The sequence below is a fragment of the Agelaius phoeniceus genome, chromosome 8 (genome assembly GCF_051311805.1).
Source record: "Agelaius phoeniceus isolate bAgePho1 chromosome 8, bAgePho1.hap1, whole genome shotgun sequence".
Taxonomy (NCBI): domain Eukaryota; kingdom Metazoa; phylum Chordata; class Aves; order Passeriformes; family Icteridae; genus Agelaius; species Agelaius phoeniceus.
In genome coordinates, this window is record NC_135272.1 from 9,794,812 (window position 1) to 9,933,892 (window position 139,081).

Below are 139,081 nucleotides of genomic sequence, written 5' to 3' on the forward strand. Positions count from 1 at the left end.
CGTGGTGCCCTGGACATCCCAAACCTGTTCTCTGGTGGGTGCAGGAGGAAGAGGGGGATTGCAGCCCATCCTTTGGGCACTGAGGGATGCCCAGCCCACACCACTGGCTGCATTTTCCCTTCTGTCCTCCATGCCCAGCAATGAACCCCTCCTTTGCTCTGTGCCCAAACCTCCTCCCTTGGCTCTGCTGGAACCTCCAGTGGAACTCTCCCATCCCTCCTGTCTGTGGCAGCTCCTGGAAATGAGCGATCTGGGGGTCCCAAAGCCCCGGGGAGGCGCTGGGAGCCCGGGTGCTGCATTCCAGCCCAGCCCCGGCAGCTCCGGCAGCCTCGGCCCCAGGGCGGCCCTGCCCCTGCCCGGGGGAGAGGGTGAGCTCCTGGTGCCGGGGGTGAGACTGGGATGGACTGGGGTGTGCTGGGATGGACTGGGATAGGCTGGGATGCGCTGGGATGTGCTGGGATGGACTGGGAGCCACGAGGATTAGCTGGGGTGTACCGGGCTCTGCTGGGGTGTACTGGGATCCGGGGGATGTGCTGGGATGCGCTGGGATGAACTGGGATGTGCTGGGATGCACTGGGAAGTGCTGGGATGGACTGGGAAGCGCTGGGATGTACTGAGATGTGCTGGGATGGACTGGGGTGTACTGCGAAGTGCTGGGATGAGATGGGATGAGCTTGAATCCGCGGCGAAGCGCCGGAATGCGCTGGGAAGCGCTGAGATGCACGGGGATGGGCTGGGATGCGCTGGGAAGCGCTGAGATGCACTGGGATGTGCTGGGATGCGCTGGGATGCACTGGGAAGCGCTGAGATGCACGGGGATGCGCTGAGATGCACTAGGATGTGCTGGGAAGCGCTGGGATGCGCTGAGATGTGCTGGGAAGCGCTGGGATGCGCTGGGATGCGCTGGGAAGCGCTGGAATCCTGAGCAGAGCCGGCTGCGCAGCCGGGCTGGGGCTGATGCGAGAGCGGCTCCGGGGCTGCGCTGCTGCCGCTGCCAGGGGAGGGGAGGGGAGGGCTGGGGAGGGGAGGGGAGGGTGCCGAGGTGTGCCCGTCACCCCGAGCAGGGGGCTGGCCCTGAAGGAGCTCTGCTGTCTCCCCAGAGCCTCTGTGAGCACGCTGTCGGCACAGACCCACCGGCAGGGAGGACGGCTCAAAGGCAGTGAGTATCTTTTTCTCGGTGTCTGTCTGTCTGTCTGTCTGTCTGCAGTGCCTCCGTGTTCCTTTTTTCCCCCCGGCTTTCTCTGCATGTGAATGGATGGTCTTAATCTCCCGAAGCCCCCCCGAGAGATCTCACGGTTTCCCGTTCTGTTTATTTGTTTGGTTGGTTTTTTAACCTTTGTGCTGCTGGTTTGGTGTTTTTTTTTTTTTTTTTTTTTTTTTTTTTTTGTTGTTGTTTTTTTTTTTTTTTTTTTGTATTGGGATGGCTTCTTTATCTTTGCCCAGGTGGTTTGATAACCTGAACGTCCTAATCACAGCCCTCCCTTGCTGTCTGTCAAGGAGAAACCCCCAAAACTCATCCATGATGAGGCTGGTGGTTCTCCTTCACTGGATTCCTTCCATAGGAGGGGGAGGCAGGATGAAGGATGGAGCAGGGGAGGCAAAACCTCTCACCAAGACCTTTATTGCAATTTGCCAGCCACCACAAATTATATTTTAAAGTCAAAACTGACTGGATTTATTTGCAAACAGAGGGAGCATCCACGGGGATGCCAGCTGAGCAGTGGGATTGCCTCCATGGGGAATGCAGGTCCCAGCACCCCCGAAGTCAGACTGACTTTGGGGTCCCAGGGAAGTTGGGTGCTTGCTCTGGGGGCTGAGTGGGTGGCAGTGGGGGTGAGCAGAAGGCCCTTTCATAACAGAACCCCAACATTCAGGCTGCTGGAGGAGGCTGCAAGGGAGAGAGAGAGCGGATGGCTCCTCTGCCAGCTCGGAGCAGCAGTGGCAAAGGGAAGCAGGAGCTGCTGGACTCTAGGAAGTCATGTGCTGTGGCCCCACATGGGGGTGAGGCTGTTAATGAGGAAATTTAGAGGGGCTTAAGGAATTACAAGGATTGATTTCAGTCAGAGAAGCAGCCGGCCGGGGCGAGGATTAAGGGAATGCGCTCACTGGCATTGCAGCACAATCCCAGCTCCATTAATTTAGTGGGGAAGAGGCTTTGTGCCTTTTTAATGTAATCAGGGTTTAAGAGGGATGGTGCACCGGGCAGCCCAAGCTCCAGGGTGTCCCCAGGCCCCAGCAGAGCAGGGTCCTGGCTCCTTGCACACCCTCTCAGCTCTCATCAGCTCCCTGGGCTCCTCCTCGGTTGTTCCCAGTGACACCATGACATGGAGGGTACCTGGAGCCTGGCAAACCAGAAACCTTTGCCTTGGCTCTCTGTAGAGTCCTGTTCTCTGTCCCCTGGCTCTCCTGCCTGCTGGATCTCTCCTTCACTCTCTGTTGATGTGAGAGTTGTCAACCAGTGATCCCCAGTGTGCCAAGGCTCACGAGGAACTTCCTTCCTTCCTTCCTTCCTTCCTTCCTTCCTTCCTTCCTTCCTTCCTTCCTTCCTTCCTTCCTTCCTTCCTTCCTTCCTTCCTTCCTTCCTTCCTTCCTTCCTTCCTTCCTTCCTTCCTTCCTTCCTTCCTTCCTTCCTTCCTTCCTTCCTTCCTTCCTTCCTTCCTTCCTTCCTTCCTTCCTTCCTTCCTTCCTTCCTTCCTTCCTTCCTTCCTTCCTTCCTTCCTTCCTTCCTTCCTTCCTTCCTTCCTTCCTTCCTTCCTTCCTTCCTCCCTTCCTCCCTTCCTCCCTTCCTCCCTTCCTCCCTTCCTCCCTTCCTCCCTTCCTCCCTCCCTTCCCTCCCTTCCCTCCCTTCCCTCCCTCCCTCTCCTTTGCTTTCCTTCCTCCCATTTCCTTCTCCTTCCTTCCTCCCATTTCCAGGCTCTACATCTCCTTGATAGGTTCCCACCACCCCAACGAGGCCCTGCTTGCTCTGAGTGATTTTTGTGTGAGTGCCTGATCCCTGGTGGTGAAGGAGCAGCCCCTGCAGATGTGTGAAGTCCTGCTGTTGTTCTGTTTGCAGTGCCAGCTCTCCTGTGATGCCTGGCCACTGGCACCAGCCATGACCTGCAGGGACAGGCACAAGATGTAGTTTGTGACCCTTCCTAGCAAGGCCAGCCTGGAGCTCTGCCCCTTGAGGAGAAACCTTCAGAGGTGCTGGAGGATGAGTGGGATAATGCCAACTCCTGCTGCTCCCTGGTGAGCTGGGACACCAAACTCACCCTGCTTCAGACCTGAAGCTGGACTTGACCTGGTGTTAGAAGGAAATGCTGTCTCTGCTCTGTGGCCACCCCTCAGCTCTCAACGTCTTCCATTGAACAGTTGACTTTCCACTCTAGGAGGCAAGGATCAAATGGGTTGAGGACAACTGGCCCTTCTTGGTTTGGCAAAGAGGATTCCTTGGTGCATGTTTAAGTGCCAGGACATGAAACAGTAAATCCCTTCCTCCTGCACTCCTGCCTCCTGCAAGCAGCCCTGACTGAGGTCCAAGCCAGCCAGTTAAAGGGTTAACCATAGCTGGATGCCTGCATGGCTGCCTTACTGATCCCACGGAGGTAACTGGAAAAACCAGAGTGCATCCCCACCCCTGCCATCCTGTCCCTGTCCACCTCGTCCAGCAAGCCCCTCTGCCCACTGCAGTGTCCCTGCTGCCCTTCCCTTGCCTCTCCACCTCCTGCACACCCAACTTCTCTCCCCCTCTTTCTCCCCTGTGTCCTGGCTTGGAAATCCTGACTGAGAGAAGTGTTTTCCACGAGGAACCAGCTCCCTGCTCTGATTCCCTGCTGCAGTCCCTTGATCTCAGGCATCCCAGGGGAATGGGAGCAACGCTGCTGCGCTGACGCCTGTCACACCTCTTGCTGGGAAATTCGTGAGCAAACAGAGCAGGGCACAGAAAGGTGGGGGTAGGAGGCATCTGGAGAAGGATCCTGCAGTGGGTTTGGTGTCCAGCTGGGAATGTGGCACTCCCTGTGCTCTCCTCTGGAGTTTGTGCAGTGCCCACGGCTGTGGGGCCGTAGTTGGAGGCTGTGCAACAATTCCTGTGGCTGAGGAGTTCCTGCTTTTTGTGCTTGTTAAATGCTGTGAGCTGCCTGTGCTGCACCAGGGAGACACTCGGTGCATTTAATTAACATTTAATTTGCTTGAAGATTACATTAAAATGTGCAATAATAGAAGCTCTCCGAAGGGCGGGAGGGGAAGGGGGAAACAGGCGCGCCACAGATTGGCTCAGGCACTGGTGCTGAAGTGTTCTGCAAGAATTACAGATGGAAGGGGAAAAAAATGCTCTACTTGTGCAGCCACAGAGAGTATTGGGCATCTGTTTGGGAGCAGAGCTTTCAGCAGCTCCAAAGGAGATCCAGCAGCTGGAAGTGGAGATGGGGTAGCTGAATGTTCCTCCCATGGTCCTGAGGAGAGAATGGCCCAGTTTGATATCCAGGCAATCTCCAAGGGGAGACACCCTCAGGCTGGAGAGGCAGATCACAGAGCCCTTGCAAACCCAAGAAGCAGCCCCCACGTGTTTTTTGGGGAGAGGGTGATGCCAGTCCCGTGCAATGCAGGTGCTCCCTTTCCCTGTCCCTCTGTCCTGCCCATCCCGGGTTATGTAATGAAGGATGCTGCGGCTGCTGTCCTGGGAAGGGGCTGGGCAAGGACACCAGGGGCTGGCACAGGATTGAAGGCTCTGGGGCTGGGCTGAAATTTAGAGGAAAAAAGCTTTAAAGCCATTTTCTGCCTGGGTAAGCGTGTCAGGAGCAGGCAGTTTGATCCTGCTTATGTAATCCTGAGTCTAAAGAAGCCGCTCGGGATCGATCCTGGCTGGGAACTCAGGGGGCTGCAGCACAGGCTCACCTTGCAGGTGCCTTCCTACCCTCTCCTTCCTCCAGCCCCCTCCACCTCAGGTATTTGTGCTGTTTTTGGTGCTGCTGGAACGTGGTGACCAATTTCTTGTACTGCTGCCCATTGCTCTCCTCCCACACCCGACCAGAGCAGGACTTTCCAAGAAACCATCCCCAAATGCAGCCCTTCAAAGCCTTTCTGCCAGCCAAGGCAGCTGAAAGCCTGGTGTGAGGGAGCCTTCAGCTGCTCTGGTGCTGTGTTCACCCTTAACATCAGCCTGGAGATGTCTCAGGGTCCCTCTCACACACGAGGGAACCAAGGACACAGACCTGGCACAGAGGTTTTTCTTTTTTTTTTTTGGGGTTTGTTCTTTTTCTTTTGCCAAGCTGGCTAGACTTATAATCATCCTTGTTCTTTGGTTTTCCCCTGCTAACACCCCTGCTTCCCCACCTCGACCACAGGAGCAGAGGGATGAGGACTCGCCTGGGCTGCCTGTCTCACAAATCAGACTCATATAATGATTTCACAGCTATTCTTCCGGACAAGCCCAACCGGGCTTTGAAGTGAGTATAGCTGCAGCATCCCACCCCAACCCCACTCCTGCCCTTCCCCTCCCCACCCACCACCTCCCCCCTGCAGTATTGTCCTCCTTTTGTTGTGTTTTGTACGAGCTGTGAGCGCTTCCAGGAGGAAAACAAACCGGCACTGATGCAGCAGGAGCAGCCTCGGGAAATTCCTGGATCTGTGGCACTGTGAGACAGGACGTGCTCCCAGTCCCCACTGCTGGGTGTGGGACACGTCTGCACCTCTTTGGGGATGTAATTTACACCTCTGTCATCACAAATCAAAGCCTGAGCAGTTGGCTTGGTCTAAGGGGTGACCCGAAATTTCAGGTCATCTTCAGCTCAGCCTTGTATTTGACACAGCAAAAATTCGGGTGATGGTTTGCAAAATGCTGGAGGGAGATGCTTCAACCCCTCCAGAGTCCTGATTTGAGAAGTGTGGGATGGGACTCATCTGATCACAAGTCCCTGCTTCCACCTGAGATAAGATCTGTCCTTCCCCTGAAAGGCAAGCAAGAGAAATAAACACTTCTGCAGGGCTGAGTTCCATTTTGCCTGACTTTTGGCTTTTACAATGTAAATGTCTGCATCTGAGCTCGTTTCCTGGGCCTCTGCTCAGAGTCAATGAGGAATAATTGGTGCCTTTTTGGGTATGAATTATCTGGCCTATTTTACCTGCCTGCCTGGGGACGTGAGCTGAGTCCCTGCGGGTCCCTTGGGATCTCCTCCCTGATTCTAAAGGAAGCCCAGGGTCACATGGCTCAGTTCTACACCCTAGACCTCCAAAATCAGGTGAGAGGAATCCCAGCCTTCCTCGGTGTCCTCACCAAACAGCTCCAGAGGGGAGGAGCAGCTGTGGGCTGTCTGTAACTTGCCCCTTCCTTTCCTTACAGAAGACTCTCAACAGAAGAAGCTACAAGATGGGCAGACTCTTTTGATGTCCTTTTGTCCCATAAATGTGAGTAGAGATCAAATTTTACCTTTTTTCCCCTCCTCTTCCCTTAACCCCTGTCCAGGGGCATGGTCCCCCAGAGCTGCTCACTCCCCAGCAGTCACCATCCTTTACAGGCAGGAAAAAGGAGAGTTTTGTGTGTTCCCTTCACATCTTTGCTCCTGACCACACGGAAAACCACAACTGCTAAAGCCATCAGCCCAAGGTGCTGCCTTTTCCAGCTCAGCACCCTTGACCAGCTTGCCCTGGCACAGAGGAATCCCCCTTGTTCCCCCTGAGCTGCTGTTACCACAGCAAACCCAAAAATTTCACATCCAGAGCCCTCATGCCAACCTATAATCAGCAACCCCTGCTCTCTTCAATCCTGTGAGTTCACTTCTGCAAATATTGCTCTGCTCCAGCAGCATTTTCACACTGAGAAATTATAAACAAAGCAAAGTTCCCAGCATGGGTTCATTCATGAAGAAAAAAACCCAAATGAGTTGAGGCTGGGGAAAAGCCACCGTGGGTGCTGAACTCTTTCATGGCAATAAGGAGCTGTCTGCCTTGCTTAGAGACCCAGGTTTTCCTTACATTTTAAAATGTAAGTGTAAATTATGTTATTAAGCTAATTTTAAGGTAATTTTGCCAGGTTTCTACTGAGATGACAACAGTTTTGGCAGGGAATTAAGTGACAACTTTAAAAAGGCAGGCTGACCAAGGCAGGAAAAAGCAGGATGTAATTTTAGCAGCAGTATCTAGTTGAGATCATTGCTCTTGCAGCCAATAGGGGAAAAAATATATGGTGTAGCTGGGTATGGCTAAAAAGGAGCGTTTCTTTTGTGGAAATTCAGAACAAGAAGGGGAAAATACAGCAAGGAGATTACAGGGTACCTGGGGGATGGAGAAAGGGGAGGGCAGGATTTTCACACCCCTGTTATCATCCTGAACTCAAACCCATTTCTTCTTCAGTGGTGTAAAAGTAGAAATTTTCTTTATTAGACTGCAGAAGAAGGGCTTGGGTCACAAACCCCAGTGAATTTACCCACCTGTGTCCTGATGTTATACAGATTCTTCCCTCTTCAGCTGACTACTGCAAAAATGCAAAATCAAACCTCAGTTCAATGATTTTGTCCAGCAGCCTCCATGAGGGTGTCTGGTTTTATTAATAAATTAGCCTTAGAGAGTGATAAATGAATTATCAAGACCATTCCCATCTCTTACAATGGAAAGTAATTCTGATAACTCTCTGGCACTAATGAAAAATATTCAGTTTCTAATGAAAAATATTCAGTTCCTAATGGCAACAGAAGGTGATCTTTAAAATTTAAATTAATCTATTTTTATCAGCAGTCACGGTGACATTGCCTGGTGATTGGTTGGTGACAAAAAAATTTGTTGTTTAATAAACTACTTTCTAAAGGAATATTTTATAACTGCTCTGCACCTGAAGTTTCTGGAATTGCCAGCCTGGCAATCAAGGGTTATAATGATGCAAATACAAAAAGTTCTGTTGAAACAGAAGTGTTATTTTAGTTACACTGGTTTAAAGGAGAGAACAGCACATACTCATGGAATTAATGATATTGTACAAGTTGCATTTTTGCTGTTAGGATGTGCTGATGTTACACAGGTAAGGGAGCCCTATGCCTTAACTGGCCAAAATCTGGGATTAAATAAAGCTGTGCCTGGCCTGCTGGCATCTGTCTGTGAGGAAAGCTGCCAGCAAAAATTCTGCTTTTAGTGCCAAGAGGAGGACAGAACTGCTCCAGCCTAATTTCCCTGTGACTGCTCAGGAGAATTTTCCCAGCATTAGCCAGGGAAAATTGGAATTCATGCTTGGGGGCATGGGCTCAGCACCAGCTGGGCTTGGGGAGAATTGCCCCTGGGGCTCACAGCATCAGCAGGTAGAGCACTTGTGCTTGACACATCTGTCAGAAAGTGTCTTCACTAGATGGACAGCTCATTTATTTTGGGAAGGGGATTGTGATTTCAGGGGGTTGTGTGGTGCTTTTGCTGCAGTCGGATGGATTTGGTGCCTTCCAGGCAAACTGTTCTCCAGGGAAAATAAACCCCAAAGTGCTGGGGCAGGGCTCAGGAGCTGATGGAGCAGCTGAAAACAGGGCAGACCTTGTGGGAAACATTGCCAGGGGTTGGACTGAAATATGGGTACCTCCTTGAGCCAGGTCTCATGAGCTCTTGGAGATCTATTTCACACCCAAGATAGCTCAGCTACCTTAGGAGGCATAAAATCAGCAGGATGGCTTCTGTGGTAGTGTTGGAAACATAAAGGTTTTAATAAAAGGCAAAAGAACAAACTCTTTACAGAGAAAAACTGATCTAGGTGCAGAGATTCTTGCTCCTGGTAAAACACCCCTCAAAAGCCATTAGTTTCTTTGTTCTCCTCTTTTTCTGGTGAATTGCCCAGGTAGGACTTTTGGCTTCTGTCCCATTAGCTATCCTTAAATTTGAGGTGAAGTCCCAAAGTCCTAGGAGATGCCTTTTCCCCTCATTGAGGAGAGAAACTTTGAGCTTATTTCCTTTATAAAGGGACAAAGGATAGTTTTGTCACTCCATCAACAAGAGGCACATTCCTATATTGGACAAGTGGCACAATTGCTCCAAGGATCAAGAATGTGGATCAGAGCTCCCCAAGAGGGCTCCAAAGTGCCCAGCAGAGCAGGCTGCCCTCGTACAGGGAGCAAGTTCAGAGATCTGCAGCACTCTGGGAGATGGGAAAACCACTTCCTATTCCTTTCCTATTTTCATGAGTCTCCAAAAGGTTTCTTGTTGGATTATACTGACTTAGAGGTGGGGAAACTGAGAGGTGCTTTAAAAAAACTTTTATTCCATTATCAGTCTCGTGAGAAGGGTGAGACAATACAGATGTTATAATTCATGCCATCACAATCATTAATTACAACACACTATAAGCATTTCTTGGTGTATCAGCTTTAGCCACACCATTCTGTAAATGCCTTAAAGCCAATAATCTAAAATTACCCCTCATGGGTCCTACTACAATGCTTCTTTCATAGTTCTATTTCTCCAAACTATCCAGTCTTATTTACAAAACCATCTTTTAAAACTTATTTCTAATTTCATTTCTCTCTCAACAATATCTGTCCTATTCTATGGCATTTCTAAATCAGCATTTCTTATCTCAAGGTTTGCATTCAGATGCACGCTATGTGAGCCTTCTGCCAGGCTTTGAGAATTCTCTACAAATCCATTTCCCACAGTTTTCAAACAGAAGTGACCTGAGCAGTGTCATGCATTACACAGATTCCATGGAGAGTCTCTGGGGATTTGAGCCACCTGCTCTAGTGGGAGGTGTCCCTGCACATGGCAGAGGGGTTGGAATGAGAGGATTCTTAAGGTCCCTTCCAGCCCAAACCATTGTGTGATTCCATGATCACCTTTGCCAGACATCCCTTGAAGTGTGACAGCCCTGGGGAGCTCCCCCTGGTCTCCCATCACTGTTCTGAAGAATGAGTGACTGTGCAGGTAATGTTTGATCCTGTTGTGAGAGGAGGACTGAAATCCCTTGGGATTTGAAGCAGTTGTTTTCTCCCATGGCAGAGGGGTTGGAATGAGAGGATTTTTAAGGTCCCCTTCCAGCCCAAACCATTGTGTGATTCCATGATCACCTTTGCCAGACATCCCTTGAAGTGTGACAGCCCTGGGGAGCTTCCCCTGCTCTTTTCCCACTCTTCTGAAGAATGAATGACTGACTGCAGGTAATGTTTGATCCTGTTGTGAGAGGAGGACTGAAATCCCTTGGGATTTGAAGCAGTTGTTTTCTCCTGGGTGATTCCAGGCTGGGTAATGCCCTTGTCTCTGCACAGACTGGTCTGATTTGGATTTATTCCCCAAGCTATTCAAAGGATAATTTGAGCTGACAAGTTATTTGAGTTAACAAGACACTGTGAGCAGGAAATGCAGGAGGGCTCTCCCCACCTCCCTTTTGGGACTGAATTCCCTCATCCCTCCTGGAGTGAGCAGTGCTGAGCAGCAGGATGCAGCAGCTCCACATCCATAGGTCAGTGCAATGAAATCCCAATTGTTTTTGTTAATGGGCAGAGCAAATCAACTCAGAAACGCTGGGGTCAGGCAGACAATCCCTATTTTACACCTGTCTGAGCTCCCTGCCATGGTCCCTGGGGTCAGGGCTTCTGAGCAAGCAACAGGGGAGGGGAGCCTGATGCTGCTCTTGTCAGGGAAAATAAACCCCAGAGTAAGAGACAGAGGCAGAGTCAGAGACAGACCATGTGCAGTGTTTCCTTGGGTGCCCAGGGAGGAAAAGCAATGGTTTTAACACGCTGGATTTTGGCAACTTTCCCCATTTTGTGCCAGGGAAGTGAGCTCAGCGTGGTCCCCATGTGTGAGTGCATGCCTGTGAGTAACTGAGGAGTAATCCTCTCCCTGTGCCCGTGCCCAGGAGCTGGCCAGATGAGGATTTCTTCTGACAGGCTGCTGGAGGGAAATACAAGCCACAGCATGTCTCATTCTGCATCCCCCACAGGGCTGGACACACAGATTTTTGTTCCTCCAGCATCCAGCAGGACAGTCTGTCCTCAACCCTTGGTAAACTTCTCACCCCTGCACCAAAACCATTCATCCTGAATGGCCACTTTTATCTCAAGGGTGATTTTTCTCCAGATTTTTTGAAATCTGGAGGAAAAGGTGATTTTTCTCTGGATTTTCTTTTTGTGATCTCCGTGCTCTTCCTCCCAAACTTTATTGTTGTTCTCCTCCTCCTCCTGTTGTCTACACATTCCTTCACTTCCTACACAGCACAGGAATATCCCAGCCTACTCTTCTGAGCCAGAAGAGCATTAGCATTGTGCTGCTGACAGGCAGCTGAGATGGAGGGAAGCTCTGCTCAGCAGCAGTGGGAGCACATTCGTGTGCTGTGCACAGCAATTGTGACCTTGTCCCTCCAGCCCTGCTCCCAACACCTTCTAGGGAGCCAATCCATCCATCCACCAGCCACAGAGACCCCCCCCATTTGCTCCCTGCTTGCTCAGGGGGTGAAACACATGCATTAAATAAATTACTGGGCATTGCTTTCTTGCTCTGACAGTGGCAGGTGCTTGGTTATTAAACTGCCTGAATGATTTAGGCCACTGATCTGGGCTCTTCCTCGTGCTGATGAAGCTTAGCTAAGCCCTGTCTTGTGTTTTCTGCTCCCCACCTCAGTCTCTTCTTGCTGAAAGGATCCACTTTCCATCTCCTGAATGGGATTTCAGGAGTCCCTGTCCTCACATGGTCATTGACCTGCCTGGCACTGCCCATTCATAAACCAGAAATTCCTGGCACTGCCTCACTCACAGATGATCTGCAAGTATGGGGGTTGTTGAAGGAGTTTTGAGTTAGATCTCTGAAGTTTTTAGATGATGCCATTTCTTTTTCTTATCTTCCACACAGACAGGAAGGGTGAGTTTTGCTCACACCTTCACAGCATGGTTCAGAAGGTCACAAGAGCTCTGGTTACAAGCCCTTTTAAGGATTTATTGACCAATAAATCACTGCCAACAAGGATATTTATGGTTTTGACCCAGTCCTTACATATTTGGTCTTGTGGACTCATGCTACAGTGTGAGCTTCCTTAGCCAATCATGTTTTGACACACAAACCTAGAGCACTGCATCCTAAACTCCTTGTTTACCTTTGCAACTAATTTTATTTTTTCTCTATCTGAAACTCTAAAACTCTAAACTTTCCTCTTCTTAATTTAACTTGTCTCTGCTTTAAACTATAAATCCACATTCTTGCTTCCAGCACCTAAGTTTAGAAGCCTTTCCCAAGGTCTCAGATCAAATCCTGTGATAGTTCTAAGCTTTGGATTTATTAACCAATAAATCACTGCCAACAAGGATATTTATGGTTTTGACCCAATCCTTACATATTTTGTCTTGTGGACTCATGCTACAGTGTGAGCTTCCTTAGCCAATCATGTTTTGACACACAAACCTATAGCACTGCATCCTAAACTCCTTGTTTACCTTTATTTTTTCTATATCCTAAACTCTAAACTTTCCTCTTCTTAATTTAAAGTGTCTCTGCTTTAAAATCCACATTCTCACTTCTGGCACCTAAGTTTGGAAGCCTTTCCCAAGGTCTCAGATCAAATCCTGTGTTTAATTCTAAGCTTTGGCTTACAGGCTCTGAGAATTCCCTGCATTTCAGATTCCAGCACTGCAGGATCCTGAGCAATGTCTGAGCACTGACAAAATCCCCTCTGCACGTTCCTCAGTCAGTCTGAAAGGAGAGCAGGGCATTTTGAAGCTTAGATTTACACTGTAAAGTAAAATATCAAATGCCTGCTGCATGCTGTATTCTCCCTCAGACTCTCAACATCCAGTAAAGAGCTCTGCTTCCTTGCCTTCAATTCCTCTGCTCCACCAGGATCAACTTCCTCCTTTGGCTTCAAGCACAGAACTCTTGAGGCAAATTCCTGAATAATTGTCCAAAGGTTGTCCTGAAGGGCTGTGCAGCCACAGCAGCACATCCTGCCCTCCTGAGTGGCCATGCCTTTGGGCCTCAGGTTGGGGATGATTTTGTGCTGCTGCCTCTGCAGAATTCTGATCCTGCTTTTAACTTCTGTGCTTTCTAAAGCATCCCCCTGGAACTGCACACTGGGATATTTCAGGAGGTGAAATCTCTCTCCTGTTCATATCACACTGCATTCCAGTGGTGGTTATGCTGGCAAAAAGATGTCCAGTTGGCCAGTTTATTGAGAAGTTAAAAGTTGTCCAGTTAATTTCTGTGCTTTCTAAAGCATCCCCCTGGAACTGCACACTGGGATATTTCAGGAGGTGAAATCTCTCTCCTTCTTGTATCACACTGCACTCCAGTGGTGGTTGTCCTGGCAAAAAGATGTCCAGTTGTCCAGTTAATTGAAAAGTTAAAATTTCTGTGCTTTCTCTCTAAAGCATCCCCCTGGAACTGCACATTGGGATTTTTCAGGAGGTGAAATCTCTCTCCTGTTCATATCACACTGCACTCCAGTGGTGGTTGTTCTGGAAAAAAAGATGTCCAGTTGTCCAGTATATTGAAAAAGTTAAAAGTTGTCCAGTTAATTTCTCTGCTTTCACTGGAATTGCACAATGGGATTTTTCAGGAGGCGAAATCTCTCTCCTGCTTGTATCACACTGCACTCCAGTGGTGGTTGTGCTGGCAAAAAGATGTCCAGTTGGCCAGTTTATTGAAAAGTTAAAAGTTGTCCAGTTATTTCTCTGCTTTCTTTGGAATTGCACACTGGGATATTTCAGGAGGTGAAATCTCTCTCCTGCTTGTATCACACTGCACTCCAGTGGTGGTTGTCCTGGGAAAAAAAGATGTCCAGTTATGTGGGATGAGCTTTGAAATGCTGATCATTCATGAGTGCTCACTGTTTGAAAGCCTTGAAGGAGAGGAGCAGGTTGAAGTCAATATCCAGGTCAAATCCCAGCTCAGGTGGTAGCAGCTCCCATGCCCAGTTGTCCTCCTGCCCTTTCAGTCACACTTGTCATTGCTCCAGGACAAACTTCAGGCAGTGATTGCCCAAACCTGGCAGTCGGGCAGAGCTGGGAAGGCAGTCAAGGGTTAAAGATGACAATGATGGCAAACCAGGCAGTCAGGGCTGAGCTCTCCTGCACCCAAAGTGTCCCAGGCAAGGCCCTCTCAGGTTCAGCCTCACCATCTGCAGCTCCTCCGAGGCTCTGGGGACTGCATGACAGGAGTGGATAAAAAAAGCAGAGAACAGCCAGACACTATTATTTATCCATTCACTGTCTAAACTTATTTCAGGATCAAAAGGAGCTGATTGACATGAGAGCAGGAGGCAGAGCTCATGGAAACCTCCTGGTCCCAGGGGAACCTGCTGCAGCTGCTCTCTGGGGCAGGGCTGTAGCAAATGCCTTTCTCTCCTTGTCACTCATGACATTCCCTTCTTTTAGCAGTTATTACATTTGTCAGGTATTTTATTTTTCAGGTATTATATTTTTCAGATATGGTATTTTTCAGGTATTTTATTTTTCAGGTCTTTTATTTTTTCTGATATTATATTTTCCAGGTATTTTATTTTCCAGGTGTTTTATTTTTCAGGTATTTTGTTTCTCAGGTATTATATTTTTTCAGGTATTTTATTTTCCAGGTATTATATTTTTAAGATATTCTATTTTTCAGAGATGATATTTTTCAGGTATTTTATTTCTCAGGTATTGTATTTTTCAGATATTATATTTTCTAGGTAGTTTATTTTTCAAGTAATTTATTTTTCAAGTATTTTGTTTCTCAGGTATCCTATTTTTCAGATATCCTATTCTGCATCAGTGTCCTCTTGCAGATGTGGTACTTTCATGCAACACTGCTATTCCTGCAAGTGATCTTCTGTCAGTGCTGCAGCTCTGGGGCTGTTGTAGAGGAAAAGGGGGAAAAAAAAAATACCAGGGCAGAGACAGGGGAGCAAGACCTCAGCAGAGACTGCAGAGACATAGCAGTGTGGTTGTGTGCTGGAATATTTAATGTCAGGAATCCTAGGAGATGATGATTGATAAAATGACATAGATCTTGAAGAATTGGAAATTTCTCCCTGTTTTATTTCTTTCTTACTGAAATATATCACCATGCAAACACTCTTTGCTCTGCTCTCCAGTCCTTACCTTGCTCTCACACAGGCCCTGTGAATTTTACAGGCACTAAGGGGGACGCAGGTTTTGGAAAATGTTTCTGTGTCCCAGATTTCAGGAAGGGGAGCAGCTCTACAACACCCCTCACCTTCACCATATTTATCCATCACCATATTTACCTATCCAGGGTGGATAATAGCAGGACAGGTGCCCTGCTCCTTTGGCATTCTGCTCTGGGGCTGATGTCACAACATTGCCCCAGGCTTGGACCCACAATGTGCACTGTCACTTGGATGAGAGGCCCCTTTTTTGTCTACCCTAGCAGTGCAAAGCCCTGATCTCCTCCTAAAATTGCTTGAAGGAAGAAGTGTCAGGAGGAGCTGGAATAATGCAGCTATTTCTGGGGCTGACAGCAGGAGGGAGCATGGCTGAGATGGGATGGATCCATTTTTATGCTGATAACAGGCTGCTGATGGAGCAGCCAGTGCAAAAAAAAACCCAAATGGAGGAGCTTTGAGGAAGGCAGAGAAGAGAGGTTTAGGCTGTACTTTGGGCTTGTCTGGCCTTTCCTTTTCCCTCTGAGGCTCTGGACAGTCAGACATCTCCTCTGACTGACACACAGGCAGAAATAGGATTTTGTGGTGCTGTTCAATACCGAGGGCGACTGCTTAGGGCTTGAGGTTTCAGAGAGAGCTGGAAAATTTCTTAAGTTATTACCAGAAACAAGGGGAGCAGGAAGAAGTTTAGGACATGCAAAGGAGATGCAGGACAGTGTTACATTGCTATGGATCCATAGCACACATAGCAAATAGATTTATACAGCATATAGAGAGTATATAAATAGCATATAATATATAAGATATATTTTTATACATTCTATAAATATATATGTATTAATATGTGGGTATATATATAATATAGCATATGATATATCTGATATAGAGCATATAGTTAGCATATACAGCATATAGAAGGAACTGTTTGAACAGCCTGCTTGGGAAAATGTTAGGATTATCCACAGGGATCTGGACAAGCTTGAGAAATGAGCCCATGGAAAACTCACAAGGTTTAACAAGACCAAGTGCAAGGTGCTGCCCCTGGATTATCCCCAAAATCAGTCCAGGATGGAGGATGAATAGATCAAGAGCAGCCCTGCCCAGAAGGATGTGAGGGTGGTGGTGGAGGAGAGGCTGGACATGCCTTGTCCTTGCTCCCTTCATCCTTCCAAGGAGTCTGACCTCACCAGGTTCATCCCCAATTCCATCAATATTTTTAGACAGTTGCTTGGAAGTAGCCAAGAGCTTTCCAGGCATGAGCTACAAAAACCTGGATGCTATTGCAAAAGACCAGGAAGAGTTAAAAGCACATTACTGGAAAGAAAAAAAAAAACAAAAAGGAGAATCTAACTTTATCCTGAGGAGAAAGGGGATGTGTGAAGCCTTCAGCTGCATCAACTCCCCTGGTGCTGTTCAGGGAAAGGAAATAAAAAACAATGGCTGTGTCCATAAATAGGCCCAGGCAGGGGTTTAACACAGATTGCCTAATAAATCTTTCCATATTTCTAATCTGCCCTGGCTGACTCAGATTGCATTACTGAAATGTCACAATTGCTGAGCATTAGCAAGTGATAAGCACACTTTTACCACTGACTAGACAAGCTGTAATTAGGCCAAGTCCTTTCCCTCTCCCCTTTACTGGAGCTGTAACAGACTCTCTGAGAGCTTTCCTCTCAGAGAGGAAACGCCATAAAAATGGCACAAGGCAATAAAGGAAAATGACAGAAAACATAGGGGACAAGTCCACATCAGGCACGTTTTATTGAAGGTTTTCTTAGTGGCAGATAAGGCCTTATAAAGTGTGGCATTAACATGACCTGAACCTTGATAATTCCATGAGTAATTCTCCAAAGGGTGGGTGTCCCAGTCCCAAGGAAAGCCTTTTGCCACCTTAGCAAAGGAAAACATCAAGTGATGTTTGGCTTTGTGGCAGCTCACAGGAGCCTGGCTCATCAGTGGTGTAAGTTATGGATGCATCCTGGAATGGCAGAGCTTGGGAGAAATATCAAATTTTCTTTGGTAGGCTGAGGTGAGTGGAAGGATGTCTGAGACTGGAACAGCTCCCTGCCTTCTCTTGATGCCTCAGGTTCTAGCTTTTTTATGTTTTTCAGATTCTGTGCTGCTTTAGTGTGTGGGTCTGGGCTTCATATCAGGGGATGGTGAGCTCTGTGCACAGAGCAGGGAGACAAAACAATTCCTGCTTTAGCTGGGCACCAAGGACAAATGATCCAAATCTCAGGCCCAGGAGCACAAACAATGTGGAATGAAGAGAGAAAAACAAGCAGGGTGGGACTGCATGGGCTGGAGCTGTAATTGGACAATTAACTCCAATATGCAAATGGACCAAAACTTATAGAAATGTGAGATTTCATGACCAAGCCCTCTTTTGCTTCCATCTTGGAGCCATCCAGACAGAGCCACAACTCTGGTACTGCCAGGGTGTGGCCTTTATTAAAATCCACTTTATTCCTCTTAACTCTGCCTAGCCTCTACTCCAGCTCCTCAAGGCATCACTCTTATCACTGGTCTCTGTACAAATCACCAACAGGACTGCTGGGAACGTGCCTTGAGCTGTTTGATTTTCCAGCATCACTCTCATTCCATGGTTATGACAATGGGAAGATGCCACCAGCTCACACCCCAGGCAGTAGACTAAGAAATCAATGTTACAACTCACTTTAAAAGTTTTTTGACCAACCACACAAAGCAAAAGCACATTGACAGTAGTTCTGTCCAACCACTATAAGCACAGGTACCTTTGGTTAAAACAATGTTTGCTTATTTCAAATACAATACCTGCTTGTAAGCCTTAAAACACAATGCACAGAGCTCCATTATTAAGCTTAAAACTTCCTAATATCTCCCTAGATGAACTTTTCTGTATCTTAGGGAGTTATTCTAGACAAGCATTAATACACAGACCATTGTTCTGTTTGTCCTTGCTTTTCCATTCTTACACAATTTTTCTGCTGACCAATCTCATGGCTGCTGCTCAGCTCCAATCCCAGTTCTGCTGTCTCTGAGGCCTGCCTTTTGCAGCTTTCCCAAACCCCTCTGATTTTATGGATTCCCACAACCCTCTCCTGCCTGTGTGTCTTTGGCAGATGGGCTGGCAGCTTTCCGTGCTTTCCTGAAGACCGAGTTCAGCGAGGAGAACCTGGAGTTCTGGCTGGCCTGCGAGGATTTCAAGAAGACGCGCTCGGCGGCCAAGCTGGCCTCCAAGGCCCAGCGCATCTTCGAGGAGTTCATCGACGTGCAGGCCCCTCGGGAGGTGGGTATGGGGTGACACAGCATCCCAGGGCACCCAGCAGGGTTGGAATTTTATACCAATATAGCTGGATGGAACGTGCCTGGGCTCGTCTGGGCCTTGCTGCTTGACCAGAGGCAGCAGCTGTGGTGGTTTCACCTCAGAGACACCTTTGGCTGGCTGGATGCTGCAGCTGGCACTGGGGACAAGTCCAGGCATGCAGGAGCTCAGGTTTAGCTCTGGTGGAAAGGCTTTAGGTGAGGTGAAGGAAAGGAGTCAGTTCTGATGGAGGGTTTCGATCCAGAGCTTTGTTCCTGGCCCACAGGGCTCTGAATGCAGCAACAGCTCCAACAGAACCACAGCGTGGTTGCTGTGTCTTTGAACCCCGGGGAGAGGGGCAGGGGAGGGGTAGGGAGCCACCAGCCAGGTACAGGAGGGGGAGTCTCAGGGGACAAATGACACCTGGATGGCCCAATGGCCCTCAAGGGGTCTAAGGCATCTTTTGAACTTTGCCAATCACTCGAGGCCCTTCCGGAATGCCAAGATTGACAGACAGCACTGAGCAGGGGCAAGGGAGGGGAAGGGAGAGGTGACTGGCACACCTGGGGAGGGAACAGGGATAACTGAGACAGGCTATGGCATCCCACTGCAACACAGCAGGGCTGTCACCCCCAGCTGGGTGCTCTCCCTCTCTCCCTTCCCTCTCAGAGTGTGGTTAAGGTCGGTGGCCATGCCATGCTGGCTGCTCCAGCCGCCTCTGCTCGCCCTGACTCAGTCCTGATGAGGGCAACTGCTTTGATGATACTGAATTAGTCACAGCCAGGGAGTTCACTGGCAACCTCAACCCACATTTCCTAACCTCACTGAGCTCCCCAGGAGCATTTCACTGAGCTCCCCAGGAGCATTTCACAGTGCTCCTGTCCTTTCTGTCAGCCTTCAGCAGGCTGTTGGGCTCTTCCCTGGCAGGACACCTTGCACAGGACCATCCCACCATGAGTGGAACAAAGCCCTGAGGGAGCTGGGGGTGCTGAACCTGGAGAAAAGGAGACTCAGGGGTGACCTTATCACTTTACAACTCCCTGAAAGGTGCCTGTGCTCAGCTGGGGCTGGGCTCTTTCTCCAGGCAGCACTGACAGAACCATAGGACACAGCCTCAAGCTGCACCAAGGGAAACACAGGTTGGATATTGCTGAAAGAGTGATAAAGTTCTGGAATGGCTGCCCAGGGAGGAGGTGGAGTTCCCATCCCTGGGTGTGTTTAACAGCCTGGATGTGGCACTGGGTGCCAGGGTTCAGTTGAGGTGCTGGGGCTGGGTTGGACTCGATGATCTTGGAGGTCTCTCCCAACCCAGTGATTCTGTGAATTCTGTGAGTAACTTGTTGACTTCCAAGGGAGAAGAGCTTCTGACTAACTCCCCCCTCACCCAGACCTCCAGAGAGATACAAACAATAACTCTGAGCTGAACAGAAAATGCAGTCCCACCCCGGAGCCTGGGGTTGTTAAATCCTCTTTCAAGCCCTCAGCAGATTGATGGCACTGCCAGGTCCTGCTGATGGCACTGCCAGGTCCTGCCTGGTGACCACACTACCTTGTGTCACTGCAATCACAGCACAGCCAGGGGCCTCTCACTGCACCCAGCCCTTCCTGCTCCTCCATGGGTGCCTGTCAGGGACCCAAAAAGGGCTCATTTTCCTCATTTTCCTCCCTCTCCCAGCTGGGAAGGCCATTGCAAGGCCACTGGGAAGGGTCCAGGTTCACACTGAGGTGTGTGGGGGTCTCAGTGCTCTCCTTGAGGATTTTCCCACAGTTATTCAGTAAGCCAAATGAGATTTTAAGGACTGGAAGGCTGATTTTTGATTAGAAATAGGAATGCAGGTAGGATGGGCATCCTTCCTACAATTTGGTCCTGTGGTGATGTTTCCTTAGCACTGTTACATAATTTTGGCATGCTTAGAATATGAAATTATTAGAGCTAATCCATACTGCTGACATCCACGTTGAGGCAGACAGCTTTGCTTTCCAGGCTCCTTCCAGTTTGGACACTGAATTAATAACAACAAATAACATTTTTTCAGCCATTTTTTCCTTCCAGACAATAACCTTAAAAAATGCTGATTACCCTGCTAGGGAAGGAGAGCAGGAAAACTCTACTGGCTGCCTTTGCAAACAAATGGCAGTCATAACATTTATTTTTCCAAGCCTCTCCTCCAGATATTGTAACATGAAGCTGCTATGGGAAAAAATCAAACAGTTTATTTTAGATCAGCCAAGTTTGGAGACATTTAATAAGAATGTACTAATGGTTTAAACCCAGTTGAAAGTTTATTCTCCCATTTATTAGGCATGTGGTGAAGAAGAGAGGGAGCAGGAGAGGGGTTAGGCTGAGTCAGCAGCTTTAGGTGATGTGCTGCCTAAGAGTCTGAATGAAAGTAATTTAAAAAGTGATTTCAGTAAAAATAAAGTGATTTCAGAAGTGCTCAGATCACTATAAACCCAACTTTTCCAGGCTTGGGGCAGAATTCACAGCCCTGAATCTCTGTGGGGGCTGTTCAGGCATGGGCAGGGGTAGGGCCTTGGTTCTGCTGCCATGGCAGAGAGGGAATGAGCCATGTGAAGGAGGCCAGCTGGACACTCAGTGCCAAACTCTCTTCTGCTGCTTTCCCCAGGTGAACATAGACTTCCAGACACGGGAGCTGACCAGAAGAAATGTGCAGGAGCCCTCCCTCTCTTGCTTTGACCAAGCTCAGGGGAAGGTGCACAGCCTGATGGAGAAAGACTCGTACCCCAGGTTCCTGAGATCCAAAATTTACACAGACCTGCTGTCTCAGACCCAGAGGAGGCTCAGCTAGGACGGCCACGGGGCCCTCAGAAACCACGTGCTTCCCTCAACAGCCAAATCCCATGTCCAAATGTGAAACTTGCTTGGTGTTCAAAGCAGTGGGAATGGGAAAAGAGGGAGAAGGAGCAGAGGAAGCTTCCAGAGAGTGATCCAGGCGTGGTATTAAGACTCTTTGACTATCTGTGCTTTTTTTGTTTTTTGTTAGCAGTAGCACCTTGCAGTCGTTCCCTCTGTCTAGCACGAACCCACAACCCTCTCAGGGTCACCTGTGGGCAAGGCAGGTTTCCTCTGAAATGGCTGGGTTGGTTTGTGTGTAAATAACACCTTTCCATCCTTCCACACATCTCTCCCTGTCTCTCACCTCTCCCTTGTGCTCAGGAGGGCCCCAAGGGCAGTGCTGACACTTGGGAAGCCACAGCCAGCCCACCTCTCACCCTGCTGGGGTCTGGGACTGAGGGGAGGGAGAGAGGAGACAAAGGCACAGGGTTCAATCCCTTTCTAGAAGTGGAAACCATCAGCAAACTCAGCTCTCACCCTGCTGGGTGTGGGATTGAGGGGAGGGAGAGAGGAGACAAAGGCACAGGATTCAATCCCTTTCTAGAAGTGGAAACCATCAGCAAACTCAGCTCACCTGCCCATTTATTTTGCACACCTTATGGCTTGGCTGCCACCCTGTCACTGCCCCTTTTCCTTCAGGGATGGAGGCTCAGAGTATTCTCAAGGAGCTGAGTTTTCCTCATGAGGAAGGTAATCCCAAAAGCCCTCACTAGGACTGGGCAGGCAAGTCTTCTAACGTGAATGATTGTTTTTTTGTGGCTGTTATTTATTTGTGTGGCAGCTCAGTCTCAGCCATCATTCAGGCTCTGTTGTGCTGGGCACTGGACCAAAGCCCAGCACAAAGGGGCTTCTGGCTGCCACAGGCTTGGTGGCTCCTCAGGAAGGACCTGTTGGAACCCTCTGGCCCTTGCTGGGGTGTAGGAAAAGCACAAAGCCCGTCTGCCACAGCAGATGGCATTTTTCATGGGGTACCTGGCCAGTGGCAACGTGAAAAATCCCATTTCTATTTTTGTTATTTCCCTTTTACTGACTGTTCCCATTCTCTGAGTGTCCCCTGTGGGTTCAGTGCCCTGCAAAGAGCTCCCCAGGACCCAGGCCCTGCTGCAGGGTGCTTGCCCCCAGTGGCACACAAAGCATGGAGTGAGCAGGATGGTGTTGGAGTGTGCAGTGGGGTGTGAGGGGCCCTTTGGCCCTGTTCCCATAGCCTGGATGGCCACTGCAGGAGAATTCTCTGTGCACATGCCAGGGGTGCAGCACCTCCTCTGGGCTGGGCAATAATTCCTTCCATCTGATGGCCCCATTTCCATGGCACTGCTGCTCCAGCTTGGCAGATTCTTGCAATATTTTTGAGGGGAGAAGCAGACAGCCTGTCTGTGGATTGGAGCCGGCAGACCAGAGGTCTCTTTTCTTCATTTAATGAAGGCCTGGAAAGTGACCCCATGGATCTTTTTCTTTCTCTCAGTCATCCCCAGACCAGAGGCTGTGAACCTCTGCTCCAGCTAAGGATGCTGAGTGGCTTTTAATACATAAGAAAGCAGCTGATATAGACTTTTGTAATGTGGTGTAAATGAGGTAGAATGATTTCTAAAGCCAAGCAAAATGTTTTTGGAAGAAGATAAAAAAAAGTCTGCCTGGATATTAAAAATTACTGTCCATCAATTAAGTAGGAAACAGCTTTTTGAGGCTTTTTGCAAGGATGATGTGCAGGACAGTAGGACAAATAGGATCAAGACAGAGGTGGTAACCATGCTGGGTTTATTCTGGAGGTGCATTCCTGTGGTCTCCATGACACTGAAATCTAAATACATTGCAAGTGCAAACTTTATGTTAGTAGGGAAACCTGCTTTTCAGTGCCTGGTTGGTCAGCAGCAGAATCCTCCAGGTTTTTGGAAGGCAAATCCCATCTCCAGTTAAATTTCCCAGAGGAATGGCCAGAAAGAGCAGCAGTGACCCAGCATTTCTGGCTGTCCCCTGTCCCTGCAGGGACACCTGAGGAGCTGGGGCTGGCCTGTGGTGACAGAAGTGACATATTATTATATATAATAATATATATAATACATATATTATTATATATATATTCTGCAGCCACACCAGGCTCAGTGACACAGCTCCTGGGGCTGCTGAGGCCTCTCATGGGACACAAGAGACACAAAGCTCAGGGTCTGGACATGGCACAGTTTGACACAAACTTTTTGCTGCTTGCTTGAAAGTGGGAGCAGTGAGGGACACCTGGAAAAAGCTCCAGATTTGCCATGATTTCTCCAAGGGAGCCAGATCCTGCAGGAGCTGAGTGTCCCAAAGCTTTATGGCAGGCAAGGCACAGTGAGACAGGTCTGGTGAACCTGAGCAATGTGGAACAGGAATCACCAGTGGAAGGAATCAGAGGTGGAAGCAAAGGACACAGAGCCACACATCAGTGCCTGTACCTGGTGCTGCCTGGGCTGTAGGAAGGTGTCTTGGTTTGGAAAGCCAGATGTCTGCTGAGGAAGGCAGGAGCCTTCCCTGAAATGGAAAATGTAAACCCCCTCCCTTTGAATTGTTGTAATTTTGAAATTAAGGGGCTCTCAGGCAAAGATATGGGAACAGGAATAACAGTTATTTACTAGGACAAATTAAAATACAAATGTAATAGTACAAAAAAAGAAAACAAAGAAAACAACCCACTGCCAGAGTGAGAGCAGTCCCTGTCCCCTGTGTGCCAGGGGGGTGGCACAGCCCCATCCCATGGGGGCTCAGCCCTCCTGCAGTGCCAGCTGTGGCTCTGCTGGAGCAGGGATCCTGCACAAGGGGGGAGTTTTCCTCTGCAGCTCCAGGGCTGCTGCAGATGGGCCTGGGCTCCCTCTGGCAATGCAGGGCAGCAGAAGCTGCTCCTCTGGCAATGCACTGGGCAAAGGCTGCTGTGCTGTGCCAAACCTCAGATTGGATCCAGGTAGGAATGCTTGGCTCCTCCCCTGGGCGCAGCATCTCCCCATGGGATGATGGGATTGGATCAGCCCTGCAGGGACACTCACTGGCCATGGACAGGAGATAATTAATAATTAATGGCCCATGGACAGAAGAGATCTCCTGGAGGGAGGATTGGTTGTGGGAGAGATGAAGAAAACTGCCCAATGAACAGGAGAGAACTGCCCCAGCTCTGACAGATGGGGATAGGACACACACCCCACCCACATTTTGTAATGTAAGACAGAAGGAGTCATACCAGCCCCACAGCCCCTGCCTGGGGTAGGGAGCAAGAAGGACAAACCCAGCTCTGCTGCAGTGACACACTCACGGCTTGACCTGCAAGGGAGGATGGAAATCTGCCCTCTCTGGCTGTGAGCAGAGGCTGGGGGAGCCCCCCTTTCCCAGAAATGCTGTCTGCACCCCTGTGTAACCCAGCACAGACTGGGATCTCCCATGGGCATTGCTTTTGCAGTTTCCTCTCCCATCTGGGTCACCAAAAACTGATGCCTTGGAGTGGCTGCCTAGAACAGAGGCTAGACAAGGTTAAGAGGATAAAGTGGGTATTTTTTAAAGGCCTTCAATAGGCACACCTTGGGCAGTCAAAATCCTCACAGAGCAGCTACACCCAGGATAGACAATGGTCATGAGTTTTTCAGACAATTATAAGTTTGGTCCATTTACATATCAGGGGTTAATCCTCCAATTACAGTTTCAGGCAATGAAGTCATTTACCCTCATTTTGCTCTCCCATAGTTCACTTTTGTTCATACTTTTTGGGGCCTGAGGCTGTAAGGTGTCTTTGGATCACAGGCCCAGAGGAATTGTTTCATCTGACCAAAATGTGGAGAGAATTAACTACACTTTACATGGAGTTTAGAACTATGCACTAATACAGTGTAGGACTTGAAAAATACAAAAGTTAAAATCTTAAGGCATCAGCCTGTGGTCCCAGTTTTACTCCCTGCTGCCAAAGGGCAGCTCAGCTTCCCAGCACTGTGGCATCAAACAAATGCTGCAAGTGGTGAAGGGAGGCCACCTTGTCTGGCCCTGCCTTCCTCCTCTCCACCTTCCTCTTGCCTGTATGTGCAAAAAGCATTGCAGAGCTGCCCAGCAGAAGGAGGCTGAGGCAGTCACTGCTTTTAAAGAGAAGGCAGAAAGCCATGACAGCTCTCTAGACAGACCTTCTGAGTGGGCTTGGGTGGTGCTGACCTCTAGGGCCAGCTGAGGCACCCCAGCCATGGCTCTGCAGCACCTTGGGGAGGGCCACAGAGACAGCCAGGCCAGGGGACACAGCAGGAGCCAGGGGCTTGTGTCCAGGAATGTGAGTGGGGACAATCCCCAGGCTCCCCTGGTGTCCAGAGTGCGACTCCCTGGTCATGTCCAGTGTGACTCCACCTCTCCATGAGATCCTCCAGCAGTGTTGGTGCTGGAATTCCTTTCATTTCACATCAGAACTCAAAGAAAACTTCAAAGTGGCCAACACCCTGCAAATCCAAGCTCCTTTCTCTCCTCCATCCACCTGGGGAATTGCTCAGAGCAGGGCACACCTGGAGATGTCGTTGCTGCAGTGGTGACAGGAGCTGGAATCAGGCTGGCTGATGTAGGAGAAGTGTTTTTCTCAGTAAATTGTTCCCTCCACTGGGAACAGCATCTTAGAACACAGAGTGGAGCAAAAGTATTGTCTGAGGCATTTGAGTCTACCACTTGTTATTTTTGTTGCTGCTCTTACAGTTTGTCTCTCTGGAAGGAAAGCAGACTAGTTATTTAAAGTAAAATTCTATTTTTCTTAAACAAGAAAATGGCACCAGCTGCTTCTGCTGCTTCTTTTATGACAAATGCTGTTCTGAATTGAATCAAAATAAGCAGCTTGTAGCTCTACCCCTTAAACCAGGGGCTGATCAAGGAAATCATGACTGAGCCAAAGCTTTGGAAAGAGCTGAGTGGTGACTAATTCCCACCAAGGGCAAATATCCTATCCTTGATTCATCTCTTCTTGCTGTGAAAGGGATACTCACCACCTACAAACCCATTTCCCCTCTCCACAAGCACACACCTCCAAAATTTTCCTCCTGTTTGGAGCAATGTTAAAATGTGCCATCACATGAAGAGAGGGGGAAAAAAATGGTTCACTCAGTTCTTTTTATTCTGTTTGCTGGCCCATACCCAGTCAGCTCCCAGGTAGATTGATGGCAGAAGGGAAAAAGAGTTTACAAATTTCCTTTTCTGTGAGCTTCAGGTGGTGTTAACTGCAGGGTCAGATGCAGAACTCTAATTTGTCTGAAGTTTCTCCTGCTTTGGTCCATCAGCCAGGCTTGGGATGATTTCCACCACTTTTGGTGGACTCATTAATGCACCAAGGGGTCCCTGCTGCCCCTGCTGGGGAGGTGTGAAGGGCAAAGGGAGGGGGAAATTGCTGTGTGTGTCTGGGGGTGTGGGTGGATGAGAGTGCATGTGACTTCATCTGTATCTTATTTAGTGTCCTCTACTACAGAAGCTTTTCTGAGACATAGATGTGCATGTTAAAATAGGAGAATTAGGCACAAATGACATAAACTGAGACCTTTAGCCAGTGTTGTGTTTGCCTCGTGTGTAAGTCCAAGTAGTAGTAGGAGATGTAAAACTCTGCTAGGTTCCCAGTTACCCCTAAGAGCACATGTATCAAACTGAACTGAATGTTCACTGATGATAGACACAAAACCAAAATGTTTACAGCATTCAGAGCAATAGCAAAGCATACCTCATGCCAGTCCTGGAGTGCCTCTCACCTGTCAGTGCAAGCTCTCCCCTCCCTGGGGGCCTCTGGCTTCCTCTCCCTCCAAACTCCTCTCTCCTTCTCTCTCCTGTCCTGGTTGTCTTCCCTCCTCCTCCTCCTCGAAGCACTCCAAACCTTGCTGTCCACCAGCACTGTTTGTCTTCATCTGTCTGAGCCTGGGACTCCCCTAACCTGCCCCTGCTTGCCTCTCCTCCATCCCCATCCCTCCCTCCTCTCTTCTTTGCCTTTCCCTTCCCCAGGCACTCATCTCTGGTCATGCCATCTCCCTCCTACACGCCTCCTACTGCCACTGTAAAGCTCCTAGGAGCTCTTCCCTGCCCGTTATATAAGAACAAAACGTTTCACATCATCTTCTGCATTATCTTCCATCCCTGGGGCTGCTGCAGTCGTCTCCTTCCTTGGTGCTGTGCTCTCTCTGGCATCGTAGCATTATATCCCAGAACTGGAATTAAAGTTCATTTTGCTGCTAGACCAGAATGCTTCTGTCTACCATGCACCCCTTGGGCTTTGCAGAGGCTCATCTTGTCCCCAAGTCTTTTGTCTTCCTCCTTTTTCTCCTCCTCCCATGCAGGCTGCACGTGCAGTGCTTGTGGCAGGGGCTGGCTGGGGCGGAGGGTGTCCGTGCTGGGGTCACTCACAGCTGGGCACCCCTGTGGCTCTCTGGTTTATAAAAGTAGTCTCAATAAAGGTGTGTGGGTTGTATTTGCTCAGCAAAGTCAGTCGCTGTGCTCTGTGCCTCCTGCAGGAGGATGTGTGTCTAATCTGAGGCTGCGGTGAACTCGGCGTGAGTTCAGCGAGCTGAGGCCGTGGGAGGGAGGTGGCACAGGGGGACGAGCTTGTTACCAAAAACATCCAACACTCCTGGCAAAAAGGCACGGGAGAAAAGGCTGTGCCTGCTTCTGGAGGCACCAGGGAGCTCTGGGGACCAGCTGTGCTGTGAATTGTTTGTCTCAAGCAGCCCCACAGCTCCCAGTTTGCCTCACGTGCTGCGTGCCCCAGGCTGGCTCTAAAGCTTGATGGATGAGGAGCTGCTCAGCTTTGCATTTCTAGTGTGGGTAACAGCTTTATCCTGAGAGAAATGTCTTCATGTTGCTCTATCAGTGCCTGCAGCCACCAGCTGAAAAGCAGGGAGGGGAAGGAGGCACCTTCTGCTGTGTTTACTCCTGCAGACCTCTGTAGGACACTCCTGGAAACAAAGAGAGCAGGGTACCAGCACGCCCTGGGGTAGATCTCCCTTCCTTAAGAGCCACCACTGAAGATCTCATCTCCTCATAACCTCTCCCCCCAACTCCTCTGTGAGTTACCCAAACCAGAGCTCAGATTTGTCCTGAAGCTCCTTGGCATCTCCACCTTGGTGGGATGGCAGTGTCCCCTTGAGGACCTGACTACAAACCCACACACCCAGCAAGGCTGCTTGAAATAACAAAGATACCTGGTTCCTCTGCAAATCAGCTCGTGGGTGGCTCAGAAGAGACTGAGGATGGCTCTGCTGCACTCAGTGAACTCAGAAGTGAGCCAGCAGGCAGAAAGAACAGCTCAAAAGTGCTTCCCTGGGCAATGCTTTTCTTTTCAGGAGCTCCTGCTGCTGCAGCTGCCGCCCCTGCAGTGCTGCTGGTGTTGGGGCAGGCCAGGCAGGCTGTTCAGTGTGATCCCTTCCTGCTCAAGGAGAGGCATGGGCTCAGCTCCCCGGGTTCCCCTGCATTAGCTGCTTGTTTGTTAGGCTCCCCTTGTTCCCTGGGAGGCTGGAGAAGCTCCTCAGCCACGCCACAAATCCCCACCAAGCTGTGTCACCACGCTGTGCAGTGTTACACCCCTGCTGTATAGACACCCTGAGGATGTAATAAACAGCCTGAGACTATTTGTTCTCTGCCTGAGTGTCTGAAAAGCTGCAGTCCTGGGAATGGAGGGGTGTCTCCCAGCCAAATTGCTGAGGAGGAAGAGGAGGGAAGAAGCTGGAAGGAAAATCCCAGGAGTCTTCCAGCAGCACATTGCTGTCCTTCTCTGAGTACACCTGCCTGCTGCTGCCAGTGATGGACTCCCTGCCCCAAATCCCAAAACCAGCATGGCCAGAGGTGGAAACAAGTGCTGAACCTGCTCCCTGCATCATGAGCAGCAGTGGGGGACACACACAAGCTCCTGGGAAAGGGAGCAGTGTGGATGGATGGATGGATGGATGGATGGATGGATGGATGGATGGATGGATGATGATGTCACAAAGAGCAAACAGCAAATGAAGAGCTTTCTCCAGACCATAAAAAGCCACCCTGTGCTCCAGCAGGCAGCTCACACCTGGGCCTCAGCTTGCTCCATCCTGGTGGGGTAAACCAGGGAGGGATGAGCAGGAGTAGGGGCAGAGTCACCAGCCAGTCATGGGGCAGTTTGGGGAGTCTGGAGGGGGCTGGGATTGCTGGGGAAGGGTCAGGCAGCAGCTGAGGGCAATCCTGGGTAGCAAGGGGGGAAGGGGAGGGATTAGCAGGGGCAGGGAGCAGGGTACTTGAAGTGAGGTTAGGTCTTAGTGGGAAATTGCATGGTGAGAGATTGGCTTGGTTTGAAAAGCCAGGTGTGTGCCAAGGAAGGCAGGAACCTCCCCTGAAAGGGAACATGCAAACATACTCCCTCTGAATGATTATAATTTTGAAATTAAGGGGCTCTCAGGCAAAGATATGGGAATAGGAATAACAGTTCTTTACTAGGGAAGAAAATAAAAATAAAAATAAAAATGCAGTAATACAAAACAAAGCACTGCCAGAGTGAGAGCAGTCCCTGTCCCCCTGTGTGTCAGGGGGTGGCACAGCCCCATCCCATGGGGGCTCAGCCCTCCTGCAGTGCCAGCTGTGGCTCTGCTGGAGCAGGGATCCTGCACAAGGGGGGAGTTTTCCTCTGCAGCTCCAGGGCTGCTGGAGATGGGCCTGGGCTCCCTCTGGCAATGCAGGGCAGCAGAAGCTGCTCCTCTGGGAATGCACTGGGCAGAGGCTGCTGTGCTGTCCCAAACCTCAGATTGGATCCAGGTAGGAATGCTTGGCTCCTCCCCTGGGCAGAGCATCTCCCCATGGGATGATGGAATTGGATCAGCCCTGCAGGGACACTCACTGGCCATGGACAGAAGATAATTAATAATTAATGGTCCATGGACAGAAGATAATTAATAATTAATGGCCCATGAACAGAAGAGATCTCCTGGAGGGAGGATTGGTTGTGGGAGAGATGAAGAAAACTGCCCCATGAACAGCAGAGAACTGCCCCACCTCTGACAGATGGCAAATAGAACACACACACCCCAAGCCACATCCTACAACCCAGGACAGAGATTTACTGCAGGAGCCATGTGGGGCTGCAGTGAGGAAGGGCTGAGCATCTCCTGAGCAGCTGTGGCCAGCAGGAAGAGCAGTGACCTGGATCTCAGCTGGCCCTGGGCACACCGAGGGCTCCCACCCTGCCTGGTGCCCCTCTCCCTGTGGAAGGTGAGTGTTTGCTCTGTGCTCTGCACACACACGTGTTGCATTTAAAACCAAAAATTAAATTTTCCTCTGGAAATGGGTCTAGTGGAATATATCAGTCCCTCTGGCTTCTTTCTATCCCCCCTATTTTTGCCCCTAAATCCTTTCTTCTGCTGTTTTTCCTTTTCATCTGCCGCTTCTCCCCTCAGCCTGTCGCTGAGCCAAACCCATCTGAATGCATCCAAGGAAGGATCTGCCATTAGTGCTGCTCTGTCTCTCCTCTTAGTTAGGATATATTTAGCCATCATCTTTAAGCTTTTTTTGCTGGCTGTTCAGTGGCTTTAAAAAGCAGGTGCTGGGAACGGAAAGAGAAGATTAAAAGTACCTGCTGTCAGCTACCTCTCCTTGTGCAGCTGTACAAAGTGAGCACGTGGGCAGAGTGGGTAACAGCTGCCCCTTGAAAACCTCATTTGTAATTCTAATTATTCTTTTTTATTATTATTATTATTATTTCAACAATCTCTTTCTGCACTGCTACAAATTTCCAGAGCAGCTATTTCCTCCCGTGCCTCATGTGAATGTGGAGTGTTGGGAATCCATCAAACTCCTCGTGGGTGAGGGTGAGGGATCCTTCATGGGCAGCTGGGATATCCTGGATGGGCTGGGCAGGCCCAGATGGAGCCAGGCTCACCTGCAGCCACATGGATATGGTGTCCCACAGCCACCCCTGACTGTCCCTGTCCCACAAGCTGTGCCCATGGCCCAGCCCCAGCTGCAATGTGGCTGCTCAGGGGCCACTTGCAAATTCTTGGCTGCTGTCTCAGCCTTGGCAGCTTCCCTGCTCCTCCCTGGCACCATCAGAGAATTTCTCAGGCTGGGAAAGATCTCTAAGATCATCAGGTCTAAGCCAAGCCCACCACCAAACCCCATCTCCTTGGCTTACTTCCCTCCTTAAACACATCCAGAGCTCATCAACAGCTTGCAGGTGGAGGAAGGGGCTATGCAACATGAGCAGGGCCTTCAATCCTCCCATTTCTGCTCCTTTGCAGTCAGCACCTCCCTGATTTCATGGCAGGAGTGCCTCCAGCTTTGCCCATCCCTGATTGCCACCTCTGTGTTTCCCCTCTGGTTTAGGAGGAATTGGGGACAGACTCCTTGGGGAGCCTGCCTGCAGTGAGACCCCAAAACAGCAGAGCTCAGCCTGGCTCTTGCCCTTTTCCTTCTGCCTGCCTCCCCTTCCATAACTTTTTCTGCATCTTCCCCTTATTCCACTTGAACAGTATAAAACCACAAAAATACCCCTGCCAGAAACTCTCCTCAGAGCCTGGCTGTGCACTGGGGCACATACACAAGGGCACTGTGCACCCCGTCACCAGACCCTTGTTTTCCCACTCCCCACCCCATTTCTGGGGCTGAAAACTTTGGTTTTAGTGTTTTCCAAAGTTGCTGGCATTTTGCAAATAACCCAGAAACACCAATCCCTGGGCTGATGGGGTGTGTGTGTTTTGCTGCTGGGGGTGAAGCCAGCCAGTGGTTGTACCCCCATAAATTGTGCCAAAGGGTGGCTGTGGGTGCCTTCTCAGCGCAGCTATCTCCCAACCCTATCACCAAACCCTTGTTTTCCCATTCCCCATCCCATTTCTGGAGCTGAAACCTTGGTTTTAGTGTTTTCCAAAGTTGCTGGCATTTTGCAAGCACTAACCCAGAAACACCAATCCCTGGGGCTCATGGGGTGTGTGTATTTTTCTGCTGGGGCTGTGTCCCCCAAAATTCTGCCAAAGAGTGCCTGTGGGTTCCTTCTCAGCCCAGCCACCTCCCAGCCCTGTCACCAAACCCTTCTTTTCCCAATTCCCCACCCCATCTCTGTAGTTTGGGACTGAAACCTTGGTTTTAGTGTTTTCCAAAGTTGCTGGCATTTTGCAAATAACCCCGAAACACCAATCCCTGGGGCTGATGGGGTGTGTGTGTTTTGCTGCTGGGGGTGGCTGTACCCCCCAAAATGCTGCCTGTGGGTGCCTTCTCAGCCCAGCCACCTCCCAACCTGGACCTTCCCGGTGCAGATGAAGCCCGACCCTATGGCTGGGAGGTGGATTGGCGCTGGCAGGGCTCTGGGAAGGCAGCCTGGCCCCAGGCGTTGCGACACAGAAGAGTTTTTTTGTATTCCAAAACAAGGGCTGATAATGGAGGGCACGGGGCCGGAGCCGCGGGAGGCTGCTAAGCTAAATGAGACAGGAAGCACGTAATTCAATTAGATACAGAGCAGCATGAAGACATCTGAGTACACACACGGGGCTGGGCTCAGAGGCTGTTGCATAACCCTGGGAAGGGCTGAGCAGGATGAAATACCTCACCCAGGGCAGCCCATGCCTGTCCTGGAGCAGCCCCACGGCAGGGGAGAGGCAGAAAAGCTGCTCCAGGGAGCACAGCTGGGGCTGTGGCACGGTGGGCACAGGGGCTGTCCCAGCCTTGGTCAGGGGGACTTTGCTGGAACAGCCCAATCCTGCTCCCAATCCAGGGCTCAGAGCTGACACTGCCCTGAGCCCCAGAGCCAGCTCCGCAGCAAACACCTTTGTGCCTCCTGTGGTCCCCAAAAAGAAACAGCCTTTGAGTGACCCCTTCCCTTCCCTTCCCTTCCCTTCCCTTCCCTTCCCTTCCCTTCCCTTCCCTTCCCTTCCCTTCCCTTCCCTTCCCTTCCCGAGCTCTCTCTCTCTCACCATGGGCAGCTTCACTGTCAGCTTGGCCTCACCTCAGCCCAGAGCTTCAAAAGCTGCCACAGGGGACAAGGTAAAAACCTCACACACACACACACACTTGTCCAATGCTCTTTATTTCTCTGGGGAAAAGCAGCAGGGAAACAGGGCCTGAAGCCAAGAGGGGGGCTCAGCAGGCTGTAATGTCAAGGCAGAGATGTGCAGAGTTTCTCTGCTCTGGCTCACATCCCCCAGGCTGCTCACCAGTTGCAGTTGCTGCCATGCCAGCTGTGTCTTTGCCATAGTTACATTTGCTGTGAGCAGCACGTGGTTGCCAGCACGGTGGCTGTGCCAGGCTCCATGGAGTTGCAGCCAGAAATCATCTGTCCCGTGTGCCTGGCACACGTGTCCAGCCTCCAGGAGCTTTTCCTCTCGGCATGACCTGCTCAGACCCTGCCTCAAACACCAGGCAGGGTTACCAGAGCATCCTGTGACTCTGCACATCTGCAGCTGGGAGGATGGGCTGCAGCTCCAGAGGGGAAAGGGACAGAGGTGGATGTTCCCACAGCATTTATATGGAAAAGCCAGGGAGGAGATGGAGATGTGGGAGATGAGGAGAAGGGGCATTGCCACCCTAAACCCTCTGGTCACCTGCTGCAGCTGGGAGGTGAGTGCCAAGCTGCTTTGGCATGATCTCCAGCTCTCCTTTCCAGCCCTGACCCTTGAGTGGCTCTGTGGAAGAGCAGAGTGCAGGTGCCAGGAGCCTGTGCCCATGCCCACGTGCCACTGCTGCTGTGACACCAGCGTTCCCAGCGTGCTGCTCAACTGGGGTGGAGATCCAGGCTGGTGGGGCCCTTCCAAAACTGATGCCAAGCACATCCTGTGGCTGTGCACAGACATTCCCAGCAGCTGTACAGGCAAAGGCAACCTTCCAGCCCTCTCTCCTTTACTCTTCCATTTCTTCCCTTGAATCCACAGCAAGGATCACGGCTCTAATCTTGGTTTTAAGGCACAGAGAAGACATGAATAAGAGCTTGGTGTAGCTCCAGCCATTTATCTGTAGCTGAGTATCTGCTAACCAAGAAGGCTTAAACTTGATTATTTGAGTGAAAATCCCCAGAGCCATCAGGAGAGAGGCTGCTCTTCCATGAGGAGCTCAAAGTGAGTGTTCAGTCATTAGTCCTGATGTGATGCATCCTTCCTGTCTGTCCATGAGCAAGACCATTCTGTGCTTTCTGTAAGTGATGAGAGAAAGACAGGACTCTCCTTTACTGCTCAGTGGGGCTGAGGTGCCTCATGCTCTTCCTGAAGTCTCCCACCCAGATATCCTCATGCTCCTGCTCCCAAAGGCAGCTTGAGAGGAGCCTTTCCCCCTTGCCCAGGGCCCAGATGGCTTCGTGCTGCCACTCTCCTGGCACAGTTCATCTCTCCTGGGAAAGCTGCTCTGGCAAAGGGAAAGATGCTCTGGCAATGTGCTGTGGGTGATGAATGCAGGCAGCAAGGGGAGGAGACAACCTGAGCTCTGGAAAAACGTCTGAGCTGGGAATAGCAGGGAGGAAGGGAGAGGATGAGGAGTGGAAGTGGCAGCTGTGGCCTTGTGCTTGGCTGGCCATGAGCAGGGGCTGTAAAGGTCACTCCCTCCCAGAGCTGCTGAGCTGGGGAATTGCAGGGAGGGCAGCTCTGGGATTCTGTGTGAGCCTGACCTCACCAGGGCCCTGCTGGTGCTCATGGACCTCTGGTCCTTGTAGCCCCAGACCCTGGGCTTTGCTGCTGTGCACTGCTTTAACCCTTTCTCTTCATTTTTCTCTTTTGCTGGCTCAGTCCTTCCCCTCCAGTTTCCAACCTCTCCCTGGCTTTTAATCTCCTTTCAATTTCCAGGTCTCATCAGGATCCTCCATTATCAGATGCTTTCCCAGGTTTTGGCTCCTTTGATGTGCATCCCTTCCCTCCTCTCAGCACACACACCCAGCAGGGAATTTGTGATGAAGAAGTGCAACTTCAGCCAGCACATTATATATATATTACATATTCCAGCTGTGAGCTGGCAGTGCCATTAAAGAGAAGTGGAAACATTAAACCCTCCTTCTCCATCTGCATCCCCGCAGGAAGCACAAACCCTCCTGACCCTGCTGGGGGCTGCCACCCCCTGCTTTAACCACTGGGGCAGAGCTCTGGAAGCCCCGGGGCAGTGGAGTGGAGCAGCAGGATGGAGCTGACGGCTCTCTGCGAGGGCTGCAGCGTCTGTCCTGTCCCTGCTCTCCCACCCGCCGCCGCTTCATCAGCAGGCTCCACACGTCGCTGGAAAACGAGCCTGTTTTTTCCTGTTCCCGAGGAAGCGGCGATGACTGTGATGCTCAAGGACGAGCCTGGGCCTCCCACTCTCCCCTCCCTTAGCAGCACACACAAACTTACCTAAGCTCTCCTCTTCAGGGGCGCTGCCTGAGCAGCTTTTGGTTGGCTGGAGGCTGCGGTGATGCTGGGTCCCCCTCCCCTCTGCCGGCCCATATAAAGCGCGGCTCCGCTCCGCTGTCGCAGCCGCCAGCCCGGGACCGCGGGGCAGGTGGTGCCCGCAGCCGCCTCTCGCAGCCCCTGGCACCCCCGGGAGGAGCCGATGAGTTGCTGGATGCCTGGGTGCCCAGCTCTCAGCATGTGCCGGGGCTTAGCCGCGCTGCCCATCACTTGCCTGGAAAGGTAAGGCGCTTTGGGAGGCAGAGGGGTCGCACCTGGACCAGCCTCTGCTGCCGCCGATGTGATGGTAGGGTGGAAACCGGGATGCACAAAGTGATTCCTTGTGGCTGCATCCCTTCTGCTCCCCAGCACGGGAACACGGAGGTGAAACCAGCGCAGGGACAGAGAGAGGAGGCTGGCCAGGGCTGTACAAACACACCAGGGGTTTTCTGGCTCTGCCTCTGCACAACTTGCTCCGAGCTGACAGCAGCAGGAGTATTTTTGTCAACACTGCCGAACTATTCAGTGACATGTTGCTCCTCCTGCCAAGCCCCACGCTGCCGGCTTGACATTTAAACTCTGATTTTTTGTATGGGCGCCTGGGGACGCCTGAGCGAGCCGCGGGCACGCAAACAGCAGCTGGGCCACAGCACCTCGGGGGCACCCTGGGGACAGACGGGAGCCGCTGCCTCGGGGACACCCTGGGGACAGACAGGAGCCGCTTCTCCTGCCCTGCTGCTGCCGCAGACACCTCCCGGCAGGGACGTGCCTCCTCCGTGCTTTCGCCGCGGGGACAGGCAGGAGCATCCCAGCTTCTGGCACAGCAGCATCCCAGTCCCTGGCACGGGAGCATCCCAGCCCCTGGCACGGGAGCATCCCAGCCCCTGGCACGGGAGCATCCCAGCCCCTGGCACGGGAGCATCCCAGCCTCTGGCACAGGAGCATCCCAGCCTCTGGCACGGGAGCATCCCAGCCCCTGGCACAGGAGCATCCCAGCCCCTGGCACAGGAGCATCCCAGCCTCTGGCACGGGAGCATCACAGTCCCTGGTACAGGAGCATCAGTGCTGCCTCCCAAAGCCATGGGGTAGGTGGATGGCGCTGCCCTCCCCAGGGCCTGCTGACAGGCTCCTGGGAGCCCAGGGGCACCCCGAAAATCAGAGCAGGGGAGCAGCAGCCTGGCAGGCAGCAGGGGGATGCTCCCGCTGTGCCGAGAGGAAGGAAATCGCTGTTTTTCCAGCGGTTTGGGAGCAGCGGAGTGATGCCGGGAGAGTGGGGTGGGGAAAGGAACCAGGATAGCTCCGGGGAGCTCGGGGGGGCTCCAGCAGCTTTTACCTGTCCCAGAGGAAAGATCGCGCTTTATATTCTATGTGTCTCCGCCTGGGAAGCGAGCAGGAGAAAACGGTCCCCCAGGCTTAATGCGCGGTTGCCAGGGAGCAGGGAAAGCAAGGGGAGAGCGTTTATTTCCCATAGCAGAGGGCCAAGAAGTGGCTGAAGCTGGGGGGCGAGGGCTGTCCCCCCGAGCCCGAGGGGTGCAGCCCCTGCCAGGGGTGCGGCAGACTGATGGTCCAGAGATCCCATCTCACCCCTCCCTCCCTCCCTTCCAGAGCCAAGGATCTGAAGACCCGCTTGGGCATCCTGCTTCACAAACCCGAGCTGGGACACAGGAGTGGGAGCTCCAGCAAGCTGCAGCTGGGCTCCAGGCGCAGGTAAGCCAAGCACGGCTCTGCCCCGGGTGCAGCCCGTTCCCGAAGGATGCTCCTGCCCATCTGCAGCACAGAGCACAGAGCACGGCTCCCCCTCCGTGTAGTCCCACCCAGGCGGGCCGGGAAGGCGGATCACTCCCCTGCTCCAGCGGCTATAAAACCCGGCAGGGAACGGATGCTCTGGCATTAGGCACAGAGAGCAGGGCCCTGGCAAGAGGCAGGGATCCCGCAGGGCTCCTGCCCTTCCTGGTGCCTCACACCAGCGGCTGGGATCCCCAGGGAATGCAGGCAGCATTAAACACAGAACACTGAATATCAGTGCTGAGGGCAGGGGGTTTTCCTGCAGAGGAGGCTCTGCTGGGCCAGCAGAAAAGGGCTCTTCTGAGCAGCCCCTAGAGAGCCTGCTGGACTCGTGTCGGCACAAAAGGGCTCTTCTGAGCAGCCCCTAGAGAACCTGCTGGCCAGCAGCATGGAGATGAGGTCGGGTGAGCCATCAGGGAAGGTGAAAGAAAGGGAGGAGAGAGGAAAGAGAGCCCACAGGTAATGGATGTTGGCCCCTGGCTTTGGTTTCCTGCTGAATGCTGCTGTCTCCCGTTGATGGAGCTGCTCAGCTGAAGTGCTCCCGTCCCTCACCGCTGGACAGAGAGCCTCACATCCTTTTTGTCTTTTCCAGAAACTCCTCCCAAGAGGTGCTGGAATGGAGGGAGTCCTTTGACCAGCTCCTCAAGAGCAAAAGTGAGTAGCATCTTGTTTTCTTCTCTGGGTGAGAGTGTGTAGGACAAATGTACTCACAGTGAGCTGTATGACTGGAGTCAGTGTAGGATGAAATCTTGCCTCCTCCTCAAATGAGGTGTTTGAGGGTTCAGAAAGAGGTCTCTTTCCTGCCCAGATCTGAGGCACAGGGCTCATTGCCTACCCTTTCCTCCTGGCTGGGTGGTTTTGGGGGGCAGAAGTGTTGTCTCACTGCTGCCTTGGGACAGGAGCACTGTCACAGGCATCCCCTGAGGAGCAGCCCACCAGGGGGAACATCATGGTACTCCCAAAGCACCCTTTCCCCACCCTGGGGAGAAGGCAGTGTCTGCTCTGGGTGGCTGGTGGAAACAGCCATGCAGCCACCTCCCCTCAGGCTTGTTCAGACAACTGCATTGCTGCCCTCTGTCTGTCTGTCCTGTGCCTCCGGGGATGGCTCTTCCACAGGGAGCAGGAATTCAGCTGTTTGAGTGGATAACCTTGCCCTTTTCCTACTCTGGGATCAGCTGTGTGTCTGTGACGCACAGGGCTCCTGTGAGATGCTGGCTCCCTCTCCCTGTGCAGGCAGCTCCTCCAGACCCAGAGATGGGACCTCTTTTTTAGTCCCACACATCATCCCCTCCTTACATTGGGCTCTGCACACTTGCAGAATCCAAAAACAGTTTTTACAATTATAGAGATGATCACTCCAATTATAATGAGAGCCAAAACGAGATTGCTGACTATAACAAGCCAAGACCTTCTAATTATCTATTTACCTTTAAAAAATGATTACCTTGATTGAGCTTTGCAAAATTCAAATGCCAGAAGAGCCAAATTTTAATCCAAAAGTGGTTGTCTACCTTAAAAGCTCTTCCCCACCCAGCCAAAGTCCTTCCACAGTGCTAGTCTGGGGCCAACTGTATTTTTTTTCTGTTGTGCCTTTTGCAGCTTTCCCAAAGCCCTCTGATTTTATGGATTCCCCCAGTCATCCCCTCCTTACACTGGGCTCTGCACAATGGCAGTCTCCAAAACCAGTTTTAAAATTTTTTTACAATTTTACAATAGGTAGAGAGGATAACTCCAATTATAATGAGAGCCAAAAGGAGATTGCTGACTATAACAAGCCAAGACCTCGTAATTATCTATTTACCTTTAAAAAAATGATTACCTTGGCTGTGCTTTGCAAAATTCAAATGGCAGAAATGCCAAATTTTAATCCAAAAGTGGTTGTCTACCTTAAAAGCTCTTCCCCACCCAGCCAATGTCCTTCCACAGTGCTAGTCTGGGGCCAACTGTATTTTTTTTCTCAGTCTTTCTCACGTGCTGTGATGGCTAATGAGCATCTCTAGCTTTGTAACTTAATCCACCCTCCCAGCACAGCTTTGAAATCCTTGCTGCAATTACTCTCCTGTCCTCAGCATCTTGTTCCCCCCAGATCTGGGCTGAGAAATCAGAACCAAGGCTCCTGCAGCGTTCCGATGCGTCAGCGCGCTTCTCCTTAGGTAGAATTAGCTCTTTCCCGAAGCTGTAAAGAAAATACTCTGAAGCCTCATTACAGAAAGGTCAGATAAATAAAACCAGAGGATTACTTGTCTGTGGGAAAGGATTTTATTGGAGTCTAGAGGCCAATTAGCGGTGTCTCAGAGGGTGGAATTTGCCCGGAAGGAAAGGAAATCTGTGGATGTCACGGTCTGAGCTCCCAGGGCAATGCTCCCCAGGCAGTGTTTGCTGCTGGCCCTCTTCCCCTCGCCTCCTTTGCCATTAACTGCTCTTCTCTCTGCTCCATAGGTGGGGTAAATGCATTCCACACCTTCCTGAAGACTGAATTCAGCGAGGAGAACCTCGACTTCTGGCTGGCATGTGAGGACTTCAAAAAGACCCGCTCGAAAACCAAGCTGGCCTCCAAAGCCAACAGGATCTTCGAGGAGTTTGTCCAAAATGAGGCGCCCAGGGAGGTGAGATCATTTTCTGTCACATCAAATAGGGCAGGAAGGGAATGAAATATCCTGGTGGGTTTTATGAAAGTGCTGTTGGGTCAGTGGGAAGGTGTGCTCTTGTTCATGATCTAACATTGTGTGGTCCATCACATAATGTTGGAACAGAAATTGAGTCGAACTGTGAAGTGTAGCAGGCACAGGGCCTGCAAGGCCTCCCTGGTGGTCAGTTGTCTAGGATAAGAAGTGCCTAGTCATGATGACTGGACCAAAAGAAGCCCCTCTTCCACCTTTGGACCCTTGTTATCGCTCTGTAAGATGATAGGTCACTTTTGCCTTGACCCCTACTATTCAACTGTTTCCCAAAACCCCTACACCCTGTATAAACCCCTATTTCTGCCCAGTTTGAGAGAAGAGCTGTCACTGAGACCCTTGGCAGGAGCTGCCAATAAAGACACCTCTGTGGAACCTCATACAGCCTTCTCCTCTCTCTCCCTGTGTCTGCCAAAGGCACTTAGCAAGCAAAGAGCTGAAAATCACTAATGAGCTGAGAATCACCAAAGAGCTGATCTCATGTGGTGTTTGTGAGGGTCCCCAGGACGAGGTGAGAGATGAGAATTTGACTCCATGTTCTCAGAAGGCTGATTTATCATGATATGATATGATATGATATGATATGATATGATATGATATTAAAAAATGCTATTCTAAAACTATACTAAAGAAAGAGCAAGGATACAGACAGAAGGCTTAACAAGAATGACAATGAAAGCTCGTGACCGACTCCTCAGAGTCCGACACAGCTGGCTGAGATTGGTCATTAATTAAAAACAATTCACATGGAACCAATCAAAGATGCACCTGTTGGTAAATGATCTCCAGACCACATTCTAAAGTAAGCAGATAATTATTGTTTTCATTCTTTTCTGAGGCTTCTCAGCTTCCCAGGAGAAGAAATCCTGGCAAAGGGATTTTTCAGAAAATATCACAGTGACAATCTCACTTAAGAGCCAAGCTTGCTAAAGTTGCCTGTGGCCCTGGAGCTTGCCTGAAGGGCTTGGACAGGTTGTGCTTAACTGGACTTCGCTGTCTGGGACACCCATGGCAGCCAGGCTTGGGGAGACCCCAAAAACCCCAGAGCTGCATTAGTGAAGGGATAGAAAGGTTTGTGACCATCTTCATCTACATCTGAAGACCAACTAAAACCAGGTTTTGTCCTCATGTAGAAGAGGAGCTAACATTTGTGGGCGCTGCTGCCTTGCAGGTGAACATCGACCACGAAACCAGGGAGATCACCCGCAAGAACCTCTCGGGGGCCACCTCAGCCTGCTTCAACGAGGCGCAGGCCAAGACGCGCACGCTGATGGAGAAGGACTCCTACCCCCGCTTCCTGAAATCTGCCTCCTACCAGGACATGAGCAGGCAGGCCGCCAGCCGCGGCACCAGCAAGCGCTCGCACACCTGACCCGAGCTGGGGGACGAGCCAGGGGGCCAGGAACGGGGTGGGACACGGATTGTGAGGGCTGAGGCCTGTGTGGTGGGGGTCCGGCTGAAGTTGTGGGGTTTTAGCAGGATCCCCAGCACCCTGAGCGCTTCAGGAGCTGCCAGACCCACATTCCTCCCTCCTTGGGTGTGGGAGCCCTCACAGCTCAGCTGGAGACTTTTGCCACTGCAGACACGGAAAGAAATGGGGTCTGAGCTGCGAGTGCACCTCAGCTCATTCAGAGATGGGATTCCCCTGAGCACCCACAACCCAAGGGCTCCCACATGCTCTCTGATTGCCACAAGCAGCACCCACAGGACCTGCCACTCCTGCTCACAGGATAAAAGCCCCAAGACTACGTGGCAATTTCAGCTGAAGAGATCCTGAGCCTGCCTTCTCCTAATCCCAAGATCCCCAGCACCCTGAGCGCTTCAGGAGCTGCCAGACCCACATTCCTCCCTCCTTGGGTGTGGGAGCCCTCACAGCTCAGCTGGAGACCTTTGCCACTGCAGACATGGAAAGAAATGGGGTCTGAGCTGCGAGTGCACCTCAGGGATGGGATTCCCCTGAGCACCCACAACCCAAGGGCTCCCACATGCTCTCTGATTGCCACAAGCAGCACAGGACCTGCCACTCCTGCTTGCAGGGAATGGCCAGGATGAAAGCCCTGAGACTTTGTGGCAATTTCAGCTGGAGGGATCCTGAGCCTGCCTTCCCCTGACCCCAAGATCCTCCAGCTGTGTCCTATGCATGCTCTGCATCAAAGTTTCCACCAGTGCAGTGACGTTTTCATCCCTCGCTTGAGCTCCACAACCTTCAGATTGCACCTAATCTTAAGTCACGTGTGTGATGTTTTATCCCTGTTATTGTTATTTATTTCATCATTATTGTTATTATTATTATTATTATTATAGCTATATTTATTAGAGCAGCACTGCTGAAAGCACACACGTGTATACCTTGCTCTGAGGAGCTTGTAAATTAAATTATTTTAGCTGTTGTAGCACTTAGCATGCCTCCCACCTTTTCTGTGTAATAATTTGAGAGGACCAGACAGATTTGTAGCACAATTTTGGAGCAAGGTACACCAGTAGCAGCAGGGAGAGCTGCTAGAGAGTTTGGATGGCAGTGCAAGGATGCTTTGCAGCCCATGCTGTTCCCTCTCTCCCCTTAAAGATGTGGAAGGCATTGCAGCTTGTCCCAGGCAGGGAACAGAGAGGTCAAACAGGTACTTTGGTGAGCAACTCTATGGGAAACTTGATTTTCACAAATGGGAGAGAAAACCCAGGGCTTTGCCTGGGTTTATAATCAGGTTTGGTGTTCCCTTGGATGGTGAAACCAGTCTGCAGCCACAGCACTTTACCAGGAGCCCGTGGAGTGAGCGAAACCATCCTGTGAATTCAGTGACTTGGGGGTGGTGGCACACCCACCCAGTCCAGACCTGGGGGCAGCTCTTCAGAAAGTCCCTCTCAGCAGGAATTTTGGGGTCCTGGAGAGGTGTGGGTCCCACTTGGCAGCAGTGGTGGGTGGGTGGGTGATGTGGAGCCTGTGCTGGTCCTGGGGAATGTGCCACCAGCACCGCTGCCTGCTGAGAACTGCTTTCCAGGGCTCTGTTTACCCCCAGAGACCAAACCTGGAGATCCTTATCCCACTGGTACTCACTCCTTGCCAAGGGAACTCTCTTTTGCCCCCCTGTCTCAGCAACATCCGGAGCACAGCATCCTTTGGGCTTTTCACAGCTGCTTGAGCAGAGCAAGGGACCAAAGACCAGTTTGGGGATGTTACTCCGAGCCCTATTCCACCACCCCCATCCTGATCCCACCTCTGAGCCTCTGGCTGTTGTCCTGGCTGTGTTTACAGGGAGATATCAGCTGCTTTCTTATTTATTATTTATTTTTACAACTGGAACCACCTTTGCTGTGTAACTGAAGCGAGCGATGCACAATGGTCTGTTCTCATTGCTGACGTAACGTTGTCCTTACAAAATAAAATAGAATCAAATAAAATAAAAATAAAATAAAAGTAAAGAGCAAAATACCCTGACAACATGGGCTGGGTCTTTATTTTTCTGGTCGTGGACTTTCAATTAAATTTTACATTCTAATTCTGGATACTTTGCAAAGCTGCTTGTGTTGGGTGACTCAGGGGGCATTTCCAGTCACTTTCAAAGTGACAGTGTCAAGAGCAGAAGAGGAAGGGTGAAGACTTTTGAGGCATAAAACTTTGTGGTATTGGGTTTATCAAAGAAAATGGAGTGATTCATAGAAAGCATGAAAGCAGAAGTGAAGCTTTCAATATATGAACTGCCAGGGTATTCAGTGCTGCTTGTATTGCTCATCATTTCTGAGCCCTTTACAGCACTGCAGTTCCCAATATCTGCTATTAGTAAAAACACAAATGTCATAAAATTGAGAGCATGCAGGGAAAAACCCTGCTTTTGGGTCACTGACATAAAAAATACTTGATTTTTGTCAGTAACACACCTGATGACTGAATTCATTGACAAGGGGGGAACTCTCTGGTATAAGAGAGGTTAAAAAAAATCTTATTCCTGTGCAGAGTGAGGTCTGAGCAGCTCCCTCAAACGCTCTGGGAGGGGAGGGGAAGTTTGCATGGAAAGAGATTTCCATGGAAGCACCCAGGGCTGGAGAGGAGCAGCCCAGTGCAGCCCGAAGAAGTGCTTGGAATAAAAACCCAACAGAAAAATAGTTTTATTTCAGTTGCCTTATTTCTATTTATTGCATGTTCTGGAAGCCAAAATTAACTGGCCTGCATCAGCAGAGTGTGAGAGGGCTGATGAGGAGGAGCTGGAATCCCAGGCAATAACTCAGAATGTGCATGTTCCAAGGTGTCACTAGGAGCATGTGAAAAATGCCAATTATTTGTTTTTAAAATTGTAAAAGTTTAAGAATAATAAAATGGTTGTAAAAATAGCAATATAATTAGAGTAATAATAATTTGGACAATTTGGATTAGGACAATATGAGACAACAGAAACAAAGAGTTACAGACAGTCCGGGTACCTTTTTCTGGGCAAAATAAGCCCAAAAAAGGACCCACGTTAACAGAGGATTAACCCTTAAAAGCAACAGCCTGTTGCATATTCATACACCTCAGACATGATGCATAAATTCCATTCAAACACAGGATTCTGTCTGGGCAGTGTCAGCTTCTTCCTCTCAATCCTGATGGTGTCTTCATGACTGATCGAGGCAGGAAGAAGTTCATTTTTTCTGATAATGGGGCCATAAATTCTTTCTCTGAAAGATTCAGGTGTCCTGTGGCTGCTATCTGGTGCAAGTCCTTTCTTTAAAAAAATCTTACATAGCATAGTTTCTATTTTAACATTTTGTTATAACCTAAAACTACATTTAGCACACTACTTAAGAAAATGAATACAGCATCACTTTCTAACATAACCATATAATATTCATTTAATATTTGCCAAAAGCCAACCATAAAATACGCATTTTTCACAAGCACAAGCCACCCCTGCCACTCAAATGCATTTTCCAAGCAGCTGCAGCTGCAGCAGAAGCTCCTGAGCCCTGTGACAGCCACGCAGGGGCCAAGGATCAGCAGGCACTGTAAAACACATGGACTCTGCTCCATCCCCACCCATCCAGAGGAAAGCAGGCTGAGCTCCCCCTCACCTCTCATTTCCTTTTAAATTAAGCATGGCCTTGTCCTACAAGCCAGGTGATTTGGGATCATAGCAGTTTGCATCTCTATCTGATCTTTGCCCGTGTCAGAGGGAAGAAATGAGATGGAAAGTAGCCAGGAAATATTTAAATTACTTGTCAGGAAAGAGAGCAGTAAGGCAGACTAGAAGCAGCCAGAATCAAAAAATAATGTTGTTGTTGCCTTTTTTTTAAAAAAAACCCTGCAGCTTCTGAATGAAAAATTTGAATACTTTGTCTTGCACACCTTGAAGTTAATTCAAAACTGATTCTCCATTAAAAAAATTAATGAAATTAATTAAAAATAAATGATGTATAAATAAAAATAAGAAAATAAATTAAAAATTATATTATTTAAAAATAAAAATAAGAAAATAAGAAAATAAATTAAAAATTAAATAATTCAAAAATAAAAATAAAATAAAAATTATTAATTAAAATTAAATTATTAAAAAAATGTATAATTAAATTAAAAAAAAAAGAAGTGATAAAAATATAGAATTAAAAGCTTTTTGAGCTTTCTTTAGAAGGAAATGTGAGGCTGTGTCCATTTTTGCTGCATCATCCATGGCCCAAGCTGAGCCTCAGCCTTGGTGGCAGCTCTTAGACCCCACAGCTGATCCTGGACAATCCCATTTGCAGCCCAGTTTCCTCTGAGCTGCTTCCCAAAGAGAAAACCCAGTCACTAAAAGCCAGCTATGCCTGCTGCCAAAACCCAGTGGTCAAACAACAAAACCTTAATGCCTCAGGGGGGGATAAAAAAAAAAACCCAACCCACAAAACCACATTTGAGACATTGGAGCCAAATCTTGCCTCATCCAGCTGTGGTCACTCAAATAAAGCCAGGCTGAAGTTTCCCAGGGAGGAGGCTGCAAATTTGGAAGCAGCTGAGGGGATTTGAGCTCCACCATGGGGCTGGTGCTGCCCTGCCCCCAGGCTGTGAACACAAACTTGCTCCTGGGCCAGCTTTCCATGAGCCAGGATGGGGAGGAGTGGATTTATTTGGTGGAAAAAAAAAAAAAATAAAACAAAGCTGTTTCCCCATGCCCTGGGAGCTGGAGCATTCCCAGCAGCAGCTCAGGGGCTCCTGCAGCCAGAAGATCCCTGCTCCAGTGGGACCAGGCAGCTTTGGGGTGCTCCTAGGACATGGATGGGGATGCAGGAGTGCACTAGGATGAGGATTTAGCCTGGTGGATGTGCAGATATTTAAGTGCAGGAATTCTGAGCTTTTCATTTTCCATGGATACACACGTGTGGCAGCAGGCTGCATGTGTGTACATCTGTGATGTTTTTCTCATTTTAAAGAAAGGCTGTGAAGGAACACTGTAAAATATTATTTGGATATGTTTTTGGAGGGAGCTCAGCTACACGTGTGTAAATTCATTATTTATTTCTCATTTTAAAGAAGGGCCATGAAGGAATGCTGTGAAATGTTATCTGGGTGTGCTTTTGGAGGAAGCTCAGCTACATGTGTGTAAATTCATTATTTATTTCTCATTTTAAAGAAGGGCCATGAAGGAATGCTGTGAAATGTTATCTGGGTGTGCTTTTGGAGGAAGCTCAGCTACATGTGTGTAAATTCATTATTTATTTCTCATTTTAAAGAAGGGCCATGAGGCTGTAAAATGTTATCTGGATATGTTTCTGGAGAAGGCTCAGCTGCATGGGTATTCACCTGTGATTTATTTCTCTTTTTAGAGAGAGGCTGTGAAGGAACAGTGAAATGTTATCTGGGTATGGTTTTGGAGGAAGCTCAGCTACATGTGTGTACAGTCATGATTTACTTCTCTTTTTAGAGAAAGGCCCTGAAGGGATGCTGTAAAATGTTACCTGGATATGGTTTTTTTTTGAGGAAGCTCAGCTGCATGTGTGTACATCCATGATTTATTTCTCATTTTAAAGAAAGGCCATGAAGGAAGGCTCTAAGATGCTATTTGGATATGTTTTTTTGGGGAAGCTCAGCTGCATGTATGTACATTCATGATTTACTTCTCTTTTTCAAGAAAGGCCTGCTGTAAAATGTTATCTGGGTATGGTTTTGGAGGAAGCTCAGCTACATGGGTGTACATCCATGATTTATTTCTCTTTTTAGAGAAAGGCCATGAAGGAAGGCTGTAAGATGCTATCTGGATATGTTTTTGGAGAGAGCTCAGCTGCATGTGTGCACATCCACGATTTACTTCTAGTTTTAAAGAAAGGCCATGAAGGAAGGCTGTAAGATGCTATCTGGATGTGTTTCTGGAGGGAGCTCAGCTGCATGTGTGCACATCCATGATTTATTTCTCATTTTAAAGAAAGGCCATGAAGGAAGACTGTAAAATGTTATCTGGATGTGTTTCTGGAGAAGGCTCAGTTGCATGGGTATTCACCAATGATTTATTTCTCTTTTTAAAGAAAGGCTATCAAGGAAGGCTGTAAGATGCTGTTTGGATATGTTTTTTTGGGGAAGCTCAGCTCCACGTATGTACATTCATGATTTACTTCTCTTTTTCAAGAAAGGCCTGATGTAAAATGTTATCTGGGTATGGTTTTGGAGGAAGCTCAGCTACATGGGTGTACAGTCATTATTTACTTCTCTTTTTAGAGAAAGGCCATGAAGGAAGGCTGTAAGATGCTATCTGGGTGTGTTTCTGGAGAAGGCTCAGCTGCATGTGTGCACATCCATGATTTATTTCTCATTTTAAAGAAAGGCCATGAAGGAAGGCTGTAAGATGTTATCTGGGTATGTATCTGGAGAAGGCTCAGCTGCATGAGTATTCACCAATGATTTATTTCTCTTTTTAGAGAAAGGCCATGAAGGAAGGCTGTAAAATGTTATCTGGATATGTTTCTGGAGGGAGCTCAGCTGCATGTGTGCACATCCATTATTTACTTATCTTTTTCAAGAAAGGCCTGCTGTAAGATGCTGTCTGGGTATGTTTTTGGAGGAAGCTCAGCAGCAGAGGGGATGCACTGAGCCATTCCAAGCACGCCAAACGCCTCTCCCGTGTCCTGCAGAGCTCTGCCAGCCCCGGGGCAGGCAGCAGGGAGGGAGCAGCTGGATGCCATCCTCTGCAGCTCCCTCTGCAAGGCCTTTGCCTGAACGAGGTGCCAGCACTCACAGCTGATGAGTGATGAGCTCCCCCTGCCCTGGGCAGGCAGCTGAATGCCAAGGCTGCCAATCCACCCCAGCTGCACTCAAGGATTTGTGCCCCTGGGCTGCCTCGGGAGCTGAGGAACAATGAGAGGTGATTTTCATCCTCTCTGCTGCTGCTGGGGCACCAAGGGCAGTGCTGGGGTCTGCAGCCAAGGTGGATTTGTAGAAAATTCTTGACAGAATGCTCACATAGTGTGCATCTGAATGCATACCTTGAGATAAAGCATGCTGATTTTGAAATGCCAGGGAATAGGACGGACATTGAGAGAGAAATGGAACAAGAAACAAGCTTTAAAGGATGGTTTTGTAAATAAGACTGGATACTTTGGAGAAATAGAACTATGAAAGATGCATTGTAGGAGGACCCACAAGGGGTAATTTTAGATTACTGGCTTTAAGGCATTTACAGTATGGTAAAAATAGCAATATAATTAGAGTAATAATATATTACTCTAATATATTATTATATATTAATATATATAATATATAATATATATTATATATTATATATATATATTATTATAAAAGCCTTGAAGGGGATAAAATTATTATATATAATATATATTATATAATATATTATATATATTATATTTATTATTATATATTAATATATAATAAAATAATGCTCTAATATAATAATATATTACTCTAATATATTACTCCTTGGAGACCCTAAAGCTGACAGGCCAAGAAACGCTTATAGTGCATTGTAATTAAGAAATAATTGGCTTCTGATTGTGATGGTGTGAATTGTAACACCTGTATTGTCTCACCCTTCTCATGAGACTGAAAATGGAATAAAAGTCTTTAAAATTCCTCTCAGTTGCCCCATCTCTGGGTCAGACAAGGGCTGAATCCACCAGCCCTCCTGCCTCCCCAGGGCTGGGCTGCCTGCATGGGAGGGGAGCCTGGGGCATGGCACAGCCACAGCCTGGGGGAAGGATGGGGATGAGGAACAGCTGGGAGAAATCCTGCTGGAGATCCACCTGCTCTCCTTGGGAAAGGCATCTAAGCTCAGCCTGACTCCTTTTCTGACCTGTTTTGGCTGCTCTGGGCTGTTTTAAATGCCTCTGCCCTGCTCTCTTTGCCCAGGGACTGGGATGTGCTGCCCTGCTTGGTGAGGTCCCTACCTGCCTTGTTGTTGCCCTCACCTCTCCTTCCCTGCTGGCTAAAAATTCTTTTTTGGTGGTGATGAGGATTGAGCAGTAGACCAGAAAAACGAAAAAATTAAGTTTAAAAAAGGTAAAAATACTCCAGAAAAGGCATAGATATGGGGGATGTGGTTCAATGCTGGACTTGGCAGTGATGGATGATGGTTGGACTCAATGACCTTGGAGGTTGGGCTCAATGACTTTGGAGGTCTTTCCCAAACCTAAAGGGTTCTGTGAGAAGTGGCTGATGCTCCTCCATGGGTAGCATCACCTGCCATCTTTCTGTGGATTATTTTCCAGGGTTGTGTTCCAGCACTGAGAGTCACATCAGCACGGCCAAGCACATAAACCCTGGGATATTCCCACTTGGAAATATAATAGGAAAGCACGTGAAGGGAACATGAAGAAAAAAACCTCACCCTACTATTCATAGCTCCTTTAAAAAATGATTTTGCCCTTGGCAGGCAGTTTTTGTTGCCACATTTTGCTCTGTGTCTATTTGTGGCTGCTGGGAGGACAAGGATTCTCGGGAGATGTCATCTCAGGGGAAGGGATGCAAAAATGGGTGTGAGTCCATCAGAATGGAGGAAAAAGGAGATTTGCTTAGCTGTGCCCTTGATTTCCCTGCTGTCTGTGTCTCAGCAGCTCATCTCCTGAGTCCCTGGGTGCGTGGGGGCAAATAATGACTGTGCAGATGTACAAAAATACAGCAGGAACTCCATAACCCAGAGACTACAGAATGGTGATGGTGGAGAGGAGCTCTGTTACTCCTTGGAGACCCTTTCATTCCCTGGAAACTGCCTGTTGCAGGGACTCAGAGTTCAAACTTAGGGCTCTGTGAAGAACAATTTGGATCAGGAAAGCACTGGCAGCAAACCCTTCTTCACTGGATGCAGGCACAGGACACTCCTGCCACTGCCCTGCTGGTTGCAAACACCTCATTCCCACCACTGTAGGGTTTGGATTCCTACCATCCTAGGGATTTTCATCTTCCCACCATAAGATAATAAATGATTTTAATTAAACCAGCAAGCTGAAGAAGGCTCTTGTACTCGGGTGGGTGGGTGATGTGATGTTGTTATATTGGCCTTTTTTTTAATGCCTTTTGGCTTTTTTGGATGTCTTTACTGGCTTTGAAGCCGAAATGTGCCCTTGCTGTGGTTGTTTGTCTACTTTGCAGCCTGAAAATGGCTACTTGAGCACCAGCAGCTGCAGCCACAGCCCTGGTCAAACTGGGAGAGATTCTTGCTGTGAATTAAAATGAGATCCAGAGAGCCGTGGGACAGACTGGAGACTGCCCCCGAGTTTGCACAGTCTCTGTCCCTTTGGGGCTGTGTCAAGGCCTCCTGTGGCAGCACAAACCCTGCAGAATTCCATGCAGAGACCGTGGGATGTTCCCAGAGCCTGTGGATGCTGTGGGAAGCAGGATGCCCAATGAGGTACCGGGATGTGACTCCTGCAGAGGCAGAGTTTGGTGAGAGCTGGCGTGGAGATGTGAGCAAGGGAGTGGGATATACACAGAAAACACACACAGGGCTGCACCCAGAGATGGGACACCTCTCTTTTAGTCCCACACATCATCCCCTCCTTACACTGGGCTCTGCACAATGGCAGACTCCAGAAACAGTTTTTACAATTATAGAGATGATCACTCCAATTATAATGAGAGCCAAAACGACATTGCTGACTATAACAAGCCAAGACCTTCTAATTATCTATTTACCTTTAAAAAAATGATTACCTTGGCTGTGCTTTGCAAAATTCAAATGCCAGAAATGCCAAATTTTAATCCAAAAGTGGTTGTCTACCTTAAAAGCTCTTCCCCACCCAGACAAAGTCCTTCCACAGCGCTAGTCTGGGGCCAACTGTATTTTTTTCTGGTGTGCCTTTAGCAGCTTTCCCAAAGCCCTCTGATTTTATGGATTCCCCCAGTCATCCCCTCCTTACACTGGGCTCTGCACAATGGCAGTCTCCAAAAACAGTTTTTACAATTATAGAGATGATAACTCAAATTACAATGAGAGCCAAAGCAAGACTGCTGACTGGAACAAGCCAAGACCTTGTAATTATCTATTTACCTTTAAAAACCTATTACCTTGGCTGAGCTTTGCAAAATTCAAATGCCAGAAGAGCCAAATTTTCATCCAAAAGTACTTGTCTACCTTAAAAGCTCTTCCCCAGCCAGCCAAAGTCCACCCTGCCCTTTCAGGGCTTTTCCCTGCCCTTGTGCCTGTATCAGGCCATGTCTCCATGTCCAAATGCAGATTCCCAGTTTGTGCATGTGCCCAGGCACCAGGGAAAGTCGGGGATCATTTGATGGATACAGTTCCAGCCTGATTTCAGGTGTGAGCTGCATCCTGCTGCTGGCACAGAGCAGTGGAGGTGCCTGGGGGAGCTGCACAGGCTCTGCTGAGCTCATCTCACCTCACAGGGCAGTGAAGGATGTGGGAACCCAGGGCACTGGGAATATTTCCCTGTCTGCTCTGGGGTGCCCTGACCCCCAGGGCAGCACTGACTCTGACCCTCATCCATGGAGAAAGTTTCCCAGATCTTCAAGATAGACTGGAATCCACAAAAGTGTGAAATAGATTATAGAGAGTGGTGTAGGTGTATCACTTGGTGAGAAATTGAGGTTTTGGGATTTTTAGTGTGTTATGGATGGAAGCAAGATGGAGGGCACAGGGTGTTGTCCTGGGTTTCTTCTTCATGCTGCTTCTTCCTCCTTCTTCATGGGTTTGGGTGGCATTTTGCAATTGGGCAGAAAAGTCCTCATTGTGGGCTCTTTGGGATCAGTTATTGGGAAAATAATCCAGGTGTCAGCTCTTAATAGGATAGATTAGTCTTAGGAGACCTTGTACCAAGAGATTGTTGGCCATTTTGTGCCTTCTACTGAAAAGCTGCTGAACTCACAGTAGTGAGACTGTTTCACTGATAAGAAATAATAAACACTTGAGTCTGAACATGAACTATCATCTCAAGTGCCTTCAATCCAGACCCAGAGAAACCCACAGCTGGTACCACCACAAAGGAAACTGGGTGGGACATCACCAGAGCCTGGGCTCCTCCTGTGTGTCTGCTGCACAGGCTTTCCAGGCAGATAAGGAGGGCCTGGAGGAGCAGGCTGGGTGTTTACACAGAGCTGCCTACCAGGGGCAGGGTGCCAGGCTGATGCCAGGGAGGAACCCACATATCTGCAGCTCAGCGACTGCCTGGGAGTCATTTAGCAGCACTTAATCCCCTCACGTGGATGGATTTGCCAAAAAGGTGAGTGTGAAAAATGCCAATCACTTGGTTTTAAAATTTTTAAAAGTTTAAGGATAATAAAATGGTTATGAAAATAGCAATATAATTAGAGTAATAATAATTTGGACAATTTGGATTAGGACAATGTGAGACAAAAGAAACAAAGAGTTACAGACAGTCCGGGTACCTTTTCCTGGGCAAAATAAGCCCGAAAAAGGACCCACGTTAACAGAGGATTAACCCTTAAAAGCAACAGCCTGTTTCATATTCATACACCTCATCCATGATGCATAAATTCCATTCAAACACAGGATTCTGTCTGGGCAGTGTCAGCTTCTTCCTCTCAATCCTGATGGTGTCTCCAGGGCTGATCAAGGCAGGAAGAAGTTCATTTCTTCTGATAATGGAGCAATAAATTCTCTTTCTCTGAAAGATTCAGGTGTCCTGTGGCTGCTATCTCACTGCAAGTCCTTTCTTTAAAAAAATATCTTACATAGCATAGTTTCTATTTTAACATTTTGTTATAACCTAAAACTGTATTTAACACACTAATTAAGAAAATTAGTACAGCATCACTTTCTAACACAACACATATAATGTTCATTTTAATATTTGCAGAAAGGCAATAATAAAATATGCATTTTTCACAGAGAGGAAAAGGTTAAAATGAAACCCCAAATGCCCCCACAAATCCACAGCCCTGAGCACTCAATGCCTCCAGGCCTTCAGCTCCTGAAGCACTGCTGAGCAGATGTTTCTGAGCAGGGTCTGGGTGCAGGGGGAGAGCACTTGGCTCATGATTTCTCTGCTGCATGCTGAAAAAAAGGCACCAATTACATGAATTTACCCTGAGGAAAGCCAAAGATTGGTTTTTGGATGGTTTATTTCCCTGCCAAGCAGGAAATAACACAGAATTCCAAGAATTTCAAGAAATAAACACGGTATTTCATTGATTTGGATGCATTTCATTTCCTTGTATTAATTTCTATACCTAAAAAAAAAAATTTACTTTCCTGCATGCACCTCCCCCAGAACCCCAGCATCCTCCTGGCAGGGCCAGCACATATTTGGGGACACCTTGGTGGCTGTGTCATTGTGGGTGGCAGCAGGCAGGGCTGGGTGACACGTGAGGACACCCAGGCATGGTCAAAAGTCAGTGGGGCGGGGATAGAAATATTGAAACATTTCCTGGAGTGCAGATCTTGTGACTCTGCTGCTCAGAGGAGGAGGAGGAAGGTGCTCAGCCCCTCTCTTCCTCCTCCCCAGGGTTCTGCTGTCCTGACAGAGGTGAGGAACTTCAGCCCCACTGTGCCCAGGGGATGCTGTGCTGCTTTTCTGGCCAGGAAAGTACCTTTTGTTTTTTTTTTTTTAATCTGTGGCTAAAGGTATAGAAATTAATACAAGAAAATGAAAAGCATCAAAATCAATGAAATGCTGTATTTGTTTCTTGAAATTCTGTGATTATTCCTTGGTCAGGGGATAGAAACCATCCAATAACCAATCTTTGGCTTTCCTGAGGGTAAATTCATGTAAATTTATACTTTGCTTTTATAACTTAAGACTTCTCTGTCCCTTTCCTGATTTGCTTAGGTAATTTATTTCCAGTTCAGCTTGTCAGGCAGTAACTCCTGAAAGTGCTGATCAGAAAATGGGTATTGGAGCCCCACTTTTTCTAGAAACCAGACAGAAAAAGACAAATTAAGCCCTACCTGATCAATCTCCTAACGTGGTGAAAAGCTTAGGAGAGGCTTCCTGTCAGGTGGGGTCTCCTCCTGGTCTCTAGAAGCAGGAGGGATTAAGGATTTCTGTCTCACTGCAGGTGTTGGATCAGGGGCAGTCAGGACTGTGTGTGGCTGCCATCCAAAACTGAAGGGGAATGCCCATCTCCACCTGACACTGATGGCTTATCAGGTAACCTGGGATGAGTGTGAGATGATATTTACAGCAAAAGCAGCAGGGACACCTGTGGGAGGGGGGCTGTGAGAGGGGCTGGGGCCAGGCAAGGAAACAAGGGGTCCATCAGTGCTAAAGCTGTGCTTCTCTCCAGGCCTTGGCTCTCCCAGCTGGCACTGGCACTGCTGTCCTCAGCTGCCCCTCTCACAGGACATATGGAGTGTAAATGGTGAGCTTTCACAGCCTAATGAAACAGCATTTTCTGTTCATTAATCAGGTGAAGACCACAGAGCCCTCAAAAGTGCCCCCAGTGTTCGATGGCCACGCCTGGCACATGCCCTACTCTGAAAGCACTGAGCCCTGGACCTCTCCCTCCTTCTGCTGGTGAGCCCAGAGCCCTCCCTGTGACCATCACACATCTCCTTCTGCTGGTGAGCCCAGAGCCCTCCCTGTGACCATCACACATCTCCCTCCTTCTGCTGGTGAGCCCAGAGCCCTCCCTGTGACCACCACACCTCTCCCTCCTTCTGGTGGTGAGCCCAGAGCCCTCCCTGTGACCACCACACCTCTCCCTCCTTCTGGTGGTGAGCCCAGAGCCCTCCCTGTGACCATCACGCATCTCCCATCCTTCTGGTGGTGAGCCCAGAGCCCTCCCTGTGACCACCACACCTCTCCCTCCTTCTGGTGGTGAATCCAGAGCCCTACCTGTGACCACCACACCTCTCCCTCCTTCTGGTGGTGAGCCCACAGCCCTCCCTGTGACCATCCCACCTCTCTCATCCTTCTGCTGGTGAGCCCAGAGCCCTCCCTGTGACCATCACACATCTCCCTCCTTCTGGTGGTGAATCCAGAGCCCTCCCTGTGACCACCACACCTCTCCCTCCTTCTGCTGGTGAGCCCAGAGCCCTCCCTGTGACCATCCCACATCTCCCTCCTTCTGGTTGTGAGCCCAGAGCCCTCCCTCTGACCATCACACCTCTCCCTCCTCCTGTGGAGCCCTGGGTTCTGGTGGTGAACCCAGAGCCCTCCCTCTGAGCACCATGGAGTCCCCAGCTCACAACCAGGAGACCTCCACCCCTCCCAGGACGAAGACAGCAGAAGTCCTTAACTCAGAGCTAAATGCTGCTGTGTACAACAAGGACAAAACAGCTGTGCTGGAGCTGCTGGAGCAAGGGGCAGATGTGAATTCCAAGGTGGGCAGTGGCTGGACACCCCTGCAGACTGCAGTGAGAATCAATGAGGAGGAGCTGGTCCGGCTTCTGCTGGCCAGAGGAGCTTCTGTGCATGCCAGGAAGGACAATGGGGGCACTGCCTTTATTGAGGCAGGGATTGCAGGGAACGTGCAGGTCCTGGAGCTCCTCCTGGAGCAGGGCTCAGACATCAACGAGCAGGACATCAATGGCTTCACAGCCTTCATGGAGGCTGCATGGTACGGGATGGAGGAAGCCTTGAGGTTCCTCTACAGCAGAGGGGCAAAGGTGAATTTGAGGAGGGAGCCCAGCAAGGAGAAAGCCAAGCTGCACAAAGGAGGGGCCACAGCACTGATGGACGCTTGCAGGGAGCGCCAGTTCTCGGCTGTGAAAATCCTGCTCCAGGAGATGGGGGCTGATGTGAACATCTGTGACAACAGAGACAGGAATGCCCTGATCCATGCCCTAAAGGAGGGTTCAGGCAAAAGAAAGCATGAGTCACCTGTGCCCATAGTTAACTTCCTGCTGGAGCACGGTGTGGATGTGAAGAGCAAAGATGAATGCGGGAAAACTGCCCTCATCCTGGCTGTTGAAATGCAGAGCCCGGAGCTGGTGACAGCTCTGTTGGAGAAGGATGAGATAGATATTGATGATGCAGATGAGGAAGGCAACACAGCCCTGATGGTGGCTGTGGAGAAAGATGATTGCAGAATAGCAAAGTTGTTGTGTGAAAAGGGAGCGAGGACGGACCGTGGGAACCTGATTGCTATTGCCAGGAGGAATCGTTCTCCTGGGATGGAAAACCTTCTTCGTGAGTACAACGTCAGGTTTGTTCCAGAGACCCCCAGAGCATGGGAGCCACACAGCAAACGCTGGAGGGCCCAGCTGAAAAACCTGGATCAAATGTATCGCCCCATGATTGGCAAACTGAAGACATTTCCATACATCCAGCAGAAAATTCAGGATGGCATCTACCTCGGGCTCCACGGAGGGACAGAGGTGGCAGTGCAAATAACCCGCAGTGCAGAGGGTGACAGAGAGAAAGAGTTCCTTGAAAAATGTTCTCACAGCGAACATCTACTGAAGCTCTTCCAGTGCGAGAAGGAAAAAGACTGCATGTACTTGTGCTTCCCACTCTGGGAGAAAAACCTCCAGGAGCACCTGCAGGACCCTGAAGGCCAGAAGGATTACAAAGCTGCTCTGAAGATCATCTTCCAGGCACTGAGAGAGCTGCACTCCCTCGGATTTGCTCACCAGGATCTACAGCCCGGGAACTTCGTAATAGGTTACGTTTTGATTCCCTTATGTTTTCGTTTTGCTTTCTTTATGTTTTCATTTCTTTATGTTTTTCATTTCACTTCTTTATGTTTTCTCTAAACTTCAGGGAGAGCAATTTTGCTCTCCCTGAAGTTTAGAGAAGAAGGTGCCTCACAGCTGTCTGTAAAAGTAGAGATGTCTTTGTGCTGAAGGGGGTGGCTTTAGATCTCTGTGGCGCTGTTCACAGGGATCCCAGGACAAGGGAAGAGATGAGGATCTTGACTCCAGGTTTCAGAAGGCTGATTTATTATTTTATGATATATATTATATTAAAACTATACTAAAAGAATAGAAGGAAGGATTTCATCACAAGGCTTGAAAGGAAAGGAATGGAATGATAATAAAATCTTGTGACTGACCAGACAGTCTGAGCCAGCTGACTGTGATTGGCCATTAATTAGAAACAACCACATGAGACCAATCCCAGATGCACCTGCTGTATTCCACAGCAGCAGATAACCATTGGTTACATTTTGTTTCCGAGGCCTCTCAGCTTCTCAGGAGAAAAGATCCTAACGAGAGGATTTTTCATAAAACATGTCTGTGACAGATCTCCTCTTTAAATAGGTACAGACAGGTTCACAGAGAGAACAAGCTTACAAATCCCATTAGTTCTGCCTGCCTCTCCAGGGCTCTGCAGTCAGACCAACCCATCACAGATGCCTCCAGAAACTGTTTTTTAAAGAAGGGGCCATCCAGAAGTCAGCAATGGACCAAATGAAGGTTTGCCACCTTTATTTGCTAACAATTTCTCTTACTTCCCCAGATTTAGGTGGCAAAATTTACTTGGCGGACTTTTGTAATAAAAGAAGATTGATTGAAGGCCAAGAAGAACTTGTCAAGTCAGATTTACAGGTAAGTTCTTTGTGAACCAACCTATGGTTTAAAATGTTGGGTGCTCTGTAACTGTGGGTCCTAGGGAAAGGCTTTTTGCATTCCCAGCTAGAAAATGCTTTGATTTGTGGGGAAATCAGTGTAGTTACAGATGTTGCATAAGAAGGATGTTGGTTTGGATGCCCATCTCCTCTGTCCTGGTGCACACAGCTTCAAGGTTTGTGTTGGGTGTGTTGAATCTTAACTTCTTTTTGCCAGGGTTGGGATGAAATGTGTGAGATGGTATTTCTTGTTGGGACTCAGATATTTGTTAGTTCTTATCTATATTGCAGTCTCACAAACACTGAGCTCTACGCACTTCACTCTAACAAACTGAAAATGGAACCATGTCTCTCTCTCTCTCTATAAAGCCTTTTAAGGATAAACTGTCCAACTAAGAAGTGACACCTAAATTATTTTTACTTTTAACCCAATGACCCAACCCACTTTTAATTATTTTTACTTTTAACCCAACCACCTGTAGCCCACAATGTGGACTTTTTTATCCAATTACACAAAACCACCCAAACCCACGGAGACGAAGGTGAAGCAGAAGGACCAGCCATGGCCCTAAAACCTCCATCTTACTTTATATATATTACTATAGTCTAAAACTCAAACTCTAAGTTTTCCACCATGTGATATTACACACTTTTAATCAAACTCCACACCCACAATCCCAGTTCTATCGTTCAATTTTGGAAGCCTTCTCCACGGCCTCAGGTCAAATGCAGTGTTCTCCTGGGGGTCAGTGCCTGTCATCACAGAAAGTCTCAAATTCTCAGTGACCAGGGTTCCAACAGGTGTGTATTTTATACTTCTGGGCCCCTGCAGGGTTTGGGGACACGAGTCCTCTTCCATAGGGCTGAGGCTGGGTGCCAGTGGCACAGGAGCATTGATGTCTCTTTGCAGGCCCTGGGCAGGCTCGTGCTCTACATTTTAATAGGGGGTGGGAAACCCCTCCAGCAAGTTGGAATTGAGGATTTGGTTCGCAATTCCCCAGATTACACGGAGGCTCTGGACCTGGTACAAAGCCTGTTCTCTCCTGATGAACGAGGCTTGGAAGGGTTGAGCAAACATCCCTATTTCTGGAGCAATCAGAGGTAAGGCCTGGGAGTACAAAGGAGGTGGAATCTTGCTGTGGGAATTGCCTGTAGTGCTGGGAAATCCCACTGGGAGATCCCACTGCAGCTAATGAAGCTTCTCATCCCACAGCAGGTTCAACTTCCTGAAGAGTGTATGGAATAAAATCAAAGATGACCCAAACAAAAAAAGTATTTTTCAAGATCCTAATGCCACTAAGAAAGCTTTTCCTTATCCACAGTGGACCAAAACGGTAATCCTCTTCAATTTGGGTTGGTATCAGGTTTGAGCTGGACATTCAGGCAGAAGATTTTCTGAGTGTTTAAAAATGGAACTGGAAAAAGTAGCCCCACACAAAATACAGACAACTGGAAAAAACAATTCAGTCGAAGGCATGTAGTCAGAAGATGTTGATGCTAAAGGGAGCTCTGCTAACTGGGGTGATAAAAGGGATTGATAATTCTCAAATTGGCTGGCAAACCTTCAAAGTCTATTGGTTCTTGTGGGGTGTGAAAGGCAGGGAATAATCTGTGTGCTTTCTTTCAGATTGACAAAGATATTTTACATGCCATGGAAAAACCCAGGAATGCAAAACCTACCAAATATGGAAATGATGTCACCCAGCTCCTGAGGCTCATGAGAAACATGGATGAACACAAAGATGAAAAGTAAGTGTTCTCATCCTTGCCTCTGCCATAGACTCAAAGAATATCCTGAGTTGGAGAGGACCCTCAAGGATCACCAAGTCCTGTCTTTGCCCAGGACAAGCCCAAGAATTCCCACCACATGCCTGAGAGATCTACCCAAGATGAAAGTGAAAGACAGATGGAGGTGTTGGAGGAATAGCAAAAAAAACAAAAAACAAAAACAAACAAACAAAAAAAAAAAAAACCAAAAAAAAAAAAAAGGATTGAGGAGTAGAAAAGTTGCAGCTCTGGGATTTCTAGGAAACCTCTCCAAGTTACCAGAAAGCCTCTCTGAAATGGCTTTTTCTCTGCAAGGACATCCTCCCCTTGGACAGGCTTTAAAAATCCTGTTTGCTTTTGTTCTCTTTCAGGATCACCAACAAAATAAAAGACTATGCTGAGTATTTCCTGGAGGCTTTCCCAGAACTCACCATGTATGTGTACAACAGCTTACGGCAGAACCCCAGGTGCAGCCACCTCGCAGACTTCCAGGAGCCTCTTCTGTAGGATGTCACTGCCTCCTGCCCCATGTCTGATCCACCATCACTCCTTCTATTGCTTATTTATTCACCTCAAAAAGAGCTGAAGATGTGGGTAAGGAGATGGGGTAAAGCACACCCATACTCTGTGTGAGTGTGGAGTATGGAGGACTTGAATTAGGAAAGATTCCAAGGAGTTTGGTGTAACAACCATGAGCTTTGGGTGCTCTGATTTGCTCTGTTATTGTATGCTGCTTATGGAAATATTTTTTAGGTGTTGAAAAGGTTGATTTTTTGGGTTTTTTTTTGTGTTTCTTTTTTTTTGTTTTGGTTTTTTTTGTTTGTTTGTTTTTGTTTTGTTTTGTTTGGTGGTTTGTTCATTTTTGTTTTTTTTTGTTTGCTTGTTTGTTTGTTTGTTTTGGGGGTGCTTTTTTTGGTGGGGTTTTTTGTTTGTTTTGGTTTGGTTTTTGTGGTTTTTTTTTCCCAAACTCCAATCGTTGTCCTTTCAATGACCCCACGCAGAAACAAAGTTGAAATAAACTTGACTAGAAAACTGACTCCATGCTCTTTTAGAAAGGAGGTTCCCCCATCCCCTCTGCACATGAAGAGAGGTTCTGCAGCACTGTCAAACCACCAGCTGCATCAGTGCTCCTGCCTTGGAGCAAAGGTCCTTCTGAGGCTCCTGGGAACCTCTTAAATACATTCTGAAAGTTTGACTACGCAGCTGTCGATGAGAAAATGCAACCTGGAGAATGCTGGCTCCTCTTGCACCATTATTTTTGGGTTTTTTACCTTTCCTCCCTGCTCTTTTTTTTGTTTTCTTGCTCAGTGTGTGTTTCTCATGCCCAGAAGGCAGGAGGACACCCAGAGATGCATGCTCAGGTCTCAGCAGTGAAGGGAGCAGGGGCTATGGGGTGCCCTGGGCCATGGCAGCATTTCTGCTCTTGCATGAAGAGAAGGGAGGCCACGGGCTGGGCTCCTCCAGCCCCCTGTAAAATGCCACATTTCCTGCTTTCTGGGACCTTTGCAACTTCTACCCTCACTGTGCTGTTCCACTGAAGGGCTGGGTCAGGATGGGCATATGAGCCTGCACTGTGGCTGAGGCACTTACCTTAATGGTGAGGAGTGAGTGAGTTTTCTACTATGACTTCCTTTTGTCATTGTCATCTACAAAATATGCTGTGTTTAAAAGAGACCCATACAAATATTTCATTGACATGCTTTAAACATCACTGCATATTTTCCCAGTGTGAAAAAATAATGTCAGGGCCCTGTTTTGATCAGCATTTTCCCTTGTGGGAAAATCTACTCATTATTTTGGTCCTACATAGAATCCATCCCAACTGAAACCCTTCAAGAACAGCACCTGAGCTACATTTTAAGGGATGTGGTGATTTCATTGCTGTCCCCATGTCACTGAGGGGAGAATTCTGCTGTGGTAGCAGGCAGGTGCAAGAGGGCACCCTGGCTGGGGAGGCACTAAGAGCTGGCACAAGATTTTGTTGTTCCTGCTGTTACACAACAGGCAGCCTCAAAACAGAGCAGGGACTAAACCCAGCCAGGCTGTGATTTATCTCTCTGAGGTGATCTGGCTGCTGGGAAGAATTTCCAGGGATTGCTCCTGTGCTCTGTTCTGGTGTCAGAGGAGAAAGCTGATCCAGGCACAGCACCTGCAGAGCAGAGTGCTCCTGGAGCATCAGTGCCACAGCTTTCCTGAAGAAGCTTCTTAGAAAAAACACCTTGATGGAACAGGCACATCTGTGCTCACTCCAGGTCATTTCAGCTCTTCCTGTGGGGCTCCAAAGAGACTTTTATTGAACCTCTTCACCAAAAGAGTCAAGGGATGAAGAGCTACTCAAACAGGGAAAGCAGGGGTTTATATATGGATTTTGAGGGGTGGAGCAGAACACCAGGGCCAATGGGATGAGGGCACAGGGGTGGAAGGGCCAATGGGATAAATTTAATCTGCATATCACAGCAAGGCATGCTGGGAGAAGCCTTTTCTTCACCCTAACAAAGGTGGTTATGGCTTGAGGAGTTTGAGCAAAGCTGTTGGGCTCTTTCTCCTGGCAGCGCTGACAGAACCACAGGACCCAGCCTCAAGTTGCACCAGGGGAAATACAGGTTGGATATTGGGAAGAAGTTTTCTATAGAAAGAGTGGTAAAGTTGTGGAATGGTCTGGGTACTGGAGTCCCCATCCCTGGGTGTGTTTAACAAAGCCTGGATGTGGCACTGGGTGCCAGGGTTCAGTTGAGGTGTTGGGGCTGGGTTGGATTTGATGATCTTGGAGGTCTCTCCCAACCCAGTGATTCTGTGATTCTGTAAAAAACACCAGGCTGCCTCTGCCAGGAGGATGGGCCAGTGAGACACCGGGCAGGATGGAAAACTGCAGCTGGTGCTGTGGCAATGTCTGGGGCACAGCCCCATGGAGGAGCCCTGGGGAGCTGGGGGCAGAACCAGCTGCCAGAATTAGTGCTGTGAGCTGTGCCAGCATCAATGGCCATCTGAGAGGTGCTGCCTTTGCCTCAGGGCTGTGATTTGAGCCCACACGCTCCATTGCCCTGCTCTCCTGCCTGCATTTGCTGTGCCTCTGCCTTTCTGCTCTGCTGGGGCTCCCCAGGACAGCTGGCTGAGCCCAGTGATGGGCTCAGGTGCTGCCTCTCCTGGCTCTGGCATGCTGAGGATGTGGATGCTTGTGTGCACAGGGATGCTCCCAGCTCCCCGTGGCTCATCTGCTGCTCTGAGAAACAAACCCACAAAGCAGCCCACAGAGGCAGTGCAGTGAAGGCTGTTCTTAGGCTTTGGTTTTGCTGTGCTGAGCTTCAGGCACATCTGTGAGGCCTTAGAGAGCCTGGGCTCAGCTGGGCTCAGGAGTGTTGGTGAAAAGCTCATAAAAACACAGCAAGGTTTTGGGGCTGAAAGCTTTCAGGGCAAAATCAACTTCCAGCAGAGCAGTTCTGAGAGTTGGTCACATTTTGTGTTGTAGGAATGGTATCAGCTTCCCAGGCCCTTCAGTTAAATAAATGTTCTTGGGTTTGGGTATCTTTGATCCTCCAGAGGCAAAGTGTTGATAATCAGAAGTGATAAATATGAAACATGTTGTCCTCTGCCTTGCAATGCACCTGGTGTTATTCCCAGGATGCATTCTTCTAGGATCTGGAATCAAAAAGTGGTTAAAAATAGCTCAAAATGACAAAGCTGAGAGCTTGCCTCTGACAAACTGATAAAGGTTGTGGTCCTTTCTTCACAAGGTCCAAAGAATATGTGTGGTTTCTGCAGCTTCCTGGTGACTTGGCAAAGTCACTTTGACTCAGTTTCACGTGGGGAGAATTAAAGCCCTTGCTATGATTTGTGCTTTGTAAACACACACAGGCTTAAAAAAAACCAACAAAAAACCCAAACCTCACCAAACAAAGCATGCTGAAGCCCCAGTCAGACATGAGCTGATTTTTGCTGGAAATTCAGAAAGGCTTTTGCAAAGCAGGCCCCATCTCAGCAGCCAGCTGAGCAAGTGAACCAAATGGGCTCTCTCAGCCTTGCTACCCACAGGAAGTATTTCATTTGTGTGGGAAGGTGAGGAGCTGAGGAGCATTTCCCAGATCCACGTGAGGAAGGAGATTTGTGTGGTGTTTCAGCTGCAAGCATGTGTCACACAGCACCTCCCTGCCAGGGCTGTGAGCTGTGAGCTGCTGTGCTGTCACCAGGTAAGCTGGAGGATGCTGTCACTTGCTTTATTTTTAGGTTTCTTCTTGCTGAGTGCAAACAATTCCCTGCGTCCAGGCTGCTCAGCTTCCTTGGATTACACCTGTGTGGGTGTTGTTTTGGGAGGGCTGAGCTTCCCTTAGGTCCTGCAGGGAAGGGAGAGATGCTGCATCAGTGGCTGCTGGTGCTGAAGGCAGGGTGAGGGTGACAAAGGACCAGCACAGGGCTCTGAGTGCCCAGGGAGGAGTTCTGGGCATAGAGAAGGACCAGGGATGCTCCGAAGGAGGAGTTGTGGCCATGGAAAGGGTGAGCAGGGGTGAGCACATGGCTGTGTGCTCACAAGGAGGAGTTCTGGCCATGGAAGAGGATCAGGAAGGCTCCCAAGGTGGAGTTCTGGGCATGGAGAGGGATCAGGGATGCTCCCAGGGAGGGGTTTGGGGCATTTAAAAGAATCAGAGAGGCTCTCAGGGAAGAATTCTGATCATGGAAGGGGTGAACACATGGCTGTGTGCTCCCAGGGAGGAGTTCTGGGCATGGAAAAGGATCAGGGATGCTCCCAAGGAGGAGTTCTGGGCATAGAAAAGGATCAGGGATGTTCCCAGGGTGGAGTTCTGGGCATGGAGAGGGATCAGGGATGTTCCCAGGGTGGAGTTTTGGGCATGGAGAGGGATCAGGGATGTTCCCAAGGAGAAGTTCTGGGCATAGAAAAGGATCAGGGATGTTCCCAGGGTGGAGTTCTGGGCATGGAGAGGGATCAGGGATGCTCCCAAGGTGGAGTTCTGGGCATGGAGAGGGATCAGGGATGCTCCCAGGGTGGAGTTCTGGGCATGGAGAGGGATCAGGGATGCTCCCAGGGAGGGGTTTGGGGTATTTAAAAGAATCAGGGATGCTCTCAGGGAAGAATTCTGGGCATGGAAGGGGTGAACACATGGCTGCATGCTCCCAGGGAGGAGTTCTGGCCATGGAAAAGGATCAGGAAGGCTCCCAAGGAGGAGTTCTGGGCATGGAGAGGGATCAGGGATGCTCCCAGGGTGGAGTTCTGGGCATGGAGAGGGATCAGGGATGTTCCCAAGGAGGAATTCTGGGCATGGAGAGGGATCAGGGATGCTCCCAGGGTGGAGTTCTGGGCATGGAGAGGGATCAGGGATGTTCCCAAGGAGGAATTCTGGGCATGGAGAAGGATCAGGGATGTTCCCAAGGAGGAGTTCTGGGCATGGAGAGGGATCAGGGATATTCCCAAGGAGGAGTTCTGGGCATAGAAAAGGATCAGGGATGTTCCCAGAGTGGAGTTCTGGGCATGGAAAGGGTGGGCAGGGATAGCACATGGTTGTGTGCTCCCAGGGAGGAGTTTTGGCCATGGAAAAGGATCAGGGATGCTCCCAAGGAGGAGCTCTGGCCATGTAGAGGGATCAGGGATGTTCCCAAGGAGGAGCTCTGGCCATGTAGAGGGATCAGGGATGTTCCCAAGGAGCAGTTCTGGTCACAGAGGTTCTGTGCAGCATCTGGGAGTTTCTGTGGCTGTTTCTTGAGCTGGTGGGGCTGCCCAGCATCCTGCAGCAAGCCCTGTGATTTGAGGGGGCCACAGGCTGTGCTGCTGGGCTCTGGGGGAGCTGAGCACCCCTGGGAGCACCTACCCAGCCTGCAGGGCGGGCTCACTGAGCGAGGGCCTCTTCTCCCCACTGGCATCTGCAGCTGAGGGAAACAACAGCACAAAGATGCCACCAGGGCTGCTGCAGGGAGCCCTCCAGCCCAGCTGCCATCCCCACAGCCCCCAGGAGCAGGAGAGCTCCATTCAGTGCTCCATTCAGTGCTTCCTCACCTTTGTGCTGCTCTGGAGGCTCAGTTTTCTTTGGGGGCCGTGGTAGCAGGAGCCCAAGGCCATCTGACATTGTGTAGGAGAGGAGAGCCTTTTTACCTGGTGAGGGGAGAGACATGCAGTGCTCTGGTGGCAAAAGTGGGGGGACAGCACTGCTGTCCCCCTCCAATCATTTGAGGTTACCCAGAGCACAAGGAAGGATGGCTGAGCAAGGACTTGACAGTGAAACAATTTGGGGACATTCTTTAGTAATTCAGCTTATGCATTTCTCAGATGCCAAGCTGAAGCATTCTGAACCACATCTGTGGATGATTGAGAAAACAAACTGGAAAAAGAATTTTTCTACAGAAAGAAAGGTGTGCCAGGCTTTGTGCCTGCCTGAGGACAGTGCCACAGTGATGATGGCAGATGGGTCCCTGCCTGCCACCACCCAGCCCTGCTCAAACCATGTCTGCACATCCCTCAAAATAAAAGAGGAGCAGGTTTTTCTGCATTTACAGGTGTTTTTCAGTGCTTTTTAAAAGGCAAAAAAAGCAATTTTAATTTTTTTTTTAATGACAGCTCAAAAGCAATTTTTTAACCTGAAGGTAAAATTTTAACCTAAAGGTTAAAAGTTCAAGTAAAATTTTAACCTAAAGGTTTTTACCTAAAGGTTAGAAGATGACCCTTAAAGAAAGGTCATTGTTGGAAGCATAAAGTGCAGAAAAGTGTCTTGGGAGCTGGTGTGGACATCAGCACAGTCAGACACAGCAGCTATTGTGGGTCACACATCTTGTCCCCCACATGCCAGGCAAGCTGAGGGGTTTTTTCCTGCCTGGCTGGTGTTAAAAATAAATGTTCCTGTTTTTTCTGACCCCACGTCTCACTCATCCCTGTGAGATGCAGCAAGGAGAGGTGGCTTGGGGAGTGTAGTCCCTGTGGGATTAATGTCCATCCTGGAGAGATCAGGGTCTTTTCTGTGTGTCCAGAGCAGCTCCCAGTGCAGTCACTCTCTGTGGCTGTGGTTAAACACGGGCTCTGCTGCTTGGCACTGCCCCAAGCCTTGCAGCAGTTTGCACTGATTTAAACACAGAATAATTTGTGGTGGAAGGGGCCTTTCAAAGCCATCCAGTGCAGCCCCCAACACCTTCCACTAAGCTCAGGTCGTTCAGAGCCCCATCCAACCTGATCCTGAATATTCCCAGGGATGGGGCTGCCTCAGCTTCTCTGGACAACCTAAACTAGTGTTTTACCACCCTCTAGTGTTAAAAACAACTCCCTATCTCTGATCTGAATCGGTTTGAATGTCACTCTCTCTGCTCCCTGAAGATCCTGGCAAACACTGGGTAACTCCACTCTAACACGAGGTTTCTGCCTTATCACCAGGTTGGAATACATCTGTGATAGATGAGGTTTTTCTGGAGGTTTTTTTTTTTTGTGACTTTTGCATTAAAACAACGACTTTTGAGAAGGTCCTGAAAGACCTCTGTAACAAGGTGGAGACCCAAGCTGAAGAGTGGATGTTTTCCATGGGAATGGCCAAGGGGTGAGGTGGTTGGAGCTATGGACATGGCCTGGCATTCCTGGGGCACAGGGCTGTGTCACCTCAGCCCTGCTGGGGAGCAGGAGCTCCAGCACCTGCCTGGAGCCATCCAAATCCTCGAACTCTGCTGCTTTTTAGCCAGAACTTGACAGTGATAAATGACAGGGGAGCAGAGCAGCAGCTTGCTGACGCCCACTCATCCGTCAAAGCAAGATTAGTATGTGCCTATTTTGGTTTCCCTTTTAATCAAAAATCAATTAGACAATTTCCAAATGAATATTCAAGCCAAGGAGAGGGCTGTCAGGCAGGCTGACAGCGCTCAGCATCACTTTGTGTTTTCCAGTTTAGAGTTATTCAGTGTATCAAAACTAAACAAGGGGCTGAGGGAGAAAAAACATCTCTTTCCCTGGAGATGTCACCTCAAAGCCTGATGGAGCTTATTCTCCACTCCAGCTATTCCAAGCACCCTCCCTGGAATGCCTGGTGTTTGGCTGCACAGTTGTTCTCCTTTTCCTGCTCCCATTTGACTTGCAGCCCAAAAGATTGGGGGTTTTTATTTCTGTTGCAGGGGGTGTGCCTGACTATTTTTAACTTGGCTATTGAAATAAATAGGAATTATGCAACAGCTCTTTGCATAGGAAGTCTCTGTGCTCACTTCCCTATTCACCAAAGAAAATTTCTAAAATCCCACTGGACAGTTTTCACTGATTTTGACAGGGAAAAAGAAATAAAAAGAATTCCATTCCATTTTCCCAGCAGGCCTGCACCACATACACCCTCAAAGCTGTGTGAAGGAGGGGGGTCAACCTAAAAGATGTCAGGTCTGGGTGTTTCTGCACTGGAAGAGCCAACCTGGAGCATGATGTGTAGTAGAGGCAATGGCCTCCAGCTTCTTGGGACCAGGGTTCTTGGCTGCTTTGGAGGGGCTTTTTGCAGGTGAAGAGGCTGGAACCCTGCCCTCCTTGCGGCCACGGGAGCTCCTGCCTCCCTTGGGCTCCTGAGAGCTCTTCTCCTGTTGGACCTTGGAGCTCCTGCCTCCCTTGGGCTCCTGAGAGCTCTTCTCCTGTTGGACCTTGGAGCTCCTGGCCCCCTTGGGCTCCTGAGAGCTCCTCTCCTGCTGTGGGACCTTGGAGCTCCTGTCCTGCTGCTGGACCTTGGAGCTCCTGTCCTGCTGCTGGCCCCGGGAGCTCCTGCCTCCCTTGGGGTCCTGAGAGCTCCTGTCCCCCTCAGGGAGCTCAAAGCTCTCCTCCTCCTCCTCCTCAGGAACCCCAAAGCTGCTGAGCTCCTGGTAGGCCTGAAAGGTCCTCATCACCTTCCAGGTGCAGAACCTGTGTGAGAAACAGCGGGGACAGCAGAGCTCCAAGGGGACAATTCCAGCTGAGCTCCCAGGTAGAATCTCATCTGCATTTCAAGCTCACCGCTGCTCACCCATTCCATGCCCAGAATTCCTCCCTGGGAGCATTCCCTGATCCTTCTCCATGGCCAGAACTCCACCCTGGGAACCTCCCTGATCCCTCTCCATGGCCGGAATTCCTCCCTGGGAGAATCCCTGATCCTTCTTCATGCCTAGAACTCCTCCTTGGGAGCATCCCCGATCCTTCTCCATGGCCAGAACTCCTCCCTGAAAACATTCCTGATCCCTCTCCATGCCCAAAACTGCACCTTGTGAACGTCCCTGATCCCTCTCCATGCCCGAAACTCCACCTTGGGAACCTCCCTGATCCTTCTCCATGCCCAGAACTCCTCCCTGAAAATATTCCTGATCCCTCTCCATGCCCAAAACTGCACCTTGGGAACTTCCCTGATCCCTCTCCATGCCCAAAACTGCACCTTGGGAACATCCCTGATCCCTCTCCATGCCCAAAACTCTACCTTGGGAACCTCCCTGATCCCTCTCCAAGCCCAGAATTCCTCCCTGAGAGCATCCCTGATCCCTCTCCATGCCCAGAACTCCTCCCTGGTCCCTTTCCATGCCCAGAACACCTCCTTGCGAGCACCCCATGTCCCTCTCCATGCCCAGAACTCCTCCCTGGGAACCTCCCTGATGGCAGAGGAACAAGTGGCTGGAGATAAAGGGTGGCATGCCCAGAGCCTCCTGCACCTTGGCAGAGAGGGGATGGAGAGGTACCTTCTCCAGAAGTACATCAGGATGGGGAAGAGGGTGACCTTGGCGTTGTGGTAGATGGCCCGGGTGAGCGGCCCCTTGGAGGATGAACGCCGGATGAAATCCCTCTCTTTCTCAGAGATGTTCACCTGGGCACAGAGCAGAGCAAAGCACTTTGCAGCACTCCTGATGTGATTGATTCAAAACATGGATATTGATCTAGTGCCGATGTCCAGCTGTGATGGACAAAGCCTCTCTAACAGTTTAGAGTTAGAAAGTGTGTGTTTATTGTGGGATAGCTCCCAAATACACACTGTGATTTACAGTGATTACAGAGTCCTTTCATCTATACAAGTATTGAATACCCAAAATACAAATGCATATTCATAACTTTGGTACATCCCATTCCCAATATGGATATTGATGTAGTGCCGATATCCAACTGTGATGGACACTAAAAGTTTAGAGTTAGAAAGTGTGTGTTTATTATGGGATAGCTCCCAAATACACACCACAATTTACAGTGATTACAGAGTCCTTTCATCTATACAAGTATTGAATACCCAAAATACAAATGCATATTCATAACTTTGGTACATCCCATTCCCAATATGGATATTGATGTAGTGCCGATATCCAACTGTGATGGACACTAAAAGTTTAGAGTTAGAAAGTGTGTGTTTATTATGGGATAGCTCCCAAATACACACCACAATTTACAGTGATTACAGAGTCCTTTCATCTATACAAGTATTGAATACCCAAAATACAAATACATATTCATAACTCTGGTACATCCCATTCCCAATATGGATATTGATGTAGTGCCGATATCCAACTGTGATGGACACTAAAAGTTTAGAGTTAGAAAGTGTGTGTTTATTATGGGATAGCTCCCAAATACACACTGTGATTTACAGTGATTACAGAGTCCTTTCATCTATACAAGTATTGAATACCTAAAATACAAATGCATATTCATAACTTTGGTATATCCCAGTCCCTGCTTCGTATGGTTATTAGTTCAAAAGCCATTAAACATGCACAGTTTGTTTCTTGAAATGGGTGGTGGTCCCTTTCATGGGGAGGGGTCCCAAAATGAGGAAGTAAATGAAGTCTTCCTCGTTCTGACCTTTCTACCTTCTCAATGCAAATATGACAAATGAACTCTTGGTAGAACTCCCATTCCCCATCTTCAATTGGTTTCAGAACAGAGGAGGCCACAATTGTCTTATGTTCCCAAAAGCTATTTATCAGTCTCTATATTCTTCATTATAAACCCAGCTAACCAAACATTGTGTTGACAAGCAATCAGTTATTAGTTAACTACTCACTCTTAACTTCATCAAGGCCTACCCATTTATTTTGATTAACTTCAATAAAGCTTATCTCTAACTAAAACCTCAGCTCCTATAAAATCCCGGAATTCTTTAAAGTTTATGTCTCAGATGGGGCCAGGTTTCTCTGCCTGACCCCACCTAAGCAGTCTCTAAGCACAGACCCAAATTCCATCCTGGCTGCTTGCCCCAGGCACAAGGGCAGGATCCCACCTGGATTTCTGTGGGAAGGGGAGATGGCAGAGCTGCTGGGGTGGGTGCAGTGGGAGGGGATGGTGGTGACAGTGGCCTCTTAGGAGTGAAAGGACTGGATTGGTGGTGTGCAGCACCATCCTGGCACCCCAGGCCTGGCATTTCTCCAGCAGTTAATGCTGGAGAATCTTCCCCATCTTTCTCATCCTTATCCACATTCTTATTCTCAATTTATCAGGGCCTGCTGGGGGGCTGCTTCCCACCCCTCCCAGCCCACGTGGAAGCCCCAAGCTCCAGAGCACACCCCAAATCCCCCCCAGCAGATCCAAACCCTGTTCCTCTTTCCCCACCACTGTTCCCAGCTGTGCTGCCATGGCCTTGAGCGATGAGCAGCCTTCCTGGGCAGGTCCTGGGGTCTCACCCTCAGCTTGGGGGGGATCTCAGAGTCCAGGAAAAGTTTGCTGATGACCTCCAGTTTCTTTTTGAGAAAGGAATCGTAGTTTTCTGACTCCATGTTCTGGGGTTCTGCATCTTCCATGGCGTCAGCCAGCCTGGAAAACCTGCAAAGGCACATGGGGTCTTGCTCTGAGACAAGTGCTGCTTAACTGCTAGGCTAGACACTCCTGTTCTTGCTTAATTTGGTGTGGGAAGTGCATTTGTAGAAAATTCTTAAATTCCTTTGGCCTTGCAAAAAAGACTAAGTACTTTAGAGAAATAGAACTATGAAAGATGCATTGCAGTGGGACCCATGAGGAGTAATTTTAGGTGATTGGCTTTAAGGCATTTACAGCATGGTGTGGCTAAAGCTGATAGGCCAAGAAATGCTTATAGTGTATTGTAATTAAGAAATAATTGGCTTCTGATTGTAATAGATTGAATTATCTGCCTACAAGCAGGTAATGAGTGAGGATGAAAGGGAAAAAATCTGCTTCCCCCATATACAAAATTCTCTTGATCGAAATAGGGTTTCTTGTGTTTAGTAGATTACTTTTCTAACTGCTTTTCCTGCCTCCTCTCAAACCTGTGTGTAAACTTTCTGTTCAGGCCAGCTCCCTGTTACCCAGACATGTGTATTGTCTTCACTTGACTTGAGACTGAAAATGGAATAAAAGTTTTTAAATGCCTCTCAGTTGCCCCATCTCTGGGTCAGAAAAGGGCTTAATCTGACAATTTGGTATTTGCTTGGACAGGAAAAGCAATCCTTAACCCTCCATCCTCAAAGCAATCCCATGGAGCAGTGACACAGGAGGAATGGAAAGCCACCTCCCTCTTCTGCCACCCTCATGGTCACAGGATTCACTTTTTGGGAAAAGAGGAGGACTAAAAGCTGGGGATTTGCGTGTTCTGGGGGTATTGGCTGCAGGTTTTGTGCCCATTGGCCATGGATTGGGCTTAGAGGTTTGTTGGGAACGTGGACAAAGTCAAGGGAGAAATGCCACCACACCTGGGACATCCAGAATGGTGTAGCCAAATGCTGAATCGCTTGGGACTACCAAAGCAAAACGAGTTCAAACAGGAACCCTGAGCCAGGGGATGACTGCAGGCTGAAATGGGGGCTTTGGAGGTCTCCATCAGAGATGAGTTTGGGCCATAGTCAAGGCAGGCTGGTTGCCAAGGCCAAGTTGGGTGGGGCTCTGAGCAACCTTGTCCAGTGGGACACATCCCTGCCCAAGGCAGGGAGCTGGAATGAGATGACCTTTAAGCTCCCTTCCAACCCAAACCATTCTGGGATTCTGTAGCACCAGGTGCCCAAGCACCTAGAAGGAGGTGGAGGAAGAACTTACTTGTCCATCTCCAGGTAAAAGCGGAGGTCATCCACGAGGAAGTTGACGATGATGATCTGTTTGTCCAAAATGCGGCGTTTGATCAGCGTCACCTTCTGCTGCTGCCCCTTGCCCTTGTCCTTCTCCTTGCGGGGGCTCTTGGCAGGACTTTTGCTCTTCTTCTCCTTGACAGGCAAGTCTGAGGCAGGGGAAGAGATGCTGTGTGCTGCTGGCCAGCACTGGGTTTGCTCCTTCACCTCACCTGGGCTTCCCTTAGCTGCATGCAATTTGCTGGGGCCTTTCTACCCCTGTGAGCTACACCTTCCCTCTGGCTTGGTGATCTCCTCCTTCCCTCCTCCTCTTTGCACCCACAGAGTGCTTATGTTCACTGTTTCCACAGGGAATGGCCTGTTGCTAAAGCCTGCTGGTCTGTCTAGCTGTTGGCCCTGGCCCTCACAGAGCCTACAAGCAGATAATGAGTGAGGATGAAGGGCAAAAAATCTGTTTCCCCCATATACAAAATTCTCTTGATCTAAATAAGGTTTCTTGTGTTTAGTAGATTACTTTTCTAACTGCTTTTCCTGCCTCCTCTCAAACCTGTGAGTAACCTTTCTGTTCAGGCCAGCTCCCTGTTACCCAGAAAACAATTTCCTTTTGTTTGTTTTTCTGGCCTGTCTCACCTTAGCTCCATTTACTGTTTCCTGTTTTGGGGTGTTTTTGGTTTTTTTTAGGCAGGGATGCAAACTTGTATAAGCAACATTGCTTGAGAGAGATGCAACAGCATAGCAGGGCACTAAGTGATGGTGGTGGGAGGTAAGGGACAGGTTTTCTCCATTTTCTTCTCTATCTAAAGCCAGGGGAGGGAGGAGCAGGGGTGGCAGGACGCACTGGACATACTTTCCCTCTTGTTTCTTCGCTCCTGACGGAGAAACTCCTGAAATTCTGCACGGCGTGTTTGATTCTTCATGTCCCTCTTGAACTTGCAGAAGCTCCTGACAAGCTCCCGGATGGCATCCCAAGCCCATGCCTGTGGGGACACAGCACAGGTGGCATCAGTGTCAGTGCCAGTGTCACATTCATATTTTCTGGAAAAATCCCCTTTGCCCAGGATTTCTTCTCCTGGGAAGCTGAGAAGCCTCAGAGAAAAAGGAAAACAATAATTATCTCATTTGCTTCTCCCGTGTTTTGCTGCTTTGGAATGTGGTTTGGACATTGTTTACCAACTGGTCATTGTATGATTGCTTTCATGTGAATTGTTTTAACTTAATGGCCAATCACAGCCAGCTGTGTCAAGGCTCTGGAGAGAGTCAAGAGTTTTTCATGAGTACCTTGTTAAGCCTTCTGTCTGTATCTTCTGTATTCTTTAGTACAATATAATATAATATAATTATAATATAATATAATTATAATATAATATAATTATAGTATAATTATAATATAATATAATATAATTATAATATAATATAATATAACATATTACATTATATATTATATTATAATACATTATATTATATATAACGTATTACATTATATATTATATTATATATTACATTACATTATATATTACATTATATTACATTATATATAATATAACATATTACGTTATATATAATATAATATTACATATTATATTATATTAATAAATTAGCCTTCTAAGAACTTATGGAGTAAGATTCATCTTTCCTTACTGCCAGAGGGGCCCCTGAAAATACCACAAGCACTGGGGCTGAGCCCTCCTGTTGGGACCCACCCCTGTGAGCTGGAGCAGCCTTGGCAGTGGGATTTGTGTCCCAGCCATCATCTCTGCTTTCCAGCATTTCTCAGTTTCCCTGCTGGCCACGGGGGATAGTGTGAATCCCTCAGCCAGTCCTGAGCCTGCAGGAGGGAGCTGTAGGAATGTGCCCCTTGTTGATGGAGTGACAAAACTATCCTTTGTCTCCTTAAAAAGGAAAAAAGCCCAGAAGTTTCTTTCCTCAGTGAAAAAGGCATCTCATAGGACCTGGGGGACTTCACCTCAAATTTAAGGATAGCTAATTGGACAGAAGCCAAAAAGTCCTACCTGGGCAATTCATTAGAAAAATAAGAGAACAAAGAAACTAATGGCTTTTGAGGGGTGTTTTACCAGGAGCAAGAACCTCTTGCACCTGGCTCGGTTTTTCTCTGTGAAAAGTTTTTTCTTTTGCCTTTTATTAAAACCTTTATGTTTCCAACACTGCCACAGAAGCCATCCTGCTGATTTTATGCCTCCTAAGGTAGCTGAGCTATCTTGGGTGTGAAATAGATCTCCAAGAGCTCAATGAGACCTGGCTGGAGGAGACCCCTATTTCAGGGAGCCTATCTCTGCTGCCTTTCTGCAGCTCTCCAAGTCTGAGCCCCTCACCCCATTTATGTGGCATCCCTTGTCTCACAGCAGCTCCCCTCTGCCTTGCCTGGCAAACACCCTCACACTGGGTCTTTCCTCACCATCCTCTGTGTCTCGAGCTCCCCTGTCCCTTCCTGCACAAGCCGAGGACGCCTAGACCTGGGCTTTCTGTTCCAGGGCAACAAATCCTGCTGCTGCTCCTGCTCCTCTTCCTTCCTCTTCTGCTTCTGTTTTTTCTGCTTCTCTGTCTTTTTCTCCTTCTCTGTTTTTTTCTCCTTCCCTGTCTTTTTCTGCTTCTCCGTCTTTTTCTCCTTCTCCGTCTTTTTCTCCTTCCCCGTCTTTTTCTGCTTCTCTGTCTTTTTCTCCTTCCCTGTCTTTTTCTGCTTCCCTGTCTGTTTCTGCTTCTTCTTCTTCTGATAGTAGGGTCCTTCCTCCTCTTCCTCATCCTCATCCTCCTCATCCTCCTCGTCGTCCTCATACTCCTCACCCTCCTCCTCCAGCCTGCCAGGTGGGAGAGCAGAGAGAGCATCAAGGGCAGCCAGGGGCATGAGGAGGGCACTGGTTTGATGGAAGGGGGGCTAAGGTGGGGAGCAGCTGATAAGAGATGGCCCTGGGGTTGGGGTCTCACTGGATTTCTGGTCCTGGAGGAGGTTGGACAATGGTAGAGGGCACTAGGTACCCTCCCCTGCACTCTCTTCTTGCACATGGGACTGTCTGTCCTGCTTATCTGCAGTGTTTCCTCCTCCAGTCCAGCAGCCTGCAGGCCCAGAAGTGATTTGGTAGGTTTGGGGTGAGGGTCTGGATGGAATATCAATGCTGATGGGCCATAGAAAAATTCATTTATAGCAGTTGCTGTCTGGCCCCTTGGGGTGGGATGGGTATTGGGCAGGGTGCATTCGTATAACTGGGCTGAAGAAACCAGCTCGGCTCAGGTGCTCACCATCATTTCTCCATTTGCTTTACATCCCAGTGCAAGGACTCATGGCTGGAGTATTCCCAGGAGGTGAGATGTGAGTTCACAGTGTGGTTTTAAGTGATTTTTCTGGGAATCTAAGCACTGCTCAGGTGACATTCTGGGGGTTGATTGAGGATGAAGTGCACAAGATTTGCACAAGGTGTGAAGAGTAAATCTGGGGGGGTGGGGGTGTTAATTTTTCTCCTTTCTCTGGAAATTCTGCAGTTTAAACCCACAGGCCACCCTACATCTGAGAGGTCCAAATGAGCAAAAAGGGAGCAGTGGCACTACAGGGGAGCACTGGGAAGCACCTGAAGGAGGGTAAGGAGCAAAGCTGTGTGGTGAGAGGTGCCAGACCTGCGTTTTCTTGCTGCCCTCTTCCTTGCAGCAGCAGCAGCATTCTCTCGAGCAATCCTCTCAGATGCAACAGCTGTGGGGACAGAAACAGGGCTGGCCTCTTCCCCAGGTGACAGCCAGAGGTGACAGCAGACAGCTGGACCCTGGAGCCTCCACGTGGTGTCTCTGTGGTGACTCTGGCCCAGGAGACACTGAGGGAGCTCTTCACTACTGGGATACTGGGACACACAAGACACATGATGGACTTTGGACCTGGCTAGCTTAAGAGATTTGATAACAGGATGCCTTGGCAAGAGCAAACAGAACTTTGAGGATTAAATCAAGACTGCAGGAAGATTCAATCAGACGGGTTTACTGGAAAAAGAAAATTACATCAGACTTCTGCAAGCAAGAGATGTTGAAAATGTATAAGTTTGTTTATGTGATCTTTAACCCAGTCATTGTAGTAAAACATTATAAGCCTTCCTAAAACAGTCTAGAAGCATTTGTAGTCCACAATAAAATTGGATTCTTTGACCACCTCACAGTCTCCCCATCTCTCACATCATCGCCAATACTTCACCTCTCATGGTTTGACCTCCTCAGCATCTGCTTCAGAGAAATCCCCCAGTGCCACCCTCCCTGGCTGGGTTAATGCCCCAGAGCACAGCCTGTGGTGGCTGGAGAGGCCTTTCCTTGTGGAGGAGCTCCCCAAGGGTGCTGGATGTCTGGAAGCCCACCTGGCCTCTTGCCTGGACTCACCGAGTGCTGCACTCATGAGCTGCAGGAGCTCCTCTTCCTTGCTGGGGCTGCTCACAGCCAGCTCATCTGCTATCATCCTCTGGAATTCTGCATCAGAGAGAGGACAGGGGACAGAGCCCATGTCCATTACCTCTGGTTACTACAACCCTTCAGCACTGGCTCTGAGGGCTGGGTTTTGTCACCTTCCTTGTCCCCTTGTGTGTCCTGCTCCATGATCTACCCATGACACTGCCTTTCTTGGGTAAAACTGAGGGCACACAAGCTACAGGGGTGCTACAGGTGTCTGCTGTCACCCTCAGTGCAGCACAGAAAACTGGTGTCATTCCCAAAGGATTGCATGACAGAACAAAGCTGAGGGGTTGCACCAGTGGCACCAGCATAGGCTGTCCCAGCATCCTCAGGAGGCCAAAATGTGGAAACTGAGGTGACAGGAGCTAGTGCTGGCTTTGGGCTTCAGCCACTTTGCTGCAGCCTTCATTTGATCTGGTGATCCAGGACAATGCAGGGATGTGGCATTTGGTGCCCCTGCTACTGGAAGGAGGGAATCTGGCCCTTGTCTAAAATCCCAGTGGGCAGTTTTGACTGATTTTGACAGGAAAAAAAGCTGCCAAAGCTTTCATTACAAATGAAGGCTCCCAGACCCACTGTACCAACCCACCCCATGATGTCCATCACCTGTTTAGGGATACCACCAGAGCATAAACCATGTTTTACTGGCTTCAGCCAACATGAGCCCCACCAGGGATGGAGAGCCCCCTCTTACCAGCACTGCCCAGGAGCAGCTCCATCTCTGCCTGGATGGAGCCCCCTTTCTGCAGGTCCCGAGCAGCAAGCAATTGCCAGTGCTTGGAGGAGACCCCCTCCAAGCTCCTCGTGCCATGCAAGGCCTGGCCCAGCTGCAGGGCCTGGTTCATCCTCTGGGACAGGTGGAAATGTCCCCACCTGCCAGCAGCACGGCCTGGCACCTCAGCCATGGGGACATCCATGCCTGGAGCCTGCAGTGAGAACAGGGCAGGGTGATGGCACAGAGCACCTTCCCCATGTCCAGCACTGGGCCCAGGATGCCTCAGGTTTGAGCTTTTATGTTTTGAGCTTTTATGTTTTTTAGATTCTGGGCTGCTTTAGTGTGTGGGTCTGGATTCACATGAGGGGATGGTGAGCTCTGTGCACAGAGCAGGGAGACAAAACAATTCCTGCTCCAGCTGGGCACCAAGGACAAATGATCCAAATCTCAGCACCAAGAGCACAAACAGCATGGAATGAAGAGAGAAAAACAAAAAGGATGGGACTGCATGGGCTAAAGCTGTAATTGGACAAATAACTCCAATATGGAAATGGAGCAGAACCTATAAAAGGGAGAAACTCCATGGCCTGTTGTCCATTTTGTGACCATTTTGGTTCATCTTGGGTGCAGCCCTGGCTGGGCTCTTGTGCTGCCCAAGGTGGATCCATTGAGGCCTTTAATAAATCCCTGCTTTATTCTTTAGCTCTGTCCAGCCTCTGTTCTAGGTCAGCCTTCACAAGGCATCACCCACATATGTTTTACTGCACCTCAGACTCCAGACCTGCCTGCTTTAGACCTCTGCTCGAGCTTTAAGCAGTCTGGAAGGAACCTGTGAGAGCACAAAGCTCAGCTCAAGCTGGCTGGGATGTACAGGCAGCCAGAGGTAGGCCAGACACAGCCTTGCAGCTTTCCTGAAGGGCTCAACATCCCCTCAGGAGTGCTGAAACAACCCTGAAGGTGTCCCCAGCAGCCTGGCAGCCTTGTGTGCTGTTTTTGTTGGCTGTTGTCACCAGCTGGAGCCCTGGGAGTGCCTCCCTCATTCCCCCAACCCTCCTGCAGGTTTTACCTCTCCCCAAAGACAAACAGTTTGCACAGCTCACCGAGCCCAAGGGGTAGAGTGGCTGATTCCTGGCTGGGAGCTGAGAGCAGACACCAAAAATAGCCCTGCTAAGCTGCCAGCAGCTCCCCTGACAGCGGAGCAGCAGCGCCGGGAGGAGTTTGGCTCAGGGGATGGTGCCCACAGAGAGCAGGGCCCGACCCTGCTGAAGTGCTAATTGCACTCCCAGAGCAGCTCTGGCCTCACAGGGGAGATTTCCTCCACAAGAGGTGCTTAAAAAACCTGGGCAGCTAATTAACTTCCCACTAAGAGCAGTTGGGAGCTGCCAGCTGACTTTGCTGACTTTTCCAAAATGCTCAGCTCTCCCTGGCTGAGGCTCTGGGAGCCAGGTCTTTGAGGACACCAAGCCCTGACAGCCTCTCCTTAACATTCCCAGGATCAGCTGCTGATTTTACATTTCATTTTGGGAAAGCAGTTGGTTTGAAGAACACCATCTGCAGTGAGAAGAACTGCCTGCACAGGTTGTGCAGGTACCAGGGCAGGTGGGATGCTCAGGGGGTTCTGCCTGCATGGAGGTTTCTGGGGGTAATGCTGGAATCTGGGGAGGTTTTATGGGATTTCTGATGCTAGGAGGAATAATAGTCTGGGAAGAGGGCTTGAGTGACTCTGATTTCGTGTATCATCCTTTTTGGTGGAAAAAAAGAAGTGGAAAATTTGAGGGTGGTTGAGTCACAGGCTAAAAGGCTGCATGGCCTCTTCCCCCCTGTGCTGACCAGGCAGTGGTGCTGGGGCAGTGTTATCCCATGTGTGTCATGCACATGACTCACATAGATAGCAGTAATAATTACACATTAATAGTGTGGGCAAGGAAAAAAAGGGCAGATTAATTCCCAGAAGTGCTGGGCCCACCCATGCCTACACTAAAAGCCTGTAAATACATTTCTCCCAGCTTTTAGGCAGGGTCACAGCTTGTCCCAGGGGAGCTTTTACAGGTTGTGCCTGCAGTGCTGCCAGCTGAACAGGCAGCTGGAGCAGGGTAGGATCTGCTGTGTCACCCTGTGGCAGCACTGGCTGGGGATATTGTGGGATGCCAGACCACTGCAGCTAATGCTGGGCTTCTCCTCCCTCTCCACCTTTTCACATCCCCACTGGAGCCTGCACACCCCCAAGGATGCCCCTGTGCATCCCCCTTACCATAAACTGGAGGAATGTCCTGTCATCAGCAGCCAGAAATTCCTCATAGAGGCCACAGAGCACCTGAGGAGGAGCAAAGGGGGATTGTCCTTAGGCAGGGTGACAGTGCTGGTGCCACGGGTGGCTCACACCTTGCTGACATGCCCAGGACAGGCCTGCACATCCAGCTTGGTCCATGGGGCTGCCCAGAAGGGCTGGGATGCTAAATGGGTTTTACTGGGGTTGTGCTGGAACCATGATGGGTGCAAAAGGATGGTCCTGGAATGTGCAGCTAGCCAGGGTCACCAGAGATGTTCAGTGACTGCCCAGAAAACCTGTGAGGATGCTCCTCTCCTGGCCCACTGCAAGGTGACTGCAGGTTCTTCCCTTCCTAATCCCTTTTCCTCTTCCTTTTCCAAATGCTTCACTTCCTAAACATCCCCAGAGCCCTCACACCACCACAGGGGTGCCAATGCCAGCTGTACCTCCCAGCCTGACTGCAGCCAGCACCCCTGTGTACCTTGCAAATCTCCTTCTGGGCTCTGAATATCCAGGGGGAGAATTCTCCATATATCAGACGGTTCCACAAACTCACGAGGGTCCTGGTCTCCAAGGGCAGCTTCTCAATGCTGCTGTCCTCCAGGTAGGTCTTGCAGATCTTCTCCCCAATCTGATGGCGCAGGAAGAAGCTGTTTTCTCTGCTGGAGTCCTGCACCACGGGCAGAAACTCCTCCAGGTCGTGCCACAGGTCCAGGAGAAGAGTCTCCATGGGCCGGTTCTGGCGCTGCAGGAAATCTCTGAAGGGTCTTCCAGCACAGGCCTCGGCACTCAGGGCCCAGGGAAGGAAATCCAAGGTCTTGATTGGCTTTTTCAGGGATGGCAGCCGGGCAAGGGATGCAGAGGGAAGCAGGTCAGGGGGGATTTTCTCCTTACAGAGGTTTTGTAGATCCTGCACTGCACTGGACTGAGGTCTGCCAGGAAATGCTGCTCCTCCTCTGCCTCCAAAGGTAGGATGCTGGGACTGCTGGGGGGGAATGGATCCCACAGCATCCTTATCCAGACTCAATTCCTCCCTGCTCCCAGCTGGCCCTGGCTGCTTCTCTGCTTTCACCTGAAGAGTGGCCATTTTCAATTCTTGGCTGTCTCTCCCCTCCTTGACCAGAGCCCAGACCTCTGCTTTGGCCTTCTGGCTGCAGTAGGGCCCTGGCACACCCTGGCTCCTTCTGATGTGCATGGTGGGGAGGAGCCCTGCAAGGCCTGGGGGCTGCCAGCCAGCCTGTGATAAACGTTCCTGATATTCCTGCAGCAAAGGCCAGCACAATTCCTCTTCCTCCATTCCCATCTTGCAGTGCACGAAGAATTTAGGGAGCCAGTAACTCTGAATCATGCAAAGGACCTGTTCCTGCATCTTGCTTAGGATCTCCCTCCTGGTGCTGATGGACTGGATGTGCCTGGCTTTTGGAAGAGATCCTGAGAAGGATGCAGGGAGTTATGACAGGGAGATGGCTCTGTGCAGGCTGTTCCCCAGGGAGGGGATGGCATCCCATCCCCCTGGGAGCAGCCAGGAAAGATCCCCTCTCTGGAAGGGCAGTGCTCTTCCCAACTCCCATGTCTCTTACCCACGATGGTGGTGCAGAAGGTGAGGATGCTGGAGCCTTCACGCAGGTGAGTGGCTCTCAGCCTGTGCTCCAGGGACAAGAACAGCTCCCTCTGACTCCCATCCGACTCATCCAGACCCAGCAGCCTCTCAGTGATGAGCCAGAAGTCGATCAGTTCTTCCCCTACAGATCAGACAAGGGATGGGAGTTGGGAGGTGTGATGGTGTTCACAGGGGTCTGAGGATGAGGGAGGAGACGAGGATCTGACTCCATGTTTCAGAAGGCTTGATTTATTATTTGTGATATATATTATATTAAAACTATACTAAAAGAATAAAAAAAAATCATCAGAAAGCTAGCTAAAAATAGAAAAAACCCCAAAAACTTGTGGCTCAGACAAAAAGTCTGAGCCAGCTGACTGTGATTGGCCATTAATTAAAACCAACTACATGAGACCAATCACAAATCCACCTGTTGCACTCCACAGCAACAAATAATCAATGTTTGCATTTTGTCCCTAAAACCTCTCAGCTTCTCAAGAAGAAAAATCTTAAAGAAAAGATTTTTTCATAAAAAACATCTGTAACAGGGAGGAGCCCCTGGAAGCCCCGAGGGTGGATGAAGCTGAACCCAGGGAACAGAGCAGAGCAAAGCCACGGTTGTGCATCTCCCTCCCATCTCTGCTGCTGGTTCACCTTCCAAAGCTTTCCCGGGCATCTTACCCATGCCCCCAGCTCTGTGCCAGCCTCCTGGCAGGCAGGTGGCCCTGGCTGGCAGGGAGGGGGCTGTGGAGCATCCCGTGCCCACCTGCAGTTCCTCGGAGGAAGGCGCAGAGGTGCTGCATGCCCTGGCTCCCGCTGATGCACCTCTCCAGCAGCCACTGCTCAGCACCGTGCCAGTTCAGCAGCTCTGCTGTGGGACACACAGCACAGAGGGCATCAGGGCTTGCCTGCCACATCCCAAGGAAACTCTCCAGCTCCCACCCTGGAAGAGGCTGCTCTAGGGAGACCAGCAAATCACCCTGAGCTGGGAGTTTTGGGCAGGCTGTGGGATGCACACGGGGTGTTTGCAAGGATAACTCGCTCCTGTCTGGGACAGCGTGTCCTGCTCTTGTGCCTCTCTTCCTTGCAAAGGCTCATCTTTTCTGTCCTGAGTTTTGGGTTTGCCCTCAATTTCCTCCAACTTTGAGTTTCAACCCGACTGGAGAAGCAGCAGCAATGTATTTAGGAAAAGCCTCGGTGAATTGCTTATTTTTCTGAAATGAGAATCAGTATTCCTGCTGCCACAGCTTTCTTTCCAGTGGCAATTGACACACAGGCTGAGGAAATACCTGGCTGGACTGAGAAGACTCATTTTAGGGGCAAAGTGAGCAAAATCCCGAGTTGTTGCCAGTAAGAGAGATCATAGCATGTCCTCCCAAAGCATCCCTGCCCAGCAGCAAACCCAAACCATCGGCATTCCCGTGCCCCACGATGCTCCCCAGCCCTGCTCCACCCCTGGACCCCTCAGTAAACCCTGCTGGGCAGGTACTTTTATAACAACATGCTGGGGTAAACCCCTGCACATCCCTAAAAATGGGACGTGCAACGCCTTCCTAAGCCGGAGCAGAGGCACGACCCAGTGGGCAGGCACTGGCAGTGCCAGCCCCGCAGCGAGAGGAGCAGCCGATCCGATTTCCTCCGTGCCGCGATGACTCACCTGCTTCCCCCGAGCGAATGAAAGCCAGCAGCTTCTGGCAGAGGACGAGGTGCAGGCACAGGCTGGATTTGCAGAAGTGAGGCAGACGGTGCTTTTCCAACCAAGCCAGCAAAGCCGCGGGGCTGGCATCCTGCGGTGCCCAAGGAGAGGATTAGCTGCGAGCAAGGAGCAGGATCCTGCTGGGCTTTTAGGGTGAGTAACAGGTCCCTGCTACGGGGGAGGAGGTGGGGAAGGAGCCCTGTTGCTTTATGGCGATGGTGGTGCTGAGGCACAAGGGGGATACTCCTGTTACAGCCGCTGCCTGTGCCCAAAACGAGCTCCTGCAGGGCTTCCTTCCTCTTCCTCACCCGCCTTCCCAGAGCCCAGGCATGGCAGCTCCCCGGGGGCTTCCAGAGGAGCGGGGGTTCCTGTTTGCTTTGGGATCTGAGCGCTGCAAGGGCTGTGGGGAACGGGCACGAGTGGGGAGGGAGGGCTGAGCCAGCCCGGTGACCAGCAGGGCTTGGCTCCTGTTGAATTCAGGAGGGATCCAGGACAAGCGGATGATGTTTGTGTCCCTCTGTGCCGCCACACATGCTCTCGGTGTTTATGGATAGACCCCATAAACTGCAGCAGGACTTTAAATGGATCGTGCTCCGCCCAGGGCTTAACAGCGAAACGACGGCCGGGGTTGAAATGATCGCTCACAGCTGCACGAACAGAGAGCCAGAGAGGGGCCCTGGCAGTGCCAAACCGGCTCCTTCCCTCCCCTGCCCTGTGCCCTTCCTCCCGCTCCTCCCTTCTAACAAGTTCTCACCAGGTGGCTCGGCAGCTCTGGCCACAGGCACCACCGGCCCATGCCACTGATGTAAAGGGGTGTCTGCCCAAAAATCTGCATTAAAACACAAAGGGAGAGCTGAAAGAGATGGAGGGTGGCAGAGCAGCACAGAGCCCAGCTGTTCTAGTTAGATCCCACTACACAGAAGGGCATCAAATTCCCTTTTAGACCCTTTATCTCCAAGCTGAGATCCTCAGCTTTCCCTCATTTTCCAGCCTGAACGTGGTGAACTCCCAGTTTTCCTGCAGCCTCTAATGCCACACAAAGTTCACCTGAGGAGAGCTCTGAAAGGCTTCAGGTTTGATGGTGCAGAGTGGACTTACAGGAAGGCTCAGAAAGATGTTGAAAAAGTCAACAAAAACATCATCTTGCAGCAGCAGCCCCATGTCCGTGGAGGCTATGGATGCTACAGGGGGAGAAGAGAAAGTTACCTGGGCTTTGTGTGGCCAGCTGTGAGCCAGAGGAGGAGTTCTGGGAGGGAATCAGCTTTGGGAGATGTGAGGTACAAGCTTGTCCTGTGCTCATGCAGGGGGAGGATTTGGAGCTGGGACAATCTGTGAAATGTGATTTGGGATGTGTGGCAGAGGCTCTTTGGGAAGCACCAGGTTCAGGAGCATGCAGGAGCTGGGGAGTTTGAATGGCAGCCTCCCAAACAGCAAAGGTTCACAGAGGCTGGGCACAAGTGTGGTGGCATCCACAGGGCAGGAGAAGGGAGGTGGCTGCAGGGCACAAGCTGTGCTCCTCTGCCCCACCCAGACACTGGGAATAACACAGCTTATTCACCCAGGACTCAGTGCAAGTGTCAGTGGCCAACACCTCCCACCACCCTGTGAAGTTTTATTCGTTTCTGGAAGATCTGGATGCAGGAGGGTGTGCTGGCATCAGCCTGCTGGTGGCTGGGTGCCCCTGGAAATGCCCTCTTCCATCAAGGCACAGCTGTGCTGCAGGGGGAGGACCTATATTTCAAAACTTAATCCTGCTTTTTCCCCCCCTTTTTCCACCTTTTGGGGTGTGTTTAGAGGGGCTGAAGCCCCCAGCAAAGGGGAACTCACCAGCAGTCATCATGATGGTGCAGTGTTCCGGTGCTGCGTTCCGAAGTGCCACCCTGATTGTGACACACTTGTTTGGGTGACTCCTGGGGGGCTGCAGGGCTCTCAGCAGCTCCCTCCAGGCCTGCTTATCCTGCAGAGGAGAGCACTGAGAGAGGATCTGAGCAGTGCCTGTATGTGCCTGGAGAGGGGATGTGCAGGGGGTGGAAGCCAGGCTGCTCTCGGTGCTGCCGTGCAATGGGATGAGCAGCAACTGGAACAGAGGAATTCCCACCTGGACATGAGGAAAAGCTTCTTCACTGTGATGGTAACTGAGCACTGGAACAGGTTGCTCTGAGAGGTTGTGGAGCCTCCCTTAGTGGAGATATTTGAGAACCATCTGGGCACAATCCTCAGTACTGGGCTCAGGGGACCCTGCTTGAGCTGAGGTGTTGGACTCAGGTGGTCCCTTGTGACCTTACCCATCCTGTGATGCTGTGAAATGTCACTTTTGAAATCACCAGCCCTGCAGGCACACTTGGGCAGTCCTGAAATGAAACCCTATTGGATTTGTTGGGAAACTGCTCCAACAAAGGCAGGAATGATGCATTTTATTCTATGTTTTTAGAAGGTTAATTTATTACTTTATGATACTATATTATATTCAAGAATACTATACTAAACTAAAGAATATAGAAAAGATACTGAATGCTGAACAGATAATAATGAAAATCTGTGACTCTTTCTAGAGTTTTGACACAGCTTGGCCCTGACTGGCTAATGAGTTAAAACAACTTACACTGGAGACTAATGAAATAATCACTTGTGGGTAAACAATTTTCAAACACATTCTACACACAAGCACAACACAGGAGAAGCAAATGAAGTAAGAAATTTCTTTGTTTTGAAGCTTCTTAGCTTCTCAAGAGCAAAATCTTAAACAAAAATAAATTTTCAGAGAATGTAAATGCCACAAAACCTTTCCCCTCTCCCCTCTGGGGCAAATTTCTTGCCTTCAGAGCAGGTTCCTGGTGGCACCTCAGTGCTGGGTGTGGTCACTGTCAGTTCATCTGCTCAGCTTGGGATGGGAATTTCACAGGAGACCCCTCTGTGTCTGTCCCAAACATAACATTTCCTATCTGCTGTCTTTCTTCACCAGATCTGGGGCTGACACCCACCCTTGGAGACCCTGCAGCTGGAAGAGGAGGAGGAGGAAAAGAAGGAGCCCCGTCCTGCAGCAGGAGTGAGCTGTTCCCCTGGCAGGAGGAGGAATCTGCTCCCCAGGTGGGTGTTTGATCCTGCATCTGGTCTCTGTGCCAGACCTGGGGGCAGGACAGTGTCCCACAGTGTCCCCAGCAGCGGGGCCACCTCACGAGGTGGCGCTGTCAAACCAGGAATGCAGAGCCGTCCCCAGCAGCAGCAGGGCTCTGCATCTCAGACAGAGCCAGGGACAGCTCCGAGCTGACACTGGGGCTGGTCACTGTGCCAAAACCCAAAGTGAGGTGGGGAAGGGGCAGCTGTGAGCCACAGAACAGCTGCTCGTCCCAGGGGTGCCAGGCAGAGCTGTGGGAAGGAGTTATGGAACACCCTGGGGAGGAGCAGCTCCCATCATGGATCCATAAAGATTTCTGCAGCTGAGCCCTAGAGATGAGAGGGGGGACAGGAATGGACTGGAGTGGTGGCTGTCTCACACCTGAAAGACTCAAAAATCCTCACAGAAAGGTCAAAACTTAAAAAAAATAACACATTTTCCAGTTGGCAACTGAGCAGATGCCCAGTAGGATCCTCAGAGTCTGGGGTGGCTCCTTGGGTGCTCATCCTGCTCTGGACTGGCCTCAGTGGGACTGTGAGGGCTTCTGCCAGGAAAAAAAATAAGGTTGTGAGCAGGAATTGGCCAGCATGGTCACTGTGGGAGGACACAGGGCCATTTCCATGGAGTTTCTCCCCAAGAGGAGACCCCAGGAGGTCTGGCAGGATGGAGCTCTCCTCTCCTGGCTTCCCAGGTTTTTCCAGGGCACATGGTGTCCTCACAAGAGGAGCTCACGTGAGCTGGGTGCTATTTAGGAAAAAAACAAAAAAAAAAAACCAACAAAAAAAGTTTGGAAAAAAGAAGTGGACACAGGAGCAGAGCCCAGATTTAGAAGGAGTAGCTGGACTCCATAAAAAGCTAAGGGCAGGGTTGCAAACATCAACCACGTCAGGAGGGCTTTGCTGCCCCTCTGGCCCAGCCCAAATCACCCACCCTGACGTGGGGAGCAGCCCTGGGGTGATGAGGGGCAGAGCCTCCTGTTACCAGAGGGGATGGGCTGGGGTTTTTCTCCTTGCCCAACAGCAGCTGGCACTGCTCCCCAGCGTGGCAAAGTCCAAGGCTGCCCAAACACAATGTCAGCCTCACTGCCTGCGGTCACTGGGCACTCACAGCCCCCCCAGCAGCCCAGCCTGGCCCTTCTGGTGCCATCAGGAGGCTGGGGGGTGTTTCTCACACACCCCAAACACCTCAGCATTGCTCTGGCTCTGGGTGATGGTCTGCAGAGCCAGAAATCTGGGGAGCTCCAGCCTGAGTGCACAAACCTGCTCTCCCCCTTAGCATAAGTATTAAATATAAGTATATAAGTATGTCCTCACCACAAGCTTTTGGGGGAAATTTTGGAATTTCCCCCCCCTGTACAGCCTCATGCTTTTTTCATATAAATAGTTTATAGGACATTAGGCCCACAGCGCCCTAAAGTGGAATTTCCCAAGGCTGAGGAATTCCAGCTCAGCCTTAAATATAAATTTTTTTCTTGAACACACTACAATGATTTTTCACATGTGATTTCCATGCTCAGTCTCCTGAGTACATGAGATCTGTTTGCTCGGCAAGCACCCCACTGGTGTTTCCTTGGGGAGTATTTTTGAGTCTGTTGCCATCTGTCTGTGGTTTCCTTGCTTGGGACTGTCCCTTACAGCTGACAGCCCCTGTGGCAGGCTCTGCCTTCACTTGTCTGCCCTCCAGCTGAAGCAGAACCACTGGTGTAACCTTACCCCAGCCTCTGGGGCTGTTGACTTCAGCAGCCTGGGTTAAATATGTGTTGTGGCAGGACAGGGACCTAATTCAGCCATGAGGGAGGGACATGGGCAGCAGCACTTTGCTGTTATAATTAATAATTTGTAATTTTTATAATTAATATTATTTTAATTTTTTTGTTGTTGTTGTTGTGTAATTTACAATGTCAGGCCCAGATTCACCACTTCATCCACTCAGGCAGCAATTTTGAGAATTTCTGCCCTCTGCTTTATGGAGATGTGAGTTGTGTTAGGCTGAGATTAACATGCCAGCCACAGCCAACACAGCCCCAACCTGGCTGGGAGTGCTTTTAAAGAGTGTGAACTGAAAATGAGGGGGGGAAATCCCAACAAAAACAACCCTGACCAATTTCCAGCAGCAAGGAAAGGCATGTGCTGAGCTCTCCCTGGGCTATTCTCCACCCTTGGACAGAACGAACTGAGCCAGGCAATTCCTGGGTCTCAAATCCCGCCTGCCCCTGACGTTCTCATCTTCCAGCTTCCCCCCTTGGCTGCTGCTGGAGGCGAGCACGTGCTCGGGGAAGGTGCTGGCCCCAGGGCAAGCTCTGCAGAGCACAGCAGGTAGGGGCTGGCAGCCGGGAGTGCCCCTGGATCTGGGCAGGGGGGCTGCTGGGGCATGGGGCAGCGCCAGGGGCTCCTGGGAGGGTGCCAAGCCGAGCGGTGGTGTCAAAAACGCCAATGACTCGCTTTTAAAAGTTGAATAGTAATAAAATGGTTAGAAAAATAGCAATATAATGAGAGGAATAAAAATTGTGGACAATTTGGATTAGGTGTCCTGTGGCTGCTATCTCACTGCAAGTCCTTTCTTTAAAAAAATATCTTATATAGCATAGTTGCTATTTTAACATTATGTTATAACCTAGAACTATATTTAACACACTACTTAAGAGAATTAATACATAATTTATATATATATAGAAAATAACACATAACTTTCTAACACATAACACATATAATATTCATTTGAATATTTCCAAAAAGCCAATCATAAAATACACATTTTTCACAGGTGGGCATGGGGACAGGTGGCTCAGAGAGGGGTGGGGATGGAGGTGGCTGTAGGAATTTGCTTCTTGTTACTATTTTTTGTCTTTTTAAAAAGAAAAAAAATATTTGAATTTTTTTTAATTTTTTTTTTTTAGTGTTGGAAGCAGAAAAGTTTTAATAAAAGGCAAAATAACAAAACTTCTTACAGAGAAAACCTGAGCCAGGTGCAAGAGGTTCTTGCTCCTGGTAAAACACCCCACAAAAGCAATTAGTTCCTTTGTGCTCTTCTTTTTCTAGTGAATTGCTTAGGCAAGAATTTTGGCTCCTGTCCCATTAGCTGTCCTTAAGTTTGAGGTGAAGTCCCCAAAGTCCTATGAGGTGTCTTTTTGCCTAATTGAAGAAAGAAACTGGTGCCAGCACCTGGGCTGTCCTGGGGGCCGTGCCCCAAGGTCCCTCTTCCCTCTGTGCATGGTCCAGGGAGCTGAATGAGGAGGGAGGGGTTTTTTCTTTCACTCTGAGTGTGCCTCTGCAAGTTTGCACTGATTAATTTGCTTTCCTAAACTGGCCCAGGTGATCTGCTCTGGAAAGGCTGAATGCCCAAGGTCCTTCTTCCCTCTGTGCATGGTCCAGGGAGCTGAATGAGGAGGGAGGGTTCGTTCTTTTCATTCTGCATGTGCCTCTGCAAGTTTGCACTGATTAATTTGCTTTCCTAGACTGGCCCAGGTGATCTGCTCTGGAAAGGCTGAATGCCCAAGGTCCCTCTTCCCTCTTATGCGTAGTCCAGGGAGCTGAATGAGGAGGGAGGGTTCGTTCTTTTCATTCTGCATGTGCCTCTGCAAGTTTGCACTGATTAATTTGCTTTCCTAAACTGCCCTTTCGGGCAGCCCAGGTGATCTGCTCTGAAAAGGCTGAATGCCCAAGGTCCTTCTTCCCTCTGTGCATGGTCCAGGGAGCTGAATGAGGAGGGAGGGGTTTTTTCTTTCACTCTGAGTGTGCCTCTGCAAGTTTGCACTGATTAATTTGCTTTCCTAAACTGGCCCAGGTGATCTGCTCTGGAAAGGCTGAAAGCCCTCTGGCCACCAGCCCACGGCCACCCTTGACCCTGGCAGCATCTTCAAAGGGAGCATGGGGCTGCTGCGGAGCGTGCAATGTTTGCTCACAGCCAGGGCCAGCAGCTGCTGCCTGCCTGCCCTGGGGGGTTTCGTCAGCGTCCTGCAGCGCTCCGGGGGACACTGCTCAGCCACTGCTGCTTGCACAAGGTCAGTGCCCCCAGGGCCCTCGTCCCCCACACCCCACGGGGGCTCGGTCACTTCTGAGCTAAGCGCTGGCTCGGGTGTTGGCTTGGATTTTCCAGCCCTGGGTGAAACGTGCTGCATGTCCAGGTGTGCCAGGCTGGGAGCACCTCAGCAGGCCACCAGGAGCTGCTGGCATGAGTCCAGGCAGAGGCAGCTGTGCCCAGGGGTGGGCAGGGGTGGAGGTGATGCAATATCAGGACAGGCAGCCCGTGGCTGAGGTCACTTGGGTGCAGTTCAGTTGCTCATGCAGGGCCTCCCAGCACAAAGCACTTCCCTGGATGCATCTGAAAGTTACAGAATCACAGAATTACCAGGCTGGAAGAGACCTCCAAGATCATCGAGTCCAACCCAGCCCTAACACCTCAACTCAACCCTGGCACCCAGTGCCACATCCAGGCTTTGTTAAACACACCCAGGGATGGTGACTCCACATCCTCCCTGAGCAGTCATTCCAGAACTTTATCACTCTTTCTGTGAAAAACTTTATCCTGATATCCAACCTGTATTTCCCTTGGTACAGCTTGAGGCTGTGTGCTCTGGTTGTGTCAGTGCTGTTGGAGAAAGAGCCCAGCCCCAGCTGAGCACAGCCACCTTATTTAGCTCAATTTAGGAGTATCTTGACTGTTGAGCATGGGGAGAGGAGAGATGCTGAAGATGTTCCTGCTCATTGCACAGGGTTGGACTTGATGACCTTCAGGCCCCCTCCAAACCAAACCAAAGCATTCTGGGATTCCATGATGCCCATCCCTCCTCCCTCCCAGCTGTGCCACTGCTGGAGGCTGGGGCATTTTGGGTGTGTTCAGCCTTCTCCTGGGACCTGGGATAGCAACAAAATGGGCAATTCCTCTTCCCTCTGTGACATCTCTGTTGGGGAAAAAAACCCCAAAATAACAACATTCCTTTCTACTTCAGAATTTTTCTTTAGTGCTGGTGAAAGACCAGTGGCTACCTGGGCTTAGCAGTCTGGGTCTGCAATCTGTTGGGTTTGAGATCCCTGGGTCTGGGCTGAGGATCACAGTGCTGGCAAAGTCCCCAAAAGCCATCAGCCACATGGAAATTTCATATCCTATCTATTTAACCCTCAAGTTGCCACCCTCCTCTTCCCACCCACCCCCCTACCCCCCCAATAGTGTGACATTTCTGCATTTTAAGGCATTCCCAAATGGAAGACAGGGATGGAGGGGGACACACAGACAAGGGATGGCTCACAGCAGCCCCAGCAAGGCACAGTGCAGAGGGAAGCCTTGATCCTTTACTGCCCAGCTGCTGGCTGGAGCTGGAAAAGGGGAGGAATTCCTCATGCTAGCTGGGAGAAACTCATCCTGCTCCCACAGCTTCCCTGGAGAGCACAGGGACATGGCTGTGCCCTGTCCCTGAGGGTTTGCCTTGGAGGCAGGAGGCTGCAAAGTCCAGCCTGCCCAACCCTCCTAACTCAGCGGCCACTTCCCAACCTTGGCACTTGTCTCAGGATATCAAACTGTGCTGGCGGGAAGCGCCGGGCCAGGCCAATAAAGGCCAATAAAGGCAATAAAGGTGTTCCCACGACTTAACAGCAGGAAGAAGGAAAAACCTGAGCCAGTTGGGACTCACCCCTGGAAGAGGACATTGTCTCACTCTCTGGCTGTGCCTGTGGCCCTTTGAAGGTAGATTTCAATCCACTCCTGGGTGGTGTCACCGTTGGCACCGAGCCCTCCCCAGCTGCCCCACAGGAGGGTTTTGCTGGTGACACCGGGGGTCACTCGGGCACGCAGCTGGGCCAAAGCACAGCCCGAGCAGGCTTTCCCAAAAAAATAATTTAAATTTTTTTTAAAAAAAGAAGCTAAATTAAATATTTAAAAAGCACAGCCCGAGCAGGCTTTCCCAAAAAAATAATTTACATTTTTTTTAAAAAAAGAAGCTAAATTAAATATTTAAAAAGCACAGCTCGAGCAGGCTTTCCCAAAAAATAATTTAAAAAGTATTTAGAGACACCGGGGCTCACTGGAGCACGCAGCTGGGCCAAAGCACAGCCCAAGCAGGCTTTCAAAAAAAAAAATTTAAAAAGTTTAAAAAAGAAGAAACTAAATTAATTTTTTAAAAAGCACAGCCTGAGCAGGCTTTCCCCAAAAAATAATTTAAAAATTATTTAGCAACACCGGGGGGGGTCACTGGAGCACGCAGCTGGGCCAATTAAATTTTAAAAAGCAAAAAAAAAAAAATTTAAAAATTATTCAGTGACACCGGGGGTCACTGGAGCACACAGCTGGACCAAAGCACAGCCCAAGCAGGCTTTCCCAAAAAATAATTTAAAAAAATTTAAAAAGAAAAAATAAGAAAAAAATAAACTAAATTAAATTTTAAAAAGCACAGCCTGAGCAGGCTTTAAAAAAAAATTAAGAAATTAAAAAAAAATTAAAAGGAACTAAATTAAATTTTAAAAAATTTACAATAATTAAAAAATTTACAATAACAAAAAAATTACAATAATAAAAAAATAATTAAAAAATAAATTAAAAAAAAAAGGCCAGGCTGGAAGGGGAGGAGAGGAAGGAAGGCAGGCGGTAAACAAGCCGGGTGAGCCCAGCGAGGAGGCCCGGGAACGCTTCCCGGGAGAGGGCGCTGGGTCCGCGGCTGCCGCTTCTCTCCGGCTCGCAGGGCGAGCACAGGGGCTTGGCCATGAGCCAGCCAGCAAACCCTCCGGAGCTGGCAGCTCCATCCTGCCACCCCAGCCCTGCCCAGCCTGGGGGTCTCCGCCTGGCTGGGGTTTGCTGCCCGGTGTGGAATTTTGGGATGGAGAGATGATGTTTACATTGTCCAGCTGCCTTTGCTCCCCCCTTGCCTTCAGGGTTGGCTGGAGCTGCCCAGCCCCGAGGCTTGCGGGGCACGGGGGTCACCCCACTGCTCAGGGGCCTCCTCTTGTAAACATCTGGGTGTGTTCGAAGGCAAAGGTGGACAGAGTTACTGGGAAATGTGCAGGTAGCAACGGTAATTCCAAGAATTTGGAGCTGTCAGAGCTCTCAGATTAAAGAAACCCTCCACAGACCTAGGGAAGAGGGCTGGACACTGCTTTACGTTGCCTGTGGCTTGACAGCTCCCCTTTATGGGAGCTATTTTGGGCTCCTGCTCCTGCTCTGCTTCCTTTTACTCCAGCTGAGCTGTTAGATTTGGGTGACCACAGCTGAACTTGGGCTGAACGTGAGTTGCTGAGCTCATTTCCCAGGGTAAAACACCACGTTCGTTGGTTTGTTTGTGCGTTGGAGCCATTTCTCTGTGCTCAGGGTGCAGGAGCAGGGCTGGTGCTGGCAGGAGGCGCTTTCTGGGGCGCTCAGGGCAGGCTGTTGCAATGCTCGGTGGCTCTGCCTTGCCCAAGCAATTCCAGGAGGAGAATAGCACCCGAATTTCACCTCGTTCTGGACAGCCTCGGGGGATTGCCACACACCCGTGGCTGCTCCAAGGTGCTGGTGAGGACTGAGCCAAGTTGTCCCCGCAGGGAGGGTGGGGATCTGGCTCTTGAGATGGGTGATAAATCAAAGTGTGGTTTTGGCCAGCACTTCCACCTCCTCCCTCCTGAGGATCCGGCTCTTCCCTGGCCACTTTCCCTCTGGATTCTGGCTGTACAGTGGCCGTGTCCGAGGCAGTGTGGCTGGGATGGCTGGGAGGCTCCAGTTTCTCGAGGAATGGCAGTTCTGGTGCCACCTCCTGAGGCTGGCACGGGGCACAGCCGGATCCTGTGGCTCGGTGGCAGGCGTGTGGGTGGCGTGTGCTGGCCCTGGGACCTGCGTGTGCCCTGGTGTGTGCACACACGGCTGCCAGCTCCGTCTGCTCCTGCTGGCATGGCTCTCCCGCCCCTTGGATCCGGGATGGGACTTGCACGAGTTTCTTGTTCCGTCTCCTGGAGCTGCAGGAGATGGGACAAGCGACCCTGTGGGGTAGAGACCCGGACATTGTGGAAAAACACTGGGCACTGCCTGCGGTTTGCTGGGTGCTCCCATGGTGGGGCTGGGGGATTTCTCCCCCCTCGAGTGATCCTTGCAGCGAGGCTCTACAGATCCAGCTGCTGGAGGCTGTGACCCGCTCCAAGGAGGACAAGGGGGGCACCGAGGCTTTTGTCCCTCTCCCAAGAGCGGGCACCAAGCCAAAGGGGCTCGGTGGAGCTCCATGCCTCCCTCTCTCCCTGTTTTTCCGGGGCGGCCGGTTTCCATCCCTGCCAGCTCTGCCAAGGCAGCCTAATGTAAACGCTGCCGAAAGCCTTGGATCCGCTCCCGCCCGCCCAGGGACGAGAGGTTGTTTTTCCAGTCGGCAGCGCTGTTAAAAACACCCCAAACCCACCCAATCTCTCCGCTCTCTACCCTCTCTTCCCTCACTTTTCCGCACCCACCCGAGTGCCCCTTTGCCGGGGGCGGCCGGGCCGAAGGAGGAGGAGGAGGAGGTGGAGGGAGGCGGGGTGGTGGCCCTGTCCCCCCTGCCGTGTCCCTCCCGTCCCGCCGCGCTGCCCAATCCGTGCGGCGGGGCCGGCGCTGCTCCGCCATAAAGGGGCGGCGGGCGCGGCCCCGGGAGCCGAGCGTGGGAGCCCCGCGCCCGCCCGCAGCCGCCGCCGAGCGCAGGTACCGGCCCGGGGGGACACGGGGACACCGCTGCCCGCCACCCGCCACAGCCCCCCGGGCTCGGCAGGGCCGGGGAGGCAGCTCCGGGGAGATCTTCCAAGGGAAAATTCCTCCTTTGGGAGAAGGGGAGGATGGGGCGGGGGGGGGGGGGGGAGGAGGAAGAGGCAGCTTGAGTTTGCTGTTGAAAACATTCCCTTTGCAGCTTTTGTGGGTTTTTTTTTACCCCCACGAGGCTGCCTGGGGAGGCACGCGTGGGAGATGCCTCTGACAGGGCAGCGGGGCAGGGGGAGCCGCGGCGGGGTGGGCTGGGGACGGCTCATCCCGCAGGGATGTTGGAGCGACTTCCCCAGTCAGTCCGCATTCCCAAAGTGCCGGCATTCCCAAGCTCCCTGGAAATCAGCCGGACACGAGTGGGCTGGCTGGCGATAGAGCCCGGCCCGCAGGGCTCTGGGGATGCTGCAGCTCCCACGCACTGGTTCTAGAGCCACCCCGGCCCATCCCGCTCCCCACTGCTGCCTGGGGTGCTCAGGGCTCCTGTGTGCTGCCTGTTGCTTTTCCTGCTGCCCTGGCACCGGGCTTGGATAACCTCAGCCGGGCTGAGAAGGCAGCTGGGGCAGAAAAGCCCTCCTTGATGATGCAGATTTATTAAGAAAGCCCCAGCTAAGCTTTCCTTGCATTAGCTTTGCTCTTGAGCAGAGTGTGGAGGTGAAAAGTTCATGTGGGGCTAAGGAGCCCTTTGGAAGTCTGTTGCTCTGGTTTATTAGCAGGAGTTTGGTGTTTTGAAGGGTTTCTGGAGCAGGGCTAGCCTGAGCTGCTGTGTGTTCTCCCTGAGGAATGACAGGGAACCGCTGGAGATGGCAGCCAGCCCTGTGGCCGAGCTGTCTCCTGCTCCTCCCTGGCCTTGGGTGGGGAAGGGGGGCTGCGGGAAAATGTGGGCACGCAGGAAAGGGCTCACAGCTGGGGCTGTTTGTGACTCCCCCCTGCAGGAACCCCCTCGTCAGGACTGCAGCCATGGCCACCTCAGCGAGCTCCCACCTGAGCAAAGCCATCAAGCACATGTACATGAAGCTGCCGCAGGGGGAGAAGGTGCAGGCCATGTACATCTGGATCGACGGCACAGGGGAGCACCTCCGCTGCAAAACCCGCACGCTGGACCACGAGCCCAAGAGCCTGGAAGGTGAGAGGGCAGGTGCAGCACTCGTAGCCCCTCACTGGGTGGAGGAAGGATGCCATTTCTCTCTTCCCGTGGCAGAAGGATGGTTTTTAGGGAGGACATTCCACCTCGTGCCCTTCCAGTTACCTGTTTCCCCATATTCCTCAGGGGGATGTTCCCATCTCTCCAGATGTGGAGTTTCAGGGAGATGCCTGGGGTTGGGAGCCCGTCCTTGGTGCTGTCCCTGCCGTGGAGGGGCTGCTGGCAGGGGCTGGGGGCTGTTGGCAGGGGCTGGGCTGCCCATTGACTCTTGAGTACTCGTTTTGGCCGGAAGTAGTTTGGCAGAAGAAAGTGCAGGGGAAAGAATGGAGCTATCCGGTGTAATTAAGAGCTTGTGTCCCTCAGAACAAACAGTCCCAGCTTACACAATAATAGCATTAGGATTTTCCCCAGGTTGCCATGGAGCTGGCTGGAGACAGTTATGAAATGAAAATACTGTGTGTGACTGAGCAGAATTATCTTTTTTCTTTCCTTTTTTTTTTCTTTTTTTTTTTTCTTTTCCCCTCTCTCCTTTCCCCTTTTCCCTCTGAGGGAGTGGTTGGCACAGCTCCTTGGAAATCTTTGTGCTTCCCATCCTCCCTCTTTCTCCCTGGGATATGGAGGAGATAACATTGTCCGGGTGGACTTCTGGGCTTTGACCTGGAGGGCAGTGCTCAGGATGGAGGGGTGGGCAAGGGGCCATACTCCCCTTCCATGTGAGATTCCACCTCTCTATGATTTGCCTTCCCACCTTCTTAAGGCCCTGTAGCTTGATTGAGGGTATTCCATGGCTCCCCTCATTCCCACAGCTGGAAGGTGGCTCGTGGTCTGCCCTCTCCCAGCTGAGGGGACCAGGTGCTTTGCTCATCCCTGTGGTTGTTGTGACATGGGAAATGTCCTCAGCGCTACTCTGTTCACTCAGGCTTGGCCAGCAGCCCAGCAACTTGTTATTTTCCAGGGTGGCTGGGGACTTGCACTCCTGTCATTTTTTTGCTTGTTTTGGGTTTGTTGGGTTTTTTTTTTTTTTTGCTTCCCCCACTTGGAACAAAATCAGCTGAGCTGGGACTAAACCTATTCTCTATGAGCATCTTCACCTCTATCTTCCTGGTGGGCAGCAGGGAGCCCATGGGTCACTGTGGCTGGTTCCTCTCTTTGCTCCAGATCTCCCTGAGTGGAATTTCGATGGCTCCAGCACCTACCAGTCCGAAGGCTCCAACAGTGACATGTACCTGCGACCTGCTGCCATGTTTCGGGACCCTTTCCGCAAGGACCCCAATAAACTCGTTCTCTGTGAGGTCTTCAAGTACAACCGCCAGTCTGCAGGTGACTGAATGGACCTTCTCCCTCCTTCCCTTCTCCTGGTGGAGGTGGTGTTCCTGGGAAGGGGAATGGGATCCCTGCCCGATGCTGTCTGTGCCCTTAGCATGACACAGAAATAACGTGAAAGTAGAGGGCAAACGAAGCACTGGTGATGGACTAAAGGGCTGGGCTTGGGATTCTTCAAAGCTGCTGGGACTCAAAGTGTGAAATAAGTGGAAATGGGGAGTGGAGGTGGCATCGCTCATGAGCCTCGTGTCGATTTTCCATTCCAGAGTCAAATCTCCGGCACACCTGCAGGAGGATTATGGACATGGTGTCCAACCAGCACCCCTGGTTTGGGATGGAGCAGGAGTACACTCTCTTGGGGACAGACGGACATCCATTTGGCTGGCCTTCCAATGGCTTCCCTGGACCCCAAGGTAATCTTTTGGGAGCCTGGAGCAAGTCAGGAGTGTTTGAACTGAAATCTGTGTGGCACAGCTTCAGACGAGTTGAGGGCTCCAAGGTGTTCCTAGAACCGAAGGTGGATGGTAGAAAGTGGAATATTGGCAAAACTACCATGAGATTAAATTTGTCACAGAAAGGCTGAGGTGTGGATTGGCCACATCCAAATTTGCTGCTGGGTTTGTTGGTCTGCAGGGGACTTAAACTCAGGAGCAGACTTAAACTCGGGGTGAACTTGCTCTCCGTCAGTATTCTACCCTGCCAGTTCTTCCATGAAAAACACACCTTGGGGCTTGTGAAGAGTTCTCTGTGTGTGCTGGGTGTTCACTGGATGTCAGGGTTTTTCCCTGTGGAGGCTGATGTTGCCCTGTGCTGTTGCAGGTCCGTATTACTGCGGTGTGGGGGCAGACAAAGCCTATGGTAGGGACATTGTGGAGGCCCACTACCGAGCGTGCCTTTATGCTGGCGTGAAAATCGGAGGAACCAACGCAGAAGTGATGCCAGCCCAGGTAAATCATTCTAAGATGCTTCATGGAGTGAGAGAGTAGCATGGAAAAACCCCAGGCAGGGGGAGCTGTGTGTGCCTGCTCTGAGCTGTGTGGCTGTGTCCAGCATCAGGGGGTGGGAGGTGCCTGTCTCCACCCCGCTGAGCCCCTGACACCTCCTCCTTGCAGTGGGAGTTCCAGGTGGGACCATGCGAGGGGATTGAGATGGGCGATCACCTCTGGATCGCACGCTTCATCCTGCACCGGGTGTGCGAGGACTTCGGGGTCGTGGTGTCCTTCGATCCCAAACCCATCCCTGGGAACTGGAACGGTGCTGGCTGCCACACCAACTTCAGCACCAAGAGCATGAGGGAAGAAGGAGGTCTCAAGTAAGTGTTTGGGTTGTTTACTAGGCAGCAGGATATTGGATGATTTTGGTGCTTGGTGTGACATCTGAGTCTTCTGGATAGGGTTTTTTTGGTTGTTTTGGTTTTGTGGTTTCTTTTTTTTCTTAGTATGTATTTTTTTTTTATAATGACACATTCTTGTCTTGATGCTTGGTGGGCAATTCAGCCAGCAGTACAGCTCCACCAGTACAGGATGCAGCTATCTCTAACAGCCTGTCCAGCTCCTGACCTCCCAGTGCTGGGAACAAACAAACAAACCAACTCAGCACAGGGCTTTTTAAATTATATTTTTATAGCCATGATGAAAGAGAAAGACCATTTGCTTCATCTGGGCAAGGCTGCCATGTTTTCTTAAGAGATGAACATCCTAAAAATGCAAACTGTGAGTTCCTGCACATGACTGCTGTGCAGTCAGGGACACTGTGTCACTGGAGCTGCGTGGAGGGATCCATCCTGGCAGCTCTGGAGTTCTGTTTTTTTGTCATAATCTTAGTGCTGCCCTGAGATAACAGGACTCTGTGAGCTTCATTAATAGAAACACCAGTGTTGCGATCTCTCCTGTCTAAGAAGTGGGAAGTGGGAGGTTTAATTGGTGGTGTCTCACAGATGACACTCTCTGGGAGCCTGTGGGATTTGGCCACGAGGACTTTTCTGGGTCAGCAGCAGGAGAGAAGAGAAACCCCTGTTTCTCTTGGGATGAACAGCCAAGTGGGCTGTGGGGCACAAGGCATTATCACAAAGTGCCTTGGGGACTCTGATTAATCTTGCTGTCACTTTGACACGACAGTCCAGAGGCATTCAGCTCCAGAGGCATTCAGCTCATCCCATCCCTCACTGTGCCACCCCTGTCCCTCCCTCCCTCCCTCCCTCCCTCTGCAGGCACATCGAGGAGGCCATCGAGAAGCTGAGCAAGCGCCACCAGTACCACATCCGCGCCTACGACCCCAAGGGGGGGCTGGACAATGCCCGGCGCCTGACAGGCTTCCACGAGACCTCCAACATCAACGAGTTCTCTGCCGGCGTGGCCAACCGCGGCGCCAGCATCCGCATCCCGCGCAATGTGGGCCACGAGAAGAAGGGCTACTTCGAGGACCGCCGGCCCTCGGCCAACTGCGACCCCTACGCTGTGACAGAGGCGCTGGTCCGCACGTGTCTCCTCAACGAAACCGGGGACGAGCCTTTTGAGTACAAGAACTGAGCAGACTGCGCCCCGCGGCTGCCGCCGCCGCCTCCCCCCCACCCGCGCTCCCCGCGCCCCTAAAGTTCCCTTCTAGCTGTAATCCCGAGGGTACAAGATAACATGTTTCCTGTCTCAGTAACTCTTGTTGTCTTGAGGTGGGGGAGGAGGGCAGGTTTAGTTTTATCCGTGTCTGTTTGTCGTTGACTCTTCGGAAGAGGAGAGGAGGACGGGGTGTTAGAGAACTTTTAACCACTGTTTTATTTTTTTTTTTGTCTAATTCATGTGTACATCCGATGGGATCCTGTGGCTTCCAGGGACAGACTGCACACGCAGAAAACATGTAGGAGAGGAGAAAGCTTAAAACAGAGCCAGATTTGGGGGGCCAGCCCCACTGCTGACTGATGGCTGTCTGAGGTTGGTGCCTCTCTGTGGAGAAGGGAAGATGGGAGCTGTGGTGACGGGAGCTGTGCGTGCGCTCCCATTTATTTGGGGACGTGACGGGGACATCGTCGCCCTCCGGCCACTCTGAGGTTTCTGGGAATCTTCTGGCATTGAGGAGAACTCTTGGTTCTGTCACTGGAAGTCAACCCATCTCTGGCTCATAACACAGAGTGAAGTAGTATTTTTCTATTTAAATATAAAAACAGCAAAAAAAAAAAATTATATATGAAAGTGTTTTTTCCTTGGAAGAGATGATGTTCCAACGCCTCATCCAGCCAGAGCAGGCAGAGCTCTTGCGGATGCAGTCGGATGCAGGTGGGACTGAGGGTGAGCTCGGAGGGAGACTGGGATGAGATTTGTTCCAGCATGGAGTGGAGCTTGCAGGAGGGTGTTCCCAGAGCAGGAAGCCTGCAGAAGCATTTGTTACTGTAATTCAGGTGGCCGTGACACGCTCGGAGTTGGGAGGAAGGTGTCCTGAACCAAGAGTTGACTGGTCAACAGCGTTCTGGACAGAGCTGTGGCTGTGTCACCTGTCCAGCAGGGCTAGCATGTCACTAAAGCAGGGCTTTGGATAAAGGTTAAAACAAAACAAACAAAAAAAAAAAGAAGAAAAAAAAGAAGAGAAGTTTTAGATTTTTTTTTCATAATTAATGTTCTTAGTTTCTCTGACTGAATGGTTTTACAGAGACCGTTGATGCCACTGTTGTGTCCTGGCTCTCTCGGGCTGCCTGCCATCCAGCCAGGATGATGGGGGCTAGGAGAAGGGAAGGGAGAGGCCACCTGGCCCTCCCAGCCAGCCCTGGCACTCCCAGCTGCTGCTGGGGGGTTCAGACGTTCTGGGATTTTACACTTGGGTATCTTAGATGGTGCCAGTTATATTCCGTTGCATATGGACTTCTTCTCAATAGGTTTCTTTTTTTTTTTTTTTTTTTTGTAATAAAAAAAGAAAAAAAGAACAAAACCTTCAATCTGATGTCTGCAGCCTCTTTTTGTACGTGTGTTGCCTTCACCATTTGAAAGGATTTTGACTCTGATAGTGGGTAGATGTGGCTTTTCATTTGGGGGGGTCAGGGGTCTTTCAATCCATGTGTGCTCTCCAGAAAATGGGAATATGTCGGCAGTGGTTGGTTCTGTGGTGAGGGATGGTCCAGCTCTGGCTTGCATGGGATTCTTTTGGGATGGGAAAGGGCCTGGGCTTGTGAATGTCCATAGGGAGGGTTATGGGGTTGCTACAGATGTTTGTGCATTTCTCAGCCTCCTCGTCCTCACAAGTTCTACAGGATAGAGAAATCCTACAGAAAACAAAACTCCAGCAAACTTAATTGAAAAGGGAGCTTTGTGGAAAAAGAACCTTTCCCATTCTCCCTAAGAAAGAAAATGAGAGAGAAGTGAGAACCCAGTCATTTGGGAAAAAAACCCCGGCAGTAGAAATGTGTCACTTTGCTCCTGTGGTCCTTTATTTAGCCCATGGTGCCATTCCCTGGCTCCCCAGGAGGTGCTTCCATCAGGAGAGGATGCTTTAACCATTCCCACCTTTAAATCTGGATTAACTGCACCTGAGCCTCCTGCTGGGCTGATGAGGCCATTCCTGCAGTCATGTTTTTTTGTGGATCAAGTGTTTTCCTGCATCTCCCTCTTGGGAACATCGGAGGCAGCCAGCACTTTCCTCAACACAGTCCCAAAATTAGCCCGTCCCTGTGCCTCTGTGACAGGAACAGAGGCAAAGTGAACACCTTTCCTTTCCTCCCATCCTGACACAGCCACAAGGACTTGGGAGCTGGGGTGCTGCAACCAAAACAAAACCCAGGGGTAACTCAGGAGCCTAGAAATCTTCAAGTTTTGTTCTGACTTGGGCTCAGGGGCAAGGCAGCTGCTGTTTCTGATGCATTCCAAGAAAATGTTACAGAGGAAAGAACTGGATTTCACCTGAAGTAAGAGAACTTTTCTAAAGGCATTGGCACAGAAGGAAGGAAAAGACACGGCTTGGTTTTCTGTTTGTTTTTCTTAAAGATCCTGTGCTTCCAAACACTGTGAATCATTGAAGCTGAATCTCCCTCCAGACACCCTTTCCTCCTGGGGAATAAAAAAAATTGGGAAAAGGGGACATGGTTCAGTTTTGGCCACTAAGCATCAGCAAGGCAGGAGGAGCTGATGGGCAGCAGGTTTTGTGTTTTGCTCCCAAATCATGGAATGGTTTGGGCAGGAGGAGCTGATGGGCAGCAGGTTTTGTGTTTTACCATAGAACCATGGAATGGTTTGAGCAGGAGGAGCTGATGGGCAGCAGGTTTTGTGTTTTACCATAGAACCATGGAATGGTTTGAGCAGGAGGAGCTGATGGGCAGCAGGTTTTGTGTTTTGCATTGGAATCATGGAATGGTTTGGGCAGGAGGAGCTGATGGGCAGCAGGTTTTGTGTTTTACCATAGAACCATGGAATGGTTTGGGCAGGAGGAGCTGATGGGCAGCAGGTTTTGTGTTTTACCATAGAACCATGGAATGGTTTGGGCAGGAGGAGCTGATGGGCAGCAGGTTTTGTGTTTTGCATTGGAATCATGGAATGGTTTGGGCAGGAGGAGCTGGTGGGCAGCAGGTTTTGTGTTTTACCATAGAACCATGGAATGGTTTGGGCAGGAGGAGCTGATGGGCAGCAGGTTTTGTGTTTTGCATTGGAATCATGGAATGGTTTGGGCAGGAGGAGCTGGTGGGCAGCAGGTTTTGTGTTTTACCATAGAACCATGGAATGGTTTGGGCAGGAGGAGCTGATGGGCAGCAGGTTTTGTGTTTTACCATAGAACCATGGAATGGTTTGGGCAGGAGGAGCTGATGGGCAGCAGGTTTTGTGTTTTGCTCCCAAATCATGGAATGGTTTGGGCAGGAGGAGCTGATGGGCAGCAGGTTTTGTGTTTTGCTCCCAACTCATGGAATGGTTTGGGCAGGAGGAGCTGATGGGCAGCAGGTTTTGTGTTTTGCCATGGAATCATGGAAGGTTTGGTTTGGAAGGGACCTTGAATATCACCTCTTTCCAATCCCCTGGCGTGGGCAGGGACACCTTCCTTGGGTTGCTTTAGGACAAACAGCATCTCCCTGTGCCATTGGGGTGTCCCTGAGGAAGATGCCATCTACAGGGTGTCCCTCAGGCTGATAAGGGGAACAGGCATCAGTCCTTTGCTCCTCCAGCTGCCCTGAATGTAAATTTAGGTCAGGAGCTTGATGCTTAATGGTTCCTCTTGTTCTCAGCTGAGAAAGCATTTATCCACTCACTGCACAATTACCCGGCTGAAAACAAGGTCAGAACAACATTGTGCAGGAAAATGGCTTTTCAGATCATTATTAAAAGTATAGGGGGGGAAAAAAAGATTATAATGAATTGGAAGGAGGGAAGAAAATAATTTATTCCCCCTAGACATTGTTTTCTGACTTTTTTTGCCTAAAGCCTGCTTGCTGAATCTGCTTTGTAGTTACCTAAACACCATTTCCCAGCTCTGTAGGGTAGGGAGGCCTCCTCTTAAGGCCACGGGGCTCTTACAAATTGAGACTGAAACCCTCAGAAGCTGAATTTATGTCTTATGCATTCATAGAAAACATTTTGACTTTTGATCTGAGCCTCTCAGGAGGAAGTGAATCTCTTTTCTCTGTACTCACACATCCTTAAAATGTGAATAATGATATAGCAAGGATCGGTCCCAAAAGGTTTGCTGGGCACATCCAAGCATCAGGAACTGCTCCAAATGAAGCAGCCAAAAATAGCAGCAGCTTTTTGAAGTGCCTGTTGGTTGTGCTCCCTTTTAATCAAATACCAGCTTAGGAGACAAGGCTGCCCCTAACCCATTAATATATCTGATCACATGCCAGGCTTTCCCCCACAGCTGGATTTTAAGGCAATCAAAAGAAGATTAGCCACAGCTCCCTTCAAACACAGCCTGGAGCACATGAGCTAATCAAGATCACACTTGAAGCATCTTTTTGTGCCAGGCTGTGCCAGCCCAGTTATTGCCTGGACACAAGGGATTTTCCCTTTTTGCAGAGCCTGCTGCATCAGGTGTGGCTGTTTGGGTTTCTCTTGCCCTTTCCCACTCTCACTGATGCTGCTCCAGTATCCCCATCCGTCTTCCCTTACCATTTTGTGGGGGTTTTTCAGTGCTATTTGATCTTCCTTGATTACCTTTTGTTGGTAGGTCAGCCTTCACTGGCTGGCACAGCCTCTGGCTGAATACATCTGGAGGAGGAGGAGGAGGAGGAATCAGCCAGCCTTAGCTGGGCCAGGATTTGCTGAGCTGACATTTGGATGCCCTTACCTGGGGGAGAAGAGAGCCAGGGAGGGAGAAGTTGCTGGGTGAAAGTGTTTTTATTTCTCCAATCTGTGTTTTCCCCTCTTTCTGGGGTGCTGATGCTGGGAGTGTCCTGCATCTCCTTCTGCCCCTAGGCACAGACTGCTGAGAGGGTGATTTGCTCTGCAAGAGCCTCTGTTTGGGCTTGAAGCTGCTGTTATCAGAGCAGCTTTGTTCTCTTGAAAAGCCCTTTGGAGCTCCAGCAGCTCCTCTGCTGTGGGGCCCAGCTGAGATCTACACTTGCAGTTCATCAGCTGATAAAGTGATGAGCTTTCCACTTAGGAGAAGAGGTTGGAGGTTCTCTGTGTCCTCTAAGGCCAGGGCATGTTCTAGAAGGGCGCTGGAGAAAGGTCAGGTGTGATAATTTCTTGTGTGATCCCTTGTGTGAGCTGGCAGAGCTGGGAGGGGACTCCTGCCATCACACAAATCCATAACCCAGCTCCAGCTGAGGCAGCATCTCATCCCACTTGTTCAGTTACTGATTAAACTGAGGACAGCTGCTTAGGGAACAAGTGGGAGCTCTTGAAAGGGAAGATCTCCTCAGGCCTGCCTGGCTTCCCCAGCCAGCTGGCTGCAGAGTCAGACCTGGGCTGCCTCCTGAGTGGGTCCTCCACCCACGAGTGCTTCTCCAGGCTCTCCAGCTGGGACTGATGACCTATTTGCAGTTTCAACACGTCTGGTGTGGATGTAAATGGAACCCTGACTCTTTGCTTGCTGACAAAGGGGCCAGGCCATTGGTAGGATCAGTTTTTCCCGAGGCCATGCAGGTTGTGGGGGCTATCAGTCACTGAGTGAGTTGTGATCTCAGTCTGAGCCTCGTGACTCCACCCTGAGCTGGGTGTTTGGGGACTGTTCCTCCTTTTTGTGCACTGATCTCTGGTGGGAACGTTTGGAGAAGAGTTCTAGAGAGACACAATTCCACTGCTCCCCACACTGAAGCATCATCTCCATTCCCAGTGGGAGATGATGTGGGTTAGAGCACCTCTGAGCTGCCTCTGGAGGTGTCAGTGCTCAGAAGGAATGGAATTTGGGGCTGGGTGCTTCTTGCACGTTAGCCCCCAAAAACCTGCAGTGGTGGACCTCAACATGAGCTTGCCTGACTGAGGAGAAACCCAGGGTGAGAGAGGCAAAGTGGGGAGGAAAATCCACATTCTGTGACTCCATACTGAGCACCAGGACTGCAGCTCTTCCCAGCCTTGCAGGAGAACTGAGCCCTTCTCCCTCAGTGCTGAAGAACCGAACCTTTCTCCCTCACTGCAGCAGAACTGGGCCCTTTGACCTCACTGCAGGAGAACTGGGCCCTTTGACCTCACTGCTCCCTTCCTCTCCTTCCCCACATGGCAGGGAAAATCTTTTGCTCCCAGCACCATAACCTTTTTTCTTTATTCAGTTTTCTGTTGTATTTTTGATAAGGTTTAATAAACCTTTCTAAACTATGAAAAGTGAGCAGCTATTTCTCACAATCCACATTCTGTGGCTCCAGACTGAGCACCAGGACTGCAGCTCTTCCCAGCCTTGCAGGAGAGCTGGGCCCTTCTCCCTCACTGCAGCAGAACTGAGCTGGGTCCTTCCCCCTCATTGCAGGAGAACTGAACTGGGTCCTTCTCCCTTATTGCAGGAGAAATGAACTGGGCCCTTCTCCCTCATTGCAGGAGAACTGGATCCTTCTCCCTCAGTGCAGGAGAACTGAACTGGGCCCTTCTCCCTCATTGCAGGAGAACTGAACTGGGCCCTTCTCCCTCATTGCAGGAGAACTGGATCCTTCTCCCTCAGTGCAGGAGAACTGAACTGGGCCCTTCTCCCTCATTGCAGGAGAACTGAACTGGGCCCTTCTCCCTCATTGCAGGAGAACTGAACTGGGCCCTTCTCCCTCATTGCAGGAGAACTGAACTGGGCCCTTCTCCCTCATTGCAGGAGAACTGAACTGGGTCCTTCTCCCTCATTGCAGGAGAACTGGGCCCTTCTCCCTCACTGCAGGAGAACTGAACTGGGCCCTTCTCCCTCAGTGCAGCAGAACTGAACTGGGCCCTTCTCCCTCAGTGCAGGAGAACTGAACTGGGCCCTTCTCCCTCAGTGCAGCAGAACTGAACTGGGCCCTTCTCCCTCAGTGCAGGAGAACTGAACTGGGCCCTTCTCCCTCACTGCAGGAGAACTGAACTGGGCCCTTCTCCCTCAGTGCAGGAGAACTGAACTGGGCCCTTCTCCCTCAGTGCAGGAGAACTGAACTGGGCCCTTCTCCCTCACTGCAGGAGAACTGAACTGGGTCCTTCTCCCTCACTGCAGGAGAACTGAACTGGGCCCATCTCCCTCCCTGCTCCCTTCCTCTCCCTCCCCAGCGACACTGCACTGCAGGGGGGGCAGCCAGGCTTCACCTCAGCCAAAAAACGCCTTTCTTTCCCTTTCTTTGCTCCCATCCTGGCCTGCCCACAGGCTGGCATGGCCGTGCTATTTTGCTTTCATAAGCTGCATTATGTAAGCCGAGTCTTGAGTGGGGATGCGGTGCCAACTTGGACTCCGCAGCGGGAAGGAGCCACATTCCTGAGCACGGGCTTTAATCCCTGCCTCCAGCCACAGTCGGTTTGCTGGGAGGAATTCGAGGGCTGTGCCGAGCTTTTCTAATCCCTCGCCCCAGGTGGAGCCAGATTGTTTGTTTGGGAGCTCCTTTGTCAGCAGGCCGTGCCCAGGTCTCCTCCCAGCAAGCCCTTTGCAGCAGGGTTGGCACAGCTCAATTCGGCACCCTCCTCTCCTTGCCCTTCTTTGCTGAACTCCCTGCCCTCCTTGGCTTCGCTTTTGCTTCCTCAAAACTGCTGGTAAGGCAGGAAAATGGAAATGGGAGCTCCCACAATCCCAGCACCAGAAAACTGGCGTGGAAAACACAGCCTGGGGGACACCACAGTTGTGGCAAGAAACTTCTCACCTGTCCCAGCACTGGCTGCCCTCCCGGTGTCCCATCTGTAGGATGTGGTTCCTCTCCCACCAAAGATCTTTTTATTGATGCCATGAGAGGAAACAGCAAAGCAGGAAGTCTACCTCCTCCCTGGCAAATAATAGTTAATATCCTAAGTAATCCATTCTCCACATTCACAAATATAAGCCCTGCAGTGCGATATGATAGCAAAAGATCTGGAGATCCTGCACCCAGGGGTGCAGGGGAGCAATGGGTGCTTGGTGGCTCCCCAGAAGCCTCAGCCCTCTGCCCTAACCCTGTGCACCTGGCACTGATGATCTTCAGGACCCCATCTGGCCAGGCATGAGGGTTCAGAAGGAAAGGTCCTCACCCTCCAGGCAGGTTTGAAGCTGACAGCACTCTTGTTTTCATGTCCTGTGGGTGGGTGAGGCACCAGACTCCACAGTTTTTGCTGGCAGCTTCTCCACAGTGCCAAACATGTTGTTAAAATGAGAAATATTAATCAGAGCCAGGGTTAGGCTGTTATTTCTCATCACAGAGCTGTGTGGCTCCAACCCATCCGTGGCTTGTGGAGATGCTGAGCAGCTGCTGGATTGCCCAGCTGCCTCTGTCCCGAGCCAGAGCCTGGCCAAAATGCCTAAAAAACTGGGAAAGAAGGGAATAGGAGCCTCCTGCCCTACTGAGCTGGATTTTGGCAAGCAGGGTGGCCAGCAGGTATTTGGAAAAATTCTGGGACCATTTCTTTCAACCACAAACCCCAATCTGCCCATGTCATTCATTGCACTGTTAAGGATGGTTTATTTTCTTTTCTTTTCACTTGAATCTTTTATCACCTGTAAATATCTTTATTTACAGGTATCTTTTCTACTCTGCTTAAATACTGTTTGTAAGATTATAGACTAATCTGTGGTTGGTTTATAAGTACAGTTATATTGAAGCGGGTGTAAAACGTTGCTTAATGTGTTAAAAGGTCAGAGTGTCTGGACTCTGGATTTTATGCAAACAGGAAAATAGAATTTCAGTTAAGGCACCACTTCAGCCCTCAAATGATCCTTTGATGTTGTCCTAAAGTCACTACATACTGGCTGATTTAAATGCTAAATGGTAATTTTCTGATGAACTTCAGAGTAAGAAGCCTAAAAGTGAAACAATAATCTTCAGGTGTTTTTTTTTTTAGGGGATTCTGAGCAAGCCCCCAAGTTTGAGGTGGGAATAGCTGTGCCCAGGGCTGTGTTGTCCTTTTCCATTTCCATTTTGGAAGCTACCTGGGAACAGCTGGGCTTTAGAGATGGGCTTAATCTGAAAGCTGGAGGCCAAGGCTTCAGGTGGCTGAATCACCATGCACTTTCTCTGAAGTACAGGGTATTTTCAGACCATTTTCCACCCAGACAGATAACACAAGCTGGGTGATTAACTGGCTCCCTCTTTTCCTCCTCTCCTTGTGGCTGGCTCTCCTGACAAGTTCTCCTTCAGCTTGTTGGTGATCTTGGGCTGGAGAAAACCACAGAACTTGTAAGATGGGAGCTTCTGCTGGAAGAGATGGTCTTGGCAAACCAAGAATCTCTAAGCAAAGCTTGGGGTAGGGGGATAGCAGCGATACCCACAGGGGTTCTGCAGGAGAATGGGATGTTTGGGGTGGGAGCTTGTGGCAGCTTTGCCCACAGAGCCCTTTGAGACCAGCAGCTCTCCCTGCTCGTCTCCCCCTGCCCATGGAGCAGTGGGAACTGCTCCCATGAAATCTAAAGCAAGCACAGCAATGCTTGTCTTTTTGTTGTGAATAATGTCAGGCTTTTTTTCAGCAGTGCTATTGAGGCAGCAGCTGTATTTCACCCAGCTGGCAGCGCTCAGGGAGGAGATCAAGTGTTCTCAGCAGAGCTGGGCCAGATCTAGGGCTGGGGGAAGGTGGTGCAATCCTGAGCTGGGCGCCCCCCCCCTGAGATGGGGGTTTGGGGGGATTTTGGGGAGGTGAAACAGTCCTGTGTGCTCAGGGGTCTGTGGGAACAGCAGGATGAGGAGCTCGGCTGCTGCTGGATGGGATTTTTTAGTTGTGTGTGTCACTTGTTGTTGGACAGTCCTCTTCTGGAGCCAAAAAACCAGAGGCACCTGGAGCTGTGTGTGTGTATTTCTGTACTCTGCCTGAGCATGCTGCAAGAGCAGAGCTGCAGCCCTGCCAAAACATCCTGCAGTTCTGGGAAGTGTCCTGGGCACCGTGCACCCGTCCCACGGGGTACACCGTGCCTCCCTCTGCCAGGTACCCCTGGGCAGGTGCCAGCCCTTCCTCTGGGCTGGGGAACAGCTTGTTTTCAACCTCAGTGCCATGGGAAGCAGAGCAAGCAGGAGCAGATGTGCCCCTGGGCGCTGCTGGCCCATCTCCCTGGCACGGGCAGGACTTGTTCCTCTGTCCCTGTGCTGAGGGACCCCCCTGCCAGAGCCCTGAACTTTGCACAGAAGGACTTGGGAAGAAAAGTCGTGTTCATTAGAGTTGCAGCTCCTCTGGATCCTCAGCTCAAGGCTCCTATCCCTCTGCTGTTTGCCCACTAATGGGAAGCTCAGCGTGAGACATGGATGGGAAGGATGCTGGGGACAGGAGAAGGCTGGAAGGCAAGGAATATGCTCAGATGAGAGGGGTTTGGTTTGTTTGTTTGTAATATTTCTTTGGGCCATTCATTATATTCCAGTCATGAGGAAACATGTGACTTTTCTCTGTAAGAAAAACCTGGGATTTTTTTTTTTTGGTGTTTTTGGTTTGTTTGTTTGAGTTTTTGTTTTAGTTTTTGTTAGGTTTTGGTCGGCTGGTTGTTGGTTTTTTAGGTTTTTCCTTTGTTTTGTTTTATTTTTTCTCCCCTCCAGAGATCTGGTTCTAAGTCCTGAGGGGACCTTTGCTGTCAGAGCTCCATCCTCCCTCTACCTATCAGTGATTTCCTCTTGCTTTACACCTCCCTCCCCCCTTCTCTGAATCAACAAAAGCCTCTGCCCTGTGCTGTTCCCAGTACCTGTGCTGGCTGTTTCCAGCTTGCCAAATCTGCAGGGACCGAGGTGGCTCCTCCAGAGACACGTGGATGTTCCCCCAGCACAGCAGCAAACAGGAGCAGTGGGAGCATGGAATAAATTACACCCCTAGAGGGTTTTTGCTGACTGATTTGGTTGCTCTCACCCAGGGTTTATTTCCTTGCACATTTCTGCCCCATCCCCAGGTTCATTTGGGTGTGCTGGGCTCGTGGCTCCCTGGCATGGATCTGCATTTCCAGCTGTTGACATCTGCTGCTCCCTTTCCAACCATTAAACCCAAGACAGAATGGGAGGAGGGGAAGACACCTCATTAATTTTTACTCCTCCCTGCATCCTTCCCAACTCTTTCCCCTGGAGGGGACTGGGAGGAACATTATTTTGCACACCCCCTGCTTCCCACTGCCATCCCAAAAATCTGTCTCACCACAGCAAGGTTGGGCCCCTTCAAAAAATCCAAAGGTCTGGATTTTTTGGGGGGTTGTTTTTTGGCATTTTGGTTTAGTCTGGTGCTGTGTTGCAGGTGGTGAGGCAGAACATTGTGCTGCACAGCAGCTCTGTATTTAGAAGCAGAAGCGAGGCACAGGATGCACGTTTTTAGCATCCCAAATACATCGGGATCCAAAAGAGTTTGCATGGAAAATCCAATTATTGCTATTCCAGAGTGCCAGAGAAGCCTGGCACCCAACAGCCACAGAGTGGATGAGCCTGGTGGGTCCTGCCTTGGCTCCTGCTGCTCTCCTGGAGCAGGGATGGGCATGGGCAGGAGTTGGGCTGCCCTGGGAGCCTGTTCTGCTGGGACAGGCTTGAGCTTCCATCCTGGCCCAGCTCCTGTGCCCAAACCACCCAACAGTGCTGGGAGCAGCCAGGTGAGACTCAGACAGCAAATTCCTCATCAAAAAGGCTCCACTTTCCTTTTCTCTGGTAAAGAACAGGATGACATTCTAAAAGCAGTCATATTTTGCTGTCCCTAAATGTAGCTCCTGTGCCAAATGGAGATTTATTTGAACAGGGTTGTAGCAGTGCTGCCTGCTGGGCTGGTTTGGGGTGATGGGCAAGGCAGTGTTTGTCAGGAGAGGTAAAACATTGTTAGACACTGGGAAATAAACATAAGAAGTGAGGAAAAAAAAATATTCACTAAAGGATTTTTTTTTGACAAAAGAAACTCTAGTAAGAATAGCAGTATCTACCTAATAGGCAGTAAAAGTTACTTCCAAAGCAAACATATCAGAAACATTAATTATTTCTGCTGCACCTAGAAGGCAATAGGATAACTCTCTCCAGTCAGATAAAAATGGGAAATAAACACTTCACCTGCTGGCACCAGGGAAAGAAAACAAGAAATGTGTGAGCAGAGACGTGGCCAGCTTCAAACCAGCAATGAGAGCTGCACCTCTGCTCCTGGCCAGGCCCTGATTTGGAGACCTTTTTCCCCATCTCAAACCTGAGGTGGATTTGGACCAGCATTTCTTTGGGTTTCCCCCAGCTTTCTGCTAGAGAATAATTCCTTTCCCTACAGATTTAATGACTTGACACCTGTAGTTTATCCACGTTCACTTTCTTGGGTAAACAGGGCTGAAAGATCCTGTGACTCTGAAAGAGAAGATGTGTGAGGTGCTTCTCACAGCTCCTCACCGGGTGGGAGGTGAGTCCCAGGGAGAACAGGCAGAGGAATCTGAGAGGGATTAATGCAAACTCCTGGTTGAGCAGAACAATCCCCATCCGGGTTGTTCCTGGCCTGGAATTTTCCTAGGGAAAGGCAGGGGGGGGGACAAGGCCAATCCCACTGTGGTTTCCAGCACCTGGGAAACGCTGCTGGAGATTTTTTGTGGAAAGGTGACTCCACCTCATGGGTGCCACAGCAGGGCTGGGGTGAAGCAGCAGGCAGGCAGGAGGAACAAAGGCACCTTTGTGGCCCTTCCCCTGCCCTGCAGAGCTGGCCCCAAGCCAGGGAGGTGCCTGGCTCGCTCCTGGGAAAAACGCCAATCACTCGTTTTTATAATTTTAAAAGTTTAATAGTAATAAAATGGTTATAAAAATAGTAATATAATTAGAGTAATAAAAATTTGGACAATTTGAATGGACAGTCCTCTTTAGGACAATATGAGACAATAGAAACAAAGAGTTATGGACAGTCTGGGTAGCTTTTTCTGGGCAGAAAAACTTTCATAAGCCCGAAAAAGGACCCATGTTAACAGAGGATTAACCCTTAAAAGCAACAGCCTGTTGCATATTCATACACCTCATCCATGATGCATAAATTCCATTCAAACACAGGATTCTGTCTGGTCAGTGTCAGCTTCTTCCTCTCAATCCTGACTGAGTCTTCAGGGCTGAGTGAGGCAGGAAGAAGTTCATTTCTTCTGATAAGGGAGCAATAAATTCTCTTTCTCTGAAAGATTCAGGTGTCCTGTGGCTGCTATCTCAGTCCAACTCCTTTCTTTAAAAAAGAGTATCTTACATAGCATAGTTTCTATTTTAACATTTTGTTATTTTGTTATAACCTAAAACTGTATTTAACACACTACTAAAGAAAATTAATACAACTTCACTTTCTAACATAACACATATAATATAATTTTATTGTTTATGAAAAGCCAATCATAAAATACACATTTTTCACACTCCTGAGGCCTGGGCATGGCTGGCTGAGCAGCCAAGAGCTGGAATTTGGGGCAGTTTCTCTCTCACCTGGAAAAGCAACCTCTCTCCTGGCAGCAGCACAAAGGGGCTGGGATGGGGTAACTCCTGGAAGTGCTCCCAGCCCAGCTCAGTGTGCTGCAGATGCTCCTGTACCCCTCAAGGCACCTCCACCACCTGCTGGGCAGGAGGGTGCAGGAATAGCCACAAATTCAAAATTAAAGTTATGAGTGTTGCCACACTAAGCAGGGCTGGAAGGATATAAGACAATGGAAACATCAAAACAGCTCAGATGAAACTGTGTGCAAGTGTAGGGAAGCAAAACAGCAGCTTTACACAACCACTGAAATAAGGCCCTCAGCTCCTTCTGTCTTTTGTAATGGTGAGACATCACAATGTCTCCTGTAACCTTTACAAATCAGGAGGATTTTCCCCTTTCATGATTTGAAATGCTGGAGATGTGTGACACAGCAGAAGGAAGGAATTTAACCAAGGTTTAGTAGAACCATGAGGGAGAAAAGAATGAGTTTCCCCTGTCCTGTAGGTTTCACAGAGATATCAATGTTGCTAAGAGTTTTGCTCACACTGGCACAGATCTTTTGTGGCACAGAGGGAGAATTCCTGTGGGAATGGCAATGTGGGAGTCCCTGGTGGGTGGGGACAGTGCCAGCTCAGCATCACCTCTCTCTGTGCCAAACCAAGGACATCTCCTCTGGAATGGGAGGAGATGGATCTCTGTGGGTCTAGCACCATTAAAAATATCAAATTCCACCCAGGGAATGGGAAAAAAAATTCTGGAATGGGAGGAGATGGATTTGTTTGGGTCTAGCACCATTAAAAATGTCAAATTCTATCTAGAAAGTGTAAAATCCTCTGGAATGGGAGGAGATGGATTTGTTTGGGTCTAGCACGCTTAAAAACATCAAATTCTACCCAGGAAGTGAAGAAATCCTCTGGAATGGGAGGAGATGGATCTCTCCAGGTCTAGCACCCTTAAAAATGTTAAATTCTACCCAGGAAGTGAAGAAATCCTCTGGAATGGGAGGAGAAAAAATCATCTGGAATGGGAGGAGATGGATCTCTCTGGGTCTAGCACCATTAAAAATGTCAAATTCTACCCAGAAAGTGTAAAGTCCTCTGGAATGGCAGGAGATGGATCTCTCTGGGTCTAGCACCATTAAAAACATCAAATTCTACCCAGGGAATGGAAAAAATCCTCTGGAATGGAAGGAGATGGATTTCTCTGGGTGTAGCACCCTTAAAAATGTTAAATTCTACCCAGAAAGTGTAAAATCCTCTGGAATGGCAGGAGATGGATCTCTCTGGGTCTAGCACCCTTAAAAATTGTCAAATTCTACCCAGAAAGTGAAAAAATCCTCTGAAATGGGAGGAGATGGATCTCTCCAGGTCTAGCACCCTTAAAAATGTTAAATTCTACCCAGGAAGTGAAGAAATCCTCTGGAATCGGAGGAGACAAAATCCTCTGGAATGGGAGGAGATCTCTCTGGGTCTAGCACCCTTAAAAACGTCAAATTCCACCCAGAAAGTGTAAAATCCTCTGGAATGGGAGGAGATGGACTTCTCTGGGTGTAGCACCCTTAAAAACATCAAATTCCACCCAGGAAATGAAAAAATCCTCTGGAATGAAAGGAGATGGATTTCTCTGGGTCTAGCACCCTTAAAAATGTCAAATTCTACCCAGGAAGTGAAGAAATCCTCTGGAGTGGGAGGAGACAAAATCATCTGGAATGGGAGGAGATCTCTCCAGGTCTAGCACCCTTAAAAACGTCAAATTCCACCCAGGAAGTGAAGAAATCCTCTGGAATGGGAGGAGATGGATCTCTCTGGGTGTAGCATCCTTAAAAATGTCGAATTCCACCCAGGGAATGGAAAATATCCTATCCTTTGGGATCTCCCACTTGTTGCACCAGCATGAAACCCACTTTAAATCCACACCCTTGTTGGGGGAGGAGAGGATGAATCCCTCCAGGAATGGGATGGATCCCTTCATGAATCCTTTCATGAGTCCCTTTGGTGTTCCATCACCCCAGGAGAGGTGGGAATGGCTCTGCTGGCACATTCCCCTCCCTTGGGACACCGTTCCTGTCTCACATCCCTGCTCCTGACTGGAAAACCCCTGGGACTGCAGGAGTTAATTCCTCATCCCAGCTGCTTTCCTCAGCAGGAAGAAGGATTGTGCTAGGCAAGGGGCACCACTGTAGAGGGGGAGGAGGCAAAAAAGAAAAAAAAAAAAAGAACAAAAAAAGAAAAATGTCGTGTTTAGACCTTTTACCTAATTTCCAAAGTTGCAGACCTGAGGGCCATAGCAACCAGAGCTGCCAGGGGTGTGATTGGAGGCAGCAGGCAGGGCTGGGCTGCCCTCCCAGCTTCCCCAGCAGCATCCCCTGATGGAACACAGCAGTGTTGAGGCCACTGTTGGCTTTCTGCCTCCCCTTCCCCACGGGAAGAGCTCGAGGCATGTGGCTCTGTGTGCAGTGTGATTTTATTTTGATTTTTGTTCCCCCCCCCCAGCTGATTGCCTTTTGCTCGTTTCAATTCCATTTTCCCTAGTTTCTGGGAGTTGTTTAGAAAGTTCTTGGGCACTTGTGAAACCAGAGGAGAGTTGTTCTCCTGAAAATCAGCAGGGTGGTACAAACCCAGCAAGATGTTGTGTGTATTTGTATAAACACAGATAAGTGACAGGGGCTGGCACTTTGCTCGAGTCCAGCAACACTTTCCTTTTTCTATCAAAGAAGTCTTTGCAAAAATACCAGGGGTTCCTGCAAAACAACAGCAAAGACGTGATTTGGGGCAACAAAACCTGCAAATTGTTGTTGTTTATGCTTACAGCTTGCTGATTCTCCTTTTGGTTTTATCAGAGGGTTTCAACCAAGTTCCTCTCTGAGCACAGCCCATCCTGGGTAAATACTGTGGTTTTTCCAGTTGTGGGTTTCTCTGGGTCTGCATTGAAGGCACCTGAGACAGTAATTCATATTCAGACTCAAGTGTTTATTATTTTTTATCAGTAAAACAGTCTCACTACTGTGAGTTGGGCAGCTTGTCATTAGAAGGTACAAAATTGCCAACAATTTCTTGTTACAAGGTCTTTTAAGACTAAACTATCCAATTAAGAGCTGACACCTGGATTATTGTCACCATCATATTCTCTGGAAAAATCTCTTTGCCCAGGATTTGCTCCTGGGAACCTGAGAAGCCTCAGAGAAAAAGGAAAACAATAATTATGATTTGCTTCTCCTGGGTTTTGCTGCTTTAGAATGTGGTTGGAGATTGTTTACCCATAGGTGATTGTTTCATGAGAATTGTTTTGACTTAATGACCAATCACAGCCAGTTGTGTCAGGGCTCTGGAAAGAGTAATGAGTTTTTCATTATTGTCTTTTAGCCTTCTGTCTGTATCTTTTCTGTATTCTTTAGTAATATAATATAATATAATATAACATAATATAATTAATATATAACCTTCTAAGAACATGGATTCAGATCCATCATTCCTCCCATCCATCCCCCCTCCCGGGGGACCCTGTAAACACCACACCCCCCAACTCTTCCAGAGCTGCTTTTTTTGCAGCAGAATTCCTTTTCAACCTGCAGGTGGGAGCATTTCTGACAGCACTGAGTGGTCAGGGAGAAGAGGGGATGAAAGTGGCTAAAAGGAAAAGGTGGGGATTGTAGGAGCTACTGAGCTGATGGAAATTGGGCTGATCTGAATTCCCCAGACCCTGAGGATCACTCCAGGCTTCAGCAGGGCAGCCAAGCTTGGTTGTGTCTGTGTCATGGCTCTCTTGTGCAGCAGGCAGTGCCTTCCTTCTATTCCTCTTCCTCAGTGAGCCACAGGCTTCACAAAAGCCACTCACTGAATCTCCTTAATTCTCCTTACAGTGGCAGCAGGTTGTCTTTGTCATGGGGAAAAGGTTTCCAGCACAAAGCTGCCAGAATATCTGCTCTTCCCAGCTTGGGCATGGCTGTGTGGGCTTGCAGTTCTTTTTCCTGGAAAGAAGCATGTATTTCTGTCAGTGCTCTGTATCTCTTCTCTTCTCTTCTCTTCTCTTCTCTTCTCTTCTCTTCTCTTCTCTTCTCTTCTCTTCTCTTCTCTTCTCTTCTCTTCTCTTCTCTTCTCTTCTCTTCTCTTCTCTTCTCTTCTCTTCTCTTCTCTTCTCTTCTCTTCTCTTCTCTTTTCTCATTAGTATTTAGAAAAAAAAGAAGGGTGAAATACCCCAGCCAAAGGTACCTTAATGTTTCCTGCTGTGCTCAAAGCTTTCTGTGCATCCCTGTAGGATTTGAGCCCTTCCCAGAGCAGTGAAACAGGGTTCATCCCCAGGGGGCTGTGTGCACAGAGAGCATCACCTTCCCCAGGATTTTAATAAGCCATGAAATTGGGTGTTCAGCTGTTTGCATTATTCTACTACTCTGTGTGTAAAGGAATCACTGATTTTTTGCCATTCATCCCAAGGATCTAGTGTGAATTTCCCATCTTTTGGTGCTCTTTGAATGTCAGGGTGTCTCTTCAGCCAGTGATTCCTCACCACCCCTCTCCCTCCCACACCTGATTTACAGGGTGTAAATATATATAAATAAATAAATAAATAAATAAATAAATAAATAAAAATATATATATATATATATATATAAATTCTGGATATATATAAATTCTGGAGATTATATGTATTTTTATATATTTTATATGTATGGATATTTTTATTTTTAGATACATATATACATATATAATATATGTTTTTAATATATAAATTAATTAATATAGAAATGGATATTAAATTATTATTCATTATGTTTCTAAAATATATAATATAAATTATATTCTATTTATAATATATTATATTACAAATATAATAATTTATATATATTCATAATATATAATATATATATAATAAATAAATATATTATTTATTTTATATTATACATACATACATATATAATTTTGTTTTGGTTAGTTTTTTGGGGGTTTTTTGTGCAGAAAACCCTCAGGAGCTTGGAGCACCTCTCTTTTCCCAGGGCTCTGAGCCAGCAGATATATTTGATGTATTTCCCTGGCAGACAAGAGCAGAATGGCTCGCTTGCACTCAACTTTCTGTTCTCCAGGAGTCACTGGAATATGAATAGGATCCTTATCAAAGCACGTTCATCCAGGGGACAAGGCCACATGAATTGTTTGCAGAGCTCCAGCACACAAACAGCTTTATTCCTGATTCCTCATTTGCCTATTCTGATCCAGTGGCCAGCTCAGGCAGGGCTCAGCTGCAGGGGGGTGACAGCTTTTGGCACTTTTGGCACCTTCTGGACCATCCCCAGCTTCCTAGGTGGTGTGATGGAGCATCATGGCAGGAACTTCCATCTGGGCCCTTTCAATTATGGATTTGGGAGGTAAAAACCCAGTGCCTCCCCATCTGGGGGTCTAAAAGTCAAGGGGGAAGCTGCTGTGAGCTCAGCATTTTTCTTGTTTGCTGTGCTCTGCACTGGGGTGGGAGTGATGGATCCTGCTGATGAAATGGAAGCCAGGGCTTGGTTCCCTTCCCAGGCCAGGACTGGCATCCCAAAATATGTCACAGGGACCTTCTGTGCCCCAGGAAAGAGGCAGGTGACACAGGGCATGGCCAGAACTCCAACATCTGACCTCTCACTGCTGGGAAATTCTCTTTGTCATCTCCTTAACAAGGATAGAAAAACTTGCAAGGCCTCTTCCTTCATCTTGCTGCACTTTGGAGGGCCAAAAGAGCTGTGATTGCATCCAGGCTGCCTTGCCCTGCTCTCCAGAGCACTCTGGGGTGTTTCTCTGCCAGGAATCTGCCCCTGGAGCACATCTGGGGGCTGCAGGATTGGGGCTGAGCTCGAAGCAAAGGAAGGGCACACACAAAGTTGATGTTGATGCTGGCCAGGCTCTCCAGAAGGGCTCATGTCTGCAGAACTTCAGTCTAGGGCTAAATTTAAACACCAAAATGCAGCGTTCAGGAGCCCAGGGAATAGCCCAGCCCTCGTCTCCTGTGGCTGCCTGCAGCCAGAGCTCCCTTTGGCAAGGAAGGAGCTTTTGTTTCCCTTGGACTCTGGGCCAGCTTGGAATAATAACAGCAGCAAAACCCTGCCTGCCCCAGCACAATGAAGCAGGGCTGTCAATTCCCAGATGTGCAGAGGGGAAGTGCCCAGTGTGGCCCTTCCTGCTGCTTCCCTTCCAGATGTGGAGTGGCAGACAGCTGGTTGCCAGCCAAGAGAGGAGTGGACAGTGGATTTTTGCCCTGCAGACCCTCTGGATCTCGCTGCCCGTGGCTGAGGGAAGGGGTTTGGGTGCCCTGCCAGCTGCTCAGCTGGTTTGAAACAGCTTGAGAGTGCTGTGTGTCGCAAGGAGGAAATGGCCCACCAGGAAAGGTGAGGATGCCCTCCCTCTCAGATGGGTCTGCATCCTCAAGGAACCCTCAGCCCCCATCTCCTCCCCCTCAAGCACCTCTTGCTCCTCATCATCTCCTCCTGAGCATCCCCAGCAGGGCTGGACTCTGTTAAAATCCCTGCAGGGACAGAGTCACATCCCCTGCCCAGGGACAGGGGCGGCAGGGAGCCACCCCATGCACGGATCCTCCTGCCAAGGCCATGCTGAGTGAGCCTCAGGTGAGCTGCTGTGGGGTGAATTTGGAGATTGGAGCCTGTCCCCCTAGGAATGAAGGGGGAATGGTTCAGTTCAGCCTCTCCTGGGCAATCCCTGGGGTCTGGGCAGCACACAAAGGGCTGTCTGTGGGCACAGCTGCCTCTCAGGGTGCTGGGGGTGATGCAAACCAGGGCACTGCATCTTGTGACCCAGGGCTGGCTGTACCCACCCAGTGGAAAATTCCTCCTGCCCATGGACAGAAATTCCTCCTGCCTTTGGTTTGAAGCAGCTCCTGAGGACAGGCAGGAGATAACGGGTGCTGACAGGGCCTGGCTGCTAATTGGGGTTTTGCCAGGGCTTCCATGATGTTTGCAATTAAAGGAAGGTGAGAGGGAGGAGGAGGAGGAGGACAGCACACATGTGACAGAGAGACAGAGCCCATGGAGGAGCTGGGGGTGTCTGAGGAGGTCACAGGGAGGGATCCTCACCCCAAAGGCAGGGCTGGGATTGCTCACAGCCATGACATCAGCCTGGGGCCCTCCCAGGCTGTCCCTGTGCTGGGAAGGCTGGGACAGGGCTTTCCCCTGTGTGGGATGGGGATCCAGACCCTGCACGGGGTCAAGGCTGATCCATCCCCATGTGGCAGCAATGCTGAGCATTGGGAGAGGTCACCTGAAATTTGGGGGTGCTCATGGCATTTCCTGCAGTCCCTCTCACATCCTTCTCTTCCCTTTCTCCTCTCATTTTCATGCAGCACTACTGGCAACCCATATTCCAGAGCCATATTCCAGAGCCCACCCCATGGGGTGGATGCTGCCCTGACCCCTTGCAAACCTAACCATTTCTTTAAAAAGCTTTTTTTGTCTCCTTTGCCCGGATTGAATTTTCCACTGGGTAGCAAAGGTGATTTGTTTGGCTCCTTGTTTACAGGGGGAAAATGCACAGCAGAAAAAAAGCCCAGGAGATTTGAGTGAGCTTGGAGCTTGGAGCTGTTTCATTTGCCATGAAGGAATCATGCAGGTGTCTCAACAAAACACTTCAGGGGTGTTTGCAAGATTAGATCTTATAGTTTGTCTTCCTGAATGTGTAAAATTATCCCAGGGAGACTGTTGCCCTAATGGCAACTCAGGATAACTTCCAGTCTATCTCAAAAAGAAATCTGGAATAAAAATAGAAAGCTTTGGACACACAAGACCCTCTGAAAGGTGTAAACAATCTGTCTTGGGTTGTATTTAAAGTTAATCAGACAGAAAATAGCTCAGGAGTCCTGAGGAGGTGCTGGACATGATGCTGGAGGTCATGGGGGAATTCAGATGGGCACCAGGTAAAGCCCAGATGTGGGTGATGCTGCTCCCAAAAGAGAGGGACAGCAAATGATTTCCACCAGGCTGGGAGGGCAGGGCTGGGCTGGGCCTGGCTGTGGAGTGGTTCAGTTATGGCATCCCAGTTCAGAAAAATCTCTTTTACCCATCCCCTTGAAGTGAGAGATGGGAAAAATGTCTTTTACTCATCCCCTAGAGCTGAGAGATATTTAGGTATTTTTAGGTATATTATACTTAATATATAATAATATATTATATATCTATATATAAATATAGATTTTTCTTTTTTCTTCTTTTTTTCTTCCTTTTTTTTTATTTTTAGGTATATTTAGGTATTTTAGGTATATTATACCTCATATATAATAATATATTATATAATTTTATATAAATATATTTATATTTATTTTTTCTTCTTCCTTTTTCTTTTTTTTTCTATATTTATAAATCTATTTCTATTTCTATTTCTATATATATAAAATACATAATATAATATATAATATATTTTATATAATATATAAAAAGATAGATAATATAATATAATATAATATAATATAATATAATGTAATGTAATATAAGGTATATAATATATGATATATATTATATATTCTGATGTATCCTTTCTCTTTCTTTAGTATAGTTTTAGTATATAATTTTCTTTTAATATAATATCATAACATAATAAATCAGCCTTCTAAGAACTTAGAGTCAGATTCTCATCTCTCACCTCATCATGGGGACCCTCACAAACACCACATTGGGGCTTGTCTGAAGTGGCTGAGGACAAGGACACTGTGAGGGGGGGATGATTTTGGTGGGATGTGATCCCCATGGCTGTGACCCTGCTGTGTCCCCTGGCAGAGTGTCTTGGTTTGGAAAGACAGGTGCCTGCTAAGGAAGGAGGAGCCTCCCCTGAAATGGAGAATGTAAACACCTCCTCCCTCTGAATTGCTATCAATTTTAAATTAAGGGGCTCTCAGGCAAAAAATATGGGAGCAGGAAATAACAGTTCTTTAACGGGAAAAGAAAATAAAAGGACAAAATAAAGAATGCAGTGCACCAGAACAACACTGACAGAGTCAGAACACAACCTGACACCCTGTGGGTCAGGGTGTTGGCAGCAGTCCCATTGGAAATGTGGCTGCAGCCCTCCTGCAGTGTCAGGGGTGGCTCTGCTGGAGCAGGGATCCTGTAGAAAGGTGTAGTTTTCCTCTGAAGATTCAGTGGAAGAAGAGGCAGCTGCTGTTCCTCTTCTCCACAGTGGAGAAGCTGTGCTGGTGTTCCAGAATCTCCAGATTATATCCAGGTAGGAATGCTTGGCTCCTCCCTCTGGGCTCACATCTCCCAGTGGGATGCTGCAGTTCTTATCAGCCATGCAGTGACATTCAATAGCTGTTATCAGCAGATGTCCCCTCCTGAGGGAGGAGTGATTGTGGAAGAGATAAGGAAAACTGCCCACTTGACAAAAGACAGCTACCATCCAGATGGCAAATAGAATACATCTTGCCTTGCAGTCTGGGACACTGAGGCAGGATGAGAGGGGAAACAGGGTGATCAGAGGGATAGAGAGATAGGACGAGCTTGGCTGGTCTGGCTTAGCAAAGCAGGGAGTGTGAGGGGCACACAGAACCTTCCTGCTCCTCATCCTACATCCAGATCTCCTAAAATTTGCCCTAATTTTCAGCCTTCAGCTGAATTGCTCTCAGGCAGGGAGGCAGAGCCTGGCTGAGCAGCCCTCTGTGGGACACAGGATGGGGCTGGGCTGCTCACTGCTTTATTTGTATTTTTAGAGCACTAGGTCACTGCAGTGAGTGAAATTCCACCCTGGAGCCTGCAGCAAGTCCTCATCCCCATCCCTCTCCTCAGGGATGGACTGGAGTCAACAGCTGAGCTGGGGCTCAAGTGTCTCAGCCAGCACAGTGCCCACAGAGGGGTGGGTGGCAGAGCAAGGCAGGTCTGGGTGGGAGAGAAGCACAGGGGACAGGGGACAGCCCTGCCACCGCTGTCACTCCTGGAGAGTCCCAGGGGAGGGAGGGTCTGGTGGGGCTGAGCTGGAGACCCCACTGGGGGCACAGGGGGGCTCTTGGTGTGACTGGAATTTGTTTGGTGGGACAGCAAATAGAAATTAGCAAACCTTGCTGGATTTCTCCAAAACTAAAGCTGCTGGCTACTAGGACCCTGCAAGTCCTTAGATCCCCAAATGCCACCTCTGAGCTGATACCCAGACCCTGGGGAAATGACTTCTTTTAACCATGGAAAATGGCCTCCATTTGCAGCCTCTTGCACTGGCAATGACAGGGTGCCAACCAGAAAACTGGCAAGCTTTGCTGGATTTCTCCTTGTGCTAAGGGAGCTGAGGGCACTGGGATGCTGAGGGGAAACTGGGACAAACTGGAGAAGGATGGGGATGAGCCCTGCTTGCTCAGTGGAGAGATGAGCTGGCAACATGGTGCGTCCAAAGCTGAAAAAGGGGAAAAAAACCTTGAAAATGAGAATGTGTGGGGGCTTAAAACAGCACAGCACATCTTGAAAACACAGCTTGGGTTCCTTTATCATCTCCAGAGTGACTGATGCAAAGGAAGCTGCTCACCAGGGCTGGGGCTCACAGGGAGTGAGTCAGGAGGGCTGGAGTCCCACCTCTTGAGTCACTGCTGGCAACACTGGAAGTTCCCCCTGCCCCTTTCACTTGTGAGTGGTGATGGAGTCACTGTCCCCTTGGGGGAAAATCACCAATTTATCATTGAAGCCTGAAATAAAGAGAGAAATTCTCCCCAGGGATGCTGACCCAGCCAGCACTGGTGGCAAGAGATGCTTCCTGGAAGGGCAGTGAGTATCAGATCCCTGCTTCAAGGCATGAGGTTTTCCTGGAAATGAGGCCAAGCAAAATGTGCTGGGAGCTCTCATCTTCTGAGAGCTCTGCCTCACGAGGTGTGAAATATCTGCCTTTTCTCATCATCTTCTAGGAGATGATTTTCTCTGCTTGAGCCACCCAAATTCTTGGCCTCACGTGCTCCAGGTGGCCCAAGCAGCCAGCACTGATCAATCCTGCACTGCTTTCATCCAGGGGAGAAATCCCACTGATGGCATTTAGCAGGACCAACACTCCAACTAGCCTTGAATTATGAAAGGCTGTGCTGAACCCCAGGAGCAGAGGATGCCAAGCACTGGTTTTATTGCTGCAAACAGCCAGACATGAGGACTGGGGTCTTTTTTCCTGAGCCATCACACAATTTTGGGATGATTCTTCCCCTCCATACATAACCCAGAGTGTGCCTGCATTTCCCTGTGCCCTACTGGCAGCTCTCAGCTCTGCTCTGCCCCATCCCCTCTGGTGTTTTGGTTTTTTTTTTCAGAGATCCACCCCTTTTTTTTCCCAAAACAGGCAGTTTCCCCTAACAGCAAGCACCCAGTGGCCAGCAGCTGATGGCTCAGTTGCTTTGCCTTATGCACAAAACTTTCCACTCGTGCTTCTCATCTGCCCAGCGCAGGAAGTGCCTGCCCTCTCCTGCAGGAGGGAAACGTCTGCCCTCCTGTGTCCAAAGTCCCCTGCAGAGAGCAGCCGAGGGTGCACTGACCTCACAGGGTAAATATTTTCCATGACAGCTCCTCCTGACATCTCCTGCCGGGCTCTGTACCTATAGCTGGCCCAGCTCTGCCTTTACAGCCAGCTCCTTGCTTCCCTGCGTGTCCCCACGCAGTGTCACCCTCTGAAGGTCTCAGTGACCTCTCTGGACACTCTGCTGGCCAAGGAGGTGGCCTCTGGGCCAGTGCTGCTCCCCAGGGACACCAAATCCTCCTGGCTGGCTGTGATGGCATCTCCAGCGTGTCCCCATGCCTGCTCAGAGCTCTAACACCCATGGCCATGGGCTGATGCCAAGGGAAAGTGGAGCCAGCAGGCACAAAGCAGCCTGAGGTGGGATGCAGGGAGGTTGTTTGGAAGTGGGACCAGCTTGGCAGCAGGCCTGGAAGGGAGGGGGAGACACCCACTGACCCCATCCCTGCTGCTCACCCAGCTGGATGGGAAGGGGGCTGATCCAAGAGGTATTTTCCACCTCCAGCCCCTGGCTGTGGTTTGGCTGCACACAGCCCTTGCCCAGACTGTCCTTCTCAAGGGGACAGTCATATCTGGTGTCTGGATTTCCTGCACAGTGCTGCAGAGCCCAGAGATCTTCATGGCCCAGGTGTTTCATTTGCAGCCACGAGAGTGCCTCCACCATCCCCTTTCTGAGACAAGGGGCTGTGGTCACTGTGTTGGAAAGGTTTTTATTCTTTTTCACAAACAGGACAGGACTGCTGGGGTGTGTTCTTTAAGTTTTATTCGCAGCATCAGCCTCATTACATGGTTTAGACAATAGAAAGATGGCAAAAGCTCACATACAACCAGAGGCAGCTAAAGATTTCTTTGTTACAGAGCACTTAAAAAACTTCCTAGCCAACAGCACATTGCTAAAGCTTACAGACAATTGTTTTAGCCAATTACTAAAAGCACACATACACCTGCTTCACACAGTGCTTGTCTGCTCTCTATTAACAATATACAATACACCATTATGAAGTTTAAAACCTTTTACTATCTTGCTAAGCATATTTTCCTGCAGTCCTTAAATCTATCCTAACCAAACCTAAAACTCAAAGTATTGTTTTATCTTGTTTATATTGTTTTTTTATTTTTTTTCTTTACTCACTATACTATTATGACTTTTCCTACCTTCAAACCTTACAATTCCATCGAATTCTGAGTTTCTCTACTCTTTCTGTTTCTAAAACTTAGTTTCTAAAAATCTTTTTACCTTTCCTATTTGCCACAGTCACTCTGCTGCCAGGGCTTTTCAAGCCATGTGCCAGGCCCCAGCTCCAGTGCAGTGTCCTGAGGGGGAACAGGGTATTCCCTGGGCTGGATTCCTGACGATTGGATCCCTCCCACCCACCTCTTGTGGGAAAGGGAGAAAACACAGAAATATTGCCAAGGAGGTGTCAAAAGATGCTCCCATCAGCCTTGAGGACAGCCCTGAGGGGAGAATCACCCAAATAATTTGCTGTGGGCCTTTCAGAGCCCTTTATTTCTTTCTGGGGCTTCGTTTCTCACCTACAGCAAAGGTCCTTCCTCAGGTGGAACAAGGAGAATGCCTACACCCACCCTTCTGGTAGTTCTTCCATAGTTTGTAGAAGAGTGTTTCCCAGTTTTTCTTCATGGGAGAGGTTTTGTTCTTCTCTAGGGGGCTGTTAGTGCTAGAGGGAAAATCAACATGAAACATCTGTTAACCTGGGGGTAGGTTTAAGTCTCCTTTTTTTTGGCCGCTCAGTAAGATTTTTCATTTTAAACATCTCTCTTTTTTGGCAGACAGGGAAGGTTTTCCACCTGCTCCTGGTGGTAGCTTCACAGGAATGCTTCAGGATGCAGTGGAGAGCTCAGCCTGGGATTCCAGGTATTGTTCTGCACCTGCTGCAGAGCAAGTCATGGACCTCCTTCCTCCATCTGTGCTCCTGGAGCAATGTGGGTGTCCCTGGGAGATCCCAGCAGGGCTGTGAGTGCAGCACTCCCACCCTGGAGCACCAAGGTGCTGTGCAGCAGCTCTTTCACAAGAGGCTGAGCTCTGAAAATCCTCATTTTTGCTCCTGTTTTTGGCTTCTCCTCTGTGGTATTCACATTCTCTGGAAAAATTCCTTTGCCCAGGGTTTTCCTCCTGGGAAGCTGAAAGGCAGCGAGAGAGGCCTCAGAGAAAAGGAAAACAGTTCTTATCTCATTTGCTTCTCCTGTGTTGTGCTGGTGTGGAATGTGTTTGGGATTGTTTACCCACAGGTGATTGTTCCATTGGGTTCTGCTGTGAGTTGTTTTCACTCTTTGGCCAATCAGGGCCAAGCTGTGTCACAAAGAGTCCCAAGTTTTCATAATTATTTTTTTAGCATTCTGTAAGTATCCTTTCTGTATTCTTTAGTATAGCATAGTATTCTTTAATATAATCTAGTATAATAAAATAATAAATTAGCCTTCTGAGAACATGGAGTCAGATGCATCATTCTCTCCCCTTGTGGGTGGCCCTGCATTTACAACACTCCTTGGAGGAAACCCAGGTGGATCCCTGTGGAAACCCAGGGCACTGGGAATATTTCTCTGTCTGCTCTGGGGTGCCCTGACCCCCAGGGGAGCACTGACTTTGACCCTCATTCATGGAGAAAGTTTCCTAAACTCCAGAATAGACTAGAGTCCACTAAGGTGTAAAGTAGATTGTAGAGAGTAGTGTAGGTGTATTACTTAGGTGGGAAATGTAGGGTTTTGGGATTTTTAGTGTGTTGTGGATGGCAGCAAGATGGAGGGCACAGGGTGTCATCCTGGGCTTCTCCTTCATGCTGCTTCTTCCTTCTTCTTCCTGGGTTTGGGTGGCATTTTGTCATTGGGTGGAAAAGTCTGCATTGGGGGCTCTTTGGGATCAGTTATTGGGTTAAAAGGGAAAATAATCCAGGTGTCAGTTCTTAATTAGATAGTTTAGCTTTAAAAGACCTTGCACCAAGAGATTTTTAGCCATTTTTTGGTGCTTTTCCAGTGTGCTGAGCCTGGTGCGGACAGCATGCAAAACTCTAGATAAGATAACAATAAACAAGAACCTGAAGACTGAAAAAAATCCAATGAGTCTCTCTTTCCTAACACAAAACCACTCCAGGAGGGTCTCCCTAGGCAGGGGAGCCCCCTGGGAGGGCCCAGCCAGAGTCCCAGAAGTCGGGGAATCGGCAGCAGAGATCCTGACAGATCCCTGCTCCTGGGAGGATGCAAGGGCTGTGCTGAAGGAGACGGCTCAGCCTCGAGGAAATGGTTCTCTGCTGCAAGCACCTGCCTGTTGGACAGGGTAGAATTTTGGAGGTGGGGTCTTGGGTTTCTGTGGTTGAGATGATCTCCAAGATATCAGAAAGTCTCTTTTTTCCCAGACCTGCAACTGAAGAAGAAGTCAAGATTCCTCGGTTCTGCTTCTCAAGGTTGTTTATTTTCTCTTATCTGTCACATTCTTTCTCTGACCTGCTGAGATCTGTCCAGCAGGTTGGGTTGTGGCACAGTCCCTGCCCCTGGGGTGGTGTTAGCTTTTTATACTGAAAACTACATGTACTTTATTTACAATAAGTTTCCAATACCCATCACCTATGTTAGACAGTCTGTCTCTACTCTAAACCAATCCAGAAGTGTCACCATCACAGCAGAAGATGGAGGATGAGAAGAAGGAGAAGAAGGACAGGACATGCCCAGATTCCTCCATCTTGCCTCTTGAACCCCCATTCTAAATCCCCAAAATTCTACTTTTTCACCCTGTGACAAATTCACTATCATTCTACTCAAACTCTTGTGCCTTGTAAATCTTCATAAAAAGTTGGTAATTGTTTCCATGGGCTAAAATCAAAGGCACAGGTGTCTTTGACTCTGTGCCAAGGTCTCTGAGCCCCCTGCCAGGGTCTGGAATCACCCAGGGCAGCCAGAGCAATGTCCTGGGTTCTGACAGTGGGGATGTAGAATTAAATATTGGATGTACAAACCTTGGCTTTTCCAGAGGCCTGGGTCTCCCCTGGGACTGCTGCTCTGCCTCCTCGTGTTCGTGGGGAGAGGAAACCACTGTCACCATCCTATTTTCTGAAAAATCCCCTTTGCCCAGGATTCTTCTCTTGGGAAGCTGAGAAGCCTCAGAGAAAAGGGAAAACAATAATTATCTCATTTGCTTCTTCTGTGTTTTGCTGCTTTGGAATGTGGTTGGAGATTGTTGTATCCAACATGTGAATTGTTTTGACTTAATGACCAATCACGGTCAGGCTGTGTTGGACTCTGAGGAGAGAGTCACGAGTTTTTCATTATTATCTTTTTAGCCTTCTGGAAGTATCCTTTCTCTATTCTTTAGTATAGTTTAGTATAGCATAATATAATATAATATAATATAATATAATATAATATAATATAATATAATATAATATAATATAATATAATATAATATAATATAATTAATATAATATAATTAATATAATAAGAAATTAGCCTTCTAAGAACATGGACTCAGATTCATTCCTTCCTCCCAACGACGGACACCCCTGCAAATACCACAAACCACAGCTAACCTCACCACAAACACAAATCAGTCGGGTTTTGTTGCTATTTTTTTTTAAATTTTATTATTTTTTGGGTTCCGTGTGTTCAGCTGGAACAATAAAACATCTGTTCCCGAGCCCAGCAGCTGGACTGGAATGAAATGACGTTAGCATCAATTATCCTCCGGGATGGGGAGGCAGATTTCCTCAACGCTGAATAACAAATGAGAACAACAGCTTGGCTCCTGCCTTGTGTGCTCCCAGAGAGCTTCCAAACCCCCCCCTGCTCCAGCCCTCGGGTTTGGGGTGCCCCTGCTGTGTGCCCCTGCTCTGGGAACCACTCTGAGGCACAGCAAGGGAGCTATTTTCACAAGAACTGGGTATAAACCCCATTTTTGGTGTCTTTGTTTATGGCTGCTATGGTGGGGGAGATTTTCTTCAATGCACCAAATGATTTTTGGGGGCAGGGGGTGGGGCTCAAGTGATTCTTTGGGGCATGGGGTAGGGCTCAAGTGATTTTTTTGGGGTGAGGAGGAGGGGCTCACGTGATTTTTTGGAGGATAGAGTGGGGCTTAGATGATTTTTTGGGGGCATGAGGTGGGGCTCAAATGATTTTTGGGCAATGGGTTGGGGCTTAGATGATTTTTTTGGGGCATGGGGTAGGGCTCAAGTGATTTTTTGGAAGATGGGGTGGAGCTCAAGTGATTTTTGGGGCATGGGTTGGGGCTTAAGAGATTTTTTGGGGTGATGAGGAGGGGCTCAAGTGATTTTTTTGGGGCATGGGGTGGGGCTCAAGTGAGTTTTTGGGGGATGGAGTGGGGCTTAAGTGATTTTTTGGGAGATAGAGTGGGGCTCTATCACTTCTTGCAGAGCCAGCATGGAGAGCCCCAGCAAGGACGTGGCCAGGGATGGGTGCAATCAGCCAGCCCAGAGCAGAGCTGGGGTTCACAGAGGGATGGGATGATGCAGAATCACGTTCCCTGGGGACAGAAAGGGGCCATTAACGGGGAGAAAGGGGGGAGTGATGGAGCACAATGCCTGTGATTTGTTGGCAGGCGCGACCTCCAGTCCCTGGCAGCACCTCAAAGCAGCTGTGAAGTGCCAGTCGGTGGCGATGCTCGTGATGTGGGGCGCCTGACCCTGGCGTAAGGCTGGGACACGGGCAGGGACACGGGCTGGGACACGGGCAGGGACATGGGCTGCCCTCTGGAGAGGGCACTGACCCGGCTGCTCCTCCCCAGGATAAATCCCCAGTGCTCCTCCAGGGATGTGGTGGCCTGGCTGCCATCCTGTCCCATCCCAAATGTTAAAAATAGGTTAGAAACTGTTGTAAAATAGATGATAGATAGGTTTTAACATGCACTGTTAGTTTGGTTATTATAGTGTAAAAGGAGTTAAAAGAGTAGTTATAAGAAATTCCACCTCAGTAAAGTGCAGCACCCCCCAAGCGAAATGAGCCAGCCTGGACAGAACTGTCATGGCCAATCAAGCACCTTAAACCTTCATGCAAATGAAGGATCCAAAAAGAAAACAATCCAAAGGGACAAAAAACAGGATAAAAAGAGGCATCTGACCCAGGGAAGCTGTGCCACTTCACCTGGGACATTGGGCCATCGCTGCTGAGCAGCCCCAGCACCAGTGCTGCAGCATCCTTGATGGGAACGTTCCTGCTTGGCCCAGCCCCCCTTGCTTTAGGCCTTTTCTTTTTCTTATAATAAATGCTGAAATCACTTTTTGTACCCCTTCCTTTAGGCCTTTCTTTTTCTTATAATAAATGCTGAAATCACTTTAGTACTGGGAGTCTGGTTCTGTTTTTACCAGCCTGGGGACCTGTCCAGGAGGTACCCGGGACCTCCCCCAAGCAAAACGAGGCAGCCTGGACAGAACTGTAAGGCCCAATCAAGAGCCTTAAACCTTCATGCAAATGAAGGATCCAAACAGAAACCAATCCAAAGGGACAAAATACAGCATAAAAAGGGGGATCTGACCCAGGGAAGGGGTGCCATTCCCCCTGGAACATCGGGGACTGAAAAGAAGCTCCAGCACCGGTGCTGCAGCATCCCCAACGGGAACGCTCCTGCTCGGCCTGCGGCCCCCTTGCTTTAGGCCTTTCTTTTTATTATAATAAATGCTGAAATCACTTTAGTACCAGGAGCCTGCTCTTGTTTTTAACATGTACTGGTAGTTTGGTTATGGTAAAAGGAGTTAAAAGGGTAGTTATAAGAAATTACACCTCAGTAAAGTGCACCAAGCAAAGCGAGCCAGCCTGCACAGAACTGTAATGGCCAATCGAGCGCCTTAAACCTTCATGCAAATGAAGGATCCAAACAGAAACCAATCCAAAGGGACAAAATACAGCATAAAAAGGGGGATCTGACCCACTGAATCTGTGCTGCTCCATCTGGAACATTGAGGACTGAAAAGAAGCCCCAGCACCGGTGCTGCTCCATCCTTGATGCTCCCGCTCGGCCCACGGGCCCCCTTGCTTTAGGCCTTTATTTTTATTATAATAAATGCTGAAATCACTTTAGTCCAGGAGCCTGCTCTCATCTTTATCACCAAACACACTCTCCAATGTTATGGATGAATTCATAACCTGTGTCAGAAATAGGCTCACACTTTTCCTTTAATTTTTTAACAGAAAAGGGGGAGGTGTTGTATTGCACTAAATAGTTGTTTTGTTGTTTGCACTGGGTGTTTTGGTAATTTGCACTGTTCACATGATTTGCACCCTATGACCACATGTTCTTCCCCTTTTTCCCCCCTCAAGGTGCCACTGTTGGTGGTCTCTCCCTGGGTTACCCCTCCCCACTTATATCCCATTAGTTTGGTCCTCTTCTGCCCCCCATTTCCCCTGGGTATAAAAGTCTCCCACCATTAGGCCAGACCCTCTTTTTCCATGTATTTGTCCATCTGATGTGTCTCTTGGAATAAAGAGAGAACATTACCATGTGGAGAAGAGCACTTCTGGTCTTTTGCTTTTTTCTATGTAAGATTTGTGTGGGCTGGGGTAAATAGCAAGCCAGAGTGGACCCAAACAGCCCATCCAGACATGGATGCTTACACTCCAAAGTTGTTTCCTCAAATCCCAGCAGCACAGAAGAAAATGTGTCTGTGGGAAAACTGAAAGAAAAGCCAGCAGGGAAAAGCATTTTTTCCTCAGCGAGCTGCTTTTGTACCTGCAGAGCGAGATGCTTAAATAACTTAATGCAGGAAATCATTTTGGCTGCTGCAATTTTGAAGGCTCTGAAATAGCTTTGCTGCTCCCTGGGGAGCTGGGAGCATTTTTAGGCCTGGCAGCTTCCAGCACCCTGCAGGTGAGGTACAGCTGCTCCTGGGGAAATGGGGCTCCTGGGGATTGTGTGATGCTCATCATGATTGGGTTTTTTTTTTGGAAGGAAAGTGTTTGGGGTGAGCAACAGGGGAGAAAGAGCTTGTAAAGAGAAGAGCAGCTTGCTCCAAAAAGCTGGGAGCATCAAGCAGCCAGGGAGTGCTTTGTGTGGCTTCTTCCTTGAGTGTCCCTCTCGTGGGAGTGTCACCCACATGGAGTGGTTTGGGTTGGAAGGGACAGTAGAGATCATCCAGTTCCACCTTCCACCATCCCAGGCTGCTCCAAGCCCCATCCAGCCTGGCCCTGAACACTTCCGGGGATCCAGGGGCAGCCACAGCTTCTCTGGGCACGCTGTGCCAGGGCCTGCCCACCCTCACAGGGAAGAAATTCTTCCCATTATCCCCTCTAAACCTGCTCTCTGTCAAGCTGAAGCCATTCAACAGCACCCAGCACATGCCTCCAGTTTTTCTCTAACCACTTGTTGCTTTTGGCCTCCAGCCTTGGTTCTATCCCCAAGCCACCCTGGGCCAACCCTAGCCCAGGTGTCACATCTGATGTTTGTCACCTCTCTGCCCCCAGACAGGCCACTGCAGGCACTCCTGGCCTCTCCTACCAGACATGGAGTCCAGCTGGGAAAATCCCCAGAACTTCACTCACAAGAGACTTGGCAGATCTAGAAGCAAAAGTAAAGGAAGCTTTGGCTTTATAAGAAAAAATTGAAAACCGGATCACTTTGTCCCAAAGCAACTGAACTCAGCTCAGTACGTCTATTTTTTGTTACATTATGTACTGTACTCCAGCCTGTTTTCCCAAGCCTTACAAAAGCAAGTGGATCCTCATTTTGTTTGCCTGTCCCAGCCCTCAGTAACATGCTGAACTGGCTGGTTTTGGGGAAGTCTGGCAAGGACATGAATTCCTCCCAATATTCTGGTCTTGCTGGCTGTATGAAAACAAGTGCCAGTGCTGGAAGCTGGCTGGATCCCAAGCAGTGAGGGAAAGGCTTGTTGGGTCCCTGGTTTCCCAAAAATCCCCATCTGGTGGGAATTTGTCAGCTGGAGCACTGAGATGGGGCTGCCCTGATTGCAGGCACCTCCTCCCCTCCCAGCCTGCCAGCAAAAACAGCCTGGGAGGATTCTCTGGTCTATGGGGATCCAGGGAAGGGCTGAGGGCCCTGCACCCTGCCTGACTCTACAGTGATCTTTTCCTTCTTGCCATCCCTCTTGCAGTGGCCTGCTTTTCCCAGCCTGGTTGGTAATCTTAAAGAATAGGAGGCAACAGCCTAAAATGCCTCCTGAGGAGCTGGATTTTAGTCCCTCCTTATGGCACTCTGCTCTGTAAATCATCTCACCTCTGCCAGGACTGAGCCTTCAGTGCATCATCCTCCCCCAGCCAGGGCAAAATGTGCCCTGAGCGTGCTGGAGTGGTGGGAAATGGGGGTTTGTGCCACCAGACAGGCTGGGATATACAGCAGCCACCTCTGGCTCGTCACTGGAGAGCTGGGTAGGACAGAAAATGCTGAGCAAGGCTCAGGAGTGTGTAATGCAGCTAAAAGGAGGTGAGAAAGGGGGAAAAGGGAATAAAGCAAGGCAGGGGCAGCATTCTGACCACCACAAGGCATCTGAAACAGGGTGGGATGCTTCGTGTGGGCAGCCACCAGGCAAGGGACGCGTGGCTCTGCTTTGTCCCAGCAGCTCTGGGGGAAGCTCTGGAGCTCTTCTTCCTGCCAGGCCCGGGCACAGCCTGGGGCCGGGGCTAAAGATGTTGTGACAGCATTTGCATCCCATCTCAGTGGGCGTTGGTGCTCTGGGAGGCTCCCATCGAGCCCCTCCCACCCCGAGCCAGAGTCAGCATCACTCCCTGGGGCACCTGGGGAAAGGGAATGAGGCACCTGGGGAGCTGCTGGGGCAGGGGCCTCTCCTCCTGCCGGCCTCCTCACCCCTTCATTTCAACACACTCCTGCACTGCCAGCTTGTTTGCACAGCTCAGAATGTTCCGAGCATTATCAGTGTTTGCACTTTTGCCACTGTTTGTGCTGGTTGCACTTTAAAGGCAATAAAGTCAAGCTTTGTTTGCCTACAAGGAAGCCATGGGGTTTTTTCCCCCCCAGCACGCCAGAGCTCGCCCTAAAACATGGCACCAACCACCCCTGGAAGGGCTGGGCCTGACTGGGAGGGTGTTCCTGGGGAAAAAAGGGGTTTGGTGTGCCCAAACACATGGGGTGCACACCGTGCACAACACCAAGGCTCTGCCTGCCAAACTTTGAGCTTCACAGAGGAGCCTGACCCAGCATCTCCCCCTTTCACCCCAGAGAAGCCAAGGAATCTGTCCTCGGGTGACTTTAGGATGTTTGTACCCCCATTTGTCTGTTTAGCCCAGAAATAAGTTTTGCACCTTTAAGAATGGAGGAGATTCTGAAATCTTTTTCCCAAACCAGCCGAGTAAGGCGTCGCTTGAATTTGCTTTCTAGAGGAAACCCCTTTGGAGGTTTTTCTCCCCAAATTGCCCTAAACCAGGACAGAATCCCACATCCCACAGCCCCAGCAGCCCCTTTCCTGAGTGGCAAAGCCAGTTCCCTCCCAGCCCTGGGGTTCAGGGGGCAGTGAGGAGCCAGGTGCTGCTGCTGACACATGGGGGTCCCATGGGGCAGGGAGTGACCTCACGTGTGTGCCCAGCCACCAGTGCTGTCCCCACAGGCTGTCCCCACCTCCCTGCTGGCTGCAACATGCTGTCCCTGTCCAGGGGGTTGAACATTAACACTGCAAGGCCAGGGGAGTCTCCAGAGTGTCTGGGGAAGGGTGTTATTTCTGGAGAAAGCTGTGCTGGGAAAGCTCCGCCGCGCTGCTCAGTGACCTTCTCCCAACTCCAGAAAAGCTCCCTCCATCATCCTCCTCAGCTCCCCAGCTGCTTTCTCCACCTCTCAGCCTGCTCTGGGCTGCCCAGCACAGGGTATTTTCCACACTGCCCAAGTCTGAGCTGCCTGGCTTTGTGCTGACCTTCTCGGGGTGATGCCAACTCTGCCCCTATTGTAAATCAAAGGCGATTTTGATGAAGGGGAGAGAAAGATGCATCTGATTCCATGGATATCAGAAGGCTAATTAATTACTTTATGATACTATATTAGTCTATACATCTATAACTGAATCTGCCAAGCACTCATCTCTGCACACAACTGCCCAGAATCTCATGACTGTCACCCTCAGTCCCCACACACAGTTGGCCCTGACAGGCCAAGGAAACAAAACACCATCACTTTGGGTAAACAATCTCCATATTGCATTCTACTTTTGCACAAACACAGGCACAGCAAGTGATAAGAATTGTGTTTTCCCTTTCTCTGAGGTTCAGAGAATGTGAATCTCAGAAACCCTTGGGAAGAATTGTGCCTTGCTTTTCTCTGGGAAGAGAAATGTGGGGCTACAGACCCTGCCCTGGTACCACTGCAGAGCCTGGGTATGGGGCAGAGCCCGTGCCAGGCTGTGGCTGGAAGAGCTGCCTGTGTTTCCTGGAAGGGTAATGTGGATTGGAAGTGATCCCTGGATGGAGGCAGGGCACTGTCCCCTGTCCCCTGTCCCCTGTCCCCTGTCCCCTGCCCCAGCAGAGCACAGGCACTGCTGTCACCTCACCTGTCAACACAGGGCTGGGAGGGAGCAGGAAGGGCACAAACCTCAGAGCTTTGCTGGGGTTAAAGCTCGTAAAAACCCCAAAAAACCCCACCACCCCCCCAAAAAATGAAACCAAAAACCAAAACACCCCAAACAAACAAAACAAAAACAAACAAACAAACAAAAAACCAAAACACCCCCCAAACCCATAAACAAGGTGCCTGCTGGCCAGGGGCTGGGAGGGAGCAGGAAAGGCATAAACCTCGGAGCTTTGCTGGGGTTTAAGCTCGTAAAAAAACAAAAAAAAAACCCAAAAAACCCCCCAAAAAACAAAACAAAAAAAAAACCCAAAAAAACCAAACAAAAACCCCAAAACAAAACCAAAAGAAAACCAAAAAAACCCAAACCAAACCAAACCAAAAAACAAAAAAAAACCCACCAAAAAATAACAAAAAACCCCCCCCCACACCAAACCCCAAAAACGAAACCAAAAACCAAAAAAAACTCAAACAAAAACAAAAAAACCCAAACATTCCCCTCAAAAACAAAACAAAACAAAACACCAAAAAACCTCAAAACCCCCAAAAAACCAAAAACCCCAAAAGACAAAAAAAGCCCCAAAAACCTAAAAGAAAATTTAAAAAACCAAAAAACCCCAAAGCCCAAAAAAAAAAATGACCACAGCAAACCCCAAAAACAAAACCAGAAACCAAAAAAACCCAAAATAACCAAACCAAACCAAACCAAAACCAAAACAAAACCAAAACAAAAACAAAACAAAAAAACCCCAAAACAAGAAAAAAAACCCAACCAAAAATCACAAAAAAACAAACAAAAAAAACAACAAAAAAACAAACGAAAAGAAAACAAAACAAAAAAGAAAAAAAACACCCAAAAAAACCCCAAAAAACCTCAAAAACCCATAATACCGAAAAAAACAAAAAAAACCTCCAGAACATAAAAGAAAAAACAAAAAAAAAAGAGCAAATCTGTGTCTGTGTTTGAAAGAATGCCTCGGCAGGACCCACAAGGCAGGTGCTGTGCTGGCTCACCCTGCCCTCTCCTGGACACCGGCTCGCTGGCAAGGCGCTCCCTTGGGGAAATATTTGGGATTTTTCGCTGCCCTCCCTCCAGAAATCAGCCTGAGCCGGCTGAGGGGAGCGGCTCCACTGGGCTCTTGGGCCAGGCAAGGATTGTGCCATGTGAAATCATGGATTTGTGGAACGGCTCGGAGGAAAATTCAGCTTCAAGACCATCCAGTTCCAGCCCAGGGAAAATTGCATCATTTGCTGTGGGCTGGTGCCTCCTTGGCCAGTCAGCACTGAAGGCTCCCTGAATTTTATTGGTGGGGAATTTTGCATTTTATTGGTGGGGAATTTTGCATTTTCCAGGCTGCAGTGCTGCCTCCATCTCCGAGGAGGAGGAGGAAGAGGAGGAGGAAGGTGCTGCTGTGGCACAGCCTGGCTGCCTGCAGACCCAGCACTGAGGGCTCTCTGGTTTTGGCAGGCCAGGGTGGCTGTGCCCTGCTCTGGGGAGGAGCTGCTCACTGCAGCTGAAATCTGGAAAAGCTGAAAAGCAGCCTGGGATGTGCCTGGTGCTGCCTCTGCTGCACAGGGCACACGCTGGGGAGCTCAGCCCTGCCCAGCAGAGCCTTGGCTGCAGCTCATGTCCTCCTGTTCCATCCTCTGGAGCATCCCTCCTGCTCCTCCTGCTGCTGCTGCCAGCAGCTCTGCCCTGCTCACATCCCCACCAATGCTCCCTGGAGGCACCCAGGTGTTGTTTTCCCTAAGGAAATGTGATGCCAATGTGTTTGAGGGATTGAGGCATGGGGTGAGCTTGGCCTGGAGGCACAATCCAGTGCCCTTTATCCCAAACCTTGCACTCAGGGAGCACAGGGTGACATGGACATACCCCTGGTGCTAATTGCTGCCTGGAATCCCAGGATTAGGTTTTACTGCTGGTTATATCCCTGTTATGCTCCCAGCTCCATTCCCTACCCCTGGCCAAACCTGAGCACAGCAGGCCTTGGGATCCTCCTAATTAAATGCTATTTTTAAAAATATATATCACATTTTTTAGTGCAATTTAAAACACTTGACATAAAGACACAGCTCAGCTCAGAGACCCATATCCCTCCCAGCCTCCAAAAACACCCAGGGATTAGAGGTCAAGCAGAGAGCTGAGCAAGTGCCACTAGGATCACAACTGATCCCCCAGCCCCTTCTCAAACTAGCAGGCCTTGGGATCCTCCTAATTAAATGCTATTAAAAAATAAATATAAAATATACATATATATATATCTCACAATTTTTAGTGCAATTTAAAACACCTGACAAAGACACAGCTCAACTCAGAGACCCACATCCCTCCCAGCCTCCAAACACACCCAGCATGTCCCCAGGGATTAGAGGCTGACCTGAGCAAGTGCCACTGGGGTCACAGTTGATCCCCAGCCCCTTCCCTTTGCCTGGGGATAAAGAAAGGGCCCATTTTGGGCACTGCTCATCCCAGAGGGAGCAGCTGTCTGAGGCATCCATCCATCCATTCCCCCTTGGGAATGGCTCTGTTGGACCTGGAGCTGTTGATGGGATTATCTGGGCCAGATGAATGGTGATTTTTGTTCTAGCAGACAGGCTGCACCCTGGGAACCTTGCAGGAGATAAATCACTGACCCAGTAATTGCATTTCTGCACCTTCCTCCCTCCTTGGCTTCAAATGAATGGGTTTAAACTGGTCCCAGCCCTCTGAAGAGATGGGAAGAAAGGAGAGGAAAGGGGCAGCAGGAGGCTCTCCCAGCCCAGGGTCTGGAAGGTCCTGAGGGTCTC

The 139,081-nt window shown here is 49.6% G+C and overlaps 5 protein-coding genes and 1 long non-coding RNA gene across 16 annotated transcripts; 4 read left to right on the plus strand and 2 right to left on the minus strand.

The window, feature by feature from the left end:
• Positions 1 to 1,028: 1,028 nt before the first annotated feature.
• RGS8 (regulator of G protein signaling 8) lies at positions 1,029 to 28,751 on the plus strand. 8 transcript variants are annotated; one of them, XM_054638433.2, is made up of 6 exons: positions 1,029 to 1,159; positions 3,056 to 3,587; positions 5,328 to 5,429; positions 6,323 to 6,387; positions 18,136 to 18,302; positions 20,945 to 28,751. In XM_054638433.2, the coding sequence occupies exons 2-6, from the start codon at positions 3,562 to 3,564 to the stop codon at positions 21,125 to 21,127; spliced, it is 543 nt and encodes a 180-aa protein (XP_054494408.1). In that variant the 5' UTR covers positions 1,029 to 1,159; positions 3,056 to 3,561; the 3' UTR covers positions 21,128 to 28,751. The 8 variants fall into 8 exon arrangements, with proteins under 8 accessions (XP_054494408.1, XP_077038068.1, XP_077038069.1 ...); XM_077181953.1 differs by having other exon boundaries at positions 6,326 to 6,387; XM_077181954.1 differs by having other exon boundaries at positions 3,056 to 3,374.
• Positions 28,752 to 35,535: 6,784 nt separating this feature from the next.
• RGS16 (regulator of G protein signaling 16) lies at positions 35,536 to 43,358 on the plus strand. 2 transcript variants are annotated; one of them, XM_077181959.1, is made up of 7 exons: positions 35,536 to 35,711; positions 37,074 to 37,175; positions 37,519 to 37,590; positions 37,641 to 37,712; positions 37,846 to 37,907; positions 39,693 to 39,859; positions 41,103 to 43,358. In XM_077181959.1, the coding sequence occupies exons 1-7, from the start codon at positions 35,632 to 35,634 to the stop codon at positions 41,301 to 41,303; spliced, it is 756 nt and encodes a 251-aa protein (XP_077038074.1). In that variant the 5' UTR covers positions 35,536 to 35,631; the 3' UTR covers positions 41,304 to 43,358. The 2 variants fall into 2 exon arrangements, with proteins under 2 accessions (XP_077038074.1, XP_054494174.1); XM_054638199.2 differs by lacking the exons at positions 37,519 to 37,590; positions 37,641 to 37,712 and having other exon boundaries at positions 35,538 to 35,711.
• Positions 43,359 to 54,889: 11,531 nt separating this feature from the next.
• Positions 54,890 to 60,342, plus strand: RNASEL (ribonuclease L). The gene is made up of 6 exons (XM_054638450.2): positions 54,890 to 56,899; positions 57,698 to 57,786; positions 58,717 to 58,907; positions 59,020 to 59,140; positions 59,434 to 59,555; positions 59,945 to 60,342. Exons 1-6 carry the CDS (start codon positions 55,465 to 55,467, stop codon positions 60,078 to 60,080), a joined length of 2,094 nt encoding a protein of 697 aa, XP_054494425.2. The 5' UTR covers positions 54,890 to 55,464; the 3' UTR covers positions 60,081 to 60,342.
• A 3,345-nt stretch (positions 60,343 to 63,687) lies between these two features.
• Positions 63,688 to 85,093, minus strand: RGSL1 (regulator of G protein signaling like 1). Its single transcript, XM_077182703.1, has 15 exons — positions 85,081 to 85,093; positions 84,352 to 84,434; positions 84,008 to 84,082; positions 83,215 to 83,362; positions 82,324 to 82,428; positions 81,538 to 81,699; positions 80,439 to 81,388; positions 79,940 to 80,002; positions 77,668 to 77,899; positions 76,960 to 76,991; positions 73,387 to 73,516; positions 72,511 to 72,688; positions 71,148 to 71,286; positions 69,222 to 69,346; positions 63,688 to 63,901 (listed from the first exon to the last, which is right to left on the minus strand). The coding sequence occupies exons 1-15, from the start codon at positions 85,091 to 85,093 to the stop codon at positions 63,895 to 63,897; spliced, it is 2,442 nt and encodes an 813-aa protein (XP_077038818.1). The 3' UTR covers positions 63,688 to 63,894.
• A 5,252-nt stretch (positions 85,094 to 90,345) lies between these two features.
• On the plus strand, positions 90,346 to 101,424 carry GLUL (glutamate-ammonia ligase). 2 transcript variants are annotated; one of them, XM_077181961.1, is made up of 7 exons: positions 90,346 to 90,368; positions 95,974 to 96,164; positions 97,341 to 97,502; positions 97,772 to 97,918; positions 98,325 to 98,452; positions 98,618 to 98,817; positions 99,715 to 101,424. In XM_077181961.1, exons 2-7 carry the CDS (start codon positions 95,999 to 96,001, stop codon positions 100,031 to 100,033), a joined length of 1,122 nt encoding a protein of 373 aa, XP_077038076.1. In that variant the 5' UTR covers positions 90,346 to 90,368; positions 95,974 to 95,998; the 3' UTR covers positions 100,034 to 101,424. The 2 variants fall into 2 exon arrangements, with proteins under 2 accessions (XP_077038076.1, XP_054494077.1); XM_054638102.2 differs by lacking the exon at positions 90,346 to 90,368 and adding an exon at positions 94,855 to 94,987.
• A 24,221-nt stretch (positions 101,425 to 125,645) lies between these two features.
• LOC143694694 (uncharacterized) lies at positions 125,646 to 137,520 on the minus strand. Of its 2 annotated transcripts, none has more exons than XR_013183348.1 (3): positions 137,309 to 137,520; positions 128,784 to 128,917; positions 125,646 to 128,194 (listed from the first exon to the last, which is right to left on the minus strand). It is a non-coding gene; the product is annotated as an uncharacterized LOC143694694 (long non-coding RNA). The 2 variants fall into 2 exon arrangements; XR_013183349.1 differs by having other exon boundaries at positions 128,784 to 128,926.
• Positions 137,521 to 139,081: the final 1,561 nt, after the last annotated feature.

Coding starts and splice junctions, on each gene's coding strand:
- GLUL (XM_077181961.1), top strand. CDS start 95,999: ATGGCCACCTCAGCGAGCTCCCACCTGAGCAAAGCCATCAAGCACATG. Junction 96,165..97,340: donor CGAGCCCAAGAGCCTGGAAG/GTGAGAGGGCAG, acceptor TCTTTGCTCCAG/ATCTCCCTGAGTGGAATTTC. Junction 98,453..98,617: donor CAGAAGTGATGCCAGCCCAG/GTAAATCATTCT, acceptor TCCTCCTTGCAG/TGGGAGTTCCAGGTGGGACC.
- RGS16 (XM_077181959.1), top strand. CDS start 35,632: ATGAGTTGCTGGATGCCTGGGTGCCCAGCTCTCAGCATGTGCCGGGGC. Junction 35,712..37,073: donor CCCATCACTTGCCTGGAAAG/GTAAGGCGCTTT, acceptor CCTCCCTTCCAG/AGCCAAGGATCTGAAGACCC. Junction 39,860..41,102: donor AAAATGAGGCGCCCAGGGAG/GTGAGATCATTT, acceptor GCTGCCTTGCAG/GTGAACATCGACCACGAAAC.
- RGS8 (XM_077181951.1), top strand. CDS start 3,197: ATGAGTGGGATAATGCCAACTCCTGCTGCTCCCTG. Junction 5,430..6,322: donor AAGCCCAACCGGGCTTTGAA/GTGAGTATAGCT, acceptor CTTTCCTTACAG/AAGACTCTCAACAGAAGAAG. Junction 6,388..18,135: donor TGTCCTTTTGTCCCATAAAT/GTGAGTAGAGAT, acceptor TGTCTTTGGCAG/ATGGGCTGGCAGCTTTCCGT.
- RNASEL (XM_054638450.2), top strand. CDS start 55,465: ATGGAGTCCCCAGCTCACAACCAGGAGACCTCCACCCCTCCCAGGACG. Junction 59,141..59,433: donor ATCCACAGTGGACCAAAACG/GTAATCCTCTTC, acceptor GCTTTCTTTCAG/ATTGACAAAGATATTTTACA. Junction 59,556..59,944: donor GATGAACACAAAGATGAAAA/GTAAGTGTTCTC, acceptor GTTCTCTTTCAG/GATCACCAACAAAATAAAAG.
- RGSL1 (XM_077182703.1), bottom strand. Junction 81,700..82,323: donor CTTCCTCCGAGGAACTGCAG/GTGGGCACGGGA, acceptor TCTGATCTGTAG/GGGAAGAACTGATCGACTTC. Junction 69,347..71,147: donor AGATCCCCCCCAAGCTGAGG/GTGAGACCCCAG, acceptor CTCTGTGCCCAG/GTGAACATCTCTGAGAAAGA.